At 37.5% G+C, this 138,620-nt stretch overlaps 9 protein-coding genes and 2 long non-coding RNA genes across 22 annotated transcripts; 1 reads left to right on the forward strand and 10 right to left on the reverse strand.

Moving 5' to 3' along the window:
* Window positions 1–4,400: 4,400 nt before the first annotated feature.
* LOC131011692 (protein ROH1-like) lies at window positions 4,401–6,531 on the reverse strand. Its single transcript, XM_057939485.1, has one exon. The coding sequence runs from the start codon at window positions 5,742–5,744 to the stop codon at window positions 4,572–4,574; it is 1,173 nt and encodes a 390-aa protein (XP_057795468.1). The 5' UTR covers window positions 5,745–6,531; the 3' UTR covers window positions 4,401–4,571.
* A 20,593-nt stretch (window positions 6,532–27,124) lies between these two features.
* On the reverse strand, window positions 27,125–33,202 carry LOC131011693 (uncharacterized). 3 transcript variants are annotated; one of them, XM_057939487.1, is made up of 14 exons: window positions 32,886–33,202; window positions 32,748–32,813; window positions 32,513–32,578; window positions 32,353–32,428; window positions 31,816–31,893; window positions 30,309–30,406; window positions 29,460–29,533; window positions 28,984–29,068; window positions 28,704–28,861; window positions 28,319–28,361; window positions 28,091–28,156; window positions 27,783–27,860; window positions 27,460–27,566; window positions 27,125–27,361 (listed from the first exon to the last, which is right to left on the reverse strand). In XM_057939487.1, exons 1-13 carry the CDS (start codon window positions 32,982–32,984, stop codon window positions 27,498–27,500), a joined length of 1,056 nt encoding a protein of 351 aa, XP_057795470.1. In that variant the 5' UTR covers window positions 32,985–33,202; the 3' UTR covers window positions 27,125–27,361; window positions 27,460–27,497. The 3 variants fall into 3 exon arrangements, with proteins under 3 accessions (XP_057795470.1, XP_057795471.1, XP_057795469.1); XM_057939488.1 differs by having other exon boundaries at window positions 27,125–27,566; window positions 30,309–30,400; window positions 32,886–33,155; XM_057939486.1 differs by having other exon boundaries at window positions 27,125–27,566; window positions 32,886–33,155.
* A 29,088-nt stretch (window positions 33,203–62,290) lies between these two features.
* Window positions 62,291–65,329, reverse strand: LOC131011695 (uncharacterized). Of its 6 annotated transcripts, none has more exons than XR_009097080.1 (5): window positions 64,733–65,329; window positions 64,054–64,285; window positions 63,541–63,621; window positions 62,638–62,662; window positions 62,291–62,540 (listed from the first exon to the last, which is right to left on the reverse strand). It is a non-coding gene; the product is annotated as an uncharacterized LOC131011695 (long non-coding RNA). The 6 variants fall into 6 exon arrangements; XR_009097077.1 differs by having other exon boundaries at window positions 64,075–64,285; window positions 64,733–65,327; XR_009097082.1 differs by having other exon boundaries at window positions 64,075–64,285; window positions 64,708–65,327.
* A 905-nt stretch (window positions 65,330–66,234) lies between these two features.
* Window positions 66,235–69,289, reverse strand: LOC131011696 (B-type cell cycle switch protein ccs52B-like). Its single transcript, XM_057939490.1, has 9 exons — window positions 68,956–69,289; window positions 68,162–68,233; window positions 67,611–67,678; window positions 67,426–67,527; window positions 67,260–67,322; window positions 67,075–67,143; window positions 66,873–66,985; window positions 66,706–66,796; window positions 66,235–66,466 (listed from the first exon to the last, which is right to left on the reverse strand). Exons 2-7 carry the CDS (start codon window positions 68,229–68,231, stop codon window positions 66,932–66,934), a joined length of 426 nt encoding a protein of 141 aa, XP_057795473.1. The 5' UTR covers window positions 68,232–68,233; window positions 68,956–69,289; the 3' UTR covers window positions 66,235–66,466; window positions 66,706–66,796; window positions 66,873–66,931.
* Window positions 69,290–69,859: 570 nt separating this feature from the next.
* Window positions 69,860–80,307, reverse strand: LOC131009606 (uncharacterized). Its single transcript, XM_057937021.1, has 62 exons — window positions 80,257–80,307; window positions 80,092–80,151; window positions 79,947–80,006; window positions 79,343–79,402; window positions 79,204–79,263; window positions 79,045–79,104; window positions 78,900–78,959; window positions 78,590–78,649; window positions 78,433–78,492; window positions 78,144–78,203; window positions 78,005–78,064; window positions 77,852–77,911; window positions 77,711–77,770; window positions 77,561–77,620; window positions 77,420–77,479; window positions 77,265–77,324; window positions 77,118–77,177; window positions 76,970–77,029; window positions 76,813–76,872; window positions 76,668–76,727; window positions 76,519–76,578; window positions 76,370–76,429; window positions 76,213–76,272; window positions 76,062–76,121; window positions 75,919–75,978; window positions 75,774–75,833; window positions 75,486–75,545; window positions 75,345–75,404; window positions 75,195–75,254; window positions 75,050–75,109; window positions 74,895–74,954; window positions 74,758–74,817; window positions 74,611–74,670; window positions 74,456–74,515; window positions 74,311–74,370; window positions 74,160–74,219; window positions 74,011–74,070; window positions 73,864–73,923; window positions 73,713–73,772; window positions 73,576–73,605; window positions 73,431–73,490; window positions 73,286–73,345; window positions 73,139–73,198; window positions 72,988–73,047; window positions 72,841–72,900; window positions 72,702–72,761; window positions 72,557–72,616; window positions 72,384–72,443; window positions 72,237–72,296; window positions 72,094–72,153; window positions 71,943–72,002; window positions 71,802–71,861; window positions 71,657–71,716; window positions 71,498–71,557; window positions 71,349–71,408; window positions 71,200–71,259; window positions 71,043–71,102; window positions 70,908–70,967; window positions 70,745–70,804; window positions 70,600–70,659; window positions 70,019–70,496; window positions 69,860–69,948 (listed from the first exon to the last, which is right to left on the reverse strand). The coding sequence occupies exons 1-62, from the start codon at window positions 80,305–80,307 to the stop codon at window positions 69,860–69,862; spliced, it is 4,128 nt and encodes a 1,375-aa protein (XP_057793004.1).
* Window positions 80,308–83,224: 2,917 nt separating this feature from the next.
* LOC131011697 (uncharacterized) lies at window positions 83,225–84,394 on the reverse strand. Its single transcript, XR_009097083.1, has 2 exons — window positions 84,085–84,394; window positions 83,225–83,457 (listed from the first exon to the last, which is right to left on the reverse strand). It is a non-coding gene; the product is annotated as an uncharacterized LOC131011697 (long non-coding RNA).
* A 161-nt stretch (window positions 84,395–84,555) lies between these two features.
* On the reverse strand, window positions 84,556–86,945 carry LOC131011698 (L-type lectin-domain containing receptor kinase S.6). The gene has a single exon (XM_057939491.1). The coding sequence runs from the start codon at window positions 86,711–86,713 to the stop codon at window positions 84,677–84,679; it is 2,037 nt and encodes a 678-aa protein (XP_057795474.1). The 5' UTR covers window positions 86,714–86,945; the 3' UTR covers window positions 84,556–84,676.
* Window positions 86,946–101,564: 14,619 nt separating this feature from the next.
* LOC131011699 (protein MITOFERRINLIKE 1, chloroplastic) lies at window positions 101,565–103,106 on the reverse strand. The gene has a single exon (XM_057939492.1). It carries the CDS (start codon window positions 103,104–103,106, stop codon window positions 101,856–101,858), a length of 1,251 nt encoding a protein of 416 aa, XP_057795475.1. The 3' UTR covers window positions 101,565–101,855.
* Window positions 103,107–103,237: 131 nt separating this feature from the next.
* Window positions 103,238–106,154, forward strand: LOC131011701 (glycine-rich RNA-binding protein RZ1A). Of its 5 annotated transcripts, XM_057939495.1 has the most exons (5): window positions 103,329–103,377; window positions 103,500–103,678; window positions 104,223–104,338; window positions 105,122–105,679; window positions 105,842–106,154. In XM_057939495.1, the coding sequence occupies exons 3-4, from the start codon at window positions 104,228–104,230 to the stop codon at window positions 105,674–105,676; spliced, it is 666 nt and encodes a 221-aa protein (XP_057795478.1). In that variant the 5' UTR covers window positions 103,329–103,377; window positions 103,500–103,678; window positions 104,223–104,227; the 3' UTR covers window positions 105,677–105,679; window positions 105,842–106,154. The 5 variants fall into 5 exon arrangements, with proteins under 5 accessions (XP_057795477.1, XP_057795479.1, XP_057795478.1 ...); XM_057939494.1 differs by lacking the exon at window positions 103,500–103,678 and having other exon boundaries at window positions 103,238–103,377; XM_057939496.1 differs by lacking the exon at window positions 103,500–103,678 and having other exon boundaries at window positions 103,250–103,377; window positions 104,211–104,338.
* A 2,302-nt stretch (window positions 106,155–108,456) lies between these two features.
* Window positions 108,457–109,801, reverse strand: LOC131009608 (uncharacterized). The gene is made up of 2 exons (XM_057937022.1): window positions 109,049–109,801; window positions 108,457–108,939 (listed from the first exon to the last, which is right to left on the reverse strand). Exons 1-2 carry the CDS (start codon window positions 109,799–109,801, stop codon window positions 108,457–108,459), a joined length of 1,236 nt encoding a protein of 411 aa, XP_057793005.1.
* Window positions 109,802–111,377: 1,576 nt separating this feature from the next.
* LOC131011700 (U-box domain-containing protein 28-like) lies at window positions 111,378–113,682 on the reverse strand. The gene has a single exon (XM_057939493.1). It carries the CDS (start codon window positions 112,686–112,688, stop codon window positions 111,462–111,464), a length of 1,227 nt encoding a protein of 408 aa, XP_057795476.1. The 5' UTR covers window positions 112,689–113,682; the 3' UTR covers window positions 111,378–111,461.
* Between the last annotated feature and the right edge of the window lie 24,938 nt (window positions 113,683–138,620).

Consider the following 138,620-nt stretch of genomic DNA (forward strand, 5'->3'; position numbering starts at 1 on the left):
ATGTCTGTATCACTTTTTTTTTATACTATTTTTGTGTGAATTTTTCTTGATCATTCAATGTTTTAGCATAATTACATAGTGTTCCATTAATTATTTTTATTATATAAAATAAATAAAAATATACTATATTTTAAAAGTTAAAATATTAGAATTGATAAAAAAAAGGAGAATAAAAGATATTTGGAATACAATTGTAAATTTAGTATTCTACCATTTATGCGTTCTTAAGAAAACAATTGTCCGTGGCCTAAAAAAAAAACAATTGTCTGTTGTTTTGTAGCATATCAATATACATGACCGACGGTTTTTTTTTCATTTATAATTTTTTCCTCAATTCCAATTTATCATTCTAATTAAATTCATTTACATTTATTTCTATATATATATATATATATATATATATATATATATATATATATAGTTAAACTATGAATTAAATAAAAATAAGCATAACACCTTGTATGCAAACCAACATCAAATATCTAAGAAATTAATTACTTTACAAACAATATTTTTAGATAACAAATCATTGTTTGATATCAAATTATGGATTAGGCATTAGTTGCAGAATTAATGTTGCACGATTTTGTTCAAACAAATCACCAATATTATAAAACCAAAGCCCATAGTTAATCTGCAGTAATGTGTATTCATTTATAACAAAATCAAAGCCCATAGTAATAGTGTAAATAAAAAAAAAATCAATTTTTTTGTCTTATACAAAAGTGATTTGCATATTGGATAACTGAATGAATTTTAATTCACATTACTTCTTTCCCAAAAATTTATGTGCATGTGTCTTCATTAATAAAATTGAATTTGTATGATTACTTGCATTCATAATCCATGATTTAAAAGAATATTTTCTTTATATTTTTCCAATTTTACCTATACATTCTCTAACTGACAAATTAACCCATGTAACATTCAGTTTTATTTTATGTTTGTAATGTATATCATTATTACATTTATCATATTTGAACCTATAATAAATAAAATCAGATATAATAGATTGAAAAAAAAAGTTTATGAATTATGTATAATATTTTTTTTCTTGAGAGGAATTATGTTTAATATTCAATAACTCATATTTTGTGTTTTATACAAATCACCAACCCATTTATAACAGGATTGTTTTGAAACCTTAATTAGAAATTAAAGATCGTAGGCGTTAATGGTTACATATGAAAAAACTCAACTATTATTAAATTAACCTAAAAATAGATCCAACTTTCAAGTACTAATAGATAAAAGTAATTAAAAATATGTAAACTTAAAAAAGGATGATAAAAAAATAACATAAAATGCGGTAGACATTAGGAAGCCCTAATTTTGTTTCTCAATCAGTGTGCGCCGCTTCATCTTCTCGATTCACCGCTCTCTATTCACTTTGCTTCTCTCTCTTTGTCTTCTTCTTCACTCTGCTTCGTCTGCTGTCACTCTCGTCTCTCTCTCTCTCTCTCATTCTTCTCTCTGCGACACAGCTGCTCTCTATCTCTCCCACACATACTCTCTCTCGTCTCCGGCCTCTCGGTGCCCCCGCTCTCCCCGGTTTTCCCAACCCCTCGTCTCCTCTCTTTTTTCTGCGCCGGCGGTCTCGCGGCCCAGTCTTCCCCGTCGCTCCGACCCGTCCTTAGCACCTGCATCAGAAGCAGTAGCAGTGGTCTATGTCCAATAGGTAAACAATATAAAGCAAAAAAAAAAAAAAAAGGTGCCGCTTCTACTGTGATTCTTCTTCACAGACAAAGCAACCCTAATTTCATTTCTAAATTAGTGCCGCTTCTTCATCCTCTATCTATTTTCTGTTTTAATTCTTCATCTTAACTCTACTTCTCTCTGCGTCCCCGTTTTTTTTTATTCTTTCTTCTTGCTGGCAGAATGTTTCCTTCTTTTTCATCTCTTTTCTTCAGTTCCTTCTTATTCTTTTATTTTGGCAGAATTGATTGTTTGTAAATTTGAGATGCTCCAATTTGAAAGTGTTAATCTCCATCATATTTATAGAGAGGCAAAACGTGGAGGCCACACATGCTTGTTCTTCAAGAATAAATTTCAATTATCAATGATAAAGAGTCTATTCAGCATTGCAGCAGAGAGTGGAAATTACAGCTTAAAATTTGCTCATTACACAATGAATAAAAGGAACAACATTTTGGTTAAAAGTATGCTCCATTTTCCCGCCAAAATGCAGATGTTGGTTAAGGTTGAGCTTTTATATATATATAGATAATTACATGATACTTATTGGTACGATGGAATGAAATGAAGAGAGTAAATGAATGATAAATCTTGGTGATTCATTTGCTTAGTATGCATAAGATATACAAAAGGAATGGAATTGTAATTTCTTGTTTGATTCCATTCCTATGATTAGTATCTAAAAAAAAATTTTAGGAATGGAAAGAAATTATTTTGTTCTACTAAATTAACATTTACTTCATAATTTATCAAATTGGTATTATTTTGCATCTATCTTCCATCTCTATTTTGTGTTATATTTGTAGGGACAAACCAAAATCTGCACTGGGGTGAAAACGAAAAGAAAAAAAAAATTGAATACTAATAAAATTATTTTTTTAAAGCCCCCCCCCCCCCCCCCCCAAAAAAAAGATTCTTGCCACCCACGACACCCCCCCCCCCCACACACACACCCCACCCCTATCTTTTTTTTTAAAATTTTTCTCGCCACCCCCACACCCTATCTTTTTTTATCGAAATCTATCATCGTGAAAAATTCCAAAAAAATATTTATTATGAATTTTGAAACAAGAATGAAAGATTGTGGAAAAAATCAAAATTTAGAAATTTATTATGATTTTATACCAAATTTACCCTTTTTTATTGCATGTTCAAGTTCACCAGCAAACTTTTCCCTAAGAACTGGATCTTGAGTTGCAATACCAATGGGGCATGTGTCTTTGTGGCATTTTTGCATCATGATGAATGGGTGTGGGTGGGGGTGGCGAGTAAAAAAAGAAAAAAATTGGGGGGTGGGGGGGGGGGGGGTGTAGGGGTGGGGGTGACGAGAAAAATTTAATAAAATAAAAAATTAAAATTTTTGGGTGAGGGTGGCGAGAAAAACTAAAAAAAAAGTTAATTTTTTTTGGATGGGTTGGGGGTGGTGAGAAAAATTAAAAAAGATAAAATAAATAAAATGTTGTGGGGTGGAGGTGGGGTGGGTGGCAGGTTGGGTTGGGAGAAAAACAAAAAAAAATGGGGGGGGAGGGGTGGGTAGGGTGTGGGGGGTGGCGAGAAATTTTTTAAAAAATAATATTTTTTTTGGGGATAGGGGGTGGGGTGGCGAGAAAAGTTAAAAAAATACTTTTTGGAGGAGAGGGGGTGGGGTGGGGTGGAGGATGGGGGTGCAAAATATATAAGGGCAATTTTGTCAAAACCTAAATTTAGATGAATTAGAAATGGAATGGAATGAATAATACAATGTTGGAGGGAAGGAATGATGATTTCTATATGTAAAGGAATGATGATTCTCTTAAGAATGGTGATTTCTAAAATAAAACTAGACCAAGCATAGAAATGGAATGGAGGTAGGAATCACCATTCCACTCCACCTCCATTCCACCAAAAGCTCATAAATATAGTTTTTCAAAAATTTATAAGTTGTCAAAGTGTTGGAAAATTTGTTTTGCTAGAACGAAAAAGTATTTGAAAAAATCGAAAAGCGATAAACTTGAAATAATATATGATGAAAATAACAAATTATACTTTATAGCTGAATAATATTTATAAAATAATTATTGTATATGAAATTATGAAAATAATAATTTAGTATAAAGAAATTTATTTTTTTGAGAGCTTAAACCTTACACAGCTTATAAGTTATTTAGGAAATTATTTTAGCAAATACTATGAATAAGCTTATAAGCTAAACACCCTCTTACTCCTAAACCTAAAAAAGCATAAGCATGAAAGATGACAATCAATTTTCTTGATTATGATGTGCTGTTGATGAGGCTGACAACATATTTCTCTAAAAAATTGGAAACAAGAAAAGGTGCTGATAAACAAGACTTAATTTTTACTTCAAAAACTTAAAATTTTAATGAAGTATTATAGCATAACTTTGAATTTATCAGCTCATTATTATAAAATATAAAAATAATTACATACTCTAATTGGATGAAATAAATCCTACTTAATAATCATAAAATTAAACTATAACATACAAAATTGAAATTATAGAAAAAATATACTTATAAAAAAATAAATAAAATTAAAAGTGGGACGGATTATCAAGTGTGATACAATCTCAATCCCTAAATGATTGGCACAAAAGTAGAGAGTAATATTTTCGACACATTGAGATTCATGATAGGCTGACAGCAATTCAGCTCATAAGCATTCTTCAGTTCATTTTGGTCTCTCTTAATCTGCTAAAACACATATGAAGATGCAACATCGATCATGTTTTCCAAACTTGCAATTTCCTGTGTGAATATACACAAATGTGAACCCCCAAATCCATTATACAAAACGAAAACGATGTAAAACACAAGATTGTTTCCAACTAATACATCATAATCACATTCTCTAATACATACAAGGATTGTTTCCAATCAATCCTGAAGATTAGCTCGAGCTATGGAGTCGAGCCCCTCAGTCCTGCTCCTTACAATCCTCCGAAACACCTCCCTCACGAGGCGCTCCAACGGATCCAAACCCTCCTTGATGGCCTCGTATATCTTCCCGATCTCCTGCACCCTCTGCTTCACCTGCCTCTCCCTCTCCTCCGTCAATGGGAACTCAACACAATCAGTCAGCTCATTCATAAGCCTCACACATTTCTCAATCTCATAAATTTCCCTCATCAAACCGCACGTGTTCCTCCTATCCCGCCTCTTGGACTCCTCCATGATCCGCTCGTAGAGGGAGCCAATGGGGGCTGCCCACGCAAACTGCCTCGTGAACAAGTGCGTGGGCAGGCCCCTGTCCTGGCAGGGGATGGCCGCCACCAGCGCCCACATCACGAACAGCAGCACGTAGCTCATGGTGAAGACGCCCACGTTGAGCCCGTTGGTGGCGGAGATCTCGTTCCCCCGGGGCGGGGCCAGGTTGCTGCTGATCGCCTGCAGCTGCCTCGCAGCCGACCAAGTCCTCGACACACTCCACGACAGCGACCGGAAGTTGGCCATGGAGCGGGGCTCCGCCCGGGAGTTGCTCTGGCGGCCGAAGGAGCGGTTGCGGTGGGAGACGGTGGTGTTGGAGTCCCTCTCGTCGAGCATTGCGATGGTGAGGTCGATGAGGGCCTTCTTGGCGCGGCGGAACTGGCCCTCACCGATGCTGCGCTGGTTGTCGAGGGCGCAGAGCACGATCTCGAGCTGCTTCTGCCAGTGGCGAATCTGCTCGATGCCGTCGCGGATGGCGTTGCAGACGTCGAGCGCCTTGACGCTGCGCTCGAAGAAATCAGTAATGTACTTGTCCATGGGGGGTTTGGCGAGGCTGCTCTTGTGGTTGAAGACAATCAATCGGAATTCTTCATGGACGCAGAGGAATGTGTCGAGGAGCTTGCGGATCCATGGGATCGAGAGGAGCTCCTCCGAGGGCGCTGCGGCCAAGTCCTGGAAGCGCTCCGCCACTGTGCGCTGGAACGCCTCCAGGTCGGATTGCTGCCCGTTAGATTCCAGCGGAGGGGAATCCATCGAGTGCACCTGATCGCGCCTCCGGCTCAGGATCGACAAATTGAAGCTCGATGGGGATGAAGACGACTCTTGAAAATCTGTTGATGGCATTTCTCGATTCACAAATCTCAGCTCATCCAATTCAAATCTGCAACTCCGATAATTCCAACTTTTTTTTTCTTTTCTTTACATGAAACTCAGAGCCAATCAAATCACCACAATTCAAATTTGGGGGAAAAAAAACATCTGCAAACGCTAATGAGCAATAACAGCAGGAACCCCAATTCTAACCGGATAGAAAACAGAAAAATGCAGAAATTCAAATTTCCGAACCCGAATCCTCTCTCTTTCACCAGAAAAATGCAGAAATTCAAAAATCCGAACCCGAATCCTCTCTCTTTCACCAGAAAAACGAAATTTCAAGCAATATCCAGATGCAAAACAAAAAAGATAGGAAAATCGTCAATAGAAATGCAACGATACACCTTCTTTTAAAAAAGAAAACTCAAATTTCTAGAAAACCAGAAATCGGTACGGTTTGAATAGCATACGATAGAATTGGAGGATCACAATTCACAGCTTGTAATTATTCCGATGAAGCATGGTTGGAGGAGAAGGAAAAAGGGGATGTTGGAAACCCTAAATGAGGAAAGACCTTATATTGGGGGTGATTTGGACCGCGTATTATGGGAAAGAATATTCAGACATTCAAAAAGTCTGATCGGCTTCACAGATTTTAACGAACTTTAAATAGTGGATGAAGAAAGGATTAAGACATACGCTGTAATTAGTGGTAATTAATCTCGTGAATTCTCACAAAACAAAATGTATATTCGTTTCAATGAAAAGTGAAACCGAAATTGGGTGTGACTGTGATTGGGCGGAAAGAATGTTTTTTTACACGCCACAAACGCGCGCCTGACGCGCCTTATTTTTGTTTGCTTTTTTCGCCTTTTCGTCCTTCTAATTATTCATATTTCCACGAAATGAATCCTTCATAAATCAGATTTTTATTTTTGACAGATAATTGCTTATAATTAAATAAATGTCAGATAATAATTTACGTGGATACGAAATGATAAATAGTTTATTTTAGAGATTTTATAAGCTTTAATAACTGTTTAAAGAATTTATACAATGTAATATATTAAAAATTATATGTTGTTAAAATATTTGGATAATTAAACTTATAAATTAGAGAAAAAAAATTAAATTAGAAAGAGAAAATACTAATCAGATAAGGAAAATTGAAGTTATGTAAATAAAATTGGATACGATGGAGATAACAAATCAAAATAAAATTATTTTTGTAAAATAATTGTTCTTTATAAAATTTTTAAAAAATAAGTTTGTGGGTTGATGAACATTGTTTTTAGGCGAGCTTATAAGTTATTGAAATTTATTTATTAAATTATTTAGAAGCTTATTTTGTCAAATACCTTACAAGAGCTTATACGTTTACGAACAATTTATAAGCTCTTCAATAATTTATTAACTATTTTAAAAGGTTTATAAGTTAAGCACCAAACGCTCTTCGAAAGTATTTGCAAAATCAAAGAGTTTATAAGTTAAGAGCCAAGCGCTCTTTGGGAGTATTTGCAAAATCTCATTCTTGGAAAGGTTGTTTGCATGTTGATTTTGTTCGAAATCCCTTCTTAATTAATCTCACAGTTTCGGTCTGATCAGTATGTAGTCCAATAAATATCTGTTTTTTTGTCCCTAAAAAATATAATTATACATTTTGTTATTTTTTATCGTCTCTAAAAAACATGCATTTTTCATTTTTAAACATTCACCCATCACAATTCCTTTGTTTTTAATTCCTGCTTTTCATATTTATGTACAAAAGAACTATCATGATTAATCATTAATTTTTGTTAAAGTAACATAATTATATAAAGTGGAACTATTTCCCTACTCACACGTATTTCTTAAAATTTGTGTAACTCACACCATATTTTTTAGAGACAATGAGAGTGTAATATTAAAGAGTAAAAGAAAGAAATCACTTTTCATTACAATAAACTTTTAAAATAAATAAAAACAAAAACAAAAAAAACAAACAAAGGAGTCTTTTTAGGATGGGCTGGCTATTCGACTGGGATAAATCGAGCTATATATTTTTATGAGTAAAAATTTAAAATGCACACTTTCTTATTTTTTTTTTTTGTAAAAATACCCTCTCTTATTATACAAAGCAATCTATGCACTATTCTTTAAATACCCTTTGATTTGATGGGTTTACTTGGTTTTCTGTGAAAGTCTTACACATTTGACTGATTTGACACTTATCAATCATAAAAGTTAACGATTTGACAGATATCAGTCAAGAGTACATATGAACGATGTGTGGCTAGATTATGTGTCCGACCGATAAAATTATGTGTTCGCCCGGTAAAATTATGTGTCCGACCGGGCGGACACATTATCTAGCCACCCACCGGTCATATGTACTCTTGACTGATAGCTGTCAAATCGTTGACTTTTATGACTGATAGCTGTCAAATCGGTCAAATGTGTAAGACTTTCACAAAAAACTAAGCACACCCATCAACATCAAAGGGTAAAATAGGTACTTCACATAATTAGGGCATAGAATGCTTTGTATGATAACTTAGGGCATTTTTACAAAAAAACTTAAGGAAGTGGGCATTTTTGCCTATTAACACCTCAAGTCTATGGAGAAAATTGTTGCTTTAATCTCTTCTAGAGAACACAACAAATATGTAAATATGAGATTAAGTTTTTTTTTCCCATTAAATTACAGAAAAAAAAAAAACTAATGCCATTACACATATTGCAATCCTATATTGACATAAATAATTGCTACACAATGTTAACATAAAAGACAATATTAATATTAATATTCTGCACTATCAATATAAGCATGATTTATATTAGTGTATATTACAATACAATATTTGGTTACATATCATGACTCGACATCGTAGTTGACGAAACGAAATTTAGAATGCATAATCTATAAATATACAATTTATATTAAAGTGCATAAATTTCTTAGATTTTCTGAAAACTTTGTCTAAATGAATTTTACAAGTCCCTCCTCATGTGGCGATTAATAGTCTCATAGGAATGCACATTTTTTTTTTAATTATATCGACATGTTTCAAAATAATGTATATTTTTCATTTTTTGGATATTGTTTCATCACATAATACTATAATTATTTATCTACTTACAAATGACAGCAATAGTATTTATTAAAACATGTACTACTACAAACGATGTACACATTGATCACCTAATAGTATTTTCAGATTATATACTTACTCTGAAAATAACCGAAGTGCGTGAGAAATCAATCGGACGATTCGGACCTATTTGATTTCTTAATTGGAATTAGGTTTTCCTGATTTTTCCTTTTTAATTTGTACTAGCATTTGCACTCGTGCAATGCACGAAAAATATTTTTATACTTTATTATATATAAAATTGATTATCACTTGATTATTATATAAAAATTCTAAATATAATTAAAAAATACTATAATTTAAGATAAATATATTTTAGTTTAATATAAAAATAACAAAGAATAATTCATATTAATAAAAAATGATATTGTGAAAAGAGAAAACAATATAAGTTAAAAGATAATTGAAAAAAAATAGATTTATTCAAAAAAAAAGAGAGGAGAGAGAATTTTCTTAAGTTTTAATCTTTAAATAAATATAATTTTTATATTTTAAATCCAATATTTACATAACATATATCAAATTAAAGCTCTTGTCACGATCTTTAATTTGATATGCATATCAAATATTTTATAATTAGTCGAATTTCACAATTTTAAAAAAGAAATAAAATAGAAAAATAAGAAGTTAAAGAAAAATAAAAAATATATATATAGCTTATAAATAAACCCTCAATTTTATTCTAACTACAAAATTACCACTCAATTTTAAAATTGATTTGAAATCAATTTGAAATTGAAAACTCCCTTTTTTATGTATAGTATAGATAGTATAGATTTCTAACATAATTGGTCACTTTGTTAGTAGAAAAATATTATGTTACATATTTTATATGAGCACCACTTACGTTTAGTTTATATTAGTGTTATTTAATATATTTATTTTGATTGTAATATCTCATAAATTGTTAATGGTATCAAAATTAATTTTATAAATTACTACATAAAAAATAAAGTTTAATTTTTTTTTCATATTGCCTTCAGCTTCAAATAATTAATAAAAAATGAATAAATCGAGTCATGATTTTTATGTAACTTATAAAGTTAATGAACTCAATAATAATTATGAGGTATTATAATCAAAATAAATTTATAAAATAAAAAGATAACGCTAATGTGTGAACTAAACGTAAGTGGTATCACGTAAGATATGTAACATAACATTTCTTATTGTTACCTTATTGTTAGTATACATATATTAAAGAGTAAAATTTTGGAATAGCCAAAATGGATCATAAAACACAAATTATGGCCACTCATTGAAAAAACATAAATTTTGGCCATTTTTATAGCTTTGGGACGTTTTTGCCCTTAATTGGGCGGACTGGGTAGGGTCAGGAGCGCGGGTCGCGTGCCGGGTAGGATCAGGCACGCGGGTCGGGTTAGGCACTTATGGCACTATTAGTGCCATAAGTGCCAACGAAATTTTTTTTTACTCCCCCTGCCCTGTCTACCCCCCCAGACCTCCGACCCCACCCATCCCCAAGCCAAAAACAAAAAAAAAAAAAATTACTCCCCCTAGATAAAAATAAACCAAATTTTACTTTTGTTATTTTATTTTATGGCACTAATAGTGTCATAAGTGCCAACGAAAATCCAAAATAAAATAAAGTAAAATGGTCTTCTTAGCACTTATGGCACTATTAGTGCCATAAGTGCCAAACATGCAGAACAAATATAGAAACAACAACATCATCTAAACCCTAAATGGAACATTTAAACCCTAAATGGATAATCTAAACTCTAAATGGAATATCTAAACCCTAGGGGAAGTGTTTAAAAAGTTCCTTTTGGCTTGGGGGTGGGTGGGGTCGGGGGTCTGGGGGGGTAGACAGGGCAGGGGGAGTAAAAAAAAATTTCGTTGGCACTTATGGCACTAATAGTGCCATAAGTGCCTAACCCGACCCGCGTGCCTGATCCTACCCGGCACGCGACCTGCGCTCCTAACCCTACCCAGTCCGCCCAATTAGGGGTATATTAGGCATATTGCCTAATTAATGGCCATAATTTGTGTTTTTTCAATTAGTGGTCAAATATTGTGTTTGCATGTTCAATGTGGCCATTTGACACCATTGTTTCTATATTAAAATTCAATTTTTGCAGTCTGTCAATTAAAAAGATCAAAATAATTGAATATCGAATTTTTTTTATTATTATTTTATTAAAATCGAATAGAACTGTATTAATTGCAATGTGTTCGATTTTCAGTTCTTTCGGAATTATGTCCAATCCTAACTATCTTGTTCGATTAAAAAGATCCAAAATAATTGAATATCGAATTTTCGATTTTAGTTTTTCAATCGAATAGAACTGCATACGTGGAGTGAGGATGAGGTGGCTCTTAGCTGGCGCGTAATATGTGGGCTTATCGACTGACTAAGTCGTACAAAAAAAAACAAGCACTACAAAAATTAATTTACTGCCCTTCTAGAGCAATGGACTTGGTGATTGTGTTATGTTTATTCGAATTTAAATGAGTTACTTTAATAATTGATTTGATTTGATGCCATGGATGGAATTCTCCAAAATGCTCTTGACATTCTTACAACTCTCGACAAGTTTGTTCATTTATTTATCGTATTTATATGGTCAAAGGACTTGCATTAGCTTGGTCCAAATGATCTAATAATTGAAGGTCATTAATTTATCATGATATTATCTAATTATTTAATAGGGAAGTGTTAAAGGACTAAAGAGTAGTGTTGATACACCTAACCTAACCCTTTCAGTTTCAGTCTCAGATATCATATCATTGCAATTTACAACCCAACGTCATTGTTGTCGTATATCAGGAAATGATATCATCACTTTTTTTCCTCGCACGCCATGCTAAATTTTATATATACCCTTTTTAATTGGAAAATTACATTTTATAATTTAAATTATGCCAAAATTTGACACTTGGCTATTTTAACATTGTTTTGTTACAAATTTTATCACTAACGTGTAATGCTGAACACTAATTACTGTAGCTAAAGTAGTCAAACTTTTTCTTAATACTTCAAAATCAAGTCCTTTTAAAAGTTATGGCCAAGCACCATAATTAATTCAGCACCAATTCCATCAATAAGTTCAACTATGAATAGTTAGTTTGACGAGGGCCATGACTATGAGGCCAAGTTTCTAAAATAAATTTAGTCGATGCATTGTTATGCACAAAAATAATTACATATATTTATTCATTTAGAACTGCTCACATTAAAATAAGGTATTTCACCAGAGCTAGCATCCGTGACCCCAGTATATATGCACAATAAATTATGCGGCATATGTTTGCGATTTGTTTATTCATATTATTCGAGTAATAAAATTCTCGTAGTTGTAGCTTGCAGACTGCCAACCAACATATGCAGATATTTTAATTGTTTAAATTTTATTACTAATTTACTATAGTTTTTGTACATACACGTTGGGTTTTGATTCAGAGAGTGTGTTGAGGTTGAAACTGAAAGGAAACAGCATCACATTACTACAATATGGGAGAACATGTGATAACAACATTGCGGTCGTCGAGGTTGACCCCACTTGACACTCTACATATGTTCTTCATTACTCTCTCCGTCCACTAATTCAAGACCTATGAGAGAAAACACGATTTTTTTTTAAAAATGTATTTTTATTAGTTGAGTGGAGAAAAATACTCACATTTTATTAAAGTCAAAGCAAAAATGCATAAATTGAGTGGAGAAAGTGTACTTTTGTGATTAAAATATGAATAAATACTTACTAAAATTAAATAGGCCTTGAATTGATGGACTGACCAAAAAGGCAAATAGGGCTTGAATTAGTGGACGGGGGAAGTAATATTCTTGCAGATTTTATGTACTTAAATCGCTTGCATTTTGTTAATAATGAGGAGTAATTTGTAATATATATATATATATATATATATATAGGAGCGCGCTTCGAGACGACCCCCTATTTTTCGTATAAAATGAGAACAATGAATAAGACATATAATACTAATGAACAAGACGTATATCCAACGAACAAGATATATGTATATACTGATGAACAATGCAGTATATACTCATGAATAACAAAATTTAAAATATTATGCTACCGACAAGATTCGAACTTTGAGAAAAAAAAAATATTCCTCCAGATACAATATCAGTCATAAGATTGATAAAATAAACGCACCAAATCAGACCCTAGATCTCATTAAAATTAGGGGGTCTCATTGGAGCAGCCCCCTATATATATATATATGGGGCGCTCCAATGAGACCCCCTAATTATATATATATGGTTATATGGATAAATTAATTTTTTCTGAACATAATAATAATTTTATTGAACATTTGAGGACGTTTGGGGATCGAATTCTGGAGTGGAAAATTTTAAACAAATACATTTTTTTAACAAATACGTCCGTTCATAAAAAAATTAGTGACATGTTGTAACGATCCAACTTCCCAAAACAAAAGAAATAAGAAAATAATTTGGGCTCTTGAAAATTAAAAGGACCATGGACTAAAAATATATAATTGAGCTCTTCTTAATCACATATTGGTTGTATCAAATAAAGGATTCAACACTAAATTTCTCATGCAACAAATAAAATATAAATAAAGATAAAATTAAACAAATAAAACGATTCTTTAACAAAGCATATAAATTAGAATCTTTAAAATATTGCTTGAACTTTTCAAAATTTCTTTGTTGGATTTTTTTAAAAAATAAATATATATCTCCGAGCATAGCTATTAATAATCTAAATTCAAGATTTCTACTAAAATATTATATTGGGAAAAATCGGGGTATTACACATGTTCATTACAATTATTGATATGTTCATCAAAATTTGAACACGAGATTTATTCTTAACTATGGACCGTTTAATTGATCATGATCAATGGATGAGATTGTTTCTCACTTCTTTAAAATATTTGTCTTTCTCAATAGAACTTTTCCCTATATATATATATAGGGAGAGGTTCAAATAAGAACCACTAAATAAAATTAGAACAGAGAACCATTTTAAACCATTCGATCATCAAGATCTACGGTGGATGCATCATCTTGGTGGATGAATGCAGATCCTGGGTTCGAATCCTGAAGGGAGCAAAAAATTTATTATTTTCGGATGCATTAAATTTAATAGCGAATGCATTAATTTATATAGTAGATGCATTGATTTTAATGGTTCTTATGTTCTCACGATAAGTGTGGTTCTCACTATAACCGCACCCTATATATATATATATATATATATATATATATATATATATTTCTAAATCATAGTAGTAGTTTCTTTTTTTTTAGGGAAAAATGAGAGATATTATTAAACACACGTACATGGAACATGAAGATGCTTGTTCATAAAAATTGTTGAATTATTCATTAAAATTATTGACTTGTTCATGAGAGTTCACATGTTATTGACAACTTGTTCTCCTTTATCTCCTCTGATCCGATGCACATTCCTTCTAGATTGTCCCACATCTCCTTTGCAGTCCTGCATTTGATGATCTGGGTGACGTGCTTGTATGGGACTGTGCCGGAGATGATGCTTTTGGCGAGGTTGTCGAGCTCATCTTGCTTCCTTTCTTCTATGGTGAAGTCCGCCACTTATCAAAAGGATCTCTGGATGGGTTCAGAGGAACCCTTTTGATCACCTCCGTGATGATGATGGGTCCTTTGGTGATGACTTCCCACATTCGGCAATGTTGAGCGGTGAGGAAGCTTTCAAGTCGAAACTTCCATATGTCATATTTTTCAATACTAAACATAGGTAGTGAGGATATTCTGCTATGGTTAGTTTCCATAGAAGAAGAAAATAGAAAACAACAGATAGGAAAAACAGTAAGCACTTTTTGAAAATGAAAGATTTCGAGACCTTTAAAGAATAGGATCTAGTTCAGTAAAACTTGGTCAAAGCAAAATTATTTTTGCGAACAACCTGCTCTGATATCAATTGTTAGGTCCGGAGGGTCTCGAATAGGTGTATGGGGGGAGGGGAAATACACCTATATGCTATTTTTGAAAATGAAACTTGAAACACAAACTGACTAAACCTTTTTAGTTAAAAGAGTTTTATCAAAACAAGGTTGACGACTGATACTGAATACTCTTCATTAAAGAGTTATCAGTTAAGTCAAAGACTTTAACTGATACACGTAAAGCTTCAGTCGAGTTTGTTAAACAGAGAGATGTTATGAATCTTACTGACTATCCGGAGGTAAATCAGTTAGACTAATAACACACGCAGCGGAAAACTTTTGTTTCGAAATAGCCTGTGAGATTAATCACATTGTCAGCAGTTAGGTTTCTCTTTGCAGTTAATCAGTTTTCAGTTTAAGAAAGTTTGAACACAAGTAAGAAGGTAAATACTGAAAGCTGTAAATAACACAGAGATTTTTACGTGGTTCGAAAAACACTTCCTACATCCACGGTCAGTTGATCAGACCGACAACTTCACTGGGCATGTGCTTACGGGTGCACATCAAACCTGGGCGTGTGCTTATGGGTGCACAGCAAACCTGGACAACTGAAGATCCTATCTTCAGTACCAACACACCTGGTTGGATTTCTCACTCTTAGCGCACACTGGGCACTAAGATCTCTTCTGAGACAGAGCACTGGTCTGAACTACTAACAACTCAAACTCTCTATTCGGTTGATTGAAAAGAGGTTCGAAATCTTGCCAACTAGATTACAAAGAACAAGTTCTCTATAATCAGTTCTCTATAATCAGTTATACAATATTTGTCTAAGTTCTAAAAGAATGTATGTAATCAGCAGTGACTAATTTTTTGCTTTGTGATTATCTTCTTCGATTCAAACTTTGGAAGGGCTTTGAATGCTGAGTGACGAATTCGACAGTGTTTCAGCTTATGTAGTTGAATCGGTGAAGATTGAAGTGATCCTTAAGCTCTATTTATAGGAGACGTCTTGAATAGATCTATTGGCTGAAATGGTCTTCAACAATTCTTCCGTTAGAGAGTAATTTGAACTTGGGCTGAGGCTTCAATCTTTGAGGTTCCTTTGTTTGGTGAGAACGTCTACTAAGGAGCAGGAGATAGGACATCTCTGAAAAGGTAATCACCAAAAAGGAATGGCCTCTACAAAGAAAGGACGATCCTGAGTTCTCTGCATTTAATGCAGCTGTACTTCTAGAGTGCGTGGCTTCCTTTAAACTTTAGAGGTTCAGTCCGAGGAAAAATATTTAACTGATACTTGACTTTAGTATCAGTCCGTTGAATCCACGTGGCTCGCATTAAATAATCAGTCGTAACTGATTATTGGACTGGTTAGTCAAATATCAACATTTGACTTTGCCTTAATCGTCACATCAGTTAGCAACTTCAGTTTTCAGTCTTCAGTCTTCAGAACAGCAACTAAACTAGAAAAAAAACTCTAACACCTGAGTTTGAACAGTTCTAGTCTATTACACGTGAAACCTATTGATTTTGGTATCATCAAAACTAGGATTAGGATATTTTATGAAGTACCCAACATTAGCTAGATATAATATAAATGACAAAAGTTAGATAAACGTAACGACTTTATAAATTCAATACAATGATTTCATGATCTCACAAAAAAATATGCAGTAATACAATAACCAATCCATATATATATATATATATATATATAGGGAGAGGTTCAAGAAATAACCATAAATAAAAGAAGACCGGAGAACCATTTTCAGCCATTCGATCATCAAGATCTACGGTGGATGCATCATCTTGTTGGATGAATGCAGATCCTGGGTTCGAATCCTGAAGGGAGCATTTTTTTTAAATTTTTTTAGTGCATTAATTTTAACAGCGAATGCATTAATTTTTACAGTGGATGCATTAGACTTGATGGTTCTCCCGTTCTCACAAATAATGTAGTTCTCTCTAGAACCACACCCTATATATATATATATATATATATATATATATATATATATATATATATATATACAGGAATGGGATCATGTAGATCCCTATGCTTATAATAGATCCGTAGATCCAAATCTAGACCACACATTTATGACATGTGGCGCATCAAGATGGTGACACATGGCAAGGCATTTCAAGGCAAAATATGGAGAGAGGTAAAATTGGAATGTAATTTTCGGATTTAATAATTAAAAAAAATATATATTTTTTTTAGATTTTCTCAAAATAGATATATTTTAGATGCATATAGTTTCTCACGAAGATGCATAAAGTTTTCACATGAAATGCATAACTTTGAACAGAAAAATGCATTTGATTTTTACAGTTTTGGTATTTTCACCACCCCACCCCGCACCACCCCCCAACCCACCCCACACCACCCCCCAACCTTCCCATTACCACCCCCCAAAATAGTCATGTTTCACATGCATATAAAATCAAACAAAAGTGCATAAACATTTTACATAAAAAATGCATTAAATTATACAAAAAATGCATTTCATTTTAATAAATCTGTTATTTTCGCCACCCCACCCCTGCCCCACACCCCCCCCCCCCCCCCCCACCCAATTTTTTTTTTTTAAACTGATTTTCTGACCACTGACCCCCCACCCCCCCAATTTTTTTTTTCAAAACTGATTTTCTGATTGTTGAGTCGCTGACCCACCCCCCCACCCACCCACCCCCCAATTTTTTTTTTATTTTTTTAAAAACTGATTTTCTGACCGCTAACCCCCCACCCACCCTCCAGCCCAAAAAAAATTATATTTTTTCAAAAACTGTAATGCATTTTTGTGTGAAAGTATATGCATTTCTGTGCGAAAGTATATGCATGTAAGACATGTAATTTTTTTATGCATGTAAAAATTAGTTTTTCAAAAAAAAAAAATTTGGGGGGGTGGGTGGGTGGGGGGGGTCAGTGGTCAGAAAATCAGTTTTTGAGAAAAAAAAAATTGGTGGAGGGGGGTGGGTGGGTGGGTGGGGGGTGGGGGGTAGGGGTGGGTCAGTGGTCAGAAAATCATTTTTTAAAAAAATAAAAAAAAATTGGGGGGGGGGGTGGGGTGGGGTTCAGGGGTGTGGGGGGTGGGGTGAAATCTTATGCATTTTTATATGAAACTTTATGCATTTTTATATGAAAGTTCATGCATTCTCGTATGAAACTTTATACATCTAAAATATACCTATTTTGAGAAAATCTATTTTTTTTTTAATTTCGAAAATTACATTCCAATTTTACCCCTCTCCAGATTTTGCCTTGAAATGCCTAGCCACGTGTCACCATCTTGATGCGCCACATGTCATAAATGTGTGGTCTAGATTTGGATCTACGGATCTATTATAAGCTTAGATACTATCGGAACCCAACCCTATATATATATATATATATATATATATATATATATATATATATATATATATATATATATATGGGAGGGCTACGATATAAACACTTCTTAACATATAAAATACGAATTACCTTAAATGTATGAATTCTATGTAGAACATGCATGAATATAAAAATACTTCTTAAAATATAAAATATAAACAATTTTCAGTCTTTAGATCATCAAGATCTACGGTTGATTCATAATCCTATTTGGATGAATTCGTGGTCTTAAGTTCGAATCTCAAAGGTAGCAAAAATTTATTTTTCACAATTCGTTACCCTGTTGGATGAATTCATACGTGTTCTACATAAAATTCGTACATTGAAAAACGTTTTTATTTTTATTTTAAGAAGTGATATATATATATATGTAGGGGTGGGCTAAAATAAAAACACTTCTTAAAGTATAAAATATAAATCATTTTCAGTTCTTAGACCATCAAGATCTACGGTTGATTCATCACCTTGTTGGATGAATTCATGGTCCTGAGTTCGAATCCTAAAAGTAGCAATTTTTTTCCCCCGTAATTCAAACATTTACACAGATAATTCATAGATGTTCTACATATATAGGAGAAAAGTTCTATAGAAATACAAATATTTTCAGAGAAAGGAGACCAAATCTCATGCGTTGATCTTATCCAATCTAACGATCAGCGTTCGTTCGTTTAACGTTCAACGAGAATTGTGCTTAACGTATACATGGTTCGAACCCCAAAAACCCCAAACGTTGAACAAAATTATTGTTATGTTCAACCGCATTTACTGATATGTTCAATGCTTCTCCATTCTCTACTTATATATCCGTTTCAGCCCTTAGATCATAAAGATCTACGGTTGATTCGTAACCCTGTTGAATGGATTCGTGGTCCTGAGTTCGAATCCCAAATGTAACAAAAATTTATTTTTCGCAATTCGTAACTCTGTTGGATAAATTCATATGTGTTATACATGAAATTCGTACATTAAGAAACGTTTATATTTTATACACTTATGATTGTTTTTATTCTAGCCCACCCCTATATATATATATATATATATATATATATATATATATTCAAGTTAATTTAGATTCAGAAATTAAGATTAATATATACTTCTGTCGACCTATTATTAATCATTCACTATCTACTTTGGATTGTCCCATTACAAGTGGCACATTCTGTAAATGATAGTAAAAATTAACTCTTGAAATTGTGTGAATTCTACTACTTTTAATCAATTTACATATTTTCTTTAATTTTTGTGTTCAAAAGTAACGAACCATTAGTAATTAGGTTGATGGAATAGTAGATACGGTGATTATTAATTACAAAGTAACACGGGATCTATTTGAATATACGATTCAGTTATATTTAACTAGCATAGTGAAACTTAATTAATCATGTTAATTCTTATATCAGACTCATATGTTTAGACCAAGAATAAAGTCGGAGAATATTAACAGTGAAGAGTCTAATAAAAAAAAGACTGAAGTTGAGGGAGAGGAATTGATCTAGGGAAATGAGTGGATCTACATCTACCTAAAAACCTCAACTTTCATCTTTATATATCATACTATAAAATATTTGCATACATGTGTAATATGTTGGTCATGAATATATAAGATTACGATCAATGAAAAAGTAAGAATAATTGCATATAATATCATCATTTTTCATTGATTTTCATTGTCAAATTTTGGCACAAAAGATACATGATCTCTTATAATTTGTGTGACTTACACCACTGTTTTGTTGTTAATTAGATCAATTTTCTAGTCATTTTAGTTGTAGGTTTCTTGCGAAGTAGTTAGAATTTGTTGTAATTTTTCTTTTAATAAAATGACTGTTTTGAGTTCCTCCAAGGTAAGCTAGATTTATTCCATTTAAAGAAACAATTAAATATTAATTTGAATTGTATGTCGCGGTCGAATCCTGAACTGGTTGGCCTTTCATTTCCACAATCTATAAATCAAGAATATAATATAAAGTTTCCCATTGATTATTTGCTTCTTCTTTTTTTTAATAATCCCTCAAAATTTCCAGTATTTTTTAAAAATGGTGTTGTGGGTAGGTTAAATGTTAATATCGAAACATCATTAAAGAAAATTATAATATCCACAAATTGTTGGGCACTACAAGGTCTAGACATAATATTTAATCGGCATATGTTAAATATGATTGGGTGGACCACAATTAATATTTGATCATGAAATTTTACCTACCGAAGCCTAAGAACTGGGTCTAGGGGTGGAGCAAAATACCGAAAAATCGGTATACCGCATTTACCGTACCGAAAAAATACCAAAAATACCGAAATTTCGGTACGGTATTGTACCGTACCGAAGATTTTCGGTACGACAACGATATCATTTTCCTCATACCGCGGTATACCGATATATACCGATACCGCGGTATATGCCGAAAAATCAGTATATACCGTTGTTTAGGTATATACCACCGGTATATACCGATAGTATATACCGAAAAAATCTGTATGCCGTCGGAATCAATTATATATATATATATATATATAGGGTTAGGTTCAATGAAGAAGACCTAAATGTAAGAAGGAAGAGAGAAGTAATCTAATCCGTTGATCTTATCTAATCTAACGGACATGATTTATTCACGCCATGTTCAACGAATTTTTTCGTTGAACATATGGGGGGTCGAAACCCAGAACCCCCAAAAATATTGTATATATTCACGAATGTTCAACGAAAAAATTCGTTGAACATGGCGTGAATAAATCATGTCCGTTAGATTAGATAAGATCAACGAATGAGATTACTTCTCTCTTCTTTCTTACATTTAGGCCTTTTTCATTGAACCTAACCCTATATATATATATATATATATATATATAGAGAGAGAGAGAGAGAGAGAGAGAAAAGTTAAACAGAGAATGCTAAATATTTAGAGAATAGAGAATTCGTGAAATAAAAACGAACAGATCTACAATTTTTACGAACAAATCAATGTACCGCATGAACAACAATTTGCCCCGGGTTCGAATCCTGCTGGTGGCGAGTTTTTCTCTTTTTTTACTAAATACGTCTGTTCGTTAGTTATGTTGATCTGTTCGTAAAATGCATAGACTTGTTCAAAATGAAATATATAATCATTCTCTATTTAACTTGACCCTATATATATATATATATATATATATTATTAGTGGTAAAATATTTTTTTGCTTTGTTGAAGATGTGGAGTTTAATTGTTAGAAAGTAATTTGTATTTGTTTAATGAAATTTCAATATGTACAAATATACGGTATATCTTAATGGTTTGACAATTTAGGCATGAAACGATATAACAATAATTTCGGTAATATCGTAAGGTATGGTATACCGACTTTTGGTATGGTATACCGCACTATCGGTACGACAACGGTATGAAAATTCTCATACCGAAATTTTCGGTATGCCGATCTTCGGTATACCGAAAAGTACGGTACGGCAACGGTATGAAAATTCTCATACCGCAATTTATGGTATGGTATACGGTATGACGAAAAATTTTCGGTATACCGTACCGATCCACCCCTAACTGGGTCTGCACCTGTAATCAATCAAACACCCATGTTTACTTGGTCCAGTTATTCAATACTACTATATTCTAAATCTAATCCACAAGAATTGTTTCTTTTTAACACAAAATTACTATATATTAGGTGAGATACCATTCTTTTTTTAAAAGTTTGGAGAAGAGGGCGCAATGAAAGTGAACTCTGAGACTTTTTTTTAAGGGTAAGTTGTAAAATTTTCATTGAAAAAGAATAAATAAAAATATATTATATTTTCCTTCCTTTTATCATATGTTTATTAAAGATGATTTTTTTTTTTATCATATACTACATTTATCCTACACGCTTGTTTACTTTATTGAAAATTGATGGATAAATTATTAAATTTACCATGTTAAATATTGAAAAATATTTTCACACCACTACCCAAAGATAATATATTATCAAATATTAGAGACAAAATGAGTGAAAATGAGCTACCCAAAAAAATATTCCACCCTTCTTGAAAATAATTTTTTTTATCATAATAAACATATAAAAATGATAAAAAAAAAATTATGAAAATATATATATTCTCTCCTACTCCATGAAAGTAAATGAATCATTACGCAAAAAAGACCATTGTTTGGATTTCCCAAAAAAAAAGCTTTCATTAATTTAACAAACTCCAAGTGTACTAAAAGACATGAAGAGATGTGCATGTGTTGGTCAAACGGTAAGGGGTTAATGTCTAAAGTCAAAGATCTTGAATTCGAGTCTCTTGTGGTGTGGCCTTTAAATTTCTTTATTTAGTACTGTTAATTTATTATAAAAAGAAAAAGGAAAGAAAAAAAGGTCATGAAGAGACCTCTAGCTTTTAAATCATCACCTTATGAAGTAGTAGCAAACTTAGCTAAATTGAGTGACGTGATACTGTAGGTTTCTTTTTTCAGAAGGGCAGGATTCATGATAAAAATCAAAGCCCATTGAGGCCCAAAGAATGCCATTTATTTTTCTTTTAAATTATTCTTTTTTTTTATTATAAAAATAAGTATAAGCGATGGAAGCAGATCTGAAGAAGGTCGCAAGGCCCAATTCGATCCACTAATTAGAGTTGAACAAACAAATATAACGACAAAAGAAACGAGCGTTAAATCTATTAACAAAGTCAAAGTTAACATCAAAACGGGAATAGATCAAAGAAGGAACTACTTTTAAAAATATTGCAATGTTGCAAGCTGAAGGGACTCGATCATGAAACGACAAAGGAGTTAATAGTGGTGAGATACAACCTTAAATACACAAATGGGTTGATTCTTATGTATATCTATAGACTATAGAGTAAAAGTGCTAGAGAAATGGAATGAACTTCTACAAAATGGTGAATAACAAACAATATTGTCGTTAATACAAACACACACACATATATATACATGTGTGTGTGTGTGGTGTGTATTGGATATTTGAATGACTTAGAACAAATGGGGCATAAAGATAATGGTCATTCAAACAAATGGGCATAAAGATAATGGTGCATTAGCAGGAACAGTTGCAGCTTAAAGATTAATATATCACCCATTTGGAGACGAGACATTTCTTTCGTTTTTGGTTGTGAACACGTATGCATATACATATGCCTTGAAATCTGAATAAAGATGTATCATGTATAACATAAATAGGGACATTTTACTTTGAAGCATTAGTCTTGACAGATAAAAATAGTAAAGTTAATTTTTATTTACTTTAATGGATTGAAACTTTGGAATATTTCAAGATCCTTGATTTCAATTTTACTGGATTTTTATCTCATTTAAAGGGCCAGATTGAAGAAATCCTAATATTAAGGATAAAAATATTCAATCATGCATTTTATCAATCATGTAAAGTAAACGCTTCATTATAGTTTCAAATTTGTACTCCCTCCGTTCTCATAAAATATATCAAAAATTTCATTTTCGCCTGTCCTCATAAAATGTATCTAATCTATTTTTGGTAAGTTATTAATTCACAATAAAGTTAGACACTTATCCAACTCACAACACATTCAATCACTTTATTAAACTTCGGTTCATTTAAAAGTGAATACATTTTATGAGAACGAAAGAAGTCCTAATTTTTATTTTACTTTTTTTTCTCTAAGTTCTTATACTTTTGTATTTGAATTTAAAAAGTTTGTTAACATTTTTCTATTTTACTAGTGTTATACAAGATTTTCTTTGAGATGTAATTTGTTAGTTCCATATACTAATAAATAAATAACTACTTAGGGGGTGTATTCGTTGTGGAATTTAATGGATTTCTATGGATTTTAAAAGTCTGGGCGTATTCGTTCAAGACTTTTAAAAGTCTGCAGAAATCTTGGTGTATTTGTTCAAGGTGTATTCGTTCAAGACTTTTAAAAGTCCATATAAATCTGGGTGTATTCGTTTCAGACTTTTTAAAATCCATACAAATCTAGGTGTATTCGTTATTCCATTGACTTCAAATCCGGAATGACTTTCATGGATTTCATCCAAAAAATACACACGACGAAATCCGACCAAGAACCACGAGAATTGAATTCCATAGAGTTTTGAGCGAGCGCTGAGTTCCAGCGCCCACGGCCAAGAAGCCAGCGAGCGCTGGAACTCAGCCAACGTTGAGAGATGAGTCCAGCAGACGCTGGTTTTGAGCAGACGTTGGAATGACGCTGGTTTTGAGCAGACGTTGGAATGTGCTCCGATTCTTTTGCTGAATTCAGTCAATTGGTTGAGTTGATATCATATATGTCAACTTTTCGGCAACAAATTGGGCTGATAAAGGGAATCCTTTTCTAAGTTGTTGCTGCTTTAGTTCTATAAATTTTGATCCCTGATTATCATAGTTGCTGCTCCATTTCTTTTTTACTCTCTCCAGCTTCCTGTTACTACCTCATTCACTATTTTAAGCAGGATTCTTGCTTGGTTTCCAGCGCTCGCTGGATTCCCAGCGGTGCTGGGACTCAGCGGGCGTTGGTTTTCATGGATTTCAATTCCAGAATTATCCCCTAAATTCTTCGAAAATCAGTGAAAATCGGGGTGAAATCCAACCACGAATTCTTTGAAAGTCGTCTGGAATCTATGTGAATTCCATGGAATTTAAATTCCATGGACTTTTTAAAGTCTGTGGAAATCCACAACGAATACACTCCCCTTAATTTTGTTGTGAGCTTCTAATTATTATATACGTGTAATTTTATTGATATACATATACATGTATAGATATACGATATTATCATTTGAAAATTTTAAATAACTTAAATTCATATATTTAATTTTCTTATTAACAAACTTTTTCTGACATATTTTTAATTTTATTCTTATTTTCATTAATCTTATAACATAACATAGATTTATATAGTATCTACAACAAAGGACATATGTTTGTATTATATAACAATAATAATATTATAATAAATATACATTTACGTGTTTTTTTATTTATATATTAATTATATAAAAGTACATATATATATTGTTATAATTGTATTGTTCTTTTCATATTATTAAATTGTGATTGACTACAATTTAGATCTCACTATATAATATATAGTGATCTCACCAAATCTAAATTTAGTTTAATGACATTTAATTAATTTAATCTACAATTTAATGAAAAAATAAAATTATTCTATAATTAAAATTATCATTAATATTTTAAATAGAAAAGATTAAAAAGAATCACAAAATGCACATATAAATACATAATAATCGTATATATCTATACATATATATATATATATATAGTTGAAATCCAATGAGAATGTCGTCTTTTGTGAGAAATGATAATAACGAATAAATCAATGTAATGCATGAATAGGCATTTTCTTTTTTTTTTTGAATAACAAGAGGGTATCTAATATAATCTAATAAGCAACCCGCACGCAGGCGGGACCTCTACACCACACAAAGATGGGAAAACAATCGTACGCAGGCGGAGCCACTACTCACAAAAAGGTGAGAACACTACCTATACAAAAGTGGAAAAACTACCCGCACGCAAGCAGGAATTGAACCCAATACCTCTCACAAATGAGAGTCTTTGAATGCCTCAGCTTTGCCACTTGAGCTAGGCCTCATCGGTGCATGAATAGACATTTTCTCATGGGGTCAAAATCCATATTTTATCGTGAGAATTGAAAACACTCATTGTACTATCATTCGTTGTAAAATTAACTACACTCGAAAAAATGGAAAAAATAAAATTTTTGCTTCATGTAGGATTTAAACTCATGTGTTGCATTCAGTCATTAAAATGATGCATTCACCGTAGATCTTTATGATCGAATGACTGAGAATGATTATCTTCTCATTTGAACCTCTTCCATATATATAAAATTTATTTCACAACTTTAAATGATCATAATTTATTTATTTTAATTTTGTATATAAATAAAATATTAAATTAAAGCTCTTAACGCAGTCTTTAATTTAAAATACATATTGAATATATTCTCATTAATTGAATTAGCATGATTTTGCAAAAGAATAAAATTATAGGAAAGAGGGGGGGAAAAAGAGAAAGAAAATATAGCATATAAATAAATCTTCAATTTTTATTCTAATCGCATAATTGCCGCTTAATTTACGATTAATTTAATTAATTTCTAATTAAAATTTTATGTTTTAATATATAGTAGTTAATAGATTACGGGAACTAAGACATACGGGAACACTAAGACAAAAGAAGGAAAACTTATAGTATAACACAATCCTTTTACTAGTACCATATATATTTTTTTAATTTCAAAAGCTCACAGCTATATCAAATCTAACATGGATATTCAATTTTATTTTGGTGCAATAACATGGAAGTTTCTCTCTCTTCATACAAACACGTATTTCGATATGTGCGTTCCAAAAAACGATTACCTTCTTTTCAAACGCTAGATTTTTTTAGTTTTGAATTTTAGGTGCTTTTTCCGTTACCAGTAAAAGTACATTACACTGTAACACTGAATTTTATAAGTTCTTTTTTGTTAAGAACATTAGAGCATCCGCAATAGGCTTACTTGATAGTTTATTTGATAACGGGGGACCACATTGAGTAAGTAGTGTTACGTTGGGATTACTTGATAGTCTACTTATTTTTTTTAATTTTTAAAGAGGAGAGAGATTTTTAAAAAGGAGAAGATAATTAAAAAAAAAATAGATCGCTCGTGTATACACGAAGACTCGAGTAGGCCTCGAGTAAGGCCCCCGCAACGCCCTACTCGAGTGCAACGCTCTACTCGAGTAGGAGCGTTGCAGATGCTCTTAGTTAGTATTCATTTTACCAATTAAAACTGGCCAATCCATAGCAAAACGACTGAGGAATTTTTGGTTATTCTTTGATTTGGTCATGGATTGAAACATCAAAAGGTCCACTTCAAGAATTTGACCAAAAGTAGTTATTCAAATGTCATACTTGATTTCATGACAAATGCAAGCAAATCGTAAAATTAAATAGCATGAAAAATAGGTGATAATAAACTCTTGGTAGAAGTAGTCATATAATGAGAATTTGTCATCTTAAATACCATGGAAAAGCAAAATCAAGAAGTTCGTTAGGAAATCCAAATACTACCACAGACGTTCAAAATTACAAGCATGCCATTAGATTCAGGCATATCTTAAATTAGGTAAAAGCCCCAAAACTACCCCATAAGAGATGACAAACTTACCCCCACTTTTCCATTGCGATGCTACTCTTAACTCGATTGTACGACTTAGGCTAATGCTTCTCTGGTTCTGTCGTCCGACCATTTCACTCAGATTATGCCATCAACGTAAGAAACAGTGCAAACAAAGTCGAGCAAACTACAGTCGAAGAGGAAGCTATAACTTACTACTCGATATCACTGCAGACAGTCATTTCCACATTCTTCTAGGAGGCGTCGGCAACAAATATGCTACCCGAATCACACCACCCAGCCAAAATATCCCTGTCGGAACACTGCACAGTGAAAATGAAATTTGTATTACGAGTGTGCTTTTGTAGGTGACAGCGAGTCAGCGACACCTATTCATGCAGCAGATTCTTGACATATTTGATGCAATAATCATATTAGGTGACAGAGTTCAATTGTGTGCATGAGTTAATCATAAAATGCGATAAACATATGCTGCCACAGATACAATTTCATGAAGATGAAGGAGATATTAATAAAACCTTGCTAAATCCAAGCCAGTTTGAGTCCCCTCTAAATGAAAATGCCTTCTCTCTTTCTCTCCATTGTCCACAGATAATCTGCAAATTAAGTAGTTTTAAATACATTTACACTAGTAAGATCTAAACATAGAGGGTAAAGATAAATGCAAATACTCCGTGCTGTTTATAGGTAACAAATAACACAAATTAACAATGTTGCAGTTGCAGAGATTTAATTATATATAATAAATAAGATGAAAAGAAGAACAAGTTAGAGATGACAACCCCAACCTTGATAGATTACAGAAAAGTTTGACAAAAGCATTTACCTCATAATCAACTCCTTGCACATATATGTAACTTGGATCAACAGAAGAAAAAGTAAGTCCGGTTATCTGCAGACAAGAAGTAATGCTAAAGAAGACTAAAGAGAATATAAGCAGAATATTTGACCTAAATAAGGTAGATGCACAAAATGAAATCGAACAAAATGGTGGATAGAAATGCTACACATCCAACTTGAATAGAAATAATTGTGACGCATGCAGCCAACTGACCTCATATTTTGAACAGTTCAGCCATCTAGATGTTGCACACCATCTGCAATAATTCAGTCCCATGAGTTTAGCAAAATTAGTCCAACAAAATCCACGACGTCTCTCAATAATTTTATTAAAGTTCCTTCCTTTGTAGGAGGCCAACACGATCACCAAATTGCATGCATCATGGCATGTAATGCAACAGTAACAAGAGAGAGAGAGAGAGGTTTTCTTTTGGAAGCAGATCCTTTCCATCAGAAATGACAAGGAAGAAGTCTTCCATTTTTATCCCTCCCTTTTTATCGAGTCTAAAGGGAACAACCTCAGGGAAACTACATAAACCTTCCAAATGCACTTCATTAAACAAGGTATACGTCAAAATAGAAGCCTTCTAAGTTCTAACCTGCGTGGATCATAGACAGTCACAGTGCGGTCCTCACCCCCAGCAGCAATATTACCAGATGAAGATATACTGACTGCATATAACATGTCTCCGACAGATCCCATGATTCTTTGCACACAGCCCCCATTTTCTTTCACTCGTAAATCCCATATACTTAGCTGCAGCAGTTCAAATAAGATTAAAACAATATATAAGTCATCCAAGGGTAATGGGATTTTTTTCATTCAATAGCCAGCAAAACCGTTCAACATGGTTACATGGGAAACCATAAAATAAGTACCTGGGAACCTTCTGTGGTGGCTAACATTGAATTTCCGCCCTCACTAAAACTGTCCATGAAAATTAGCGAGGTAGGGAACCCCAATCTGCAACATGACTATTCTATAAGTGACAAATAAAACAAACATTTGAATTTCAAACCTGAAATGTTAACAGCAATTAATTCCACTGCAAAAATATAGGATGATCAAGTGTAGCAGAATCTAGAAAGCAAAGGGCCTGAAGTGTAATGGTGTTGCTGATCTAATATTTACAAGCCCGCGAAGCTCACTTTTAATTTTCTCGAGGCTAGTACAAACTATCTAGAAGGTTACATGAAAGAAGCTAAATAGATACATGACCTTCCAAACAACCGTGAAGATTTATTTTTGCCGCACAATTACAGTTTGAAATTTAAAACAGGATTTGTCATAGGATATTGCAATAACATAAAGAAAACCTTATAAACGAAAACAAAAGTGGAAATGAGATACTCACGTACGTAAAGTGCGAAGATGAATATCATGATCATAAATATCAATGCTTTTGCAAAAGCTGCGAGCAGTAGCTGCCTGAAACAGTAATAGGTAGAAAGTTAATTAGATAGTTCAAAGAAGATTATACAATAATATTCCTAGTACTTCAAATACAAGAACTCCATTAAAAGCCCCCAACCCCAACCCTGACAGTCAAAAAGAAAAGGGGAAAAAAGAAACGAAAGAGCAGATCAATTAAGCTGTTTCTCTTTGCTGCAGGATGTATACCAAGTCTAATAGAGATCCTGAAATTTAAACTTGGCACCCAACTCTGACAAACTTTATACTTGAAGGAATCATTAAGGTTTATTAACACGAGCACAATACTCGTTTATCAATTTGGAACATGTAAGTATGGGACTGTGTACCGAAATGGCCTTAGATTCTCATTCTAAAGCATCTACTGTTACCTTTGGTCAAAATGACTAAAAAGGGAAGTGACTCGCAGGACAAGTAAACTTTAAAGGTGTCAAGATGTGTCGTGCTAAGTGAGGCCTTTTTGCCATTTTTGGTCTATCCACAATAAGCGTGGTGTTTCGATTTTGGTACATATACCCTTATACACCCCATTCATACTCAATATTTACAACAAACCCATCTCACAAACCATTTATTAATTGCCTAACAAATAAACATTGGTGGGTCTCTTTCTTCACTTTATACACATCGCCCAACATTTTCTTAAAACATGTGCCCTCCAATACACACCACACTTATCACGGACGAAGGAAGTACTTTACTACCCAGCAATATCTCATTTTTAACCAATATACACCTTTCTGAAAGGGTTCAGTAGCAAGAAATTATTTACCATAGACAATTGACCTGGATTAAAGCAAAGCCCTGCCCAACTGCCTTCTCCAACACCACAATCTCGGGGAGATACTGAATATGTAGACCCGTCTGCATCTGGAACAAGATGTCTGTATTAGTAAGTCCCAGCAGAAAAATGCCTAGATGCGATATTATGCCCCTAACTTGAGAGTGGAGTAATGTTTATTTCAGTTAGTGGACTTGTAGAATATTTAAGTTATCACATCAAGTAGCTAACTGGCCACTCATATGCTTGTCAGCCCTCTGCTGAGACAAGTTCAAGGGGATTTAAATTATATTTTTATGCTTCAAAAGACAATTACTCCCTCCATCCTATAAAAATAATTCTATTCCATTTATAGACACTACCCCACAAGTCCACAACAAATCAATACATATTACCCTCAATATATCAACTTATTTACTTATTCTACCATGTACGGCCCACCACTTTAATTTAACCTAAACCCCATTATCCACTAAGGTAGGTCCTTTATAACACTATCTCTAAGGTAGGTCTCGTTCTTCACTCACAATACATTCAACTACAATTATTAAAACTCGTGTCACTCCCTCCTAGGACTATTTTTACAGGACAGAGGGAGTAGATTTCAGAAGCACGATCAGAAAATGAGAGCTCTGGAAACTACTATTGATTATCAACTTTATAGCAGTAAATGAGTCGAGCTACCTGTGAACTCGGATATCTACTCGATAAAGCTTGTTCTAAGTTATAACTAAATGACTTAAGCTTGGGCTTGAAACTACTTGGTCTGTTAGCTAACAAGAATAAGTAATAATTCTAGTAAATATCTAATTAACTTTGTCTTTATAATAAAATGATGAATTTAAGTAAAATATTACTCCCTCCGTCCATCAAAAGTATAGCACTTTTGGTGGGCACATGTTTTAATAAAATTGACGATCATTTTTATGTAGTGGAGAAAGGGTCTCACCATTTTATGAGATGTGTGGTTGAGATTGAATTTGAGGTGGTTTTTTGTAAATAAGAAGTGTTTGTAAGGATAAAAGTTAAGAAAAAGATGTGGGGTCATGTTCTAAAAAGGAAATTGTCGTACTTTTGGTGGACGCCAAAAATGGCAAAAGTGCTATACTTTTCGTAGACGGAGGGAGTATATGTTTTAGAACAAGTAATTTTTTTTAATGATTAATATTCAAATTTAGAAAGCTCATTTAGGCTGAATTAAGCTCGAATAAGCTCGTGAGTCTCAGACTGTTGACAAATAAAGCTCAAGCTCAACTCGATAATAAACGAGTAGCTTGAGCTTAGCACTATTGGGCTGGGCTGGACTCAATTACACCTCAGCTTTTCCATGATTTCATATTGGTCAGCTTTCTCTAATATAATCACAGAAGCAGCACATAAAAGAAGGAAAGCAATGCACTATGGGTTCACATAAAAATCTTATATGCAGAAGCAGAACTTGTAAACAATGGGGGACAAAAGAGTGAGTTTGGGAAATAAAAGTACGACGGATTGTGACCTGTATTGAAATCATCCACTCGAGAAACAATAAGATCACCATAAGAGTCTACACTTCCCAAGAGTGAGCGGCCCATGCCTGAAAGAATGGCAGCATTGTATTAACAAAACCTACAAAGAGATGCAGCATTGCCTCCAAAAAGTATTTTCCAAGTAATTGCACCTTCTATGTATATACATATGATTATAAGTAAAGAAATGGCCGCCAAAATATTGGCCACTCCAGTTATCAAATCAGTTGTATGCTCCAAAAAAAAAGTTATCAAATCAGTTGTAAACTAGTCGCTGATAGTACATATTTTGAATTGTAGGTGTCATGTTTTTCAGACAGTATTCAGTATTTTCAGAGTTCTTATGTTAAGGATAGGCATTCCAAAAATGTATACAAAGCTTCTTTTGAACATAAAATGAAATTGTTATCTTAGCCACATAAAGTTAAAATAACAACTAGAATTGAGAAATGAGAAGAGTAGAACAGGAACCACATAACAAGCTACACCAGTAAATATCGAGAGCATAGACAAGACAACTTTCTCACTTTTCGTTTCAGCAAGCACAATACTCTGGATTTCCGACCTATGAGGGCATCGATCCACCAAGGATGATTCCAATACCTTCAGTAACATCTCTTTTAATCAGTTCAATCAAAGTTTTCAATCACGAAAATACAGTTCTCAAGGATCCCTGGCAAGAAGTACCTGAGTTCGTTCAGGGATTAGGAGATTCTGTTTTCCTTGACCAACAACTGAATCCTCCAATGCAATCTGAACCATAAATGACAGATATGAAAATGCCATAAACTCATTCCAAATGCATAACCTTTGATTGTGTAAATTAAGCTCGCCACAATCCAACAATAACCGGAATAATCAATGTTCACGCTCTAATTCTCCACACACAAAAAAAAAAATGAAACAAAGTTGATGAATTTACCCGGAGTTTGTAAATGCGGGAGGCGGAAGCAATATAAACGGTGCAAGACGAGGCGTCGCCATTGGCCTGCAACAACAACAACAAATGTATGAGAGAGGAAGTAGGAAAGGAATGGTTGCAGGGGAGAAAAGGGGATACATGGAGGGCAAGACGGGTAGACTGGAGGCTGGCTGGAGAAGGGTGAGGGATAAGGGACTGAGGAACCACTGCTTTATTCAGCCTCTTTGGTTCTAACATGTCTGTGTTTGTGTGCTCAAATAGTGCCCTTTGTGAGTGAGTGAGTGTGTCTGAGTCAGCCAAGGTGGCGGCGCCGGCGCCGGCACTGCGTGTTTCGTTGCTTTCTTCTTCCCTCTTTCTTTCTTCTCCCGCGGTCTTCCGATTTTCTTTTTTCTTTTTTTAATTAATTTATAAAATTGACCTAAACTTGGTTGAACTACAAGTCTACAACTGTAGTTTTCTTATTTTTTATTTTTTCCTGAGAATCGATATTCGATACTATCATACTACATTTGTTAATTGATCATCATCTTTACACTCTTAACCCTCTATTCTTAATTTTGGTATCCAAAATATCATTTATTCTTAATTTTCGTGCTCAAAATAAAAATATTAGAATACTTGTTAATTGTTATTTTGAAGTCCGATGGGTTCCACTGGAAAGTAGCGATCGATGTGGCAAATTTGGAGAAGGAAATTTGATGTTGTGGAATCATAGGCATAAATCACCTCACCAAGCTACGAAATGCAAGAAGCTACAATTATCCTTAGAGCATCCGCAATGGAGTTCCTTGATAGCCTACTTGATAGTGGTATGGAGTTCCTTGATACCCTACTTGATAGTGGTTGTGTGATTGAGTAGGTAGTGTTGTTCCTTGATAGCCTACTTGATAACATTAGTTTTTTATTTTATGTTTTTCATTTAAATTTAATTGCTCAAATTTAAATAACACAATTTATTTCAAATTTAAATTGCATTAATTATAAAATCCTAAATATTACATAAAACTTTAATAAAAAAAAAACAAAAAAAAAAAACAGCCATTAGAAATTAAAATAAGTTTTTTTTTTATTTGAGGCTCGAGTGCTACCCGAGCACTCGAGTAATGCTCGAGGAAACAGTCATTGCAACGCCATACACGAAGGAAGAGGGCTACTCGAGTAACCCATCGAGGACTGCGTTGCCAATGCTCTTATGTGTCGATTGAGCTACCGTCATTTATGGCCGGTCTTCCTTGCTGCATGTGTATTTGCATTTCTTTTTTATAAAGTTTTTGCTTTCCTTTCCAAAAAAAAAAATAAAAGTAAATTGATGACAAATAAATTTACTACAAATCAAAGACTAGAACATTTATTACTATAATTATCTCAAAAGTCTAGTTTAATTTATGAAAAGGCTAAAAGGTTTGAATTTAATTTGCAATGAATTCTTCAGGAAATGTAGTTTTCATTTAAATAAAGAGAGAATTGAGCTAAAAAAAGTTGAAATTCAACCAACTTTTATTTAACTTTTAATAGTGTGGTATAGGGCTTAATTAATACTCCAGTAAGAACAGTTGAATTCGCGACAAATCCATGGGTTTAGAGATCTGCTGAATCATTTTTGTTTTCACAAAAACTTAAGTACAATCGGATTGACCTACACTTAAAATACGAATTCGGGCAAGTGTGCAATCCAATTACCTCTTTTATTTTTTGTATTTTAATTAATTTCATGAGTGAGAATGTGGCATCATTCACTGGGAGTTAGAGATGAATTAGGAACGCAACAAACAAGCTGGTCGAATTTGGGGATTTAAGGAAGGTCGAGGAGTCATGTAAATCATTGTTGGTATATCAAGTTGGCTTAGAAAATTAAAGAACCCTACTCTCTTGAACAAGTCATTTTTTTAGAAGACTATCAAAACTGTTACAAGGTCATTATTACACGTCAAATGCTGACAAATAGTTTGCATTTACACAAGTGAAACTATAATAGGAAAATCACAATCCCCTTGAAAATATATTGGACTTTTACATGAAATCACAATGAACAATTATCATGACTCAAGATATCATGAGATCAATCTCCAAAAGACAAACTTCAATGATAGTTGAATACAAATTTTGGCAAACAAAATCATCATACGCCAAAAGAAAGGAAGTAGATAAATCCCCAAAATTAACACGCTTACATGAAATAAATCCCCAAAATTAACACACCATAACTGGTAGATGGTGTACATTCCCACTCCTACATCAAGGACAAACAATATCAAATCATAACTTTTGAAATAAAAACATGAAATTCCTAATTTTTAATTGAAACATAGGAAATGAAATTGCAGACCAATCAAAAGCAAACTCGTCAAAATAATTCGATGCCCTCAGAATCTAAATATGCGGACATGGTAACTGATACCAACAAAGCCAGTCCCACGCCATCAACACCACCAAGAACTTTAAATTGCTCGAGATAATAATAATAATAATAACAATAATCAGAGTAGCAGCAGCAGAAGCAGAAGCACACAACGACGACAACGATGATACTGATGAGTAATGATGATGAAGATGAAGCAAAATCCTGGTTACATTGAGGGGGAGGCTACGATGGAAACCAAAGCTACCATTCCGCATATATCAGATTAAACATCACTGGGCATAACAAAACATATACACACTAACAAAATCAATCCTTATAAATCATATAAAATGGGCCAAATTGTAAAATTGATCTCTTAGTTTCCCACCCAATAACTCATCGTGAAATTGAAACCTAATCACAAAAGAAAATTTATGGGACCGCACTACAAAATTGCTATAAAGTGTGGCACATAGAAAACAAACAATATAATGCAGTAACCAAGAATCATAAATAATAAAATAACTAAGATTTCAGCTAAAACTAAGCCCTCAGATCTCATAGCTTATAAATCATAAGTGGCTTAGAAAAATGGACAGATTCATCAGAGGCCTCACACGCTGCACCAAGGACAACCTACCAACCTCCGCGTGCTCGTGTGTGTAAGTGTTTGATTTTGAGTTGGTGGCGGTGGTGGTGGTGATGGTGCTGGCGGCGGAGGAGGTGGCGGAGGCGGCAGATTATCCAGGTAATCCACGAAGGCCGCTGATGAATCCAGAACCATCATCACACCAATTCAATGTTTAAAATTTTCCATCACCGGGCATTTTGTTACAAAAAAAAAAAAAAAACAAAAAAAAAACGCCAACAACAATAACAAATCAAAACTAACAGATGAAAAATTGCATAGGTTGGATAAATGAAAAGGAAAAGTTAAGTTAAATTTTTGCAAAATTTAGATGAACTGTACACAAGCTGGACAAAAAAACATACGAAATTACAACAAATTGATGCAAATATATAGGAGGAAAAGTAACTGCTGAGAGGAATCGTGAATTCGTGCGCTTAAACGTGCGGCTAGTTAAATTAGGGTTTACAAGGGAATTGGGGCTTCTTTATAAATTGGGTTTCTTTATAAAAATTGGGCTGATCCAAAATAAATACGGCCCAAACGATTAGACCATTAATTAAAGGGTGATTTTAAACATAGCCTCAATTTTTCTCACTATAGCCTCTTATTAAAAAAAATAATAAAAATAATTATAGTTGTACTATTTTACCCTATAGCCTCCATTTTAAATTTTTAATAAATTATAAATTATAAAAATTAATTTAAAAGTACATTATGTATAATTTTTTCACAGATAAATCATATAGCCCCATCCTGATCTAATACAGAAAAATCATATAACCTCCATCCTGATCTAATATTAAAAATACTGATAAATAACTCTAATAACTCCATCTTTAATAACGTAAATTCATAGATAAATCATATAGCCCATGTCCTGATCTAATATTAAAAATAAATAACCCTAATAACTCCATCAATATAGCCCCCAACAAAATTTTAAGAAGGTGATTTTGCAAAAGAAGCACTTTACAGCAGAAACACACGAAGAAGACTATCAAAATAATTAATGAAGAATAAAGTTCAACATTAGTCTTTGAAGAGGAGGAAGCTTCTGACTGGTTAGGGAGAGGCGGACCTTGGAACTGTGAAAGTAATCCCGAAGCTAAATACATGTCCAATTTCTTCTTGACAAAACTATTCTAATGGTTTTTGATAGAATTGTCAGTTCTCCCAGGCAAGAACTTAGTTAACTCCGCCCATTTGTTTCCATAAATTTGATGGGCACGGATCAATATCAACTCCTTATTGGTGAGATATACCCAAACATTAGTGTTGTTCCTTTGGGAACGGCATATCAAGAAAGGGGTAAATTATTCCTCAACAATGCAGTTTTCAATTTACCATTAAGAATAATCGATCTAATTCCATTAGTCCATTGCTGTCAATTGTTTCATTGATTTCGATTATAAGGGTCGCGTCTAGGATTAATTAAGAATAGGAGATATAGAACTTGATAGTTTATAATTTCATGGAGAAAGAAAAATTTATTTTTTTCGTCTTCGTGACTCTCATTTAGAATTTGCATCTTAGAAAACAAAATATCTTCAAACCATAAGATAAATGAATCGAAGATGATGTTGAACTTTATTCTTTTTAAATTATTTTGATAGTCTTCTTCATGCGTTTCTGCAAAGTGTTCTTCTGCAAAATCATGTTCTTAAAATTTTGTTGGGGGCTATACTGATGGAGTTATTAGGATTATTTATCAGTGTTTTTAATATTAGGTCAGGATGGGGATATGTGATTTATCTGTGAAAAAATTATACGTAATGTGCTTTCAAATTAATGTTTATAAGTTATAATTTATTACAAATATAAAATGAAGGTTATAGGGGTAAAATAGTACAATTATAATTATTTTTATTATTTTTTTAAATAAGATGATATAGTGAAAAAATTGGGGGCTGTGTTTAAAATTACCCTTAATTAAAATGATTAGACCATTAATTAAAACTCCTAAGGTATTTCCTATATTATTATTATTTTTTATAAGAAAAAAGGCTTTATTGAAGCAAAGAGGTACCAGGAGAGTACAGAGGCTAGAGCAAAGCCATTACAAACACAAAGGAGGTGGGTCACCGGTAATCTAGTTCTTAAAGTTGGATCCAAAATTTAAAAAAAGAAAGATTTTACCCCAACTCCACATTCTTGTTTTAACTTCCAAGATCAAGGACTAAATCTTCCAAACTCTTCCTTCAAAGCGGCTCTCGTTCCGACACTTCCAAAGCACCCAGTTGACACAACATCAGAGCGCCGAAAGGAATTTTCTGTTCCGCTTACAGTTTCCCAAACCTATAAAAGCAACGAAATGCGAAACCACGTCTTGAGGGCGAATAAAGTTAACACCGAGCCACCTGTGAATTTCGTCCCAAACTTTCACTGACTTTGGGCAGTGGAGGAGGAGATGGTTTGTCGATTCCACCTGAAAAAAGCATACATTGCAGTGGAGTTCTTCAATGGTCAACATAATATTTCTTTTCCTGAGATTATCACAAGAAGGTAATCTATCTTGTAATATTCTCCAAGACGTGACTTTCGCCTTATGAGGAGCAGGAATTTTCCACGCGTTTGGCAAAATATTCTTGGTGTCGATCTCCCTTTGCATCTCGTGGTCTGTTTCTTTGATAGTCACGTACGCTGAGCGTGTTGAATAGATACCGTCCCTCGATATTCTCCAAGATTATCGATCACGCAAACCTGCAACTGGATTAACCAAAGCAATAACATTAAAGAGTTCATTAACCTCTTCCACATCTCTTTCAAGCAACTCACGACGCCACGCCACCTGCCATTTTCATCTCCTGTTCTCCCAGGTCCCCGATTCACTGATGAGGGCATCTTTATTGGCACAAAGATGGTAAAGTCTAGGGAAAACAAACTTAAGAGGTTTATGCCCCACCCATCTATGGCTGCAAAATTTCCCATATTATTATTACTATTACTAGTTTTGTTCCCGTGCAATGCACGGTATTAATTATTTACTAAATTATTAAAAAGTATAAGTAATCTATATTTTTTAAACTTAAATGCAATTATAATAAAATTAATAATATTTTCATAACTTACAAGATAACATTCATATTTTTTTAAACTTATATAAGATAGATCCCATTAATACTATAATTGTTCAAATAAAGGTAACTTTTTATAGTTGTATGTGAGTCAAATCAATGACCACTATTTCAATTAACAACATATTTTATCAATGATCATTATTAGCTAGTTAAATGTCCATCAAATCATCCATCTATTTTTTATTTTAGATTTCTACTAAGCAAGAAACATTTTCTAAAACTTTAGTTAAATGTCCATCAAAACATCCATCTATTTTTTAGTTTAGATTTCTACTAAGCAAGAAATATTTTCTAAAACTTTTGTTTATGCGCATATTAGCAAAAAAAAGATTTGCTAGAAGTTTTATTCTTTGATGCATATTATACAACTCAGAATTTTTTCAAATTACTTCATTCGTCTCAATTATATAGGCTGATTAAATTCTACACAAGGACTAAGAAAATCATTGGAAAAGAAAATTAAACAAGTAACTTCCTAATATGCCTGTATTTATTATTTGACAATATATTAATGTTAGAGTTAATCAAAGAATTAAATACAGATATATTTATAAATAATTTAAAAATGCATTACCTTTTATGAAAATCATTACCTTTTTAATGAATAAATTTTGTGTCATGGTTTATTTATTTATTTAAAATTTGAGATTTTGTAACGTTAGTATGTTACAATTTTGTAACGTAAATTTTGTACACATGATTATGCTAGGCAAGTGAACTCAATTATAATTTGAGAGTAAATAGACATCTATTTATTATATGAAAACACAGTTTGTGGCAAAATTGTAATTAAAGAATCAATTAAAGGGTATTTATAAAACTCAACAAATTCCATATATTTTCTCTCTCCTCTCTCCTCTCTCCTCTTTTTCATCACACGCATTCTTCAATTTTCTATACTCTCTCTCTCATATTCTCTTTTTCATATTTTGATGATTTTTTTTAAAAATCAAATTTATTTATAAAAAATATTCTATATATATCTTAAATTAAAGATAAATGCAAGATCTTTGATTTGGTATCAAATAATTATTCAACTCTTTTATTAGTATTCTAATAAATTCTAATAATATAATTTATTTTCCTACTTATCAATTGAAGCTTTTCTAATAAGATGACATAAGTAATGAGCTAACTTAGAAAAAATAATTTTATGCATGATTAGCTCATGTTTTAAAAATATATATTGTGATGTGAAAACTCTTTTTTTATTATTTCTTCGTTTCTTTTAATTTGAATGATGTGTTTATTCTATAATTTTAGGGAAGAAAATAAAGTTTTCTATCAAATAGATGGAAAATTAAAAACGATACTTTTCAAAATTATAAAATAAAACTAAGGATCTTTACTGAGTAATTGATGTAGATTATTTTATTTTTTAAGAAAAAATAATTTACATTTACTTATATTCTAACTATATTTAATATTTATTTTTTATTTATTTGATACATTATTTAATTTATTTATTTTTGATAAATTAACATGATTAAATAAAGAAATTTAAAGGCCGCGCCACAGGGGGTTCGAATCTAAGACCTTCGGTTTTAGACATTAACCCCTAATTTCTTAACCGATGCACACACTACATCGTTTAATTTTGATGCAAAACTATGTTCGTCGTGCATCGCACGGGCGAATGTACTAGTTGGTCATCAAATCATAGTTAATTAATAGTGTAGTAATTTACAAACCAACTTTTCTTGTACTGCGTAAAACAATTTTGATAAAAGTTTTGTAATTACATGTAATTATTTCAATAAACAATAACAATTTCATAAATATACAATCTACCTAGGAAAGAGATTGAACAAATCTTACTCTAACAAAAATTATCTTACTCTAATTACAATTGTCACTGATGAGGGTGGTATTCGGGATTCTCGATATTGGCATGAGTACATCCCGAATACCCCTCATTCTCTCCATGTTCCCCTCCTCAGACTCCATTTGTTCATGAATAAATGTATCAAAGGAGGAACCCCCGACGTAGATTTGAGTATGCAGATCAGAACGTGATAATTGCCGTGGGAAGAGAAGCTCTGCCACACATGGAAAGATGAAAACTCACGGATCATTACAGAGCTGCCTCATAAGGCAGAGCTGAGCTAATAGGGCCAAATAGTACCTTGTACTGAAAGGAAAAAGTGTGCACCTGCAAGACGATTGTAACTGAATGGCACGTGATCTCCCTTTTTTGCAGGGACCGCCACCCTCAACTAACAAAATGTCGGCTGACATGGAAGATGCCTTAATGTAGATAGGACTATTCTACCCATGGTATCAGGAAGCATAAGGAATGAATGGACGAAAATGCCCCCGCAAACCTAGGGGTGGAAATGATTGATATACTCATCGCAGGAAGTGGCCTATAAATAGCACGAAAGTGGAGTTATGAAGACAAGGTCTTTTCAAAAAATAACTAGTTCAATCATAATAGGCGAGAGAATAGGAAAATATGACCGCTGGAAAGGGAATTTGAATGTGAGAAGAGGAAAAACGTTAGGTTGAGTGAGAAATCTTAGAGTGAATTACGAGCAGTAGGTAAACACATCGCCGAGTATTGGGAAACCAGGTTAGATTCGTTAAAATCAATAGTTTAGGAAGAGTGTTGGTAAGAACCACCTTCACCAGTCACATCAATGGTGGGCACGTTATGCTTGTCTACGGTGGGTAGATGATCGTTTCTATTACAATAAATTATATAATTTAATTTAGTCGTCATATTACATAACACATAATTAATATATTTCACCAAGATTAATCATTATAAAAAAAAAGATGATATAATTGATATAATAATAATATATAAAATTAATTGTGTATTAAAGTTAATATTCCTTGAACAAGAAACATATGGCATTATATATTTCATTGAGCCTAAGATCGTAACATCTTATAAAATAAAAATAATAATAAATATTTTTAATTACATTTATTAAAGTTAAAAAACATATTCATTATAGAAAATAAATCTATTATACTTAAAACGAACAATCTCTATTAAATAACTTTAGTTAACTTATGATATTATTTAATCATATTATGGTATTATAAAATGACCAACAAAAATATTAATTAATATAGGATTCCACCGTTATAAAATTGTTATTACATGTAACTATATAGAATTTATAATTTTGTAAATGTTTGTTCATTTAACTTGACGTATAAATAATAACATAGTATTAATTATCAATGCATTAAGAATATAGCAAGAATAATATTATATAATAATCAACTAAAAACTTATTGGATAAATAGAAATAGAAAGTCCATTGGACAATAGCAAGTGTCTTTTGGAGGAAAAATGGCATTCTTGTAAATTTTGCCAACATTTGACTTTTATATATGTAATTAATAGATTAAAAAAGAAATGTGATCACATTAAAATTAAAGCTTATTTACAATGACAAAATCTTGTTTACACGCAAAATATTAAACAGGCATTTACTTCATGTGATTGACAAATTATATAATTAATTATTTTAATTTTAAAATAAATATGAATCAAGCAAAACTAATTCTTTCATAAAAATTACTTGCATAGGGCATTTACTTTATGTGATTGATAAATTATATAATTAATTATTTTAATTTTAAAATAAATATGAATCAAGCAAAACTAATTCCTTCATAAAAATTACTTGGATATTTAGCTAACTATTTTACTAATCCTAGAAGATAACCTCCCATAAATGTACTGTACATTCACCCCACTTAAGATTAATCAATTCCTAATTACTCTATTTTATTACTCCTAAATTAAAATTTAATTAAAACGGGAGCGTTGGAGGGTGCCTCATTTACACATAGGGATGTAAATGAAGCAAATAATTTTGATTCGGTTCGGTATTCGATTCGAATTTTTGATATTCGAATATCAAATTTTATGATTCGATTTATAAGCGAATTAAATTAACAATAGGAATTTTTCGAACCGAATATTCGATTTATATTGTGTTACATACATTTTTAAAAAAAGACAAACGAATATTCGATTCGGTTCGAGTATTCGCGAATAGTATACGAATCGAATACAAATAGCGAAATATGATTCGAAAGGTATTCGAATACCGATTCGAATATGTAATTAATTTTACGAATATGAATCGAATACAATGATATTCGATTCGATTCGATTCGTTTACATCCCTATTTACACATATCCAAATATGCTTGTACATAACATAAGCAACAAACAATTGAAAAAAATGTGTCATTAATCTTCACACAGACTACAACAACACTTGATCCAAAATTGGTTATACCTCACATATCATAACAAGAAATATTGAAAGTCTGTTGTGAAGGAAAGAGAGAGCTAGTTATTATCCGGGTGGTACTGATTCTTGCTAAAATGAGTCCTAGGAGTGGACCAGGGTGTGCTAGTGTAACAACCCGCTCTTTTATATTTATTTAAGTCCAATATTGCGTGTTTATTAATTTTTTTTAGTAAATGAAACGCTTTATGAATTCCAACTATGATTCTGAATTACGTAATTTGGAAACAGATTCGCTACACTAGCAGTATGCATTTATTTATCTTCGCGTGTTTAAAATCGCGACGTTAATCTTTGAACCGATGAATTTTTATTATTCGAAGTTATAACCAACTTAGCGAAGTTGTATTATTTATTAGTCAAGATGGAGTTTATTTTATATTGTTACTTAAGTCGTGAATTATTTCAGACTTTGAAGCCAATTAAATCTACGGATTTAATTTAGGTATTAGAATGACGAACGAATTAAATCTATGGATTTAATTTAGCAATCTCGATAATAATACAAATTAGATTTTTAGAGCAGCCAATTTTCGACTACGGATTATCGATTTTTAGCAAGACACGAAACCAATATTTCAAATACAGAGCAACAACACTGAAGGATTATATTTAGATCACATCATACTTTACAACCATATACACCTATGCTTATCTACCATCTGCACTCCCTACGGTTTACACTCTACCACTTTCCTACTCCACCACCTGCCACCCCCCCCCCCCTAAGTTCAAGAAAATGTGAATAACAATAAGGTATGGAGACATGTGCTGCACACTCCCCTATCCCCTCTTGAGCTTGCTGCACCTTTTTTTTTTCCCACGCCTATGCAGCAGGCTGCCATGCCCAAGTACACCTAAATATGTCAATCAGCCACCCTAGAATGTACCTCCTCCCATGTATACAAGCTCCCAGCCAAACCACCTCGTCATTCAAAACAGCCAACATTGTTGCATTCTCTTCATTCTTCATTTGAGGACTGCACAAGGAGAAGTGAGCCTTTAATTCATCCTACCAAGTATTCTCAAGGTAAGCTTGTCTTCAATGCTCCACCTTCTTCCCTTATTCCACCTGCATTAATGCAAGAACAACTTTATTATTTCAGTTCGATCTGCTGCTTCATTTAATCCAACCACAACAGCCAACAAACACCAAAGCAAGCATCATTCAAGGTATTTATACTACCTCAGTTATCCAATCGAGTTCGCATTCGTACCAACGAGCATAATCATGTTTTACCACTACATCAAACAGTCCATGTTATGTATAGCAATAGAAAGACTTGTGTGTATACTGCCACTGCACTCTAGAACAACGAATCATGAGAACCCCACGCGTAACAACTAGAAACTGAAGTAGAAGAAAAATGAAAGTAGATAACTTAGCTTTAGGAAGAAGGGACGCGGCCTGTTCAGGCTGATCGAGAGACGACGAGCAGCAGCGACTCGGTGCTTGGCGGTGGGTTCAGGCGAGAAGCTCGCCTTGTTGCTCCACGACCTGTTCAGTTGGGCCGAGAGACGAACGAGACGACGCGATGATGGAGCTCTCACCGGCTTCGGAACTCGGAGAAGAACTGGAAACGGCGAACACCCGACTGTTCGCCGGCCTCCCTACAGCAGCGGCGTTCGGTGCTTGGTAGCAGAAGTCGGCCTTGGGCGAGGCAGCGGCAGCCGACGACGGTGGTGGCTGTCGGAGCTCTGCAACAGCAGCCCGCGATACCAGAGCAGCAGCAGTCGGCGGCCAACTCCACGAACAGCAGCAGTCGGCGGCGCTTCCACAAACAGCAGCAATCGGCGGTGGCCTCGTCGTGAGTCGCCGGAGCAGCAGGAACAACGGCGCTGTAGTGAAACGTTGAGGGAGGTGACTGACCGACGGTTCTTCGCCGGAGGAGATTCGAGAGAGATTGAGAGGTGAGTGTTTGGGTGGTTACCGATGTATGCGAGGGAGAGAGAGATGGATTTCCGGCGATGACTCGCCGGGAAGAAGGACCCCGGATGATGGCTGGATCGATCGAACGAGAGAGAGAGAAGAGTGAGCAAAATTTTGCTTCAATTAAGAGAGAGAGAGAGTTTCCTTTCTTTAATAAATTTGAGGGAGCCGAGTGCTTATTAAAAAAAAAAAAGAGAATGAATGTTTGCCTTTAATAAAGATAAAAGAGAGTATGATTATCAATTACAAAAAGAGTCTGATTTAGGAACGTTGATTTAGCCCACATAGTGCTCCAGCTTGTTATGTTGCTAATGAGATAAAAAGAGGAAAGAGACGTATGGTTATCAATTACAAAAATGAATGAAGCTACTATAGGTGATAGTTACAAGTTACCTAGAAAAGACTTTATTCTAGAATAGATTAAAGGAAAAGGATGGTTTAGTTCTCTGGACGCAAAGAACCGAGAACTTAGAGAGAACCGACTGTTGAGATTGGAAGGGTTTGGGCCGGATATTAATTCATTTGGGCTTTGCTTATTTTATTTCCATTGGGCTATATATATATTGTTTGGACTCTATTATTTATATAAATGGGCTCCTATTATTTATTTTGATTGGGCTTCTATTAATTATTAATAATGATTTTCGAATTTTTATTAATTGGGCTCTTACTATTTAGTCGATTAAGTCCAATGAGGTTCATTTACTTAAGCCCAATAAGACTTATTATTTTTAGGCTCTCATTATTAATCCTAATTATTTTTTTAATTAGTGAATTATTTTAAGACTTACTAATTATTAATTAGTAAGTGAATTAGATTATTTTAAGATGAGTAGATTATTAAAGATTAATAATCCGACCTCATAAGACGAGCTTTAATTCCTTAAATAGGATTAGCATCTCATAATTTAATTAAAGGGATATGAGTCATGCATAATCATTTCATGCATCCTCATTTATTGAGATTTTTCGAGAATTAAGAATCTTATTTTATTTTCTCGGATTAAAGGTCAAGCACCAGAGTTAGAGCTAAACCGTGAGTCTGCTATTCAGGTGGGCTTTCTTACGTATAAACTAAAACCATATAGTAGAATTGTTAAAACTTTATGCTTATGAATTTTGAATAATATTGTCAATGCCTAAATGCTTTATGTTTTGTTATTAATTGCCTATCTGATGTTAATCGAATTCGGATTCTGGATGGGACCGCAAATCCCTTCGGAATTAGTGTACACCTTGTGATCGTGAGTCATCTAGCGGGTTGGCCGATCATAGTGTCCGTAGAGGGAGGCCTCCCTCTCGGCACGAGTTACTGATATGGTGATTAATGATATTAAAATGCCTGCGCGGGTTATTGATGAAAGAAATGATATTATGTTTGGTAAATACGAGTCTTTAAAGGAAAACCCTCGTATCTTACTACTGTTAAAAGGCTTGACAATAAAATATTATGCATGTATGTAAGTTTCGGCAAGTGTCCACTAAGTACTTTCGTACTTAGCCCTGTATGTATTTATAAATGTGCAGGTTGAGCTGTGATCGAGGATGTAGTGTGCAAGCGGAGCTTTTGTCGATCTAGGATGATTACCTCAGAGTAGAGTATATGTCTTCATACATATACTCAAAATGTTATTCCGCTGCGAACACTGATTTCGTTATGATATTATGTCGTTTGTCAAACAATATGTATTATTTAATGATGTACTCAAACTCATTGAGCACACATTTCTGGATATTATTATGTACGGTCCCCTTGTGGCCTTCTTGATATCTAGATATTTCGATTGATTTCCTTATACAAGTCGAGTCATCAAGAGACCGAATATACCCCTTTCTAAATCCCGCTCCTAAATTCCCTCCCTTAGTCGCGGTTTCCCCGAATTTGCTATCCTTAGCAAGAGCGGTCGTGACAGAATGGTATCAGAGCGTTTCTTTTGCTCTGAGTACTAATCATTCCTTCTAAGTTGAGTCTAGATTAAGTAAGTCAATATACTTTTAAACTAGTTGACAAAAGCTTGGCACTACATCTCGTCACGCTCAACAGAGGTTATGGTAAGTACTTTCAAGTCTTAATTAAGTTAATTTCTTGAAATGTATGAAGCATGAATAAGTATGACTATTGTATGAATCACAAGAACTTAGAACTGTTAAGTTATATATGCTCACTCACACGACGGAACATAGAAGAGAACTTAGGGAGATGCCTTAACTTTTCTTCATGATACGATGACATCAATAATGACGATTGAGATAGAGAAAGAGGAATCACACGAAGAGTCACATGATGAAACCACGAGCATGAAGATTGAGCAGCGTAACGAACGTTAATAGTACGTTGATAGCATGGGCATAGCTTAAATATTCGAGTATTTTTCTACGATGAGATCTCGAATTAACTTGGCCTTTTGAACTTATTTTGTTGAAACTTTTAGTTACTAGATCTAAGAGTATATCATCATCACATAACAAGCCCTAAGTTCGGTAAACAACGACATTAGAATTATATGAAAGTCGAATTGGTAATCTGTGATTAAGTATTAAGAACCTGTATGGCTTGTGTATAAATGCTAGATTTAGATGATGAGGTGTTTTTGCACGTTTTGGTTATCGAACCAAACTTGTTTTCCGATTTTAGATATTTAGAGCTTTATCGCTTAAAGTTACTTGTCGTGTGTTACTTTTGACGATAGAACTTCCTTTGTTAGATGGCGAGGACTGTTTTCACCCGACGACGACCACTGCCCCCATGGGCTAGTCCAGAAGAGGTCAAGCGGTCCTACCGCACCTATGCTCCATGTCACGGGGATAACCTCGGACAATTTCTCGCAGGTTTTCACAGACACTGGGTCGAAGCGAGTGTACATGGAGTATCAGGGTATGACGGTATCCAGAGGTTGATCTTACTGTTACCTTCCGAATGGCAGGGATGGGCTAGGCTGATCTCTGCCCATTACATCTTTCGCCGGGAGGATTACCACGACCTCGTGGGAGACTTCCCTAGCTTCATTGCGGAGCTTCAGGCCTGTTTCACCTTGTGGGGCCGCGCCCCTCTAGGGCCCTACATTCTGCCGGGAGACTACGTACAGGTGGGGACGCCCTTGCCAGCGGAAGCACCCACTACTGCTCCCGAGCCCTCGATGGCCTTGCCCCGAGATTCTCCACCACGAGCCTCAGTTCTAGGGCGCCGTGGTAGGCATGATGACGAGGCAGGCCCTTCTCATCCACGGGCTCGCAGGGATTTCCCATCGCCTCCTGACTCATCAGCTCGGGCTGCTACTCCTCCACCACCAATGATACCTACGATAGACGCAAGGTTTGAGGCTGCCATGGCAGAGGTCGACAGGGTCATGGCCAACATGAGGGAGTTCCTGGATAGGGGCAAATACCCTATGCAGGAGGATGATGATACAGCACCGCAGGGTACGATGAGGATTTCTCGTCCCGAGCCCGTGCCACCTCCAGCTCCGATCAAGCCTCGCACCACGGTCAGGATCAGCACCAGAGACGATCCGATCCGTGAGATTGTGGACGACATCTTCCGCTCAGCCCAGATCATGCGGGAAACAGGCGAGGGCCAGGGAGAGACTCCGTTGCCCAACTGGGAGCCGGGCGAGGATGAGGAGGAGGACCCCGAGGAGGATCCTGAGGAGGACCCCGAGGAGGATCCTGAGGAGGACCCCGAGGAGGATCCTGAGGAGGACCCCGAGGAGGATCCTGAGGAGGACCCCGAGGAGGATCCGGAGGAGGACCCCCTAGCGTCACCGAGGAGCAGCAATACCGCGACTCAGGGTTCGCGGATTTGATAATTTTTAAGCTTGTTGATATTTGCCAGAAACGATGATTCGTTCCGATATTTTTGTAATCTATGACTACGTTTTTATTTATGTTGTCTCTAGCTAGCATTAGTACGAAAACGTTGACGTTCCATGATTAAGTACCATTTTGAGGTTGCATAGCTAGTAAGCCGGTACACCATAGGGAGTACTCGGATCGACTTTACTTACATTTTGGTTGACGATGTAAAAGCCCTCGATGAGGCAATTTTCCAGGATATCTATATATATATGACCCTAGCATGGGCTTTCTACGACGATCTCGTGTATGTTTTATGTTTCTCTACGGGTTTTATTCTTCACAAGTCAGTTAAGAATGTAGTAACTTTGAATAATGTGACTTGTGTATGCAACGGTTCCTGTTAATCTTAGTTTTGGAGTTATGATATTTTTAGATTTTGACCAACAATTCTTTATTAATTGCCTTAGAGACTCATGTATAGAATGTGTTAAAATGGATTTGTAAATTGCAGAATGCCGCCTAAACGAGGTCGCCCCCCTAGAAGAAACGTTAACAATGATGGAAATCGCAATGAAATACCTGAAGAGCGGCGAAACGACAGGGAACCTACCCCACCCCCTCCACCCCCTGCTAGAAGGACTGAAGAACTTTTTCTTCGACAGAATCCGCCCACGTTCACTGGGACAGGCGACCCAGCCGAGGCCGAAGCTTGGATACGCGCCTTGGAGCGTATCTTCACTTTCCTACACTGCACAGAAGAGGAGCGACTCTCGTGCATGTCTTTCCAACTAGCCGGATCGGCTGACTTTTGGTGGGAAGCCCGCCGAAAGACTCTGACTCCCGAACAATGGGCAGCTTACACTTGGGAAGACTTTAAAATTGGATTATACGATAAGTATATTCCCAAAAGCTACAGAAAGAAGAAGGAGGCTGAGTTCTATAGCCTGAAACAAGGGAAGAAAACAGTGACAGAGTATGACAGAGAATTCTGCGATCTATCGCGTTATGCTCCGCAGCAGGTGGATACTGATGAGAAAATGGCGGAGAAATTTTGTGCCGGTCTGAGGCACGAGATTCGGATGACTCTAGCTAGTCATGGTGGACTCTCATACACTGAGTCTTTGAACAGGGCACTAGACATCGAAGCTGCGATGCCAGTAGAAAGATTTGCTCCGCCACAGACCTCAGCGCCAGCTAACCCACCTGCACGCCCTCAGAACTTTAAAGGGAAGCGCAACTGGAACGACCATGGAGGAAATGAAAACCAGACTAACAAAAGGCCATGGCAAGGAAATGCGCCGTTGAGACAATATCAGCAACAAGGACAAGGGAAGCAACAGGGTCCTGCCCCGACTGGAGGCAGCCAAAGACAAAATGAAGTTCCCCTTTGTCCAAAATGCCACAAACCACATCGTGGTGTCTGTAGGGCTGGAACTGACAGTTGCTACACGTGTGGCCAGAAGGGCCACTACTCCTCACAATGCCCCAACAAACAGCAGGGCGCGGCAATCAGGGCCACTTATGCCCAGCCCCTGCGAGCAGTTCAAGGGCAACACCAGCCCCGCCAACAACAGCCATACCAGCAGCAATACCAACACCAGCACCAACAGCGCCAACAGCAACAGAGGCGGCAGCAACCATTGCCGCAGCAGGCGAGAGCCTTTGCTCTCACCCAAAACCAGCCCGAGAAAAACCAGGGAAACCTGGCAGGTATGGGCAAGCTTAAAGGTTTTTCCATTATGATTCTGTTCGATACTGGTGCCTCGCATTCTTTTATATCTGCCCCTTGCGTAGATACCTTAGAAATCGAATCAGAACGAGCTAAGTGTGCCTTAAGAATCACTACACCCTCAGGAGGAAGATCTACCACCACACATGTTTGCTCGAACGTAGAATTTGAAATAGGAGAACTTAAGATGGTAGCGAACAATCTTAATATTCTGCTCATGTGGGACGTAGATGTAATCTTAGGAATGGACTGGCTAGCTGAAAATCACGCCACCATCCTTTGTGGTGAACGAAAAATTTCTCTTCGACCACCTGGAAAGGAACCGACAGAATTTCACGGCATCAGTATGAAGAAGAGAGTACCAGTGATATCCGCATTACAAGCCAGAAAAGAGATGATGAAGGAAGGAAGCACAGCTTATCTCGTCTACCTAAACGGGGAAGCTAGTGAAGACAAGAAGGTCGAAGATGTGGCAATAGTACGAGACTTTCCAGAAGTTTTTCCTGAAATATTGCCAGGACTACCTCCAGACAGGCAACTAGATTTCACCATTGATCTAGAACCTGGATCTGCCCCAGTATCAAAGGCACCGTACAGGATGGCCCCAAAGGAGCTACAAGAATTAAAGGTGCAACTACAGGAACTCTTGGACTTGGGTTTTATCAGGCCCAGTGTCTCGCCTTGGGGAGCGCCTGTACTCTTTGTCAAGAAGAAAGATGGAACCATGAGAATGTGCATTGATTATCGAGAGTTGAACAAACTGACGCTTAAAAACAAATACCCTCTTCCAAGGATAGATGATTTGTTCGATCAACTCAAGGGAGCCAGTGTATTCTCAAAAATAGATTTAAGGTCTGGGTATCACCAGCTGAAGATCAGACCAGAGGATATACCCAAGACCGCTTTCCGCACAAGATATGGTCACTATGAATTCGTTGTCATGCCTTTTGGTCTAACCAATGCACCGGCAGTATTCATGGACCTCATGAATCGAGTTTTCCATCCATACTTAGACAAATTTGTCTTAGTGTTTATAGATGATATCCTCATCTATTCTAAGAATGACCAAGAGCATGAAAATCATTTAAGAATCATCCTGGAGACATTAAAGACAGAGAAGTTGTTCGCCAAATTCAGCAAGTGCGAATTTTGGTTGAAAGAAGTAATGTTTCTAGGGCACATCGTATCAGCAGATGGAATTAAGGTGGACCCCGCCAAGGTGCAAGCAGTGCGCGAGTGGAAATCACCAACCACACCTAATGAAATCCGGAGTTTCTTAGGTTTGGCGGGATACTACCGGAGATTCATCGAAGGATTCTCTAAAATAGCGAGACCAATGACGCAATTACTTCGCAAAGGAATCAAGTATAAGTGGAACGAAGAGTGTGAAGCCAGCTTCCAAGAGCTGAAGAAGAAATTGACAACTGCACCAGTGCTAGCAGTTCCAGCAGCTGATAAGGAGTACGTGATCTTCACGGACGCGTCCAAAAATGGGCTAGGTTGTGTGTTGATGCAAGAAGGAAAGGTCATCGCCTATGCCTCACGGCAACTAAGGCCACACGAATTGAACTACCCCACTCATGATCTGGAACTAGCAGCAATTGTGCATGCTTTGAAAATTTGGAGACACCATCTATACGGAGTTAGATGTGAAATCTTCACTGATCACAAAAGCCTTAAGTACTTTTTCGAGCAGAAAGACTTGAACATGAGACAGAGGAGATGGCTCGAGCTCGTGAAGGATTACGATTGCGGTATCAACTACCACCCGGGAAAAGCTAATGTAGTAGCTGATGCTTTAAGTCGTAAAACTCAATCCGAGTTAGGACTCCTTCTCACTCAAGAGGACATGCTTGTAAGGGATTTTGACAGATTGAAGATAGAAGTGGTTCAGCCACCAGCAACGACAAGAGCGATTATTGCAACTCTGGTAGCCGCCCCAGACCTCAGAGAAAGGATCGTCAGTGCCCAGAGAGCGGATGAGGACTTAGAAAAAGTTCGTCTCAAGATCCGAACAGGCACGCCAGGAGGCTACCAAGAGGCAACGGATAACGCCGTACTTTTTGAAGGAAGATTGTGTGTTCCCCATAACGAGGAACTCAGAAATGAGATCATGAGTGAAGCTCATGACACGCCCTATACCGCTCATCCCGGGAGTACCAAAATGTACCAAGATCTGAAACAGAAGTTTTGGTGGGACGGGATGAAACGAGATATAGCCTCGTTTGTAGAGCGCTGCCTTGCATGCCAGCAAGTGAAAGCTTTACATCAACGACCATATGGGAAATTGCAGCCATTAGAAATCCCAGAATGGAAGTGGGAGCACATAGCGATGGATTTCGTGACGGGTCTACCCAAGACAAATAGGGGCAACACAGCTATTTGGGTAATAGTAGACCGTCTCACGAAGTGTGCTCATTTTATACCGATTCCAATTACCTATGGATCGGAGAAACTAGCCCAATTGTACATCCGTGAGATTGTACGGCTACATGGAATACCAATATCCATTACTTCAGATAGAGATTCAAAATTTACTTCTAGATTTTGGATCAGTTTGCAGAAGGAGTTGGGAACAAGATTGAACTTTAGCACCGCCTTCCATCCTCAAACAGATGGACAATCGGAAAGAACAATTCAGACCCTTGAAGATATGTTGAGGACAGTGGTGCTAGACCGAGGAGGAAGTTGGGAATCAGTGCTGCCACTGATCGAATTCGCCTACAACAACAGTTACCAGGCGACCATTGATATGGCACCTTATGAGGCGCTGTATGGAAGGAAGTGTAGATCACCACTTTACTGGGACGAGGTGGGTGAAAGAAAAATCCTTGGGCCAGATGCAGTAAGCGAGATGATCGAGACCATCCGCCAGATTAGAGCAAGAATTAAAGAGGCCCAGGATAGACAGAAGTCTTATGCCGATACCCGACGAACCGAACTACAATTTCAAATTGGAGACAAGGTTTTCCTGAAAGTGTCACCCTCGAAAGGGATCGTCAGATTCGGTGTTAAGGGTAAGTTGAGACCCCGTTTTGTAGGACCTTATGAGATCCTTGAAAGAATAGGTCCCGTAGCGTATAGGTTGGCGCTGCCACCTAGCTTTGGAAACGTCCACAATGTGTTCCACGTGTCACAGCTGAGACGGTACGTGTTTGACCCCAAACACGTGATTCACCAAGAGGAAATGATTCTTAACCCAGACTTGACGTACGAGGAAAAACCTGAAGCCATTTTGGACCGAAAGGTGCAAGAGTTGAGGAATAAATCGATCGTGTCAGTCAAAATACTGTGGAGACACCATGGACCTGAAGAAGCAACGTGGGAACTTGAGGACCAGATGAAAGAAAAATACCCAGAACTTTTCACATAGGTATGCAAATTTCGGGACGAAATTTTTGTTAAGAGGGGTAGTATGTAACAACCCGCTCTTTTATATTTATTTAAGTCCAATATTGCGTGTTTATTAATTTTTTTTAGTAAATGAAACGCTTTATGAATTCCAACTATGATTCTGAATTACGTAATTTGGAAACAGATTCGCTACACTAGCAGTATGCATTTATTTATCTTCGCGTGTTTAAAATCGCGACGTTAATCTTTGAACCGATGAATTTTTATTATTCGAAGTTATAACCAACTTAGCGAAGTTGTATTATTTATTAGTCAAGATGGAGTTTATTTTATATTGTTACTTAAGTCGTGAATTATTTCAGACTTTGAAGCCAATTAAATCTACGGATTTAATTTAGGTATTAGAATGACGAACGAATTAAATCTATGGATTTAATTTAGCAATCTCGATAATAATACAAATTAGATTTTTAGAGCAGCCAATTTTCGACTACGGATTATCGATTTTTAGCAAGACACGAAACCAATATTTCAAATACAGAGCAACAACACTGAAGGATTATATTTAGATCACATCATACTTTACAACCATATACACCTATGCTTATCTACCATCTGCACTCCCTACGGTTTACACTCTACCACTTTCCTACTCCACCACCTGCCACCCCCCCCCTAAGTTCAAGAAAATGTGAATAACAATAAGGTATGGAGACATGTGCTGCACACTCCCCTATCCCCTCTTGAGCTTGCTGCACCTTTTTTTTTTCCCACGCCTATGCAGCAGGCTGCCATGCCCAAGTACACCTAAATATGTCAATCAGCCACCCTAGAATGTACCTCCTCCCATGTATACAAGCTCCCAGCCAAACCACCTCGTCATTCAAAACAGCCAACATTGTTGCATTCTCTTCATTCTTCATTTGAGGACTGCACAAGGAGAAGTGAGCCTTTAATTCATCCTACCAAGTATTCTCAAGGTAAGCTTGTCTTCAATGCTCCACCTTCTTCCCTTATTCCACCTGCATTAATGCAAGAACAACTTTATTATTTCAGTTCGATCTGCTGCTTCATTTAATCCAACCACAACAGCCAACAAACACCAAAGCAAGCATCATTCAAGGTATTTATACTACCTCAGTTATCCAATCGAGTTCGCATTCGTACCAACGAGCATAATCATGTTTTACCACTACATCAAACAGTCCATGTTATGTATAGCAATAGAAAGACTTGTGTGTATACTGCCACTGCACTCTAGAACAACGAATCATGAGAACCCCACGCGTAACAACTAGAAACTGAAGTAGAAGAAAAATGAAAGTAGATAACTTAGCTTTAGGAAGAAGGGACGCGGCCTGTTCAGGCTGATCGAGAGACGACGAGCAGCAGCGACTCGGTGCTTGGCGGTGGGTTCAGGCGAGAAGCTCGCCTTGTTGCTCCACGACCTGTTCAGTTGGGCCGAGAGACGAACGAGACGACGCGATGATGGAGCTCTCACCGGCTTCGGAACTCGGAGAAGAACTGGAAACGGCGAACACCCGACTGTTCGCCGGCCTCCCTACAGCAGCGGCGTTCGGTGCTTGGTAGCAGAAGTCGGCCTTGGGCGAGGCAGCGGCAGCCGACGACGGTGGTGGCTGTCGGAGCTCTGCAACAGCAGCCCGCGATACCAGAGCAGCAGCAGTCGGCGGCCAACTCCACGAACAGCAGCAGTCGGCGGCGCTTCCACAAACAGCAGCAATCGGCGGTGGCCTCGTCGTGAGTCGCCGGAGCAGCAGGAACAACGGCGCTGTAGTGAAACGTTGAGGGAGGTGACTGACCGACGGTTCTTCGCCGGAGGAGATTCGAGAGAGATTGAGAGGTGAGTGTTTGGGTGGTTACCGATGTATGCGAGGGAGAGAGAGATGGATTTCCGGCGATGACTCGCCGGGAAGAAGGACCCCGGATGATGGCTGGATCGATCGAACGAGAGAGAGAGAAGAGTGAGCAAAATTTTGCTTCAATTAAGAGAGAGAGAGAGTTTCCTTTCTTTAATAAATTTGAGGGAGCCGAGTGCTTATTAAAAAAAAAAAAGAGAATGAATGTTTGCCTTTAATAAAGATAAAAGAGAGTATGATTATCAATTACAAAAAGAGTCTGATTTAGGAACGTTGATTTAGCCCACATAGTGCTCCAGCTTGTTATGTTGCTAATGAGATAAAAAGAGGAAAGAGACGTATGGTTATCAATTACAAAAATGAATGAAGCTACTATAGGTGATAGTTACAAGTTACCTAGAAAAGACTTTATTCTAGAATAGATTAAAGGAAAAGGATGGTTTAGTTCTCTGGACGCAAAGAACCGAGAACTTAGAGAGAACCGACTGTTGAGATTGGAAGGGTTTGGGCCGGATATTAATTCATTTGGGCTTTGCTTATTTTATTTCCATTGGGCTATATATATATTGTTTGGACTCTATTATTTATATAAATGGGCTCCTATTATTTATTTTGATTGGGCTTCTATTAATTATTAATAATGATTTTCGAATTTTTATTAATTGGGCTCTTACTATTTAGTCGATTAAGTCCAATGAGGTTCATTTACTTAAGCCCAATAAGACTTATTATTTTTAGGCTCTCATTATTAATCCTAATTATTTTTTTAATTAGTGAATTATTTTAAGACTTACTAATTATTAATTAGTAAGTGAATTAGATTATTTTAAGATGAGTAGATTATTAAAGATTAATAATCCGACCTCATAAGACGAGCTTTAATTCCTTAAATAGGATTAGCATCTCATAATTTAATTAAAGGGATATGAGTCATGCATAATCATTTCATGCATCCTCATTTATTGAGATTTTTCGAGAATTAAGAATCTTATTTTATTTTCTCGGATTAAAGGTCAAGCACCAGAGTTAGAGCTAAACCGTGAGTCTGCTATTCAGGTGGGCTTTCTTACGTATAAACTAAAACCATATAGTAGAATTGTTAAAACTTTATGCTTATGAATTTTGAATAATATTGTCAATGCCTAAATGCTTTATGTTTTGTTATTAATTGCCTATCTGATGTTAATCGAATTCGGATTCTGGATGGGACCGCAAATCCCTTCGGAATTAGTGTACACCTTGTGATCGTGAGTCATCTAGCGGGTTGGCCGATCATAGTGTCCGTAGAGGGAGGCCTCCCTCTCGGCACGAGTTACTGATATGGTGATTAATGATATTAAAATGCCTGCGCGGGTTATTGATGAAAGAAATGATATTATGTTTGGTAAATACGAGTCTTTAAAGGAAAACCCTCGTATCTTACTACTGTTAAAAGGCTTGACAATAAAATATTATGCATGTATGTAAGTTTCGGCAAGTGTCCACTAAGTACTTTCGTACTTAGCCCTGTATGTATTTATAAATGTGCAGGTTGAGCTGTGATCGAGGATGTAGTGTGCAAGCGGAGCTTTTGTCGATCTAGGATGATTACCTCAGAGTAGAGTATATGTCTTCATACATATACTCAAAATGTTATTCCGCTGCGAACACTGATTTCGTTATGATATTATGTCGTTTGTCAAACAATATGTATTATTTAATGATGTACTCAAACTCATTGAGCACACATTTCTGGATATTATTATGTACGGTCCCCTTGTGGCCTTCTTGATATCTAGATATTTCGATTGATTTCCTTATACAAGTCGAGTCATCAAGAGACCGAATATACCCCTTTCTAAATCCCGCTCCTAAATTCCCTCCCTTAGTCGCGGTTTCCCCGAATTTGCTATCCTTAGCAAGAGCGGTCGTGACAGCTAGTGGCACTCGCCAACTCCTCAGCTGTGTGCGGCACCACTGACTGAATCATCACAACCGGCCTCTTGCTAGGCAAGGCCGGCAGCGGCGCCTCCCCTCCGAGCATCCGCGTAGCCTCCCTCATGGTCGGCCTCATCTCCCCGTTTGGGTGCGCGCAAGCCAGCCCCACCACGAGCACCCTCTCCATCTCCACCCGGCTGAAGCGCCCCAAGAGCTTGGGATCAGCCGCATTAACGATACGCAAAAACAACGCACGACGCATCCGAAAACGGCGGCGGAAGATGTTGTCGGGATAGACCGGATTTTCATCAAAGTAATCCGCGTGCAAACGTACAGCGCCGGCTTCACGGTCCCGACGAATGAAGGCCTTCTTCCGCTCGCTTCGTCGCCGATGACGAGGTTGCTCTTCTAGATCACCAATATCTTGAACAATTTGATTAAATTCTTGCACAAGATTGGAAAATTCTTCAGCATGTCGCTCGTCCTCGTGGCTTGATGAGGAGGAAGACATTTTTTGTAGAGAATTTTTTGATGTGGAGATGATTTTTAGATAATGAAATGAATGGAGAAGAGTTGTGATATATATAGATAAAGGGGAAAAAAATGTTGAATTCAGCCGTTGGGAAGCAACAGTAATTTAAAATATATATATATATATATATATCAAACGGTCATTTTTTAAAAAAAACAATCGAATTTCAATTTTTTTTTAAAAGAGGCGCGTCTGCCGGACGCGCCATACACTCCACGCCTTCGCCCCGGGTCTCCACCTCGCCACGCCTTCACATCTGGCCGGGTCGCCAGTGAGCCGCCCGCCTCCTCGCCACGCCTCGATCCAGCGCTCGCAACGAGCGCTGGAGGTGCTCTAAATAACCCCTCATACATAAACGACAGTTCACATCTCTGTAGTTTTTCTAAGGAAAAAGAACCGAGAGGTGCAGAATCCGGCAAATCCCAACTTTAAAGTTACTATCGGTCACTGTCCTTATCTTTGACCAATTTTGTATTTGGCTCGTCTATTATTTGTTATTTGTATCTTGTTTCTATGACCATGTATGTACTAAAGAGAAATATTAGATTGTCCACAACAGCGGGCTTGCGAGCCCGCTAGCTGTATTTGCGAGCTTTGGCTCGCGCTTGCACTCTGTTGCTGGCCGTCGAGCTTGCGGGCTCAAGCTCGCACTTGCGAGCTTTTGGAAGAGAAGCTCGCAACAAAATCTGCAAAAGGTGGGGCCACATGGTATATTTTCATTTACCACGTTTAATGAGAGAGAGAGAGTTGGTAGACAAGAGAGAGGGTTAGTGGCCACATGGCACACTCTTATTTGTTGATGGATATGAGAGAGAGTTAATGGCCACATGGCACACTCTCATTTGCTGATAGGTTTGACTTTAATTAAAAGGAATATCATACATTTAGAGCCCGCTATTGGCAAGCTTATGCCCTCAATAGTGGGGCCCACCAAAAACCACAACGAGCGCGGCTCTCACACTCGCCGCTGTGGGCAGTCTTACAACAACCTCGTATTTCAATTCAGGATTGATGTGTGTCAAATTCGTAGAATCTGTCAGGTTGACAATCCTTCAATATTTCGATCATAATTTCTTCATTTCTACTCCAAAATAATGAACGTCCAGTTGCATTGGAAAACCAATTCAATTACCTTTCCATCAAGATATTATTCGGGTTCATATTTCAAGTAGTCAGAGATGGACGTTTCAGTTGGCATCAAGTTGAAAAGTCTTTTCTTTAATGTTTCTATTTTTGGAGTCTTTTTCATTTATGAGTTTGTTTAAGTTTGATGCCTATAAATAGCTTGTCTTAGGAAGATAATAAGGAGAGTGAGTATTTGATAATTTGAGAAAAAAGAGTCTTAGGAAGATAATAAGGAGAGAGTTGAGTATTTGATAATCTGATAATAGAGTTCTCATTTCTTTGTTTATCCCGACTTGGAAGACGAATTAAGCATTGTTATCTTGTCGTCTTTATTGTGTTTCCCATCCACATCACGCATTAATTAAAAGATTAAGGTATTTAATAAGGGTTTTTGCATTGTTAACAAAATTCTCGTTCCAAAAATCGTGTAATTTTATGTGGCTAAAAATATTTCAAATTACGATTGAAGAATTTAATTAATACAACATTCCACGACGTCCGCATGTTTATATCAACGCTTGATTTGAGTATAATAAGAGCCCACTAGACTCGACCCGCACATAAAAGAGACGTCATATTCGAATGTATTTACTCTCTAAGGGCTCGTTTGTTTGACACGGATTCTCGTTCCAAAAATCGTGTAATTTTATGTGGCTAAGAATATTTCAAATTACGATCCAAGAATTTAATTAATACAACATTCCACGACGTCAGAATGTTTATATCGGCGTTGGACTTGAGTATAATAAAAGCCCACTAGACTCGACCCGCGCATAAAAGAGACGTCATATTCGAATGTATTTACTCTAAGGGCCCTTTTGTTTGACACGAATTCTGGCTTAGGAAAGTAATCTGATTCCAAAATATTAAATTCCTATGTTTGATTAAATTTTTATCAGTCAATGAAAGTAATAAGAACCCTGAAAATAAGAGGAAAGTAGTGCAAATCATGAATAACTCTAGCTGTAGCTCATCCGATAACGATTCTCTTCTTAATGGCTTCATGAGCGTCCCCTTCTTAACCATGATGGCCATCTCCACCTTCTTAAGCTGCTGCATTGGGACTCGTCCGCAGTTAGAAGATGACGATGCCGCCAATGACGCCCTTCCCCCCAACGCGCCGCCCCTGATTCCGTCATCTAACGCGTCAATGTAGTCATCCAAAGCGATGCTGCCAATAGCGCCCCTTCCGCCCCCGTCTCCATCTTCCCCTTCTACAGAGCCACTGTAATTGCCGCCCCTTTTGGGAAGATGTAGAGGTTAAGTAAGAGGGTGTCTTATTGTGTAAGTCCTTTGTACATCTTAACTTCATATAGTGGATGATTTTCCCTGGGCGAGGCCCCTCAGACGTAGGTTGTTTAACCGAACTGAGTTATCATTCGTTGTGTTCTATTTTTCCAAATGAGATCCTCTGTCCCACAATTTAGTGTGTACCACCGTGTACCACTCTTAATTTGATATAATTTTTAAGTATTTTTTTTTTAATTTTAATTTATTATGCTTTAATATAATATAAAGATAATTATCAAGGGTTCACTCATCCAAGTAGGGTTTATAATTATTTTTTTATATTTAGTTGTATTAATAATAGATTATTTGGGTTAATTAATTCAAAGTTAGGGTATATAATTTTTAAAATTTTCAATTTTCAGTGATAAATATTAATTTGAGTTCATAATCTAATAATAATTTTTATTTTTATAAAAAATAATTATAAAATAAAGAGAATAGGAGTGGTACACGGTGGTACACACTAATTAATTGTGGGACAGAGGATCCCATCCGCTATTTTTCGTACTCACATTCGTTGTTACAACGCATCTCACCGCATATTTTATGGATTAGTTATTTTTTCAGATTATTCATTGTCACATGAGACATAAAATGTCTTACAATATTTTCATTTTCAAATCAACACCGCGCACTTTATCCACCCTTCTTGTAAGTCATGCCATCCTTTACACCTAATTTGACCACTCCTTCGACCCATCAGATTACCAGCGGCCTCTAACCATTCACTCCAACAACAAAATGCAAGATCTAGCAGGATCAGCTGCGTTTCTATTTGCTATAATCAAATATGGAGGAGCGTAATATGAGGAAATTCCAAGATGATGTGAGAGGTGTGGTTAGAGAGAATGTCAATTGGTTATGGCAATTTGCTATCAGAGAGATATGAAGTTTACCTAGGTTGCTGCCTTCTTAGTTTATGTTATTTCCTAGCTAGTCTTTGTTTTTAAGTTGCATTGTGCTTTTAAGTTTGATGTACTTTAAAATTTTCAATGGTGAAATTTTACCAAATTACTACTAGAAAAACGCTCATAGATAACGGATTTTATCCGTTATCTATGAGCAAAAAAACCGTTGTGTATAGTGGTGTTATCTATGATACGTATCATAGACAACGGTTTAAAAACCGTTATGTATGTGAGAATAGATAACGGTACGAGACGCTCATACATAACGGTATGAAACCGTTATCTATAATGATTATACATAACGGTTTATACCGTTATGTATGAGGATTTTTCCGTTATGTTTTGTATTTTTTTTGTTTTTTTTCCTATCATAGTTAACAGTTTTTTTTCTATACATAACGGTATGAAACCGTTATCTATAATGATTATACATAACGGTTTATACCGTTATGTATGAGGATTTTTCCGTTATGTTTTGTATTTTTTTTGTTTTTTTTCCTATCATAGTTAACAGTTTTTTTTCTATACATAACGGTATGAAACCGTTATCTATAATGCTTATACATAACGGTTTATTACCGTTATATATGAGAATTTGTCCGTTATTTTGTATTTTTTTTTTGTTTTTTTCCATCATAGTTAACAGTTTTTTTTACTTCTTATAACGGTTTTTGCACCTTTTATAACAGTTTTTTTGCACTTTATATAATTGTAGTATATTTTAAAATTTTGCAATTTTTATAAAACGACAAAATGATAAAATCAACAATAACAATATTATATATCATCCAAAATATTCATACATTATCATCCAAATATAATGAAAACTTCACATATATTCTATTTAGCTAGATGTTTAATTAAAAAATATTACAAATGCACGCAACTTGCTAGACATTTGAAACGACGTTCTCTGCTTCAGCCTTCTCGTTTGTAGTAGTCCTCATAGCTCATCGACTCCCATCTACTTGATCCGCCAAGATGATAAACTCAATCACAATAATGAACTGGAGAATTAAAAAAATCCGGCAACATGTGAGTTACATAAATAATCTTCAAGATCTCAATGTTCTATCTATATTGTTAAAATGAGAAGAAGATTACCCTGTACCAACACGAGCGAGTTCACCTGCAAAACATAGCCAACCCGAGCTTCTTAAATAAAAGAAATATGAAAGAGATATTTCAACTCTGCTCTCTCTCACAACGTTACATATATACCGTATAGTTGAATATAGTCCGAGGGAATGAAGAAGGGAATAACTGAAACATCAATTACTTAGCATAATTCTATTCATAACTTTCTCAAGTAAGAAACATGAATCTCAACTTTGAAAAATCATATAAAATCAACCTTTTCAAAGAAAAATGCAAGCTTTACCTTTTAAGAAAGCTATTAAAGTCTATCTTTATTAGAAAGTTACAAAAATACAATATATTCTCAAGTGTATAAGAAATTATCTCACAAAATGCAGAATCTGCCACAGAACCTTGCTGCTTCGCGCAGTACTTTTAAGAAAATTGTTTGACATATCTAACGGTGTCCAATTTAGCTGAAATTTTACAGAAACCATATACTCATGCTGAAGTTATTACAGTAAAAATTTCAAGTTATTTGGACAATAGGAACACTCTCGAAAATCCCTCACAAGACATTGGTTTGTCCAGCCAAACTTGACAGTTTCTGTTGAAACTCAACATATAACTCATATTTTGGCCAAATAAAAGCTATAAGATCTCAAATACATCATCTTACTACACATTAGTATGCTTTAGCTTGAAATTTAAATCATATTTAACTCATCAACACCAAGAAAGCAACTTATAACACAACCAATCACCACAAGTTCTCCACTCAATACTAAAAGTCGTTCTTCCCTTATTCATAAATCAAAATTGGCTCAACACATAGTAACATGCTTAATATCCCCCAATTTCTATCATATAATCACATTCCACGCTCCCAAGAGTTCAATTACATAAGCATCAAACATTTAGTTATCTTACCTCAAGAATGCCCAAATTCACTTATTCAAAACTATTAGGAAATCATGATTTCCTGTCCAGTCCAGCAATCCGGTTTAGCACCTATACCATCCAGTGAAATGAAAATTACACCCCAAGAAAACAAAATACAAAAAACAGAAAAATGCAGTTCTAATTCAGAGATGCCCATAAGAGATTATGATAATATGAGATCATTTTCTACATATGACTCTAAAGTTGTAACTTAGCAGATTTGATTACACTAAGATGTCTTTCACCATAAAATGATCAACTACAGAGAATTTAGAGATGTCAAAGAAATTGATGAGGAGCATGTAAGGATACGAAGCATCCTAAATTGACACGAAGCACTCCCATTGTATGGTAACATTCTCTTTCCTGCGCCCCGCAAGCTCTTGAGTCTACAAAACTATTGATCAAACCCCCTAATTGTCGTAATAAAAGACATAATCTACCGAAAGTGTTACGATCCATGCGAAGATTTTCAATGCAATCAATATCAGTAACTCCTACCATTCTATTCAAGTGCTTAACTTGGTCAGGGATTCTTTGAATCATAGAATATGTCTCAACTTCATCAGTACGCTTCCTCTTTCTTTTGTCCATCCTAGTTAGAAGATTCATTACACATATGAGTTCCATCAAATACACATGCATTATCTCCTCTATCAGTAACACAATTTGTGCAGGTTCAATAGGATTGTGCGTCATTGTTTACTGTGGGGGTGGACTGATGCACAAATTTCTGCATAAAATAAAAGTAAAACAATAGACTCTTAGCTATCAAGCAATGCCAATAACGGCAGAGATTTCGTATTCAAGCTACATCTCATCCTATCGGTATAAAATCGACATAGATTGCATAGCAGATTATGATACTGTTACTGGCTTCTACATAGACAAAGTCAAAATCCAAATTATATGCATCTCCATTCATCGAAACATAACCCAACGATTTCGGCAATCAACACATCAACAATATTTCAAAATGTTGGGATACTTAAAAGTTGCATTCATGCCATTGCATTCCTAGTAACACAATTACATAGTTTTCAACTCATTATTATCCATTTTTGATTAACAAAAAGCAGTATATTTCTCTCCCAAAAATGCTCATGAAACTTGACACATAAATAATAATCCAAAAATATAAAAATTTGGGCATACCCCAATTCCTCTGCTGAATCGGTACCTTAATCTCCTTGGCAATTATCTCGAACTAATACTGATTATTATCTTCTTTTGTCTTGTGTTCAGTTTCTCCTTGACAAAGATTCAAAAGAAAGATATTGAGTAAAAGCAATACAATACAATACATCGTTGTGTTATTGAATAAAAGCTCAGCAGAATTCCTGGCAATACATTCTCTGAGTAGACAAAAGGAAAATATATGGAAATGGAAGTCAAAATAGTACGAAAACATGCTCTGAAAGTTGTCATTGATTTATTCATCTCCAGCCAACAATAAGTAACGAAGGCAAAATGTTTATAAGGGGGGAATATGAGGCAAACAAGATGCAAAAGAATATATCTGATCAATTCCGCAGAAGATAAATCTCCAAATCTGACCCTGTTTTCTATGTTGAAATAAGGGAAAATAGTTATCTGGACTTAATAGCGTCAATATGTTCAAATCCTTTTATAGATCAATTTGGGGAAGCCTCTTTCTAGATTTGAGCCCTAATTTAGCAAAAAATCAAGTCCTGATTGGAACAACACAAAAATGAAGAAATAAACTTCCCTGAACGGTGGAGGAGGGCAGCGGTTCTGGAGTGGGTCGCGGTGGTATAAAAGTATAAAAATAAATAAATAACGTATATTGATAATAGCTTAGAGACAATTAAAAACATAATATCATTATGCTTAATGATTTTCTAATTTTCAATGCAAAGAGTAAAGAGAAAAACAATATGGGTCGCTATTTTTCCATAACTTTTGAAAAAAATATCAGAATTTTTTATAAATAACCTGCTTGATTGAAAAATCTGACATATGAATAACTTTCGAAAATAGTAAAGTTTGTTAACATGCATCGATATATATTTTTCAATTTTTCAATATATCATGATCAGTGTAGTAAATATAATTATAACTAAAATTTCAAGTATATTTTAAACCTAACAGAATAATAAGTAGGGGACAAACAACTTGAATATATTCAGTTAAAAGTTGAAGCAATCGTTATTTTTAAGTACCAAAAAAAACTCTTAAAGATGAACCATAACAGAGAATGCATTTAGAAAAATTCGGAAGCTAGCCCATCAGATAAGTCTCCTCCACAGCATCAAATACTCTCCTCCACAGCATTATCAGTCTCCTCCACAACGTCAAACACTACAAGAAAAATGCTGATAGACTAGTGTTAAAAACCATAGTCGTAGGGGTAAAAAGAGTGTTGTTGTAGGTAGGGTAGTGGTAGATGGGCGCTAATAGACCACGGTTTTCAAACTGTAGTCGTATATATATCGCACATGCTAATACACTACGGTTTAAAACTGTTGTCTTTTAGCATATCACATGCGCTAATAGACCACACTTTTAAAACCGTGGTCTTTTAGCGAAACAAAAGCAAAATAGAATACAGTTTAAACACCGTGGTCTTTTAGCACGATTTAAAATTGTGGTCTATTAGCATTTTTTCCCCTATTTCAATAATTATCTAATTATTTAATATCCAACTAATTTCATAAATAATAAACACAAATCAAAGCACATAAATTTAAATAAAGTTTAATATTCAAGAGTCATTACAATAATCTAGAAACGAGAATTAGTTCAACGGACTAGAATTTTTTGCATTGTACTTTAAACATAATTCTACCAACCAAAATATGCAACTAAGCAATGTTCTTCACTAAGCGTCAACTAAAACTTTCAAGTGTATATGACATTTTTCCACTTTGCATCCAAACTAGCAACGTCATACCTGCATAAAATAAATGGACAAAAATAAAGAAAAAATGCATTACTTCACGTAGCAAAAAAATATATAGCTACACATAGAATCAATGAATACATAGAATCAATAACGCACCATATCATATATAACCTAATATCAATAATAAGTAGAACACATAGATTATAATAATTTGATATAAGAAATGTAGAAATATATGTAGCAACACATGCACGACTTATTGCAAAATTATAAAGATCATTCATTACCTCTTTACTCAAGTATATGATCTTGTACACAGTCCGCCCATTCTTTACGCACGTCATCAATGTCCTCTTTGGAGTAACTTGGTTTATCGAACTGTGAGTAAAAAATATGTATTACAATGTGATAGTCAACCACCAAATACTTAATAAATTTTATTGAAAACAAATACCAATGAATGCAACGAGCCAAAGGCCAGTGTCCTTCACCGGTGCCTGATGTGTCACATCATCATCTGATTTGAGTTCTTCCTAAAGACCAAAGGCCAGTGTCCTTCACCGGTGCCTGATGTGTCACAAAGCAACAACAATAAGTTCAAAATTCAATAAGCATCCATATATATCAAATTTGAGTGTCCAATGGTTCCAACTTACCGGCGTTTTAACGGATGGAAAGACGTTCCAGAACCTGAGTGTCTCGTCTCCTGCTCCGGTCACAATCGACTGTAAATATCAAATTCAGACGAGTTATTGAAAATGCTGCCACACGACATGAAAAGGCATTCGAAACTACATGGTTAACCACTCAATGGAATGTGCTTGTAGTTGTATAGATGTACCTGGCCATCAGGAGACATTGCCAGGTACAATACCCGCAAACTATGCCCGGTTAGCGTTGCCACCTATAAGGAAAAGGGCACGAAGAAGTTGATGAGACTTCGTTTGAGAATCCTAAAAACAAAGAAAAGAAGACAGATAACGCGATAAGGAAATCATCCGTTTTACCTTTGACATAGTTGGATACTTCCACACCATTATTTGATTCTGGGAGTATCCGTGCGTGCTAACTATTTCGTTGACATTCTTGCTCCAGGCTAAATTGCAAACCTACGAGAATAACGAGCTCAATTTAGGAAACGTTGATTCTGTGTAGTAGAGTCATTATATCGTGTAAGTTTCTCAAGGCCAACCTGGCTTCCAGTGTCGACACTATTTAGTTGATTGCCACTTGGTGACCTAAAAATCCCAATTTCCAACTCTACATTAGGAAAATTTCTGCATTTTTTCAGTCATAGTGAAAAGCAGAAAAGAACAGAGTGATAGATAGATAAACACAATTCAAGCTAACTGTAAATAATTATATATGGTTCTCATACAGAAAAGTTTTATTTGACTGATGATCTTTCTTGGTCCAAAGATCATAACTAAGTAATAATTTTGCTACTCAGTTCAGCTCCATTTTTACATGCTAACTAAGCAAGTATACCTTAGGTCTCTAAATGTGAAACAAATAATTTTCTAGTCATGCCACTAAAGTTCAGCTCCATTTCGAGCGCTATATAAGCAAAGCTAACAACGCATCGAGATTCTAAATACGATCAATTATTAGTGGAAAATATGAGCTGATTCGTTCAAAAATGAGCTTGGTGTTATCAGGATTCAGAAGCAACTATCAGAATCCCATAGAAATCAACATACATTCCTTCCAACTACAGAAACATAATCCACAACAAAAGCGTACCTTGTGAGGCGTTTTGGGCACCTTCCTCGGCGGCTTGGGCGGCGTCGCGGAAAGCAAGACCGCGCACCATCACTGCAGATCAACCATACCACCGATGGAAAAACATCAAGAAATAAATAAAACCCAAATAACTACACCTCTCTTCCAATATACAATGCAATAAGTCAAGAAAAGCAGGCCTACATCCTATAAACACTCGTGTTCAATCTTCTAAAGGCCAGCAAATAGCTCTTGATAAGGAATGAGGAAAACAATCGGTCATGGACTGAACTAAAAGAGCAAGACAAACACATAAGTCCAATGCTGCTCCTTCATTAAAATACAACGACTTCAAGCACACTAACGCTTCAAATATTAGTTACTCCACACTACAGAAGTCGAAGCACAATCAACAAAAATGAACCAAAGCTCAAAATCGTAGAAATTAAAATTTCAGTAATCCAGCACCACGCCCAATGAGTCATACACACAGCGTTAAGAATCCAAACAAACAACAAAAAAAAGGAAGAAAAAAAAATGAAGCTCAATCCAATTCTGAAAATAACCAAATTTACATAACAAGAATCTCAAAGTTGCATATCTTCTTCTCCTCCCCACATTTCGCCTACTTTCAACCTATTCGCAAAAGAAAAAATCGAACAGAAGTGGAAAAGCTAGACACCATTAATCATCCAAAGAAGAGCACCAACTTGTTTTCAAGCCCATTGAAAGTAATTCACACTCAAATCATTTTAGAATCAAATCTGAACAATATTCCTACTTCCTTACAGATAGCCCCTGCATTCAGCTATTACCTGATTTTAGGCTAGGGTTTCGAATTAGGGGCTGAGCTTATCGGAGCAGGCAGGTAGGGGGCGGAGCAGGCGGCGGCGGAGCAGGTGAAGCAGGCGAATTAGGCGGCGGCGGATCAGGCGAAGCAGACGGCGCAGCAGGCAGCGGAGCAGGCGGAGCAGGCGGCGTGCGGAGCAGGCGGCTCGCGGAGTAGGCGGAGCAAGCGAAGCAGGCGGCGCGCGGAGTAGCTAGGCGGAGCAAGCGAAGCAGGCGGCGGAGGGAGAGCAGACGCGCGCAGGCAGCGCAGAGGAGGCGCGCGGCGTCGCGGCAGAAACGGGTGTGAATTAGCAGACGCGGTTAATTTTGTGTACTGTTAGGATTAATTAGGGATTTGAAAAAGTATTTTTTAATTATTAATTAAATTAATTCAATAAGACTACACTATTTGACCTCTTTAACATGTGTTTTTTAAAACCGATGTTATACATTAAGTACCACCACACTGAAACGACTAGGCTACTAAAAAACCGTGGTCTTTTAGCATGAAAAAATGCTAAAAGACCACGGTTTTATCTACAATCACGCTTTTAGAGTCTATGACCACGATTTTTTGTTAAAACACTTGTCTTTTAGGTGTAGTGTTTTTGCATTTTTCTTGTAGTGAAATACTGCATGCACCCCTGCAATACCAAACAAAAAACAAAATTTTATTCAACAAGTAAACAACTAGTATTCCACTTAATTCCTTCATAAAAATCTTTGTAAAGTTTAATAATCAAATGCTAACACTGGAAACTAAAACAAAAAAGTCCTACACCACCTACGCTTTCTTGACAAAATATTAGTACGTAAAAATGACTAAACAAGAGTGTGCCACATTTACAGTTATCCAAATTTGCCTGAACAAATTTGAAAAAATATGTGTTATTAATCATCACACAGACTAGGCATCATCAAATTCCTCTTTTGAGTTATAATTTCAGGAATCTCTCCAATGGGGAAATCCCACATCCCGTCTGCAAACAAATAAAAATTAAATTAAAAATAAAATTTATATTAAATAATTTAAAAAATAAATTTAATTACCCTCAAAGTAGGGTTGGCCTCCAGCAGTAAGTGTGAAATGTCCCTTAAAGAACATCTCGATTTTCCTCTGAGTAACAATATTTGGATTCATCCCAATGAGGGAAATGAACTCTTCTACCAGATGAACATCAGCGGCCGAGAATCGAAACCCCGGCAAGTTCTGGAAATCGATTAGATGACTGACTGTGAGATTTTTGTTCTGCAAAACTAGCTTCACGTTTGGAATCTTTGTGTTCACGTCTTGAACTCGCTTGATGAAACTTAGCAGTAGTTCTCTTCGCCCTTCTCCAAAGAGTTCATATCTTACGTCGTTCCGCTTCATTATCGGCCTATACAGTGCGCTTTTCCAATTACTTGAAATTCGAGCTAGCCTAACAAGGCCTCGAATGGTAGTGGGGCCTTTAATGATAGCAGTAAGAAGCATGAAGTCGACATCTACAGACAGCAGCACCGGCTTTAATTCGCCGTCCAACACATCCTACAAAAGTTAAATGGGTCTGTTAGAGAGAGAGAGAGAGAGAGAGAGAGAGAGAGAGCCAGCCAATCAGCGAACATGCAAGGCGGCTGATCGCTTTCTTTACCTTTTCAGTCATTTCAGATTCGCCTTCCGGCTGTTTCGCCGAAGATTCGCCGACAAAATCCTACAAAAGTTAAATGGGTGTTGTTAGAGAGAGAGAGAGAGAGAGAGAGCCAGCCAGCCAACATGCGGCTGATCGCTTTCTTTACCTTTCCAGTCATTTCGGATTGGCCTTCCGGCTGTTTCGCCGAAGACTCGCCGTCAATATCCTACAAAAGTTAAATGGGTCTGTTAGAAAGAGAGAGAGAGAGAGAGAGAGAGAGAGAGAGAGCCAGCCAGCGAACATGCAAGGCGGCTGATCGCTTTCTTTACCTTTTCAGTCATTTCAGATTCGCCTTCCGGCTGTTTCGCCGAAGATTCGCCGACAAAATCCTACAAAAGTTAAATGGGTGTTGTTAGAGAGAGAGAGAGCCAGCCAGCCAACATGCGGCTGATCGCTTTCTTTACCTTTCCAGTCATTTCGGATTGGCCTTCCGGCTGTTTCGCCGAAGACTCGCCGTCAATATCCTACAAAAGTTAAATGGGTCTGTTAGAGAGAGAGAGAGAGAGAGAGAGAGAGAGAGCCAGCCAGCGAACATGCAAGGCGGCTGATCGCTTTCTTTACCTTTTCAGTCATTTCAGATTCGCCTTCTGGCTGTTTTGCCGAAGATTCGCCGACAAAATCCTACAAAAGTTAAATGGGTGTTGTTAGAGAGAGAGAGAGAGAGAGAGAGAGAGCCAGCCAGCCAACATGCGGCTGATCGCTTTCTTTACCTTTCCAGTCATTTTGGATTGGCCTTCCGGCTGTTTCGCCGGAGACTCGCCGTCAATATCCTACAAAAGTTAAATGGGTCTGTTAGAGAGAGAGAGAGAGAGAGCGAGCCAGCCAGCCAACATGCACGGCGGCTGATGGCTTTCTTTACCTCTCCAGTCATTTCACAGAGGCCTTCCGGCTGTTTCGCCGAAGATTCGCCGACAAAATCCTACAAAAGTTAAATGGGTGTTGTTAGAGAGAGAGAGAGAGAGAGAGAGAGAGAGAGAGAGAGCCAGCCAGCCAACATGCGGCTGATCGCTTTCTTTACCTTTCCAGTCATTTCGGATTGGCCTTCCGGCTGTTTCGCCGAAGACTCGCCGTCAATATCCTACAAAAGTTAAATGGGTCTGTTAGAGAGAGAAAGAGAGAGAGCCAGCCAGCGAACATGCAAGGCGGCTGATCGCTTTCTTTACCTTTTCAATCATTTCAGATTCGCCTTCTGGCTGTTTCGCCGAAGATTCGCCAAAAAAATCCTACAAAAGTTAAATGGGTGTTGTTAGAGAGAGAGAGAGAGAGAGCCAGCCAGCCAACATGCGGCTGATCGCTTTCTTTACCTTTCCAGTCATTTCGGATTGGCCTTCCGGCTGTTTCGCCGAAGACTCGCCGTCAATATCCTACAAAAGTTAAATGGGTCTGTTAGAGAGAGAGAGAGAGAGAGAGAGAGCCAGCCAGCGAACATGCAAGGCGGCTGATCGCTTTCTTTACCTTTTCAGTCATTTCAGATTCGCCTTCTGGCTGTTTTGCCGAAGATTCGCCGACAAAATCCTACAAAAGTTAAATGGGTGTTGTTAGAGAGAGAGAGAGAGAGAGAGCCAGCCAGCCAACATGCGGCTGATCGCTTTCTTTACCTTTCCAGTCATTTCGGATTGGCCTTCCGGCTGTTTCGCCGGAGACTCGCCGTCAATATCCTACAAAAGTTAAATGGGTCTGTTAGAGAGAGAGAGAGAGAGCGAGCCAGCCAGCCAACATGCACGGCGGCTGATGGCTTTCTTTACCTTTCCAGTCATTTCACAGAGGCCTTCCGGCTGTTTCGCCGAAGATTCGCCGACAAAATCCTACAAAAGTTAAATGGGTGTTGTTAGAGAGAGAGAGAGAGAGAGAGAGAGAGAGAGAGAGAGAGAGAGAGAGAGAGCCAGCCAGCCAACATGCGGCTGATCGCTTTCTTTACCTTTCCAGTCATTTCGGATTGGCCTTCCGGCTGTTTCGCCGAAGACTCGCCGTCAATATCCTACAAAAGTTAAGTGGGTCTGTTAGAGAGAGAAAGAGAGAGAGCCAGCCAGCGAACATGCAAGGCGGCTGATCGCTTTCTTTACCTTTTCAATCATTTCAGATTCGCCTTCTCGCTGTTTCGCCGAAGATTCGCCAAAAAAATCCTACAAAAGTTAAATGGGTGTTGTTAGAGAGAGAGAGAGAGAGCCAGCCAGCCAACATGCGGCTGATCGCTTTCTTTACCTTTCCAGTCATTTCGGATTGGCCTTCCGGCTGTTTCGCCGGAGACTCGCCGTCAATATCCTACAAAAGTTAAATGGGTCTGTTAGAGAGAGAGAGAGAGAGCGAGCCAGCCAGCCAACATGCACGGCGGCTGATGGCTTTCTTTACCTTTCCAGTCATTTCACAGAGGCCTTCCGGCTGTTTCGCCGAAGATTCGCCGACAAAATCCTACAAAAGTTAAATGGGTGTTGTTAGAGAGAGAGAGAGAGAGAGAGAGAGAGAGCCAGCCTGCCAACATGCGGCTGATCGCTTTCTTTACCTTTCCAGTCATTTCGGATTGGCCTTCCGGCTGTTTCGCCGGAGACTCGCCGTCAATATCCTACAAAAGTTAAATGGGTCTGTTAGAGAGAGAGAGAGAGAGCGAGCCAGCCAGCCAACATGCACGGCGGCTGATGGCTTTCTTTACCTTTCCAGTCATTTCACAGAGGCCTTCCGGCTGTTTCGCCGAAGATTCGCCGACAAAATCCTACAAAAGTTAAATGGGTGTTGTTAGAGAGAGAGAGAGAGAGAGAGAGCCAGCCTGCCAACATGCGGCTGATCGCTTTCTTTACCTTTCCAGTCATTTCGGATTGGCCTTCCGGCTGTTTCGCCGAAGACTCGCCGTCAATATCCTACAAAAGTTAAATGGGTCTGTTAGAGAGAGAAAGAGAGAGAGCCAGCCAGCGAACATGCAAGGCGGCTGATCGCTTTCTTTACCTTTTCAGTCATTTCAGATTCGCCTTCTGGCTGTTTCGCTAAAGATTCGCCGAAAAAATCATACAAAAGTTAAATGGGTGTTGTTAGAGAGAGAGAGAGAGCCAGCCAGCCAACATGCGGCTGATCGCTTTCTTTACCTTTCCAGTCATTTCGGATTGGCCTTCCGGCTGTTTCGCCGGAGACTCGCCGTCAATATCCTACAAAAATTAAATGGGTCTGTTAGAGAGAGAGAGAGAGAGAGAGCGAGCCAGCCAGCCAACATGCACGGCGGCTGATGGCTTTCTTTACCTTTCCAGTCATTTCACAGAGGCCTTCCGGCTGTTTCGCCGAAGATTCGCTGACAAAATCCTACAAAAGTTAAATGGGTGTTGTTAGAGAGAGAGGGAGAGAGAGAGAGAGCCAGCCAGCCAACATGCGGCTGATCGCTTTCTTTACCTTTCCAGTCATTTCGTATTGGCCTTCCGGCTGTTTCGCCGGAGACTCGCCGTCAATATCCTACAAAAGTTAAATGGGTCTGTTAGAGAGAGAGAGAGAGAGAGCGAGCCAGCCAGCCAACATGCACGGCGGCTGATGGCTTTCTTTACCTTTCCAGTCATTTCACAGAGGCCTTCCGGCTGTTTCGCCGAAGATTCGCCGACAAAATCCTACAAATGTTAAATGGGTGTTGTTAGAGAGAGAGAGAGAGAGAGAGAGAGAGAGCCAGCCAGCCAACATGCGGCTGATCGCTTTCTTTACCTTTCCAGTCATTTCGGATCGGCCTTCCGGCTGTTTCGCCGAAGACTCGCCGTCAATATCCTACAAAAGTTAAATGGGTCTGTTAGAGAGAGAAAAAGAGAGAGCCAGCCAGCGAACATGCAAGGCGGCTGATCGCTTTCTTTACCTTTTCAGTCATTTCAGATTCGCCTTCTGGCTGTTTCGCCAAAGATTCGCCGAAAAAATCCTACAAAAGTTAAATGGGTGTTGTTAGAGAGAGAGAGAGAGAGAGAGAGAGAGAGAGAGCCAGCCAGCCAACATGCGGCTGATCGCTTTCTTTACCTTTCCAGTCATTTCGGATTGGCCTTCCGGCTGTTTCGCCGGAGACTCGCCGTCAATATCCTACAAAAGTTAAATCGGTCTGTTAGAGAGAGAGAGAGAGAGCGAGCCAGCCAGCCAACATACACGGCGGCTGATGGCTTTCTTTACCTTTCCAGTCATTTCACAGAGGCCTTCCGGCTGTTTCGCCGAAGATTCGCCGACAAAATCCTACAAAAGTTAAATGGGTGTTGTTAGAGAGAGAGAGAGAGCCAGCCAGCCAACATGCGGCTGATCACTTTCTTTACCTTTCCAGTCATTTCGGATTGGCCTTCCGGCTTATTCGCCGAAGACTCGCCGTCAATATCCTACAAAAGTTAAATGGGTCTGTTAGAGAGAGAGAAAGAGAGAGAGAGAGAGAGCCAGCCAGCGACCATGCAAGGCGGCTGATCGCTTTCTTTACCTTTTCAGTCATTTCAGATTCGCCTTCTGGCTGTTTCGCCGAAGATTCGCCGACAAAATCCTACAAAAGTTAAATGGGTGTTGTTAGAGAGAGAGAGAGAGAGAGAGAGCCAGCCAGCCAACATGCGGCTGATCGCTTTCTTTACCTTTCCAGTCATTTCGGATTGGCCTTCCGGCTGTTTCGCCGGAGACTCGCCGTCAATATCCTACAAAAGTTAAATGGGTCTGTTAGAGAGGAGAGAGAGAGAGAGCGAGCCAGCCAGCCAACATGCACGGCGGCTGATGGCTTTCTTTACCTTTCCAGTCATTTCACAGAGGCCTTCCGGCTGTTTCGCCGAAGATTCGCCGACAAAATCCTACAAAAGTTAAATGTGTGTTGTTACAGAGAGAGAGAGAGAGAGCCAGCCAGCCAACATGCGGCTGATCGCTTTCTTTACCTTTCCAGTCATTTCGGATTGGCCTTCCGGCTGTTTCGCCGGAGACTCGCCGTCAATATCCTACAAAAGTTAAATGGGTCTGTTAGAGAGAGAGAGAGAGAGAGCGAGCCAGCCAGCCAACATGCACGGCGGCTGATGGCTTTCTTTACCTTTCCAGTCATTTCACAGAGGCCTTCCGGCTATTTCGCCGAAGATTCGCCGACAAAATCCTACAAAAGTTAAATGGGTGTTGTTAGAGAGAGAGAGAGAGAGCCAGCCAGCCAACATGCGGTTGATCGCTTTCTTTACCTTTCCAGTCATTTCGGATTGGCCTTCCGACTGTTTCGCCGAAGACTCGCCGTCAATATCCTACAAAAGTTAAATGGGTCTGTTAGAGAGAGAAAGAGAGAGAGCCAGCCAGCGAACATGCAAGGCGGCTGATCGCTTTCTTTACCTTTTCAGTCATTTCAGATTCGCCTTCTGGCTGTTTCGCCAAAGATTCGCCGAAAAAATCCTACAAAAGTTAAATGGGTGTTGTTAGAGAGAGAGAGAGAGAGAGAGCCAGCCAGCCAACATGCGGCTGATCGCTTTCTTTACCTTTCCAGTCATTTCGGATTGGCCTTCCGGCTGTTTCGCCGGAGACTCGCCGTCAATATCCTACAAAAGTTAAATGGGTCTGTTAGAGAGAGAGAGAGAGAGAGAGCGAGCCAGCCAGCCAACATGTACGGCGGCTGATGGCTTTCTTTACCTTTCCAGTCATTTCACAGAGGCCTTCCGGCTGTTTCGCCGAAGATTCGCCGACAAAATCCTACAAAAGTTAAATGGGTGTTGTTAGAGAGAGAGAGAGAGAGAGAGAGAGAGAGAGCCAGCCAGCCAGCCAACATGCGGCTGATCGCTTTCTTTACCTTTCCAGTCATTTCGGATTGGCCTTCCGGCTGTTTCGCCGGAGACTCGCCGTCAATATCCTACAAAAGTTAAATGGGTCTGTTAGAGAGAGAGAGAGAGAGAGCGAGCCGGCCAGCCAACATGCACGGCGGCTGATGGCATTCTTTACCTTTCCAGTCATTTCACAGAGGCCTTCCGGCTGTTTCGCCGAAGATTCGCCGACAAAATCCTACAAAAGTTAAATGGGTGTTGTTAGAGAGAGAGAGAGAGAGAGAGAGAGAGCCAGCCAGCCAACATGCGGCTGATCGCTTTCTTTACCTTTCCAGTCATTTCGGATTGGCCTTCCGGCTGTTTCGCCGAAGACTCGCCGTCAATATCCTACAAAAGTTAAATGGGTCTGTTAGAGAGAGAAAGAGAGAGAGCCAGCCAGCGAACATGCAAGGCGGCTGATCGCTTTCTTTACCTTTTCAGTCATTTCAGATTCGCCTTCTGGCTGTTTCGCCAAAGATTCGCCGAAAAAATCCTACAAAAGTTAAATGGGTATTGTTAGAGAGAGAGAGAGAGAGAGAGAGAGAGAGAGAGAGCCAGCCAGCCAACATGCGGCTGATCGCTTTCTTTACCTTTCCAGTCATTTCGGATTGGCCTTCCGGCTGTTTCGCCGGAGACTCGCCGTCAATATCCTACAAAAGTTAAATGGGTCTGTTAGAGAGAGAGAGAGAGAGAGCGAGCCAGCCAGCCAACATGCACGGCGGCTGATGGCTTCTTTACCTTTCCAGTCATTTCACAGAGGCCTTCCGGCTGTTTCGCCGAAGATTCGCCGATAAAATCCTACAAAAGTTAAATGGGTGTTGTTAGAGAGAGAGAGACAGAGAGAGAGAGCCAGCCAACCAACATGCGGCTGATCACTTTCTTTACCTTTCCAGTCATTTCGGATTGGCCTTCCGGCTGTTTCGCCGAAGACTCGCCGTCAATATCCTACAAAAGTTAAATGGGTCTGTTAGAGAGAGAGAAAGAGAGAGAGAGAGAGAGCCAGCCAGCGAACATGCAAGGCGGCTGATCGCTTTCTTTACCTTTTCAGTCATTTCAGATTCGCCTTCTGGCTGTTTCGCCGAAGATTCACCGACAAAATCCTACAAAAGTTAAATGGGTGTTGTTAGAGAGAGAGAGAGAGAGAGCCAGCCAACCAACATGCGGCTGATCGCTTTCTTTACCTTTCCAGTCATTTCGGATTGGCCTTCCGGCTGTTTCGCCGGAGACTCGCCGTCAATATCCTACAAAAGTTAAATGGGTCTGTTAGAGAGGAGAGAGAGATAGAGCGAGCCAGCCAGCCAACATGCACGGCGGCTGATGGCTTTCTTTACCTTTCCAGTCATTTCACAGAGGCCTTCCGGCTGTTTCGTCGAAGATTCGCCGACAAAATCCTACAAAAGTTAAATGTGTGTTGTTACAGACAGAGAGAGAGAGAGCCAGCCAGCCAACATGCGGCTGATCGCTTTCTTTACCTTTCCAGTCAATTCGGATTGGCTTTCCGGCTGTTTCGCCGGAGACTCGCCGTCAATATCCTACAAAAGTTAAATGGGTCTGTTAGAGAGAGAGAGAGAGAGAGCGAGCGAGCCAGCCAGCCAACATGGACGGCGGCTGATGGCTTTCTTTACCTTTCCAGTCATTTCACAGAGGCCTTCCGGCTGTTTCGCCGAAGATTCGCCGACAAAATCCTACAAAAGTTAAATGGGTGTTGTTAGAGAGAGAGAAAGAGAGCCAGCCAGCCAACATGCGGCTGATCGCTTTCTTTACCTTTCCAGTCATTTCGGATTGGCCTTCCGGCTGTTTCGCCGAAGACTCGCCGTCAATATCCTACAAAAGTTAAATGTGTCTGTTAGAGAGAGAGAGAGAGCCAGCCAGCGAACATGCAAGGCGGCTGATCGCTTTCTTTACCTTTTCAGTCATTTCAGATTCGCCTTCAGGCTGTTTCGCCGAAGATTCGCCGAAATATCCTACAAAAGTTAAATGGGTGTTGTTAGAGAGAGAGAGAGAGAGAGAGAGAGAGCCAGCCAGCCAACATGCGGCTGATCGCTTTCTTAACCTTTCCAGTCATTTCGGATTGGCCTTCCGGCTGTTTCGCCGGAGACTCGCCGTCAATATCCTACAAAAGTTAAATGGGTCTGTTAGAGAGAGAGAGAGAGAGAGAGAGAGAGCGAGCCAGCCAGCCAACATGCACGGCGGCTGATGGCTTTCTTTACCTTTCCAGTCATTTCACAGAGGCCTTCCGGCTGTTTCGCCGAAGATTCGCCGACAAAATCCTACAAAAGTTAAATGGGTGTTGTTAGAGAGAGAGAGAAAGAGAGAGAGAGAGAGAGAGCCAGCCAGCCAACATGCGGCTGATCACTTTCTTTACCTTTCCAGTCATTTCGGATTAGCCTTCCGGCTGTTTCGCTGAAGACTCGCCGTCAATATCCTACAAAAGTTAAATGGGTCTGTTAGAGAGAGAGAAAGAGAGAGAGAGAGAGAGCCAGCCAGCGAACATGCAAGGCGGCTGATCGCTTTCTTTACCTTTTCAGTCATTTCAGATTCGCCTTCTGGCTGTTTCGCCGAAGATTCGCTGACAAAATCCTACAAAAGTTAAATGGGTGTTGTTAGAGAGAGAGAGAGAGAGAGAGAGCCAGCCAGCCAACATGCGGTTGATCGCTTTCTTTACCTCTCCAGTCATTTCGGATTGGCCTTCCGGCTGTTTCGCCGGAGACTCGCCGTCAATATCCTACAAAAGTTAAATGGGTCTGTTAGAGAGAGAGAGAGAGAGAGAAAGAGAGAGCGAGCCAGCCAGCCAACATGCACGGCGGCTGATGCCTTTCTTTACCTTTCCAGTCATTTCACAGAGGCCTTCCGGCTGTTTCGCCGAAGATTCGCCGACAAAATCCTACAAAAGTTAAATGGGTGTTGTTAGAGAGAGAGAGAGAGAGCCAGCCAGCCAACATGCAGCTGATCGCTTTCTTTACCTTTCCAGTCATTTCGGATTGGCCTTCCGGCTGTTTCGCCGGAGACTCGCCGTCAATATCCTACAAAAGTTAAATGGGTCTGTTAGAGAGAGAGAGAGAGAGTGTGTGAGAGAGAGAGAAAGCGAGCCAGCCAGCCAACATGGACGGCGGCTGATGGCTTTCTTTACCTTTCCAGTCATTTCACAGAGGCCTTCCGGCTGTTTCGCCGAAGACTCCATATTCTACAAAAGTTTAATGGGTGTGTTAGTGAGAGAGAGAGAGAGAGAGAGCGAGCCAGCCAGCCAACATGCACGGCGGCTGATGGCTTTCTTTACCTTTCCAGTCATTTCACAGAGGCCTTCCGGCTGTTTCGCCGAAGATTCGCCGACAAAATCCTTCAAAAGTTAAATGGGTGTTGTTAGAGAGAGAGAGAGAGAGAGAGAGAGCCAGCCAGCCAACATGCGGCTGATCGCTTTCTTTACCTTTCCAGTCATTTCGGATTAGCCTTCCGGCTGTTTCGCCGGAGACTCGCCGTCAATATCCTACAAAAGTTAAATGGGTCTGTTAGAGAGAGAGAGAGCGAGACAGCCAGCCAACATGCACGGCGGCTGATGGCTTTCTTTACCTTTCCAGTCATTTCACAGAGGCCTTCCGGCTGTTTCGCCGAAGATTCGCCGATAAAATCCTACAAAAGTTAAATGGGTGTTGTTAGAGAGAGAGAGAGAGAGAGAGAGCTAGCCAGCCAACATGCGGCTGATCGCTTTCTTTACCTTTCCAGTCATTTCGGATTGGCCTTCTGGCTGTTTCGCCGGAGACTCGCCGTCAATATCCTACAAAAGTTAAATGGGTCTGTTAGAGAGAGAGAGAGAGTGAGAGAGAGAGAGAGCGAGCGAGCCAGCTAGCCAACATGCACGGCGGCTGATGGCTTTCTTTACCTTTCCAGTCATTTCACAGAGGCCTTCCGGCTGTTTCGCCGAAGACTCCATATTCTACAAAAGTTTAATGGGTGTGTTAGTGAGAGAGAGAGAGAGAGAGAGAGAGAGAGAGAGCGAGCCAGCCAGCCAACATGCACGGCGGCTGATGGCTTTCTTTACCTTTCCAGTCATTTCACAGAGGCCTTCCGGCTGTTTCGCCGAAGACTCGCCGTCCATATTCTACAAAAGTTTAATGGGTGTGTTAGTGAGAGAGAGAGAGAGTGAGAGTGAGAGAGAGAGAGAGAGAGAGAGCTACCTTTTCTTGAAGCTTTTCTTGAAGCAGTTAGCAAATAAGGGCTAACGAGTTTGTTCTAACTGTAAATTTTTTATTTTCTTAGAGTTGCAGGTGAATATATATAGAGCAAATGGGCTCACTTAGCCCTTCCAACTTAATAAAAGGAAAAAGTGTCCACTCAAACTAAAACATGGAAATAGTAGTCTTTAATACTTTTTTACCCTTATTTGAATTTTTAATAAATTATGAAAACTGAAAAATTAAATCCTATTTTGTTCAATTTAAAATATAATTAAATCAAATAAAATTATATCAAAAAATTACCACATCAAATTTACTACACCCAAAATTCACACTCAAACACTAACATCTCCCCCCCCATCGCCTTTGAGTTCTCACGCCGCCGCCGTGTCCGGCGCCGGCCGCCCGCTCCGCCGCCGTTCCGTCATTGTCAACGCCTGCCGCCTCTCCTCTCCTCTCCCACTGCATCTCCTTTCCTTTCCCGCTGCGAGGAACGAACCGACGCCGTCCTCCACGGCTGCCGCCTCTCCTCTCCTCTCCCGCAGCACCGTCTTAACCGGCGCCGTCTCTCCTCTCCCTCTTCAAGTTCAATCAGCGCCTCTCCTCGGCCTCTGCAAGTTCAATCGGCGCCTCTTTAAGTTCAGACTTGCCGCAACCGCCGCCGCAAGTTGTGGTTTCAAGGCTTTAGGGTTTCTGTGCCGCCGCGGAATCCGTCAGCCGCCTGCTGGCCCCATCGCCTCCTAACAATGTCACGCTCCGGCAATAGTGAATCAGAGGTAATTTTGAACAATAGTTTATTTTCTGATGTCTACGATTACAAAAAAATGTTTATATTTTGTTAGTTTTATTGTTTGAATACTTTAGTGTTGAAATGTATTTGATATGTTGGTTGTGTGCTGATAATTTAGCGCCGATATGTTTAATATGTTTGTGTTGTAATGATATTTAGATTCAAATGCATAATTACACACATAATGTAATGATAAAGTGTGTAACTATGCATTTGGTTTTAAAGTGTGTAATCTTTGGTTTATTTTCGTACGCAAATAACTTGATTTGGATGTGTGTGGTAATGATATAATGTGTGTAACCGTATAAATTGCACTGTTACACAATTCTTCAGCGATAATGTGTGTAACTGTATAAATTGCACTGTTACACACTTTTCTGGCTATAATGTGTGTAACCGTATAGATTGCACTGTTACACACTTCTTTGGAGATAATGTGTGTAACCGTACAATTTACACAGTTACACACATTATAGCCAGAAAAGTGTGTAAACGTGCAATTTATACGATTACACACATTATCGTGCTGCAAAAAATGTTTAAAATTTTGTGAATATGCGCTGAAATTTCCATATTAAAAGTCATGAAAAATTGGTTGATGAATTTTTTTTATTATATTTTCAGCATGGTCAGTGGACGTATGAACGACGTGAGATGATTGACGTGAAATTTAATGTCAATGTATATTGTCATGAAACAATTTTGGATGATATTAGACATACACTTCTTTCCTTTGGAGATGGAGTATTCAACAAATTTGCTAGGTCATGCTTTGGTCATTTTCTTGGATTGCCTAAACCATTAGGAAAATGCATGCAAGTACTTCATTATGTAATTTCACGTCAAATGAAATTTCGTAATGAAGATCCTAGTGAATTGTGGTTTTGTATAAATGGAACTCCCATTCGGTTTAGTCGATTTGAATTTGCGTTGGTGACTGGATTGAGATTTGGCGGTACATCTTTTACTCCATATCGACGACATGCTATGCCTATCGACTCATTCTACACCCGTGGCCTCAATAATAAAAGGATATTGGTTAGTGACTTGCGTGATAGATTTATAGCAAAAGACCTTGGATTATTGACAGAGGATTATGTAAAGGTTGCTAAAATCTTGTTCGTCTATAATGTGTTATTTGGTGTTGAGAAATCAAAGCCGAAACATATATCAGAGTGGTTATGAGTTTTGATTGAGGATGAAACAACATGGGAGTCATTTCCGTGGGGAAGTTATGCTTTTCAAAAACTTTTGCACTTCTTGAAGAGCATCAAGAAAACCACTTCATCGGGCACAGCAAAGCGAGAGTCATACACTTTATTTGGTTTTAGCACAGCCTTTATGGTATGTTTAAATCTTTTTAAATTATTATTATTATTATTATTATTATTATTATTATTATTATTATTATTATTATTATTATTATTATTATTATTATTATTATTATTATTATTATTATTATTATTATTATTATTATTGTTTGTTTAAGTAAAGTATTGTTTATATTTTTAGGCTTGGATATATTGTGCTATCCCAGAATTTGGATCTACCATAGGTGTTGTATCTTCAACAACAAAGATCCCTCGTATGCTGCGCTTTTGTTATACTCGGGGAAATATAGATGTGGCTGATGTGAAAGATGAGGTATTTGTTTATTTTAAAAAAATAATTTCATTAATTTCACCATTAATGATTTTGTGAGCAACGTGAGGCATATCACATTTGCATGCAATTGTGATGCAACATTTTGAGCATTTAATAAATGCACGAAACCAAGATTCGACACAGGTTGTTCCATAACACAAGATGTAGACTGGGTCAATTTAGGAGTAATAATGATATAGAATTTAGGAACTTCATTTGCATCCATTATAAACTTCACATCATCATCATTGGATATGTTCATTATGAGTTCCCCTTCAGAAGACTCAACCAAAGAGTTCAATACATAATCATATGTATTCCTGTCTGCACGAACAATACATTCAATCTGCCTCATAAGAGTATCGTATGTATAACCATTCGTTGGGACAAGCGCAAATCTTCTTTCCCCACCTTCATATTTGTTATCTACCCATGATCCTCCATAGGATATAATCATGGACTTTCGACTCATCTGTAACAAAACAAAAAAATTAATATAAAAAAGAATATAATTATAAATAAATAAAAATGATTAATATTTTAAAAAGTTTTTATTTTTTTAACGGAAATCCTATTTTAAATTGGTGTAATGGTTCAAACTACACTGTTACACACATTATCAGCCGAAATTGTGTGTAAACGTGAAGTTTGAACAATTACACACATTCGTGGTCGATAATGTGTGTAATGAAACATTTTGAACGGTTACACACAATTTCGGAAGATAATGTGTGTAACAATGCAAATTTGCACTGTTACACACATTATCTTCCGAAATTGTGTGTAACACTCGAATAAAGTGTGTAACACTCGAATAAAGTGTGTAACTATAGTTATTGTGTGTAAACAAGTATATTTCCGTGTAACCATGAACACAATGCGAAAATCACAAATCAAGAACCAAAAACAACAAGAATATTCACTAATACTAAACCAAATGAACCAAATGAACCAAATCTCGTTATTTGAACATCATTACAACGGGGATTAACACATCCCTCTATTATGAAGATTTACTCAACAAAATTTCAAAACATCATTTTTTCAAAAACCTTTCGACAAATTCCGTGTTATGAGAGATTAGGAGGCTGTGACTTACCGGAAACGAGAGGAACAGAAGCAACACGGCCTTGGAGACCGCCTCACGGGACCGCCGGAAAGAGGTCGCCGGAAAAAAAGCCGCCGGAGACGGTGGTAAATTGGGGAAGAAGACTGTAACTTTTTTTTACCCAAATATGATTTAACCCAAAATCTAGGTTTGTTTTTTTGTTTTAACTTTTTTTGATTTTGCTATTTTCTGAAATTTTCAAAAATTAGTAAAAAAACTAATTAATCAATATATATTATTAAGGGCAACTTTGTCAATTCAACACTAAAAAGGCTACATTTTCCATATATTAACATTCATGGACATATTTTCCTACAACTAAAAGGTTTTGGCTAGAGTAGGGGTTTCACTCATAAAAAAAGTGTACACCTTACCACTTTTAATCAATTTATACTTGATTCAAAATTAAAAAATAAGTCAAAAAAAAAAAAAAACAAACAATTGAAAAAATGTGTCATTAATCTTCACAGTGACTACAACAACACTTGATCCAAAATTGGTTATACCTCACATATCAGAACAAGAATTTGGGGTGAGGAAACAACAAGAAATATTGAAAGTCTGTTGTGAATGAAAGAGAGAGCTAGTTATTATCCGGGTGGTACTGATTCTTGCTAAAATGAGTCCTAGGAGTGGACCAGGGTGTGCTAGTGGCACTCGCCAACTCCTCAGCTGCGTGCGCCACCACTGACTGAATCATCACAACCGGCCTCTTGCTAGGCAAGGCCGGCAGCGGCGCCTCCCCTCCGAGCATCCGCGCAGCCTCCCTCATGGTCGGCCTCATCTCCCCGTTTGGGTGCGCGCAAGCCAGCCCCACCACGAGCACCCTCTCCATCTCCACCCGGCTGAAGCGCCCCAAGAGCTTGGGATCAGCCGCATCAGCGATGAGCCCCCTCTCCCACAGCCCCCACACATGCTCACACAGGAGGCACCCCGTCTCATCAACGGGGCGCCTCCCCGTGCCCACCTCCAGCACCACCACCCCGAAGCTGTACACGTCCGTCTTCACCGTGGGGACGCCCGAGAAGGCATACTCGGGCGCCAGATACCCCATTGTCCCAGCCGGGAAGGTCGCCCTACCCCCGGCCCCATCCCTACCTCTCAAACTACGCCTGCATACCTCGGCCAGCCCGAAATCACCCAGCTTTGGGTTAAACTCCGCGTCCACCAATATGTTGCACGTCTTGACATCTCTGTGGATGATCTGGCTCTCGCACTCCTCGTGCAGGTAGATCAAAGCAGACGCGACGCCATGGATGATGTTGAGCCTCTTCTCCCACGTCAAGAACCTCGAGCAGCTGGGCCGCCCGTGGAGGATCTTGTCGAGGCTGCCGTTAGCCATGTATTCATAGACGAGGAGCAGCTCGTTCCTCTCGCAGCACCAGCCCTGCAGCTGCACCAGATTCTTGTGCTTCAAGCACCCCGCCATTGTAGCAAACTCGGTGTTGAAAGGGACGCGCGCCAAGGAGGAATCGTAGTGATTCTCGTGGTTGAAACGCTTGATCGCCACGGTCCCACAGTGTGGGATCTTCCCTACATACACCACAGCCGAGCCCCCTTCACCAATCACCCTATCGTGATTGAATCCGTTGGTGGCTGACCTTATCTCACTCAGAGATAGCATCATCGGCACCATCCTCCCGCCGTGAAACCTATACGGCTGCCTCTGCATTTCCGCCCGCCTGCATCCCCGCCGCCTAATCACGCACACGCACACGAAAACGCCTGCTCCGAACAGGACCGTGAGCGCAGCGAAGCTAGTTAGAACCACAACCAAGATCAGGATCTCCTTTCTCGTGCGACGAGTGTTAAAGGAGCCGAATTCGATGTTGGTGTCCCATTGTGAACAAACGGAGCAATCCCCTGTTTTCACGGCTTCCATTGACGGCGGCACCATTCCAAGAAACGTCTTGAATCTCCACCGCTCCACGGTGTAGACAGACGAGCCTCTCACGTTTGCGGCGGTGAATCCGACGCTCATGAACTCTTTGAATCGCTTGGAGAGGTCAATCTTGGATGCAAGAATGGGGTTTTTGGGCCTGATGTTGTTGGAGTGAGTGATCCAAATCCTGATCATGGTGTCGGAGTGGCGGTATTCGATCCACGTGGTTATCTCTCTGTTATCTCTGAGGCTGATTTTGGCTGCGTCGGCGGAGGCTACTGAGGTGACGTTGTCGACGTCGATGCCGACATGGTTGGAGTTGGTGTCGAATTCGACGGCGAAGTAGGAATCTTGAGGCGGGGGGAGCCCCATGTGGGTGTGTTGGGGGGTGGAGGCGGCGGCAGCGGTGGAGGTGATGAGGAACGCGATGCCGTCGCCCAAGGGGCAGGAACGGGGGTTGGTGGTGGTGAAGGAGAAGCTGCAGGAGAAGGAGGCGGTGGCGCTGGTTGAGTGGTCAAGGAAGCGGACTGGGTTCGAGTAGAATGCTCTACCCATGGCGAACAACGGCGGCGGCGATGGGGCGGTGCAGCTCTTGGGTTTAGTGAGAGAAAAGGAGCCGCGCTGCGGATTGCTCCAGGATGCGTCTTCGAAGAGGGTGACGTTGTGGGCGGGGGAGAAAGCGGTTGAGGTGGAGAAGAGGAGGAGGAGGAGGAGGAGATTGAGAGGAGACGGCTGCATTCTTGAAATTCTGGTTTGATTTTGGAGGGAAAATCAAGATTCGAAGGGATTTTCTTGGAACTGAATTCGAAAGCAGCAGTGGCCTTTTTGAATTGTTTGGAGTGTTTTCTTTTCTTTTCTGTGTGGAAGCAATGATAAAATAGAGCGGCCAAAATTCCCCCTCGCTCTCGAGATGTGATTTTATTTGTATCTCATTACTATTTTTACAAGAGCTGCTATACTGTACATCCGGATTGGATGAAATTCATATACTTCTTCTCTTCCCAATTCAATTCTTCTACTGGAATTCAAGGCTCGGTTTTGATCCGTTTTTTCAACACTTTTCTATCGCCATCAATTTTGCGGCACCACGACGAAGAAGACAACCGAAATCACGTTGGTGAGTTTTAATGTATTTTTTTTTATTATTGTTGATCTTGATATTCGAAGTTCTATTTTTGAACCATGACGTGTTGAATAATACGTTGATTAATTTGTGGTTGGATGAAAATAAAATTTACCGATGAAAAATGTTGAGTCAATCTGAAAAAGTGATAGATAATATTCGTAAGAGATTAGGATCAAATTTGTTTTCGATTTTCGAACAATGTAAGGTCGTCTTTTGTTATAGCAGCAAGCAATAGATGAAATCTGAGAGACTATAAGGGAGAGTCACTTCCTACACAAACATCAATTGATCGACAAAAATCCAGTTACAGTGTTCCTACAATTTATACATATATAAAAGCTGGTCCATTAGCTAAAAAAAATTCTCGTCTTTTTACTCAATTTATATTTAGAAGGTTGGCTAATTTATAGAGTAATTTATGTTTATATTTATATTCTTATTCTTAATTAAATCTACATTTAATTGAATTACATTTATTCTCATGATCCTAAAAATATATAAATTCCATATATATTTCCAACAATGTACAAAATATATTTCCAACAATGTACAAAAAATTTGTTGACTTATGGAGTGAGTTATATTCTTATTCTTAAAAGACTAAGAACCACATTTTTTGCTTGCCATACCAAAATCAATACATTAAATATATAAAGTTCATATATACCTCACAAGAAATGTGCATCCCCGTGGCCTATATAAACTAAACTTTTGTGAGAAAATTTTATTTACGCCTACTTCTTCTTTTGACATTCATCATTTCTAATCACAAGCATGCTGACCATGTGGTCTTTGGTAAAAAATTTGCAACCAAATAATGCCAGATCAGCAATGAAAATAAGACTTGTGTGTGCATACAGCCGTACATCGTAAAGCACCAACAATGTATTGAGCTATGAGTGTATTTTTTATGATCGTGAGGTAAAAATTCTCTATTCACTAAACTAATACATAGTTAGGTATTCTTGCAACATTATTCTGTTTTTCTAATTTAGTTGTGTTTGTTGTATTTTCCATATAGGGTGACCGCATCCATGCTACACTTGATCGCATGTTGATCCCCAAGTTCAAACATATTTTGAAATAAGATAATGTTTATGCGATAAAAAACTTATTGGTGATGCATGATAAAAACAGAAAGTATAGAACAACGACAAATGTCTACTATATTAAATTTATTAATACTAGTCATATAACTGAAATATATGAAGAAGGTTTTCCACGCCAACTATTTAACTGTAAAAGTTTTGAAGAAGTGGCCTCCATTGATATTATCAATGACAATATGATATTTGGTAATGTATTTATTTCCTTATTTCTTTACACATGCATATTTTATTGATAATCTCAACATTAATGTTTTTATAAACTCAACATTTTGATAGATATGAGGCTGATATATATACATTATTTTTATATTTTTATATATGTAGATGTAATTGGTGTGGTTTATCACAAAGTAGTCAAAACTATACTTTGCAATGATGGAAGACAAAAAAGATTGATTGAGATAATTCTACAAGATGAAGAGTAAGCAATTATATTGTCTATTATATATGTTATTTCAAAAACCGAAATCCTTAAAATAATTATTAAGTATTCTTTATTTGTTTAAAGGCAAAGAAAGTTAATGTGCATACTATGGGAGGAGTTTGTGGATGAAATAGAATGAATGAAATAGAGTTTTATTAAAAGAAAAGGAAAACAAAGACAGAACACCCTTGAGAGCACAGAGAAACAAGCTAAGGGCCGCTTGAGAGCCTCGTTAAAACCGCTTTGAAGAAAAACCCCGTAGGGAAAACCCCAAAGCGGAAAAAGAGTACTCGTTATTATTCAAATGTGTCGGCCCGATCTGTGGTCAACTTTGCAATTACTTTAATGTTACAAAATTTTGGTTGAACAATGATTTGCCAGAAATGAACGCCCCAAGAGCAAGGTTTGTGACATTCATTTTTTTTTTCTCAACTTTTTTAAGTTGTCGCACATGTAATTTATTTATTTAATTAATTAACGTTGAAGATTTATTGAAGATACAAGGTGCACAACTACTATTAGTAACACTTCTCTAGGATCTTCATTGAATTCTGGCGAGCATGTTCCTACAAGTCTAAGCTCAATTGATCAACTTGATGAAGCACATGAAGTAAATATATCTGCGAATTTATAATTTTTATATGAAAAATAATAATTATTTGATTGGTTCTAAAACACTAATTATTTCAATTTTTAAAGGAGGTTTCTCATTGGATTTGTGGTACAATTGTGGCCGTTGAAATGTGGGATGATTCTACTTTAGTTGTAAAAAGTGTCCTAGGAAGGTAATAAAGTTGGGACAAAAGTTTTATTGTGAAAGATGCAACAAATACGATGACTCTGAATTGAAGAGGTAAAATAAAATTTATTTTTAGAAGGTTGCTATTTTTATAGAATGATTTATATTTATATTTTTATTCTTAATTAAATCTACATTTAATTAAATGACATTCATTCTCATCATCTATACATGGAGATATACATGGAATTTATATGTGAAAACTTGTATATCATGAGTTTCAATTAAAGCTTTGTTGAGAAATATTTGAAATTCATAAAATAAGTGCATATAAATCATACTGTTTTCATGGGAATAAATTTTAAAAATTAATATGTATACTATGCACCTCCTTTCCCACTGTGTCAATAAATTACGGGTGGAGGCTCTTTTTTCAAAATGTTAATGGATTAAAAATTTTATATATTTTCACTGATTTTGTTTTTATATTTTTTATTTGACATACACCAATGCTTATTACAATAAAATTTATGCATATAATTATTCACTTATGTATTGAAGCATTAATATATTTACTACTTTTATAGGTACAAACTAAAGATTGTTATTGTTGATGGTACAAGCAATGCATAATTTCTATTGTGAGATAGAGAATGCATGCAGTTAATTGGAAAAAGGCGGTTGATATTATCAGAGAAAATCAAAAGGCTATTTTAAATATTATTAACTCATTCATTAAATTTTAATTTATAAACATAACATTAATTAATAATTTATTCTTTAGGTTGTGGTTTTTTATATGATACAACAAGAGATAGAGACGACATTGATAGATAAAAATATCATATTCAAGGTACGAAAGAATTTGGATAATGAGCATCAAACAAAATATACAATGACCAAAGTCGCAGATAGAAATGCCATGATAAAATCATTGCCAAAACCATTACTAGACCACTAAGTAAGTTGTTTATCTAATGTCGCTAAGTATGATTTAGTTATATTTATTTATACTTATTTATATTTGTATGGTTAAATTAATTGTAGGGAACCACTAGCATTTTTAATCCAATGGATAGCTCTATAGTTGAGGAATTGGTATGTTGTAAACAATACGTAATTATAGAATTTTACAACTATTTTTAGATTTTTTCTCATGCCTTTTTTTTTTGTTCTTTCTAAACAGGTCAATGATTTTTTGTTCTTCCTAAACAGGTTAACGAATCATCAATTGGTAGTGGCAACATTACCGCACCAGACAAGAAAGAGAAGTTTCGTGATTTTACGGAATTCATAATGATGGATTGGAAAAGAGATCACTTGATGATCAATTTTCCTCGTCCATTTCGACCAACAAAACAAAAGTTTTTTATTAAGCAAGAGAAAGATCACTTGTTTTTATTAATTCTCTAGCAATTCATGCATAATGATCTTTTACAAATTTGAGTGACAATATTTTTTGTTTTAAAAATTCTGAAAAAATGCATGAATCATAAGTGTAGAAAATGATGTAGCTCGTTAGTAAAGTATTATTTATAAAAGACTATTGTTGTATCTCAACCATTGATTGTTGTTGTTTTTGTTCTTGACAAGCTATACCATGGGGTTTCACCCTTCGGATTTCCTGTGTATTCCATAGTAATTTTGCAAATTACTTGATGCTCACCAATCATGATTTTAAGAGACTAATTGGACCTATATGTTTTGCTTGGTGTTTGTTGCATTGATCTCCTCAGCCTCATACTGGTAGTTGCTCCTTCGTATAGCGTATATGGTGGACTACATATATCTTTCTGTTCATTAGTCGAACCTATGTCATTCAAAGGGTTTTGAGTTCCTTTTTGATCTCAGGCTAAGCACCAGAACTGGACCACGGAGATTGATGTTATCTGATACCGAGAAGGATAGTACTTAAACTGCCAAAAATTGTCTCAAAATCTCTGTGTATTTAGGTGAACCCAATTTTTAAATAGAACAAACATAAGAATGATGAGCCAATGTGATGAAACTAAGGTGCACCTAAGGTGCAAACCATCTATTTTGGTGAATCATCTAACGGATAAAGATTCGAGTCCCCAGGCTTGGCACAATTTTGATAGGTGATAGTGCAAGTAAGGAATAAATGAAAATATGCAATTGTATCAATTTTATTACTAGGCTTGATTTTTCAACTGTTAATTCTTTTAAGCTATTTTCTTGTATCATTCAGCTTCTTGTGCAAAAACTTAGATGGGATGAGTATATAGTCTCGATTTTGATATTTGATCAAAATTGACAAATTCAAGCATATGTTATTGGATCAATTTTACAGGGACGTCGGTCCTCACCGTATAAAGTTTCTCGCCCATTGGTCTATGTCGGTTAAAGGGGCGGATATATCTTGGTTGGAGGAGGAAAATAGAGAGATGTTCTATGTACACGGCCCATGGCCGATGCTTCCATCTAAAATCATCGACGGTTAAGAAATGAATCGTCATCGTGTTTTTATCTGTAGCCGCAACACACATGTCGATTTTGAATCGGTATGAACCTTAACCTTTAATTGATGTTTTATATTAATGTGATATGAGCATAAATGACCCAATTGAAACTCATTCGAAGCACAATCCAGTATGAGCCCATCAAACCCGACCCAGCATAAGACCATTTGAGGCCAAGCCCACTAAACATGTGGTCCTGAACCGGGCTGGGTTTGATATTTTTTTAAAAAGCCTGACCCATTTCAAATGTGGTCCTGGGCCTAACTCCCCGCGTTGTCAACCGAGCTTGGGCCGGGCTGGCCATCCCGACCCAGTTGACAACTCTAGTTGGGAGTTAAAAATAGTACATCCCAAAATATTGTTCAACATATAAAAGAAAAATACACATTTATTTAAATACATATCCTAAAATACACCGAGCACTGAAAAATCACCACAAAATTCATCAAACCACTGAAGCAATGAGACGGTTTTGTAACGTTTATCGACCTTCTCTTCCGTTTAAACGCATGATTTCAATTGAAATTAACTCATTCTTCCAATCTAGGGCATGAGTCAAAGCAAGACCAAGTTGTTTCAGATCGGGTAAGTGATGAAACCCCATTTTTTTCCCTATAATTCATAATTCTTTTGTCTGAACGTGATTCTATAATATTAATTTTAGAAAATTATTGTTGATGGCGCTATAGATTTACCTGATCTGAAACTCCAATTTTTTTTCCCCCTATAATTTCTAATTCTTTTGTCTAAATGTGATTCTATAAGATCAATTTTAGAAAACTATTGCTAATGGCGCTATAGATGTATATAAAGCTCGATTAGGTTTTGTTTGAATTAGTTCAATTAGGTTTTGTTTGAGTCAAGCCGTTGGCTTCACTTTGTCATGAGTATCTTTTCCTTCGTCAATAATTATAACCCGACTGTGCAAGAATTCAAAATCGAACAATTCAAGCATATGTTATTGGATCAATGTTACGGGGACGTCGGTCCTCACCGTATAAAGTTTTTCGTCCATTGGCCTATGTCGGTTAAAGGGGCGGATATATCGAGCTTGGAGGAGGAGAAGGGAGAGATGTTCTATGTACACGGCCTATGGCTGATGCTTCCCTCTAAAATCATCGACGGTCAGGAAATGAATCGTCATTGTGTCTTTCTCTGTGGCGGCAGCACACATGTCGATTTTGAATCGGTATGAACCTTAACCTTTAATTGATGTTTTATATTAATGTGATATAAGCATAAAAGACCCAAGTGAAGCTCATTCGAAGCACAACCGAATATGAGCCCATCATACCCAACCCAACATAAGACCATTTGAGGCCAAGCCCAATAAACATGTGGTCCCAAACTGGGCTGGGTTCGATATTTTTTAAAAAGCCCGACCCAGGACCAACCCATTTCAAATGTGGTCTTGGGCCGAGCTGGGCCTAACTCCCCGCGTTGTCAACCGAGCTTGGGCCGGGCTGGCCAGCCCGACCCAGTTGACAACTCTAGATGGGAGTTAAAAATAGTACATCCCAAAATATTGTTCAACATATAAAAGAAAAATACATATTTATTTAAATACATATCCTAAAATACACCGAACACTGAAAAATCACCACAAAATTCATCAAACCACTGAAGCAATGAGACGGTTTTGTAACGTTTATCGACCTTCTCTTCCGTTTAAACGCACGATTTCAATTGAAATTAACGTATTCTTCCAATCTAGGGCATGAGTCAAAGCAAGACCAAGTTGTTTCAGATCGGGTAAGTGATGAAACCTCACTTTTTTCCCTATAATCCCTAATTCTTTTGTCTGAACGTGATTATATAATATCAATTTTGAAAAATTATTGTTGATGGCGCTATAGATTTACCTGATCTGAAACTCCACTTTTTTTTCCCCCTATAATTTCTAATTCTTTTGTCTAAATGTGATTCTATAAGATCAATTTTAGAAAACTATTGCTGATGGCACTATAGATGTATATAAATTCGATTAGGTTTTGTTTGAATTAGTTCAATTAGGTTTTGTTTGAGTCAAGCCGTTGGCTTCACTTTGTCATGAGTATCTTTTCCTTCGTCAATAATTATAACCCGGTTGTGCAAGAATTCAAAATCGAACAATTCAAGCATATGTTATTGGATCAATGTTACGGGGACATCGGTCCTCACCGTATAAAGTTTTTCGTCCATTGGCCTATGTCGGTTAAAGGGGCGGATATATCGAGCTTGGAGGAGGAGAAGGGAGAGATGTTCTATGTACACGGCCTATGGCTGATGCTTCCCTCTAAAATCATCGACGGTCAGGAAATGAATCGTCATTGTGTCTTTCTCTGTGGCGGCAGCACACATGTCGATTTTGAATCGGTATGAACCTTAACCTTTAATTGATGTTTTATATTAATGTGATATAAGCATAAAAGACCCAACTGAAGCTCATTCGAAGCACAACCCAATATGAGCCCATCATACCCAACCCAGCATAAGACCATTTGAGGCCAAGCCCAATAAACATGTGGTCCCAAACTGGGCTGGGTTCGATATTTTTTAAAAAGCCCGACCCAGGACCAACCCATTTCAAATGTGGTCTTGGGCCGAGCTGGGCCTAACTCCCCGCGTTGTCAACCGAGCTTGGGCCGGGCTGGCCAGCCCGACCCAGTTGACAACTCTAGATGGGAGTTAAAAATAGTACATCCCAAAATATTGTTCAACATATAAAAGAAAAATACATATTTATTCAAATACATATCCTAAAATACACCGAGCACTGAAAAATCACCACAAAATTCATCAAACCACTGAAGCAATGAGACGGTTTTGTAACGTTTATCGACCTTCTCTTCCGTTTAAACGCACGATTTCAATTGAAATTAACGTATTCTTCCAATCTAGGGCATGAGTCAAAGCAAGACCAAGTTGTTTCAGATCGGGTAAGTGATGAAACCTCACTTTTTTCCCTATAATCCCTAATTCTTTTGTCTGAACGTGATTATATAATATCAATTTTGAAAAATTATTGTTGATGGCGCTATAGATTTACCTGATCTGAAACTCCACTTTTTTTTCCCCCTATAATTTCTAATTCTTTTGTCTAAATGTGATTCTATAAGATCAATTTTAGAAAACTATTGCTGATGGCACTATAGATGTATATAAATTCGATTAGGTTTTGTTTGAATTAGTTCAATTAGGTTTTGTTTGAGTCAAGCCGTTGGCTTCACTTTGTCATGAGTATCTTTTCCTTCGTCAATAATTATAACCCGGTTGTGCAAGAATTCAAAATCGAACAATTCAAGCATATGTTATTGGATCAATGTTACGGGGACATCGGTCCTCACCATATAAAGTTTTTCGTCCATTGGCCTATGTCGGTTAAAGGGGCGGATATATCGAGCTTGGAGGAGGAGAAGGGAGAGATGTTCTATGTACACGGCCTATGGCTGATGCTTCCCTCTAAAATCATCGACGGTCAGGAAATGAATCGTCATTGTGTCTTTCTCTGTGGCGGCAGCACACATGTCGATTTTGAATCGGTATGAACCTTAACCTTTAATTGATGTTTTATATTAATGTGATATAAGCATAAAAGACCCAACTGAAGCTCATTCGAAGCACAACCCAATATGAGCCCATCATACCCAACCCAGCATAAGACCATTTGAGGCCAAGCCCAATAAACATGTGGTCCCAAACTGGGCTGGGTTCGATATTTTTTAAAAAGCCCGACCCAGGACCAACCCATTTCAAATGTGGTCTTGGGCCGAGCTGGGCCTAACTCCCCGCGTTGTCAACCGAGCTTGGGCCGGGCTGGCCAGCCCGACCCAATTGACAACTCTAGTTGGGAGTTAAAAATAGTACATCCCAAAATATTGTTCAACATATAAAAGAAAAATACATATTTATTTATATACATATCCTAAAATACACCGAGCACTGAAAAATCACCACAAAATTCATCAAACCACTGAAGCAATGAGACAGTTTTGTAACGTTTATCGACCTTCTCTTCTGTTTAAACGCATGATTTCAATTGAAATTAACGTATTCTTCCAATCTAGGGCATGAGTCAAAGCAAGACCAAGTTGTTTCAGATCGGGTAAGTGATGAAACCCCACTTTTTTCCCTATAATCCCTAATTCTTTTGTCTGAACGTGATTATATAATACTCCCTCCGTCCGCCAAAAGTATGGCACAATTACTATATTTGGCGTCCGCAAAAAGTATTCCACTTTCCTTTTAAAGCCATGGTCCCACCATCCACCTTTATATTTTATCCTTACAAACACTCATTATTTACAAAAAACCCACCCCAAATTCAATCTCAACCACACATCTCAAAAAGTTGTGGGACCCTTTCTCCACTACATCAACATCATCACCAATTTTATTAAATCCCGTGCCCAACCAAAGTGCCATACTTTTGGCGGACGGAGGGAGTATCAATTTTGGAAAATTATTGTTGATGGCGCTATAGATTTACCTGATCTGAAACTCCACTTTTTTCCCTATAATTTCTAATTCTTTTGTCTGAATGTGATTCTATAAGATCAATTTTAGAAAACTATTGCTGATGGCGCTACAGATGTATATAAAGCTCGATTAGGTTTTGTTTGAATTAGTTCAATTAGGTTTTGTTTGAGTCAAGCCGTTGGCTTCACTTTGTCATGAGTATCTTTTCCTTCGTCAATAATTATAACCCGGCTGTGCAAGAATTCAAAATCGAACAATTCAAGCATATGTTATTGGATCAATGTTACGGGGACGTCGGTCCTCACCGTATAAAGTTTTTCGTCCATTGGCCTATGTCGGTTAAAGGGGCGGATATATCTAGCTTGGAGGAGAAGAAGGGAGAGATGTTCTATGTACACGGCCTATGGCTGATGCTTCCCTCTAAAATCATCGACGGTCAGGAAATGAATCGTCATTGTGTCCTTCTCTGTGGCGGCAGCACACATGTCAATTTTGAATCGGTATGAACCTTAACCTTTAATTGATGTTTTATATTAATGTGATATAAGCATAAAAGACCCAACTGAAGCTCATTCGAAGCACAACCCAGTATGAGCCCATCATACCTAACCCAGCATAAGATCATTTGAGGCCAAGCCCAATAAACATGTGGTCCCAAACTGGGCTGGGTTCGATATTTTTTAAAAAGCCCGACCCAGGACCAACCCATTTCAAATGTGGTCTTTGGCCGAGCTGGGCCTAACTCCCTGCGTTGTCAACCGAGCTTGGGCCGGGCTGGCCAGCCCAGCCCAGTTGACAACTCTAGTTGGGAGTTAAAAATAGTACATCCCAAAATATTGTTCAACATATAAAAGAAAAATACATATTTATTTAAATACATATCCTAAAATACACCGAGCACTGAAAAATCACCACAAAATTCATCAAACCACTGAAGCAATGAGACGATTTCGTAACATTTATCGACCTTCTCTTCCGTTTAAACGCACGATTTCAACTGAAATTAACTTATTCTTCCAATCTAGGGCATAAGTCAAAGCAAGACCAAGTTGTTTCAGATCGGGTAAGTGATGAAACCCCACTTTTTTCCCTATAATCCCTAATTCTTTTGTCTGAACATGATTATATAATATCAATTTTGGAAAATTATTGTTGATGGCGCTATAGATTTACCTAATCTGAAACTCCATTTTTTTCCCTATAATTTCTAATTCTTTTGTCTGAATGTGATTCTATAAGATCAATTTTAGAAAACTATTGCTGATGGCGCTATAGATGTATATAAAGCTCGATTAAGTTTTGTTTGAATTAGTTCAATTAGGTTTTGTTTGAGTCAAGCTGTTGGGCTTTACTTTGTCATGAGTATCTTTTCCTTCGTTAATAATTATAACCCAGTTGTACAAGAATTCAAAATCGACAAATTCAAGCATATGTTATTGGATCAATGTTACTTGGACGTCGGTCTTAACCGTATAAAGTTTTTCGTCCATTGGCCTATATCGGTTAAAGGGGCGGATATATCTAGCTTGGAGGAGGAGAAGAGAGAGATGTTCTATGTACATGGACTATAGCCGATGCTTCCCTCTAAAATCATCGACGGTCAGGAAATGAATCGTCATTGTGTCTTTCTATGTGGCGGCAACATACATGTCGATTTTGAATCGGTATGAACCTTAACATTTAATTGATGTTTTATATTAATGTGATATGAGCATAAAAGACTCAACTGAAGCTCATTCGAAACACAACCCAGTATGAGCCCATCATACCCGACCCAGCATACGACCATTTGAGGCCAAGCCCACTAAACATGTGGTCCCGAACCGGGCTGAGTTCGATATTTTTTAAAAAGCCCGACCCAGGACCAACCCATTTCAAATGTGGTCTTGGGCCGAGCTGGGCCTAACTCCCCGCGTTGTCAACCGAGCTTGGGCCGGGCTGGCCAGCCCGACCCAGTTGACAACTCTAGTTGGGAGTTAAAAATAGTACATCCCAAAATATTGTTCAACATATAAAAGAAAAATACATATTTATTTAAATACATATCCTAAAATACACCGAGCACTGAAAAATCACCACAAAATTCATCAAACCACTGAAGCAATGAGATGGTTTTGTAACGTTTATCGACCTTCTCTTCCGTTTAAACGCACGATTTCAATTGAAATTAACTTATTCTTCCAATCTAGGGCATGAGTCAAAGCAAGACCAAGTTGTTTCACATCGGGTAAGTGATGAAACCCCACTTTTTTTCCCTATAATCCTAATTCTTTTATCTGGACGTGATTTTATAATATCAATTTTAGAAAATTATTGTTGATGGCGCTATAGATTTACCTGATCTGAAACTCCACTTTTTTTCCCTATAATTTCTAATTCTTTTGTCTGAATGTGATTCTATAAGATGAGTTTTAGAAAACTATTGTTGATGGCGCTATAGATGTATATAAAGCTCGATTAGGTTTTACTTTAATTAGTTCAATTAGGTTTTGTTTGAGTCAAGCCGTTGGGCTTCACTTTGTCATGAGTATATTTTCCTTCGTCAATAATTATAACCCTGTTGTGTAAGAATTCAAAATCGACAAATTCAAGCATATGTTATTGGATCAATGTTACGGGGATGTCGGTCCTCACCGTATAAAGTTTTTCGTCCATTGGCCTATGTCGATTGAAGGGGTGGATATATCTAGCTTGGAGGAGGAGAAAAGAGAGATGTTCTATGTACACGGCCTATGGCCGATGCTTCCCTATAAAATTATCGACGGTCAGGAAATGAATCGTCATTGTGTCTTTCTCTATGGCGACAACACACATGTCAATTTTGAATCGGTATGAACCTTAACCTTTAATTGATGCTTTATATTAATGTGATATGAGCATAAAGGAAAAATATGGTTAGAAAATGGCCAATCACATTACATTGTTTTGGCTTAGATAAAATATGTCCATAATTTATATGAAAACACCTAAATAAACGGTGGATGCACATCCTGTAGTCCATCAAATGCATAAACTTAATTATTGAAATTAAACCAAAAGGCAAAAGATGTTTGTTTAGTAATAGAGATCTGAATAATCGCTCAACCATATTTTGAATTTGCAACACTGCAGAAGGAGAAATCTTTCTATGACATCTACGTAGGTGTGTTTTATTCGGACTTGAAAGATAATGGTTATGGTCTTCAATAAACTGAACCACACAAAACTTTTTGATTTCCCGACTGCTAACTTTCATTTTAGTTTGATAATCAAATCTAGTTTCTGGACGAATCTTCTTTACACAAATATCACGCTTCTCAGACATCATTTATCCTTGAGCACTACAACAAAAAATTATGCATGCTAATTGATCAAATTTGTCTTTATGACTTTTGCTCTTTCTTACACCAAAACCCACACGTTTTGAATACTTTAAATAAAAGCCATAAGCTTCTTGTTCAGTGTCAAAGCTCTAAGTGCACCCCTATATATATATAATATATTATATCCATTGCTTAACCTAGTATGTAGGACCAAATCTTGACCACACATTTATGACATGTGGCACATTAAGATTGTGACACGTAGCAAGGAGCTTTCAAGGCAAAATCTGCAGAGGGATAAAATCGGAATATATTTTTCGAAATTAAAAATAAATAAAAAATATTTTTTTTTGATTTTTTCAAAAAAGACATATTTTAGATGCATAAAGTTTCATACAAAGATGCATAAAGTTTCACACAAAAATGCATTTCATTTTACAAATTTTAATATTTTCGCCACCCCACCCCACACCACCCCCCCACCCCCCCCCCCCCAAAATTGACATGTTTTACATGCATATAATTTAACACAAAAATGTATAACTTTGAACAGAAAAATGTACTCCCTCCGTCCCTGAAATGGCTTCCTCTTTGGGGACGGCACGGGTTTTAATAAAAAGTTGTAAAGTGTATTGATAGTGGAGAAAAAGTGATATAATTATTATTAGAAGTTGTGAAAAGTGTTATAATTAGTATTGAGAGTGGTGAAAAGTGAAAAGTAAGAATAAATAAAGTATTGTTAGTGGTGGGGTAGGTTTCCAAAAATGGAAAGAAAGAAAGAGGAAGTTATTTGGGGGACGTCCCAAAATGGAAAAAGAGGAAGTTATTTTAGGGACGGAGGGAGTATTACATTTTTACAAATTATGTATTTTCACTACCCCACCCCCACCCCCCTCCCCCCTCCCCGTAGCCAATTTTTTTTTTCTTCACAAAACTGATTTTTTTCACCGCTCACCCACCCCCAACACCTCCCAAGCCATTTTTTTATTTATTTTTTTAAAATTTGTGGAAAAATCAAATTTGTAAAAAAATAAAAAAAAAATAATTTTTTCGGCTTGGGAGTGGGGTGGGTCAGCGATCAAAAAATTAGTTTTGTAAATAATTATTTTTTTGGCAAGGGTGCGACGAGGGGGGGGGGGGGGGTCAAAAAATTAGATTTGTGAAAAAGTAATTTTTTTTTTTCATGTTTATAATTTTATTTTCCACGCCATGTTTGTTGTTGTTTTATTTCCTGATTTATGGGAGTCTTGAGAGACAGAGAGAGCAATATTTAGAATAATTCATATTATATAATATATGTGGATTTACAGATATCAAATATCACAACTTACAATACAAATTAATCTTTACTTTGTAATATGTTTACAATACAAATATCACAACTTACAATACAAATTAATCTTTACTTTGTAATATATGTGGATTTATAGTTGATTTGTCACAACAAAGGCCGAGAAACCTGGACTTCAAATTAGGCTTGCTTCACGTCGAATCTAGTCATTTTTCATCAAAGATCAACCTTTACAAGACGTGACTTTAAACTCCACCACCTTTTCAGTCGAATTCGATGCAACTTGAACACGACCAACTTTCTTTTCCACACAAACACATACTGCAAAATGGTGTAGATGAGCCAATCATCATTTGCCAAGTTGTACAAGTCATTCAAAACTCACCGGTATAGCAAAACTTGGATACTTGAAAGCTAAACACAAACATGGATCTATTACCTTCCAAAAAGATGTGGAGGAAGAACTTAGTTGCAATCCTTCGAAACTCTGTTTGATGCAGCTCATAAACATCCAACTATCACTTCTACACATCCATTTCATTTGCCAATTAACTATTACAATTGCAAACTGAATTTACTCTAACGACATCCAGCAAAAGAAAGTTCTGGCCATATGTATTAATATCATAACATATTACTAGGTTAATCTATAAGGCAGTGTTGGGAAGAAAATTCAGTAGTAATATGCTATCACTGTTATTGAACATGCCAAGGCTTCAATTATACATTAGTAATAGGCAACAAATATAAGAAACAAAGTACAAAACAAGTACCAAAACTAGTTGAAGTGATTCAAGGGCCGAATAACTGGAACCCTTCTTAAACAAATACCATCAGCTTCTCCAAAAGGCCGCAAGATTAGAAGGGTGACGTAACCTGCAGAATTGCAGCCTCATTTTCAACTAATTTGATCAAGTTTGTAAGCTCTACTGCAGTACTGCTCTCAATATCTCATCCACTTTGATCAACTACTGCATCAGCAGGAACGGCAGCAACTTCAAGCTCCTTTCTCCTTATATACTCGTTCAAAATTGTGAGACGAGCTGTCTCAAAAGCGAAGTACCCTATAGCAGAAAAGCATGCACTATAGAAAACTCGAGGCCCCATCCCATGAGTGAATCCGACCCACCCTTCTTCCTTAAGTATCTGCTTGACTGTATCCCTCACTCCCGAATACATGGCAGCGGAAACCTTGTTCACGGCCTCCCCGTGGCCCTGTGTCATCAACCTCGTCTTCACTACATCCAAAGGAGTTGTCAAAGAGGCGGATATTGCCCCGGCCAAAGCCCCACAGCCAACACTCTGATACGGCTCCAAATTCGCCTGCTTCGTCTTCCTCAAGACCGCGGCTTTGAGATACTCAAATGAGGAATAACTCAGCACACCAGCAGGCAGATTCCTAAGCAATGTGGCACTATACCCAGCATACAGCCCCAAGATTCCATCTTTCTCCAAAATCCTCAACAAAACCTCCCACGATCGCCCCTTGGCGCCAGCCTGCATCCTCTGCGTGATCAATTCCTTGGGCACCATGATCGCAGACGACACTACGTTCCCCATTGCACCAGCTGTTGGAGGGATCAACAGAAGGGGATAGCTCCCACATTTCGACAAAAACGACTTCCCAAACTCGCAGGTTCCGAAATAAACCGCGGAGGAAAACGTCGAGCCGACAATAACCGCTGAAACGCCACTGTAGAATCCCAGAATGCCCTTACTCTGAAAAGTCTTGGCAATCACATCGAAGGCGCCTTTGTAAATTTCCGATGCCCCCTTTGTCTGCAGCTTGGTTTTGACCGTATCGAGCGGATGAAGACAAACATAAGTGAATGCACCGGCGATACCACCAGCAGCGGCGCCGATGATAGCCCGTTCAAGAGTGGAGAGATTCTTGAACAGGGCTTGGGCCGCCGGCGACCCTCTAGCGGCTGGCTTGAACCAATTACGTTTTTCTGGTTTTTGTGCGAGCTCCTGATTGGAAAGTGTGGTGGATGAGAAACTCAGTCTTGGTTTGGGAATTTTAGCGAACACCTTGCGTGCGGGTGCGGGTGCGGGTGCGGGTGCGGTGGGATTGGGACTGTATAAGTGGAGAGGTGAGGAGGAAATGAGGGTGTTGAGATGGTTGAAGGATGAATTGAAATCGGTGAGAGTGTGTGAATTTGGGCAGAGAAGGATGAGAGCATTTGGGGTCGAAGTTTCCATTGAAACTGATGTACGATTTTTCGGAATTTTGCAGCGTTGTTTGTTTATGGGCTAGGTCGTTGGGGATTGGGTTTAGTTTAGGGCGTGTTTGGTTACGCTGTTTACTGCGGCTGACGTGGAATGTTAAAATATCTCAAGGTAGAAGGGTGCACATGTAATTTTGAATAATTCAGAGACGAAAAGGAGAATATAGGGTTTTTGGAAACGCTAAATCCTCAAACCAGAAGCTGCTCGTCGCTCCCACTCCAACGCCCAAATCGCAGCCGCGCAGGTTTGAATTCGCTCTATTCTTTCAATACACCTCTTACTCTGCGTTCTTCGATCGTGCTTCTCTTTGTATTTCTACCGTGCTTGTATGTTTGTTTAATAGCTTTCTATTTTGATTCGTTACAGTAATTTAGTCATCTCCTAAGAAGAGTAAGCGTTGATTCATCACTGCATTGTGTCTAAGATAAATAAAGTAATTGCAAAATCTGCGCTTCGGTTTCCCTTGTTTTGCTGTTGTTGCTGTTTATTGTGTCGGTTAATTCACGCCGGCGGCCGAAGTTCTGAGGCTGACGATTCGTTTTCAGGTTTTCCTTTGTTGTGTTTGTGAGTGAATTTGATATATTGTGGAGAGATTTGTCTGTTTGTTCAGGCTTTACTGAAAGTATGCACTATCGAAGTTAGACCTAATTCGATGAGGATTAATTAAGTTCATGATGCAATGTGATAAATTGGTATGCAGAGTAGATAATTGTTGTTGGATTGATTTTACTTAGAGCCTTTTCTATATTTGTTGTTTTCCTTTTACTATCTAAAATTCTAAGATTTAGTTCTGAAGGAAAAAAAGAACATCCGACTCTCAAATTGTAAATAGTAACCATCCATGAATAAGCAGCACCGAACTGCTTCTTAGCTGGTTTACTCATCTGGATTTCGGATTAGCTACTCCCTTTGGTATGTACAATAAGTCATTATGCACGTTTATGCACATATGTCTGAATTCAAAGGATTAGGGCATATTTCGAGTCATGTGACCACTTTGTTTATCTCTGTACTTGATTAGTGTAGCCAAATTTGTTATATTAGCTTGAGATGCTGTCAGTTTATGTATTTAATTTCTTTTATACACAGTGAATATGGGGGATCAGGATGAATTTCGCTGCTTTATTGGGAATTTATCATGGTCAACATCAGATAGAGGATTGAAGCAGGCATTTGAGAAGTTTGGTCATCTGGTGGAGGCGAAGGTATCAACACCACTTTTTCTTTGCATTTTGGATTGAGGGTCTTTGATCCACTTATCACAGTTGATTGGTGTTTTCTTGTTTCCACCTTTTGCTTCTTTTCAAGCCTTATGCTTTCTTGGACTCCTAAATGACTATCAGAATCTGTATAACATTTGAATATACTATATACTTCCACCTCTTACTTGTCCTTGCTTTACTAATTGCAATATGTTACAGGTTTGCTTGCTTAGTACAAGTTTTTGGAAACCCTTTGTGCGAACATAATGATCCCTGTATTTATATGAGGTTTAGTGGTGTTGCATTTGACTTTGATCTAAATGAAATTTGGGATATTGTTTCAGATATGCAAACAATTAGTCGTCAACATACTTGGTGAATCATTTACCAGTTTTGACTTGACTTTGGTGTTGCTCCCATTTTGATGTTTTAAAGTTTGTTTTTTCTTGAAAGCTGGGTGCAGGAAAAAATGGGAATGTCTGTTCACTGTTCATGCCAAAATTATTTATTGAATTTACTGTGGGAAGGAAAAGGAACTAAGGAAGTGTACTGGTGTTGATGATGACCGTGTGTTAAATATTGCTGACTGTTGAAGTTCGTAACATGTATATTTCGAAAAGAGGTTCCTTTTAAAAAGATTATATTCAGTGAACTGGGATGTGAGTAAGCTGGAATGATGATGCATCATAAGGTCCATCCTTCTATTTCCTGCAAGATATCTCACATATTAAGCTTTCCACTTTTTTGGGCTAGTAAGCTCCGTATATTTATATAGTTCTTTTCCAGGTTGTGCTTGACAAGTTCTCTGGCCGCTCTCGTGGTTTTGGGTTCGTTTCATTTGAAGAAGAGAGGGATATGGAAGAAGCCATTAAAGCAATGAATGGAATGGATTTGGATGGGCGAGCCATTACTGTTGATAAAGCTCAACCTAACCAGGGAGGTAGAGACAGGGATGGAGACAGAGACCAGGATCGTGATAGGGGGCGTGACCGTGATAGGGGTAGGAATCGTGACAGTGGTGGAGGGCGTGGATCAGGTGGGGACTGTTTCAAATGTGGAAAGCCTGGACATTTTGCTCGAGAATGCCCCTCTGGAGAAGGATCTAGAGGAGGGGGAGGTAGATATGGTGGAAGGGATGACAAGTATGGAGGTAGCAGTCGCTATGGCCCTGATCGTAATGGCGATAAGTATGGTGGTGGGAGTCGCAGAGACTCTGGCAGGGACTCTGGTAGAGATTCTGGTAGAGACTCTGGTAGTCGTGGTGGGTCTGGAAGTGATAAGTATAGTCGTGACAGATCTGGGCCTTATGAGCGTCCTGCATCAGGCAGCTTTCGCTCATGATTAGTACGTCACATTTCTTCCTTTCATTCATAATGGGCATGCGACTTTTATATGAACAAATACTTTCCTTGATTACCATATGTGTATGGATCAATGCTTTTCAATAATTATTAACTCATGAGCCTTGTTATGTTCAATCACTTAGCCGTTTCATTTTGGTTGCAGCTGGTGTAATAGCGGCAGTTTTCCAGTTTGGAGGGCATGTACGAGATTAATGCTTTCTTGATTTGGTCATTTCAACTGAAGCACTTTTAGCTACATGAGGCTTTTGTGACGAGAGGGTTCTCATGCTATCTGACTTTTCTTTTCTTTTCTTTTCTTTTCTTTTCTTTTTTGCTTAGTTTGTGGAATTGTGTCCTGGAATTTTATCGTTGAAGTTATTTTTGCTTGTTTGGATTCTTCCTTGGTTATGTTGATATCCGTATATCGGTTAAAAGATTAATACCATGTGATCTTGCTGTTTCGAATTTGTTAAAAAGCTCTTCATCCCAACAGGATTTGCTGAAGCAGTAGCAACCTTTACTTGAGCCAATCCCTATGCATTCTTATAATATCTTACATCTTTTCTTTTATTGTTGAATGGAGAATCTTTGCTGCGTCTTTCTCCTTTTTGGAGTGATAAGATTTCTTTTGTTGTTTTATGGTTTCTTGAAATGAAACGCTTGAAAGTGACTCATGATATGTCTGTTTAATTGTGTTTCATCTCTGGCTTGCTCAGTGATTGGCTTTTGTATGCTTGTATTTATTTCCTTTTCATTCTCTATTATTTTGAGAAGGGTGGTTCTATGCGATTTCTGTAGCACAATTAAGTTGTAATTTATTTCACAATCGTCTGTTTGTTTAAGCACGTATAATTTAGCTAAGGGGTGTTTACTTTGCATGATTGACTATTTTTATCTTTAAGAGTAGGATGTCTTAAATGATAAAAATAATTAAGGGCTTTGGGATATTTTAAAGTTACAATCCATCAAAATAAATAAGGGATTAGCCTTATTATTTTTATCTATCAATTCAAGACCAATTTTCCAAAATTATTTTTATCTATCAAGACTAATCTTCCAAAATAAATGTTTACTAACTGTATTCAAAATCATGATCTTGGACTGAATTTTTAAATTTGACGTTTCAAAATTTACGACAATGGAGGTTTTTTTTATACTTATTTAGTTATTTATTACTCCCTCCGTCCCATTATTGAAGACCTACTTTTCTTATTGAGGTGTCCCAATAATAAAGACTCATTTCCAAATAAGGAAAGAATTAGCCTTTAAAATACACTAATTAATTTAACCTTAATTACACTATAAATAAGAAACAATAAAAAAACCCTATCATAATTCCTACTCTCTCGGCTTATCCGCCTCTCTCTCTCTCAAGTTCTCTCGGCCTCTCCGCCTCTCTCACTCTCTGAAACCCTAGGATTCCTCCGCTCTCATCCTCCATCCGCGCCGCCCTCCTCACTCTCTATCCGCGCCGCCCTCCTCCGAAACCCTAATCGACCTCCGTCCTCAGCCTCCATCCGCGCCGCCCTCCTCCAAAACCCCAATCGGCCTCTCCGCCTCTCTCTGGAACCCTAGATCTACGCGTTTATGGCCGAGAATAGCAGTTGGTTGGCATATTTGAACTCTGAATTCGTCCCCGATTCGAAGGACGAAGAATTCTTTGCTAATATACCTCCGTTGCCGTCACCGCCGTCTGGTTTTTTCTATGATGGGAGCGGCAGAGTCCAGGGTTCTGAGGAGTCCGCCGGTGGTGCTTTGATGGAGGATTCGAGGGTTCCAAGGAGTCCGATCCGGCGGCCCATCTATCGCCGCCCCTCTACCGCGATGAAGGCGCAAGATTCAGATCTAGACGCTCTCCTATGCACGGAGAGTTGGGATGACGTCGTGCGCGAGCGGGAAGAGGTCGTCAGCGGCGACTGGTGGCTCCGGTGCTCCCCCTTGTTGCGAAGGATGGTCTATACCATGTTTCCGGGATTGAAAGGGTGAGATCTTTCTTTTTTGTTGCGATATTTGTGATCGTATATGCGTTGTTGGTATGAGGGGTGTGACCCTCTGTGTTGTTTCCATGAGTGCGATTGTGGTAGATGGACTGAATGCTGAGATGATGAAGTTGCTGCTCATTTTTTTTCCCTAAAATGCTAAGAATCTATGATTAAAACTATGAAAAAATGAGATTGTGGACTGTGTCCCCATTTGGTTTATTGATGGTTGCTTCCCTGGTTCCCTCTTGTGACTAATTGTTTGTGATTGCATATGGTGTGTGCCCTAGTTCATGATTTGTGTGTAATTGTATTGTGTATGTGGGCAGTGTCTCTCTTGTTTGAGTGTTATTGCTGGTATGAGGGCTGTGTCCCGCTTGTTTGAGTGTTATTGCTGGTATGAGGGCTGTGTCCCTCTTGTTTGAGTGTTATTGCTGGTATGAGGGCTGTGTCCCTCTTGTTTGTCCTGCCAAAAACTGATTTGCACAAAAAACTGAAAACAACATCTTTAGAAGCATTCCTATGCATTAAACTGAAAACAACATCTTTACAAGCATTCCTTGCACTATAGCTTTACAAAAACTATGCATTCACACAAGCATTCCTATAGCTTTACAAAAACTATGCATTCACACAAGCTGTACAAAAACTATGCTCCTACTCTTGCATATGTTGCTGCCTGGTGCTAAGTGGAGGCAGTCTCAATCATGCTCAATTGATTGAAGGCTGCCTCCATTGCCCCATATGCATCATCATGTAATCCCAATTGCTCCTTCAGTTGGTCTATGCCTTCAACAACTCATTTTTCAATCAAATATCCAATGCACTCTTCCACAAGTTCTTTTGGCACCTCTAATGACATTGGAAGTGCACCTTGCCTTGAAAGCATTCCTTTCTTCATGTGTGGAAGCTTATGACAGTTTTGCCCTCTTACTTTCATGATTTCAATTAGACATCCTTGTAGGCTCAAGAAAACTGCATTTAAAGTATGAGGACTTAGCTCCTCGAATGATTTTTCAACTGCTTGTACTAGCTCATGCTCAGTTGTGGCCACTGATTGTACTTGCAAGCTCTGAATGGCCCTAAACCAACCCAAGTCATTGATATTGGTGTCTGGGCTATTTGGAGGTTGATGTATAATCTTGATATCAAATCCATTGGCTGTTGCAGCAGCTCTCCAATCTGGATCATTGTCCTTAATATGTGGCCTTGCATTATCTTGCTGTATATATATAGTTTTGCTTGCAAATTGAGGCCATTTGTCCCAAATTGCAAGAATTAACTGTATATAAAGGCAATAAACTGTAATGAACTGTAATTAACTAGAATGAACTTCAATTAACTGGATTTAGGTAAAAATGAATGCAAATATTTGCTACATTTGGCTATACCTTGGAGATATAGCAGGCCTTCATCACTTCTTTGGTGATGGATTGGATTTGCTTCTCCTCCATTGTTCCAGCCAGCCTGTTCTTGCTTGTTCTCTTGGCTGGTACCATCTCTCTGAAAGGAAAAATCCCTATCTTGCCATCGAATAACACACTCCCATCTTCATTAAATAGAGGTCTGCCCACTACACAACTAAACATAACTTTTTTGATAAACTTCTTACTCTTGCAAGTGCGATGTGGATCAGTTTCCTCTGGAGTTAAGTAAAATTTGTGGTTTGCTTTGGTGATGTAGAACCACTTCTCATCATATTCAATCTGTTCAAGAGAGAACCGTAGCCTCAATAACTTGTTGGGAGCCGTCAAATCGGGTCGGATAACACTTGAATGAGCTCTTATAAGCCCCTTTGAGATCCATCTGCCCACTGTACTCTTCGAGCAATTAATACCTGTTGCTAGTCTTCGAATGGTTCCCCTTTTATGCAACTCTAGACTAGATATGAGTTTTAAATCTATTTGCACTCTTTTTCTTCTACATTTATTGATTTTTTTGCTTTGAACGGATACTAAGTGACCTTGTGCTTGCTCCTTTTTTGCAGCCTGCCATAAACGTGAGACGGAGCTCCGACAACACCCCCATTTCGCCATGGCAGCAGTGATAGTCCCATGGTGGAGCTTCCCATCTGTTGAATTTTGAAGAAGAAAGAAGGCCATGGCTTGCCTTTCCTCACTTGTTAAATCCTTCCTTCTACCCATCTTTTGTTTTTTTTTTTTTGTGTTTGGAGCTTCTAAGATCACAGCTTTTGTGTGAAAAACTGATCTGGAAGAACCGCACCTTTATAAGGTTGTAATCCCAAATTTTGGTGGGAAATTAAACTAATGAATGAAAAATGAAGGTTGGCGCCCATTTTTGGAGATTAACACTTTTACTTTTGTTTCCAACTGCTCAGCCGCCTATTTTAATGCTGTATTGACTGCTCAATAAATGAACTTTAGGCTTAATAAAAAATCAACCAAAATAAATAATCTGGATTAAAAAAAAATTAATTAAATTAAATGAATTAAAATTTTCGAATTTTTTGGAAATTAAATTCAAAATTGAAGTAAAGCATTAAATAGAAAGATTCCAAAATTAATCGCCTACACTAATAGTGGTGGGCCACAACACTTTAACAACTAATCTACCTCTCCTTAATCTCCGTGCCCAAAAGACCTATGTCTTAAATAATGGGACGGAGGGGGTATTTTTTTCGTTGCAATTGAAGTCACCGAGCATAATGTCGGCGGCAAAATCAGAGCTATGTGGAGGTACCATGAGGCTTGAGGTGAGACATTCAAATTATTCTTTTGAGATTACACACATCTTTAGATAACTTTGAACCTTCGATTTGTTGTTACTCGTTAGCACCTATAATATTATGTTAACGTAGATGGATTTTTTTGAGAAGAAAAGTATACGGAGTTATTTCCGTATAAGTTCAAACTCCCTGAGGCGTAAATATTAACCGTTCCCCAACTGCTAATTTCGTGCAACGTCAAATTCTGGCAGCCTCCTCTTTTGGACATGGGCCTTGCAATAAAACCAAACTTTCAGTTTCCGCTTACTTCTAATTTTATTTCTTTAAAATCTTAAATACAAAACCAAATAAATGAGAGAAATAAAATTGAACGCCAAAAGTCCATCACATAATCACATTTTATATTCTACAGACGAGTACTAATGTTCCAATGGAAAATATTGTCACTTATGTCATGATCAAGTTGCACAATTATAGGGCGTGTATTATTTAAGATTTATAATACATATGAATCTATGATTGTCATTATTAGAATTCCTTCAATGCTTTTCCTTTCAATTGAATATGAATCACATCGTTTATCTCATAATGCAAAGATTATGAAGGGCATTGGGATACCATAATATTTCAGTCCATCTTAATCTTAATAAATAATAAAATGACCTACACTATTCTTATCCATCTCAACTAATCATGGAATACTGGATCTCTAATCTAATTTTAGATGAAAAAGAACATGAGAGTTACCGGCTTGTGCTCTATTTTATAGCACACTCTAATACAATTTGAAAGGCATTTCCTATATGGTCGTTGAATTTTTTTTATTTTTTATTTTGAATTCCCTCCAAAAGCTCTGCAACTCATAAATCCATTCCTCAAAATCTGCCTTCCCCAAAATCCATATGCGTGGGCTCGAGATCTTATATTATATTTTGATATTTGAAGAATTAGATGGAAAAAAAGTAGGCACGTCAATGAAGCACAACATAAAACACATTCCATTAAACGCAACAAATAATTGGAATGCAGCAAGATTGAGAAAGAAGTTTTTCATTTGTATATGTGCATTTACAGGTTTGAATTCCTAAGTAAAAAAAATGATTAATTGTGAGTTAAATTCAATAAGGTGCAATGTGAATGGTCCTGGTTTCATAAGGAGCCAAATTAGACTTACTACTCTTAGCCCTCAATACTTTGACCAACTCGCTGCACATGTGCTTGGTAGTGGACGAGCACGCGCTCTGCATCACCACTAGTACCTTGGTCAATCCGTTCACTTTCGCCACCCTTTCCTGCGCCGCTTGGTCCCTCGCTAAGCAGCACACGCTCCACAGCACCGTTATTCCGTGCTCCGTCGCCGCTCCCGAACACCTCATCAGCCTCTTCACGATCTCCCCCACGCACTCGCTGTCCTCCCCGATCGCGCCCCTCCCCTCCGTACACGTCGCCACCGTTTCCAGCATCGCCACCGCTCTCTCGATCACTCCGACAACCCCGCTCAGGGAAAGGATTCGCCCCACGGTTCGGACGATTCCCAACCGGATCAGCTCCTTCTTCGCCGCCCTGCTCGTTGCCACCGCTAGCAGAGCCGACAATCCGCCTTCCACCGCCGCCGTATCGCTCTCCGCGGTGGTTAGGGTGTATAGATTCTGCAATACACCTGGTTTATTGGAAATTTTGTGCTGCGATTCAGGATTTAGAGCGATTAGCTCCAGAATCTTCGCCGATTTCACCTTCGATTCCGCGTTTCCTTCCCGCAAAACCGTCGCGAACGACGACAGACAGTCGCTTCGGTCACCGCACTTCAAAATGAGCTCGTTCAACTTTTCCCTCACGCCAATCTCCGACGAGATCAGATCGAAAACCTCAACAATCAGTTCGCGAATCCGAATCTCGTCGGATTCCGCGAAAAATTCGACGAACCTAGAAACCGCGCCGTTAGACAGAGCTACAAACTTCAGATTCCCCTCCGACGCCTTCATGAAATCGATCAATTTCTCCACAGAGCTGGCGTCGAGCTCACCTTTTATGATCCCCGCCGCCTCCTCCTTGGAGACAGCAGACGACGGCGTCAGTGGCGCCCGTGCGGCGTCGGCATGGGAGAGCCAGAGCTGAATGAGGCGGCGGAGCGTGAGATTCGGCGTGGTGAGCGTAGACGGCAAGGTTTGCATGGTCGCCGGACAGGTTTTGTGGCCGAGAGCCAGCCACTTCTCGATGGAGCTCCGATCGTACGTGACGCCGGTGCAGAGACTCACCGGCGACTTCATCACATCCATGGAAATCGGGCACCGGAAGAGATTCGGTACAGTGACATACAGTTCCTCCCTCCTCTTTTCTCTCGCCATTTTCGCACAAATCTCTCTAGTTTCTGAAGAGTGTTTATAAGAGAGAGAGTCAAAGTGGGAAGGGTGTGACGTCGTTTTGGTCAAAATTCCAAAAACGGAGTCCAATTTAAGTAAACCAGAAATTAGAAAATTTTATTCGGTAGTAAAGTTTTTAAAATTGGAAGTTTGAAACGGAGTTCCATATTTATATAGGGATCAGACAAAAAGGGTGGTGGTGGGGGCCATGCGTTGAAGAAATGGATGGGATATTTGCATGAAATTCTTGCATGGATTTAGGTAAAGTCAAACTCTTGTGTCCGCTAATTTTTATGTTTATTCTTGATTTTTCAATGATTATCATTTAAATATTATCAAGTGGGACTGTTAATTATTGTTAGGCCAAAAAGAACTGGATTTGTGGATGATGATACGGTAAAGTAGTTCTTGCGTAATGGAAGAATCCACTCTCCTCGTGTAGGATTAAAAATCTTAAGAAATTATTGCTTCCAAAAGTGGTCATAATTCATAAACAGTATACTTATATATACAAAAATAACTCTAAATCTCTAATTTTAATATGATGTCTCACGTCGATGAGGTGATCTTGAAATTCAATCAGACTAGTTGAACAAGTATTATATACTATGATTTTAATTATCATATTCAGCTATTTTAAATTATGTTTGATAATAATTGGATCTTCAGATTTAATTAGCAGGAAAAATATTGTAAGAATGGATTTGATGATTAATTAATACTGAAAGGGATTAAGCACTAATTGGTGATGCTGTTAGAGATTCGATTTCCATATTGTTGAAAGAATCTTTAATTCTACTCCATTTATATAGGCGATAGAGTTACCAAAAGCGTGGTATTTGAAGCACCTCACTAATAAAACAAGAAACACAGTAACAAATTAAACTCCTGGTGGGTGGGGTGAGTATTCCGGTGACCTAATTCCTACGTGCTAACGTCCGTCTTAATGAAATTATAGTTAATATTAATTAAACTTTATTGTTTTTACTTTAGATTCATAAACTTTTATTTAATTTTTTTTATTAATAATAATTAAGTTTTTTTATTTAATTTAACGAAATAGTAATATAAACAAATAAATAAGAGGTGGGCTCCAACCACATGGCACCCAAGACCACCTCTTTTTATGACAAGGAATCTTAAATTTGTGTGCGTGCAAGAGTCCATCGGTAGGTGGTTAATGCTCAAGATTTGAGGTCCTAGGTTTGAGTCTATCGTCATGCGGTCTTTAAATTTCTTTATTTATTTGTATAATTTATATAAAAAAAGAAATCTTAAATTTGAACATCACAATATTAATGTAGTTTAGTAGTACTCCATTTGTTCCATAAGAGTGTGCATAAGTGCATATTCTTATAGAACGGATGGAGTATCTATTATTGTGTACTAAATTTTTAACTTGGGTTTATTAAAGTTACTCCTATAATCCTTTAAAAAATAAAGGTTGACCCGAAATCAATTAATACATCAATGTTGGAATCGTTAAATGACATGAATAACGTGTTAATCAGAAAATTATGGTTCGAACCAAAATTTTGAGATGAAAAATTGGCGATCATGTTATGCTTAAAATTTGGAAGGGTAGAGTAGAAGATTGAAGATTTTATCCTAGCCTAGCTATCAATATATAGTCCAACAGACAAAATAATTGAGTATGAATATACTGAATAAGTTCTATGTTTATAGTGAACATAGGTTTCATTATTATGATAGGTCGAGAGAGAGATATTCCTGAGACAAAACATAATGCGGTAGGCTAATTATGGGTAGGATGGCATGAAGCGTTTGTGAGTTGATTATACAGTTTGAAAAAGTTGGTAATTTTGAAGAACATATCCAAGTTGACCTCATTGTAGTGCGCACTATAAAACAGAATCATTTTATAATTAAGCAAACATGTGATGTGCATTTTTTGCTTATTTTCTGCTGCCCCACAGTCACAATTACGTGTTCAACTCCAAACTCGGACTTTCACAATTTTAAATTTCCCCTCAAATTAATTTGTCACATAATCGGAGCATATATCCCACAAATAATCAAATATATGCATGTACACCTAATACCGACTTCAATATTCCTACTACTTATATGAAGATTAATTTAAATATTATCTTATTTTAATCAAGGCGTTAATTACATAATACGAAATTTATCAATGGTCTACCAATCAAGTAGTATATCGAAACTAAAAATTGAAAATTAATAACATGCGGACGGTAAAACCTCTATAAATTAATAATTTTGGGATCTAGAAAATTTTATTAATTTAGAGAGATAGTAATACATCGATAAATTCAAATTTATTAATTTATAGACTCGTCTAGATCAAGTCATAATAATGTGTAAAAATAAATGGGAGATGATTTTTAATGTATATAAATTAAATAAAATTCATCGATATTTAATCAAATAAATTCATCTATTTATCAATTCATTACAACTAATTTAATATTTTATAATTTACCATAGTATTCATAATTGTAATATTTTATAAATTATTAATTTATACTAATATTTACAAGACCTATATATTTATAATGAAAATTCTCTTAAAAACAATTATTTCATTATATCATTATTTTCAAGAGATTTTATTGTGATTAAAGATTAGGTCACGATCCTCACTTATCGTCCATCACTACCTATAAAAAAAGGTAGCAATTTAGCCCCTATCAGTGACACCCTTATGGCGTATAGTACCCTATACTAAAGATTCGATCAATCAGGCCTCTGATGTCCCAATTTTTTTCAATTACACCCATCTGTCTAACGACAACCTAACGCCGTTAGACGGGGGGACTTAATTACATCGAAATTGGAACATGGGGGCCTAATGATGCCGTTTGTAATTTGTTTAGTGATTTGCACCCCCACTCTCTCTGCGTCGAGGACCAGGAGATGTTGCAAGACGCAAGCAAGCAGAAAACAAACTCCCGGGATAAGCAAGCCACGCAACGACAATGAGCGATCGTGCGATTCCGAACAACAGACATCGTAGACTCTGTCGGCTGTGTCGAAGACGATGCGCTCTTGATAGTGGATTCGAGCTAGAGCACGAGGACACAAACGTTGCCGATTATGCCGAAATTCTGGGCGGTGGCGACTGTGACTTGGTTCTCGTAGAATGGGCTCAATTTGACGAAGTAGCCTGAGACGTGCATCACAAAAACATCACGTCCACAATCGACCACCTGAAAACCATCGCCACTGGCCCGCCATAGCCCAGCCCTTGACTGTACAGTGTGGTTGTGCCTATGATGACCGAGATTATCGAAAATGTCACTGAGAAGTTGGAAATTTCACTGTCAATTCAAAAATTTCACGATGATTTTTTAGGAAAAATGGATTGAAAATGATGTGGAAGAGGAGAACGGGGGTAGAATAGGTACGAGAGGTAGCGGTGGAAGTCGCCGGGGTCTTAACTGCGTTGAGCTTCTTCAAATTATGTCAACTCAGGAGGGATGCAGTTAAGCTCTTCCGTCTAACAACGTCAGGTCGCCGTTTAGACAGAGAGGTGTAATTGCACCAAAATTGGGACATTGATGGCCTGTTTGATCGAATCTTGAATATAGGGTATCAGATACCATAGGAGTGTCACTGATAGGGGCTAAATTGATACTTTTTTCTCCTCTCCCCCCCCCCCCCCCCATAAAAAAGAAAAAGAAAAAACTTAAACCTACAAAGTTAGATGTCAATTTAGATACAACCGAAAAATTGAATTTTCTATTATCATAATAGCTTAATATGAAGTGAAACATGAAGGAAAAATAAGGGGTGAAAGGTTGCTTATCCTTTTCTAGCACTTAAGTCGTGGAGGAGTGAGCAAATCAATGCTCAACCATTAATATCAAAATTTTAAAATTTGAAATTCTTGGGAATTTGATGTCATAACCTAACGCAATTATTATTGCTATATATATTAGATAAAAAGGAGAGAATATACGATATAGTTTACTCTTTGCTACGAAATTAATAAATAATAGTAACTAACTGTGTTAATACACGATTTTCTCATTTTATTTTTATCAATATTTTAGACAGATTTTTATCCAGCAAATTTAGACCAACCACCGTTTGGTGGCCATGGTTTTGTGTTTTGATTTTTATGGTTTGAACATTAAAAAAAGTGGCAGGTAGCAAATAACACAAGTCAAAACTAGTAAGTTTGAATAAATAGAGGTGTGTTTGATGCGTGTGTCTCTGAAATTAATTTAGAAGAATAAATTATCGGGATGAAATAAAAAAGACAAGGAAAAACGAACACGGCTTATCTCCTTTCTTATTTTTATTTTTATTTTTTATGTTTTGAGTTGGCTTACCTTCTTCCTTTCTTATCATATAAATCAAATATGTTGACTCTGACTCATTCTAAGTGCTACAACTCAGAAGTCACTAGTTATTTTGACATAGTTGATATTATGACTTTGTAGTTTCAAATGGGGCAGCAGAAATATACTAAATAATTCAGATATTTACTTATGTCAGTCGTATTTAATTTGATTTATTAGGTATAGCCGTATAGAATAAATCATCCACCAGATTTATTAGGTATAGCCGTAAGTTCGATGGGGGATTACGCTTCTTTTTAAAATATTAATAGCTATTTATATAATTTGTTTCCCGACGTGACAATTGAGAAATTAGGATCGTATTATTACAATTATCTCATGTCATATATCTTTATATACCCTTCTCAATGTATGCCATAATTCCAACTTATTATATTTTTAAACTTTTTATTTTTTGACCATATTATATAATTACTTTTTGAATGAAATTTGTAATGACGTATGTTTGTTTAAATTGATCACATATGTCCAATAAATATTAAAACACAAATACTCAAGGGCAACCGATTGCACCATGCAACTGATTTCCACAATGACATTACTTCATTCGAAAAATGACACTTGAACATTTTCGAATGACACTACTTCAACATACAAATAACACTTGAAGATGTTCAAGTGTCATTTGTATGTTGAAGTAGTGTTATTAAGAAACCAGTTGCACAGTGCAACCGGTTGCACGGGAGAGTGTCTCATATTAAAATATTGATAATAATAAGATCTATGGTTATACATGGATTTTTAGCATTTTTTCTTCCTTCAACATTTAGTCGGCATATGTAAAAATTATTATTCTTATCTATATAACCATTCGCCAAAACTTCACCGTACAGAATAAACTAGTTTTGTCAAGATATAAGATGTTTTGTGTTTTGGATTTATATTGAGTTATTTAGCCTAAATTTTCTCATAATAACCAATTAAAGAAAATATCTTTTTTAATCTTGATCCTAGCATACTTATAGCGATGCAGATTATAGACCATTAGCAAGCCTATGGTGAGTGATCCACATGGTATTGAGTTTCGATGAGAGTATACACATCTCATTCCATCAATTAAGAGTTTAGTTATACACATACAGACATACTTGTGAGATTCAATTATTTGGAATGTGAAGGTTGATTTTATTATAGGTTGTGCTTGTTGGTGATTTTTGTGCTTGAATTGGTGAGGATTTGAAAATTTATTTTATTCTATTATTCTGATAAATCAATGTTTACTGATTGAATTTTTCTCATTACCCGAACACGAACAATATCTTAAGTTTGGGGGAGTTGATAACACCTAATTTTCATGATTTTTAATGTTCATATGACGACATTAATTTTATAAGCAATTGAGTCTGCTGATTGTTTTGTGCTTAAATTATTTTATTTTGTGAAATGTGTTTTTTGCTTATACTTTGATGAAATTTATAGAATATTGAAGCTGATTTTGAAAAAATGATTTGAATTAAAGTTGTAGATCATCTCGATACAAGTTCGTGAGCGTAAACGGATCACAAATCAGAGTTCAGACAATGGAGATATGGCTGAAATAATAAAGTCACAGGCAATAGTGGAAATCAGCAACCATTTCGGCGGTCGCCATTCCGGTCGTTTGTGTAATTTTAATTGATGAAATTGCTTATTATGTGATCTCTATCATAAATGCTCTAGTGAGAGTGTGCGATTATTTATGTGATCTCTCATCAGAACTGAATTAAATTGGTATTTGGATTAATAGGTCAATTGTGTAATTTTAATTGATGAAATTGCTTTCACTAGGATCAGTTGTTTATATCTTGATTTTTTTATCTGATTTTATTTATTTTACATTAGTTGAGTCTAGTTTTAGTTCATTATCAGATTTATGTACTTTTGTTTGGATATTGACTTAGTATTTGCTAGGATTATTCAGTGTTTTTAGTTTTTCGGTCATTGTGGATACAATACTCTACTTGCTATATATGCAACAACTAAACTGTTATAGTTGCAATTTTTATTGCTAGTAAAATAGTGATCTTCATCCACAAAAAATTACCCCTCAACTTCCCATTATTTACAAAAGTTGCCATTGATAAATACCTTACTCCATTTTATAAGCACTCAATTTTAAATTTCATTTTATAGTGAAATTCTCACTCCACTTCACTTCACTTATAACACTACCAACTATTTTATTGAAATTCGTGTTGTTCACAATGCCATAAATTGTTGGTGGACGGAGGAAGTACTAATTAGTGGTTAATAATCAACTCGTCTTTAATACTTATCACTTTATCCCACAAATTCACATTTCAAGTAACTAATTTTAATTAATTTTTTTCACTAACAGAAAATCGATTTTAACTAAATAATATATCACGATCATCTACTTCAAATGTAGATCAATCACACCATTTAATTTTAAAAAATTAAATATTTTGTTAATCGAAAAGTTTAATCTAACATTATTCTTCTCAAAACTAATTTTCAAACCGCTTCAAATGAGAATAGCTATTCAATTTTTCCAACCATGAATTAATGATCTGAGTATTGAACTATCCACATTGATTGAGTCAAATATTAATTTATCCATGCTCCAGGATCACTTATGAGTCAAGTGATGCATTGGCTTGACTCATATGAATTAGTTTTGATTTTTAAATTAATTTAATTGAAATGAAATTAATTTAAATAACACAATTTCTTGAATTAAAATTATATTAATTTAAATTACTAAAACTTAAAATACATTAATCGGTACTCTTTTGTTCCAAATTTTATTGGGCTAACAGCATGACCTATAAATAGTAAATAATTTGGTTTTATTATTTAAAAAAGTCAAACATTAGTAATTAGTATACAATGAAGTTTGATTTTTAAAAAAAATTAGTACGTCTTGTCGCGCGATGAACGGGACATGATGCATTTATTTATTTTTTAAATTTTAAATTATGTCAAAATATCATTATTTATGAGTTAAATTAATTGATAATAAAAAAATTATGTTAATTTAAATATTACTAGTATTTAATTTAAATAGTGGGTAATAACAATGTTATCAATTTAATGAGTATAAGAGCATCCACATTTTATATGGATGAGTTGATTTGTGGATGAGTCGACCAATGTAGGCTAGTGACTCATAATCCTCTTCTTGGATGAGTAAACTACTTACTCAACGGATGTGGATGCTCTAATATTAAATTCAATGGCTATTGTATACTAATTAAATACCTAAAATAATAATTAAATTTATAGATTGTACAACAAATAACTCTAAACCATGGATATAACAAAATTAATAGTGGTCATTTACTTTAAAAATTTTGGGTTCTTAAAAGTCCAAAATGTATTTTGATTATTAAAATTTCATATTTGAAAAGCCCAAAATTAATTAAAAAATTAGAAAAAATACGAATAATATAAAAAAGAAAATATAACAACAAATATGTTTATATAAATAACTAAATAAATTGCACACATAACTAAATAAATCTATATAGTATTTTAAATTATAAATTTAATATATAACTAATTTTTTGTTTGTTAATTCATATTAAAATTAATACAAATTTTCTTCTCGTTGATTGCATTAAAAACTACTGTAATTTAAAAATAAATTAAATTTGAATAATTATAATTAAACAATCATGTGAACTTTTTTGAAAGGAAAAAAATGACATCTACTTATTTTTCCATCAAAAAACGGAAACAAAATTAAAAAAAACGATTTTCAATATTAGAGATTATGAGAGCAAACAAAAAATAATTTTGACACTTTAAATAGTCCTAACTTATTCATTTCAAAATTATTTTCTTAAAATTTTTACATAAAATTAAAGATCTGATCATAATCTTTAGTTTAGCATCCATATTGAGTATTTTTTTTTCATGAATCGAAATTAATGATTTTTCGAAATACTAAAATAAAAAAAGAAAAGAAAAAATAAGATAAAAAAATTTGGAGGAAAATATTATGAATAGAGAGAAAAATTAGAGGTAAAAAAACTCCTCCTTTAGATTATATATAGATTTATGTTCCATGAAGTTTGATAACAACGTGGCTTATAAATAATCAGTACTGTTAGTCTAATTAGTAGTTTCCGATTTAAAAAAAAAAAATGACACGTGTACAACACGCGACTTTAATTTTGACTTACGGGCTTGATTCAATAGAATGAGTCGGCACTCGAGTCAGCACCACCTACATCGGTTGACTCATGGCATCAAACTACTCGAGTTAGTTGATGTGGGTGGTCTTAGATCTCTTAGCAAATAAATGGTTGAAATGGGCCCACCTGGTGGGTTCGCCTGAAATCGCAATTCTCTAAGATCTCTTGCATGGAGTAGTGGGTTTTGTTTTGAGGCAGAACTTTTGACAGCTATAAATACCCTATTCGAAATAAAATCATATAAATTGTAGTTTCAGTGTTTCACCCTTTTTTAATACAACACATTATCGTTTTATGGTCATGTACAACTTTGTACTAGTGTCTACATAGTGCACAGCTAAACTGATTAATGAAAAACAATGGTCAGCCCAAATTGTTTGTACCCTGTGGCCCAGGCCCAATATATATCTACAAATCTCTCTCTTTCCATATAAATTGAATTAAAAAAAAATAAAAAAATGGGACACATGATCTCTCATCGTTTTTCAGAGAAAGAGTATCATTAATATGCAAGGTTAGTGGTCCATATATTTTAACTCTATTACCATTAATTAAAAGCGGCGATATTTTGGGGAGTGTTTGATAAATGAGAATTGAGAATTGAAATGAGTTCGGATCAAATTATAGACCTCTTTGACTATTTCTTTAAGAATATCAGTACCATTTAAATTCTTTAACAGGCTGATTTAACTAAACAAAATATGCATCTAAACTCAGTAAATGTACACATATGTTCCTTTCCCGATATTATAGTTCTACTAGCAATGGATATTTCAATATTCTCGAAAGCAGCAAGATAGACTTTTGTCTCAAAAGTAAAAAAGAGAAGAAAGAAGCAAGATACATTTCAAGTAATTAATGTAACTCAAATAGTTACGAAAATATTAAACTATATAAAATTTGTGATAAAAAAATTATACTTTTGGTATATTTATCTAAACCATTTCCATATATATATATATATATATATATATATATATATATATATATAGGGGAGGGCTACAGTGAAAACACTTCTTAAAATATAAATATAAACGTTTTTTAATGTACGAATTTTATCCAACAGGGTTACGAATTCATCCAACAGGGTTACGAATTGTGAAAAATAAATTTTTGCTACATTTGTGATTCGAACCCAGGACCACGAATTCATCCAAAAGGGTTACGAATCAACCGTAGATCTTGATGATCTAAGGGCTGAAAATTGTTTATATTTTATATTTTAAGAAGTGTTTTTACAAATATACCAAAAGTAATTTTTTTTACAAACTAAAAATCACTTTCACTTTAACTTATAAAATAATTGCACTTCACCTATAAAGTATCTGCGAGTTCGAATCCCAAAAGAAGCATAATTATAGTGCAATTTATTACCACGAAAATGCAGATACTTTATACGTTAAGTGCAACAACTTTATAGGTTAAGTGCAAGGATTTTTAATTTTTACGTTTAATGAATTTGTACTGAAAGTCAGCCATATATATATATATATATATATATATATATATATATATATATATATATATATATATAGGGGAGGGCTAGAATAAAAACACTCTTAAGTGTATAAAATATAAATGATTTTCAGCCCTTAGATCATCAAGATCTACGGTTGATTCGTAACCTTGTTGGATGAATTCGTGGTCCTGGGTTCGAATCCCAAAGGTAGCAAAAAATTATTTTTCACAATTCGTAACCATGTTTGATGAATTCGTAACCCTCTTGGATAAAATTCGTACATTAAAAAACGTTTATATTTATATTTTAAGAAGTGTTTTTACCGTAGCCCTCCCCTATATATATATATATATATATATATATATATATATATATATATATATATATAAAATAAAAACACCCCTTAGAATATAAAATAGGAATCATTTTTAGTCTTTAGATCTAGGGATGTCAATCGGGCCAGCACACTCGATTTCAGACTAGTCGGTTTTTTTATTTTCCGGGCTAAAATTTTTCGACCCTAACCCTAATCCAGTTGGTTTCAGGCTCACAAATTTCGATTTTTTTATATGTTTAATTTTTTTGTAGATAATCATATTCTTGTAATAAAAATATGTCATATTTTTTAAACCAAGTCATTTGCCTTGTTTTAGATACAAAAATTAGTGTTGTTTTAACGTAAATTTATATAATATCTAACTTTAACTTCGTTTCCGATAAAAATTGTATATAGATTTAACATGAATAATTGTCTTTCTTTGATTTTTATATCATCATGTTTGTTATTAACTGTTGGAAAAAATCAAAACATATTCAACAAGCATCAAAACATTATTATCGAATTAAAAATTAAAGTATTAAAGTTTAAAAATCAATTATTAAGAAAGTGTTCGATTAATCGGGCCAACCCACTCGATTTTCGGGCCAACCCTATCGGGCTAGGGTTATTTTCGATTCGGGCCATTCGGGCTAAAAATTTTCGGACTTTTTTGACATCCCTCTTTTTTGATATCCCTCTTTTTTGATATCCCTACTTAGAACATCAAGATCTGCGGTTTGATCACCTTATTGGATGAATTCACGGTCCCAAGTTCGAATCTCATAGGTAGCAAAAAATTTAATTTTCACTATTCATACAGTTACACCACAAATTCATACATATTAACTACTCCCTCCATCCCAATATTCAAGTCTCCTTGCTTTTGGGCACGGGTATTAAGGAGAGTTAAATTAGATGTAAAAGTAGTAGGGACCACAGAATTAGTGCTTTATTTAATGTTATTTTATTATGTTAAGAATTGTTTATACCATAGCCATCCCCTATATATATAGGGGGAGGCTAAAATAAAATCACTTCTTAAAATATAAAATAGGAACCATTTTCAGTCTTTGGATCATCAAGATCTACGGTTGATTCATCACCTTGTTGGATGAATTTCATGGTCCTAAGTTTGAATCCCATAGGTAGCAAAAAAATTAATTTTTGCAATTCATACATTTATACAGCGAATTCATAGGTGTTCAACATAGAATCCATACATTTTAACTAGTTCGTATTTTATATGTTAAGAAGTGTTTATACCGTAGTCCTCCCCTATATATATATATGTGTGTGTGTGTGTGTGTGTGTGTGTGTGTTTATACCGTAGCCCTCCCCTATATATATGGAAATTAGGGGTGTTGCAATTTGGGTTGGTGCAATTTAACACTAAAATTAAAACATATAATAAAATATTGGTTTGTGATTTTAGTAAATCAAATCAAATTGTGTTAGTATTGTTGGTCCGGAGGCGAGTATGTACTGGATGTATATTGGTTTCTACATATATATTATTGGTCTGGAGGCGAGTAAATCAAATCAAATTGTATCATTAAATTACAACAGTGAACAATTTAATTTAATTTTTTTTTGGCTTATTTTCAACTTGAGTATTCTAAGACGGGTGGACTGATAATGAATCAGCCTGAAAGATGCAAATTAGCGTAATGAGGTATATTGACTATTATTTAGAAAAACTCCTACCTAACAGATAATCAGTTATCTACTTTGATGATTACTCGTCAGCAAGTCAGTTGGAATAGAAACTGTAACGTGTACGGAATTATGGTGGTTTGAACTCGTTGAGAAAATCTTTTGTCTTTTCTATTCAGCTCATGTAGAGTTCAGTTGAGTATCAGTGACTTGAGTCATTCTGATAAAACATAATGATTAGTTTCATGCTTATGTTTCCAATGCAGGTGGTCAGTGTGTTGAAAGGTTTGTCAAATAAAGCAACACTGAACCAAAACACAAATTGTAAAAGCACAATCAATTTCCTTGTTTGAAGTCGTTTAGTTTGTTGACATGTTTGAAAAACAATTTAAGCAAGAACAACAAAACTGAAGTAAAAACATAAAGTACAATACACTAGCAATTTTAACGTGGTTCAGATTAACTCCTCTTACATTTACGACCCTGATAAACTCTTAGCCTTGGATTTCTTATTATATATAGCTACAAGGCGAACCAGGCCTCTGATGGTCGAGGGCCCTTTAATTAGGGCAGTTAGTAGCATAAACTCGATGTCGTCAGGTAGCACCACCGGCTCCAATTTCTAAAAAAATAAAATGGGTGAGAGAGAGAGAGAGAGAGAGAGCATGCACGGCTTTGAGCGTACCTTTCAGGCCATATCAACATGCCCTTCCGGCCGTATCACCACCGACTCGCCCTCCAATTCCTAAAAAAATAAAAGTGGTGAGAGAGAGAGAGAGCGCCAGCATACATGGGTTTGAGCGTACCTTTGCGGCCATATCAGCGTGCCCAAAAATAATTAAAATAATTAAAATTAAAATTTAAAATTAGGATTTAAATTCTCCAAGCCCAAAAAAGTCTGTCCAAGTCGTCTGATTGCAAATTAAAATTAGGATTTAAATTCTCACTTAGTCATTTAATATTATAGTACTTAATATTAAAATAATTTCTAATTTAGCTATCAACCTAAAGAATAAAGATGAACAAGAAAAACAAAACTTGCTGATTTAAACGTGAATAGATGATGAATGATGATTCACCTTTAGCTTTTCAAAAGCATTTTGTTTTAAACATGAACTAGTATTATTCCCGTGCGATGCAAGGTGATACCTATTTAATTAAAATAGTAAAAAAAATTATATTTTTAGAATATTATATTTAGAAAATAAAATTCTCTAAATTACTTATATTTTTATATAAAATAGCTCTAATAAGGATAGCAGCATTAAAATGAAGATGAAACCATTTTATAGTTTGAGGCTTATCAAATAATTGACTAAGATCTTGACTAAACCTTTTTATCTAATGATTATTATTATCTATTTAAAATTTCCACCAAAATATATAGATATTTTTCTTTCAAATTTTTTATTAGTCTTGAAAGGGTTTTTGGAACTTTTAATTACTTTTTACTGATTTGGATTTCACAACATATTTTTTTGAAGCGTTAATTGACTGTAAATCCACAAATTATTAGTGAATTTTGGTATTTTTTCAACTATATAAAGTTGTGATATAAATACACTGAATTTTAATTTCGTCCAAATCAAAACCATACATGGCAAAATTAAAGATGATATGATATATGCACATTATATTAAAAATAACTTATACAAAATTTATACTGAAATATATATAGTACTCACATATATATATATATATATATATATATATATTATATATATATATATATATTATAAATATATATATATGTGTATGTGTGTGTGTGTGTTTGTGTGTGCGCGCGCGCGTGTACGTGAGTGGTAATATATTATATTTAATGCACTTTTTTATTTTTAGAGAATATATAGTTTAATTTTAAAATTTGTATTTAGATAGAATAATAATACAACCTAGAAACTATGAAAATGACTTAATGGAAAATCATTAATTGGAGAACCATTATCAATTTTTCTTTAAAAATAAAAAATAAAAGTAGATTGAAGAGTTTAATTTTGTATTAGCACATCATTTAAATTTCCTGTGTTGGGAACCTTGTGGAATATCATAACCCTTGTTTTGATGATACCAAAATTCATAGGTCGTAATTGTAATAGACTAGAATTGTTTTTGAACTCAAGTGTTAGAGTTCAGTTCTAGTTTAGCTTGCCGTGTCGAAGACTGAAGACTGAAGAACGAAGGACTGAAGACTGCAGATACCAACTGAAGTATCAGTTGAAGAATCAGTTGAAGACTGATTACTTAATGCGCGCAATGGACTGATACTAAAGTCAAGTATCAGTTGAACATTCCTCCTAGGACTGATCTTCCAACGTTCAGAGGAAACCACGTACTCACAAAGTACAGCCGCATTAAATGCAAAGATCTTAGGATCTTATCTCTGCAGAGGCCATTCCTATCTGGTGGTTACTTTTCAGAGACGTCACATCTCCTGTCCATCAAGAGAGCCGTTTCCACCCAGACAAGGAACCTCGAAGATTGAAGCCTCAGCCCAAATTCGAATTGCTCTCCAACGGAAGAAATCTTGATGACGTTCTACGCCAACAGATCTATTCAAGAGTTCTCCTACAAATAGCGCTCGAGGATCACTTCAACCTTCATCGATTCAACGACATAAGCTGAAGCTCTGCCGAAATTGCTACTCAGCCTAAAGCTTAACCTCCCCAAAGCTTGAATCGAAGAAGAGAATTCCAAAGCCAAAATCAGTCACTGCTGATTACACATATTCTCTTAGATCTTAGGCAAACCTCTGTTTACCCAGAAGCCAAAGGTCAAACTTGCTTCAAAGAACTTGTTCTTTGTAGTATAGTTAGCACTCGTTCAAACCTCCCCCCAAAAGAGTGTTTGAGTGATTCGGAGTTCAGGAAGGTACTCTGACTCTGAGTGAGAAGTCTTAGCACGGGTTGTGCTGAGCAGAGAAATCCGACACGAGTGAAGTGTGGGTATTGAAGAAGGGTTTTCTTCAGTGGTACGGTTGTGTGCACCCGGCAAGCACACGGTTTGGTTTGCAGTGCACCTGTTAAGCACTTGTGGAGTGGATTGTTGGTCTGATCAACCAACCGTGGATGTAGGAAAGGGTTTTTCCGAACCACGTAAAAGTCTCTGTGTTGTTTACAGCTTTCAGTTTTATATTCTTGCTTGTGTTATTTCAATTGATAAACTGAACACTGATTAACTGCAAAGAGAAACCTAAAGACCAACAACGTGCTCCACCGAGGCTATTGCGAAACTAAGTTTAATTTCCACTGCGTATGATATTAGTCTGACTGATCTATCTTCTGATAGTCAGGAAGAGTGTTATCATCTCTGTTTAGCAAACACGACTGAAGCCCTTACGTGCATCAGTTAAGTTCCAGCAACTTGACTGATAACTCTTTACTGAAGAGCTTTCAGTATCAGTCGTCAACCCTGTTTGGTCAAAACTGATTTCTGTAAAACAGGTGTCTTTGTTTGCATGTAATGTTTCGCTTTGATCTCTGACTGAGATCCCTCTGATTGAGGAATTTGAAAAATAGCCCATAGGTGTATTCCCCCTCCCCCCCCATACACCTATTCGAGACCCTTTGGACCTAACATCCTGAAATTGCATACATTTTATTTTGAAAAAAACTATGAAAATGTGATAAATTATATCAATAGAAAAAAATTATAACAAACAAATATCTGTATAATCTAGAGTAGACGAAATGAATAAAAAATTATATATATATATATATATATATATATATATATATAATATAGAAAATTATCTATATAGTTTCTAAAAATTACAATAAAAAAATTAATTCTAAAAATAGTAAAGTGATTTTGGTGGGAAAATATAACTTACTATTTATGCTAATGGTTGAGCTTTTATATATATATATAAATGCTTTTTAAACTTGCTTATCATTTATCAATATTCAAAATGGAAACGTGATTACGTGATGATTGAAAATATAATAAGTTAAAACTTTACTTATAAGAATTTGGCCCGTTTTGGCCTGGCCCGCCCGGCGGCCCGTGCTGGGCTGGGCTGGGCTTCAATATTAGCGGCCCACTGAAATTTTGGACCGGCCCGACCCGGCCCAAAAAATTTCCTACGCCCACCGGGTTGGGCCGGGCCAGCCCGTCTCGCTAGATTTAACAGCCCTATCAACGTGCCCTTCCGACCGTATCACCACCGACTCGCCCTCCAATTCCTAAAAAAATAAAAGTGGTGAGAGAGGGAGAGAGAGCCAGCATGCACGGCTTTGAGCGTACCTTTGCGGCCATATCAGCGTGCCCTTCCGGCCGTATCACCACCGACTCGCCCTCCAATTCCTAAAAAAATAAAAGTGGTGAGAGAGAGAGAGAGAGAGAGAGAGCCAGCATGCACGGCTTTGAGCGTACCTTTGCAGCCATATCAGCGTGCCCTTCCGGCCGTATCACCACTGACTCGCCCTCTAATTCCTAAAAAAATAAAAGTGGTGACAGAGAGAGAGAGAGCTAGCATGCACGGCTTTGAGCGTACCTTTGTGGCCATATCAGCGTGCCTTTCCAGCCGTATCACCACCGACTCGCCCTCCAATTCCTAAAAAAATAAAAGTGGTGAGAGAGAGAGAGAGCCAGCATGCACGGCTTTGAGCGTACCTTTGCGGCCATATCAGCGTGCCCTTTTCTTGAAGCAGCGACCAAATAACCGCCTACGATTTTCTTCGACTGTGAGAGAGATTCTTGAAGCAAATAACTGCCACCGGCTATCTTCGACTGTGAGAGAGATTTTTGATTTTCGTAGTAGCAGGTGCATATATATATAAATAGGAAATGGACGGAAAAAATTTGGTTCCCGTAGAAACTTAAATGACTAATATACCCCTACTGAGTATTGCTCTTCAAATAAGTTGAAACTTATATCGCAGCATGTTAATTGGATGGGTGTTAAGAACGTGTAGAAAATCGGCATTTTTTTTAGAGGAGAATCCAAATTAGAACTTTAATAGTTTAGGTCAGTTTGACCAGTCAGTTCATCTTAGACTGATCACATGGATTGCGCGGCCATGACCGTCGAGCAATTTACGCGGTTGCAATACCGTATTGACAATTTACATTGATCAATCATCGTATGCTATTTCTCGGTAACACCCGTTGCTTTGCCAACTTTCAAACTTCTAATTTGAAGCTTACTTGTTGACTTCTCTTCACTTCTACACTTATGTTTTACAATGAGTGAGAGTTACAGAGAGGGATTTTCTCCGATTAAGTAAACACAATGTCATAATTAGGAACAGTTGAAATGATCAGTGTGTTCAGATTTAGGCTTATGATATTTACAATGAAGAACGCCTAGTCTAAGAACTTCTAATCTATTCTCAGGTTTGAACTTGAAATTTCACGGTGAAGAACAAGTTCATTTTTAGGGCGATTGATATTGTCAAAATGTTAACCATGAAGGTTGGAATTAGAAAAAAAATACATCAATGCCAAATATTTATCACATGGGTTCCCCACCACCTTGCGTATCTTGAGCTTCCATCATATATATAGACATGAATTTGAATAGAGGCGTTGGAACGAGCCTTCTTCAGAATCTGATCTGTTGTCCATTGAAATATTTCTATTGAATCAAGGAATGACAGTGATGGTTGGACCTACACATTTCGCAGACATGTTTGTACCTTTTTTTGAAAAACGAAATTCACATTTAATGCGAATTATGTAGCATTAGATGTCCATAATGACTTGATGCGTTTTAAAGGTTGACTTTTCTTTAAGATTGTTGACTTCATGGCTGACGTCGCATAAGTGAGTCTGAGCACGTGCTATCTTCGTATTCTTCAGTGGGTCATCTTGAGTAGACTAATGCTTCCATCAGTTCGCATTTCAGTTCAACAATTTTTCAAGCTGGTGGCCTGACACGAACCTGATCAACTTGCCTGCCTATTAATCCTTCAGACTGGGATTGGTTTATCAGTCTGGGATTGCTTCATCAGTCTAACTCTCCATCAGTTGGACCGTCTGGTGGTTTTCCTTTTGCTGTTTGATCTTCAGTCGAGATTTTAGCAGCCTTGAACTTTTCATAGAATTTCTCTAAAACTTTTCTTCTTACACTTAAGTTTTAGCATATTGCATTTCAGTTGAAAACTTCCTGATCTTTCAACTGGTTTTGGTCATCATCAGGATTCACTTCATTGAGTTTTGGCATTAATCAAAACATAGATTTTTTTCAACATGTATCAAATCAAATAAATTTGGTTTGCGAGCTACGTATATTTTTCATTTTTCTTATTAAATAATAATTCCAATCAAATACCTATAAAGCATTTAAAAGAGGAAAATATGACATCATTTAAAAGTAAGATTAAAAATATCGAAACACATGAAAAGCAATTCTAAGACATGAATTAAATGAGTCGATGTGTCTCTAACACTCACACGACAACTCTATCACACCTATATAAGGGTCATCATTCTTCAGCAAAAAATCAAGAAGTAAAAATAAGCTGTCATTGATAACTGGGAAGGATGGACAGATGACAATGGTGATGAGTGGTGGAGTTTAGGATTTAAGATTTTAATTTTAAATTCTAAGTCTACGTCGTCAAATGATTTGTAAAAATAGTTATGAATATACATTAATATAATATTCTTTGCATAAAGATTTAATAATAATAATGATGAGGAGTAATATGTGCAGAGTAGGGAAAGAATACAAATTAGAGGAATCGACCCCACTGGCGGGACGAATATGGCAGAAGAGATACACTCACCAGAGAAGTCAATTCCATCAGAGAAGTCAATTCCATCAGAGAAGTCATCCCCATCAGAGAAGTCACCATCATCAGAGAAGTCATCCCCCTCAGAGAAGTCACCATCGTCAGAGAAGTCCTCCATGCCAGAGAAGTCATCCACGTCAGAGAAGTCCTCCACGCCAGAGAAGTCATCCACGTCAGAGAAGTCCTCCACGCCAGAGAAGTCATCCGTGCCAGAGAGATCGCCTCTTTTAGAAGGATCGCCAAAGACGCGGAGGATTTTCCCGCGTGAAGATGAAATTCCTGATATACCCTTCAATCACGTCAAACGCATGCACTAGCATCGATTTTACCTTTTTACCCTCAATTGTAATCTATAAATAGGCCTCGTGCTCGTGTATTACATTTTTTTTTACGCTATCATTTGCTCTTGAATACTACAGTTATATTTTGCTCTCGTGCTCGATTCTCCGATTGTTACTTCATCCTTTCCGATCAACTTTACTAGGTATAGTTTACTCCTTTCATTCCGTAGTTTAGGTGTTGGTTTCGTTAAACACCAACTGGCGCCGTCTGTGGGAATGTTACTGGGCTAGGACGTGAGATCACGGTCGCCGGCGTACGCAGATGTGAAATTCCAATCGGATTTGCGGGCGTTGGCACCAATCGAGCCGATAATTCGGACACCCAGCTGTTTTTAATCGGTTAATTGCGTCTTCTGGTTTAATATACTGATAATCTGCTGTGATGTGCGTTGATTTATGTTTTTGGTGCATGGGGAAAGGTGGCGACGGGCACAAATCGTGAATCGGGGAATTCTACGTTTATTCACCGTTTGTTTGGGTGAATTGTTTACGCACGAAGGGTTTCCTGGTAGAATTGATGCTTTCTTCACTGATCTAACGTTTTATATGGGAAAATTGTGGTGTGAGGCTCTGTTTTGATTATGTTGGGTGCTTTTTTCTTACGGATCTAGTGTTTTGCGTCGATGAACTGTGGATTGATCTCGTATCTCCGGTATCTTAGGTTTATGCTGTTAGTATACGGATGTTTCACGTATAAACGGGATAATTGTGGGTGATCTTCATGTTTTCTCCGATAATCTTTAAATTATGCTTGTGGGCTGTTGAGTATTATTCTGTTTTTGGGAGGATGTGAGGTTTTGTTGTTAATTAGGGGCTTTGCACTGATGAAAGATTATTTCGCACTTTGTCTCTTTTTTCATGAACTTCTTTACTGTTAATTTACGGGTTTCGCACCGATTAATACGTCGATTAGTGTTTTGGTGTTGTTATCATGAGGTTTGTGTTGCTGATGGGTGGATAATTTGCGTTTAAAAGAATAATTATGGATGTCCTTCATGCTTGCTTAAACTAATTTTCGTCCTATGCATTGAATACTGCTTTACGCTAATAATTTGGGGGACGGTCGTGATAATCCTGTTGTTTATAGGCTTTGTGATTATTATAAGACAGGATCATGTTAATCTTGGGTTGATTGCCGTGTTAATCTTGTTCGTTTCCTTACATAGCTCTCGTTTATCTATCATTTCTAACGTATTACGCTAATAAGTTTGTTGGTGGTTGCCCTGTTTTTGCTTGTCTTTGGATTTCCTATTTTGGTTCTCTGGGTGCTCTGTTTTCTCCGCCGGACTTTGGTGGGGGTTCACGGGGGAAACCACCGTTATCCGGGCTCTGTTTTCTTAATCTATGCCCTGGGTTTATTTCCCAGGGTATAGAGTTACGGCGTGGGGAATTTTTTAACGGTCTCTGTACCGGTAGCCGGGATTTCTTATTGGATTTCTTATATCGGGACTCCAATCGGTAATAAGGGGTTTATTCTTTCGTCGTTAGAATGGTTTCTCACTTTGTTTATGTGTAGGTACCATGGGATCCTCTGATGCACACCGCAACCTAGAAAAGGAGTTCGACTCCGCTGCGCTTACCACTGAGGTGCCTACCTCATTGTTCAACAACTTGCAGGGCAACACAACCTTCGCTACGCCACCGGGATTTCCCACTGTTTCGGTTACTCCGCTGATGGGATTGAATGGTAACTTCCAGAGGTCTGCTCTGGTGACGCCAGGATCAGAGGTGCCGAGCTTGGCCCCCACATCTGGTGGGGGATCGATTAACTTTGGGATAGCAGAGCAGATGATGGCCTTGCTCAGTTACGCTAACATGCGCCAGGCAATGGGAACGCCGATGCTGTCTATCATGCCTACTGTAGCGCCCCTGGTTGGAGCAGCAAACCCGCAGGGCACTGAGGCCCCACCTCCAACTGCCCAGGAGGTAAACACTTTAGCAATCAACAAACAGGCTGCGATGCCTCTGGAAATGCAAGGGGACCCGGCTGACAGGGAAGTGGAAAGAAGACCAGAGGGGAGCCGGGTCAGACTCAACAGTGTGGTCAGAAGAGAGCAGGTTGACGAGTCTGATAGTCAATCCGTCTCCCTGGTGTTTGAAGAGGAGAGACCGAAGGAAAAAGCAAGGTTGAAAAACCAAGTGTCCCAGCTGAAACATCAACTCCAGGATCTGGAGGAATCACTGAGGGAGAAATCCCGAAGGGAGGATAGGGAACAAAGGTCAGGAAAATCGCACCGGGTAGAGAAGTCCCATCGATCAGAAAAATCACGCTACACGGAGAGGTCAGAGGAACGGGAACCGGAGTACTCCTCTGGTAGACCTGAATATAGAATCCACAAGCGCCACGCTCGTGATGCGCCCAGAGACAGAAGGGAGCAGGGGAGGCATACAGGGAACAAGAGGGCCAAGACTTCGCGATTTCACCCCATCAGCAACCGTAGTCCTTTCTCTGAGGATATTCTGGCAGATACCCTACCTAGAAGCTACAAGCCTATCTCGCTGGATTATGATGGCACTACCGATCCAGAGGTGCACCTCAATCGGTTTGAAGGGTTAGTCACGTTGCATATGTACACGGAGGGCATCAAGTGCCGCATCTTTTCAACTACGCTTACTGGCCCGGCTCAGTTGTGGTTTGGGATGCTTCCCCCGAACTCTATTCATTCCTTTGAGGATCTACAAACTCGTTTTTTACGTCAGTTCGCGAGTTCGCGGAGGGTAGGGAAATCGGCTCTTTCGCTAATGGATATCAAGCAAGATCAGGGTGAAACGTTGCGGGAATATACAGCAAGATTTAATCTCGCTGCTCTGGAGGTGCCAGAGGCAGAATCGCAAATCAAGAATTGCGCCTATGTCAGAGGACTCAGGCCAGGAATCTTCTTTGACGAATTGCAAATTCGGCCAGCAAGGGATTTTGATGAGATTATGGCAAGGTTGCCAGGTTATTTGCAGTTGGAAGATGCCAAGATGGCAAGAAAAGTGGAGAATGATAAGCATAGGGTCAAGAAAGCTGAGGAAGCACCCGAAAGACAGAGACATCAGGAAAGGGCCCCGTTCAGAGGGTTGCCTCCCAGGGTATTGCCACCCCAGGGAGGAATGCCGTCTCAACAGCAGCGCACAGTGAATGAAGTTACGCGGTTTACCGAGTACACACCCTTGAATAAACCACAAGAAGAAATTTTTCATTTGATAAAGGATCAGCCGTTCTTTCGGGCACCGGGAACCTATCGGACGGGGCCGCCACAGGAGGGGCCTAATAATAAGTTGTGCGAATATCACAATTCCTTCGGGCATTACACGAAATATTGTGGACATCTTAAACACCAATTGGAATTACTGGTGCGTCAGGGATATCTCGACCACTTCATTGACAGAGGAAATGAGGGCTAGAGGAGGACTGATCAGAGAGATCAGCGGGATCAGAGGGATCAGAGGGATCAGCGAGATCAGAGGGATCAAAGAAATAACCGGGATCAGCGACAAGAGCAGGGGAACAACAGAGATCGCAGGCTTGATGACAATTGCGATAATCGCAGAGAGGGGGCAGACAGGCAAGCTCCTCCTCCCCCCCATACAGGAGGGAAGTTCACATGATTTGCGGAGAGAACGGGATGCCCACATCAAATCGGGCCAAAAAATAAGTCGTCAGAGCAGTAAAAACAGGGTACTATCCTAAAAGGGTCATGGAAATTACGAATGCAGCAGAAGAGCCTGCGATCACTTTTGGAGCAGAAGATATACGCACATTGATGTACCCGCATGATGATGCGCTGGTCATTACGGCAGACATTGCCGGCTGCATTATTCACCGTATTTTCGTAGATTCGGGCAGCGCTGTAAACATCTTGTATAAGGAGTGTCTTCAAAATATGGGAATCAACGCTCATATTGAGCCGACAAACGCCCCTCTGTTTGGGTTCGGGGGAGAAATGGTCATGCCTCTAGGATATGTAGAGCTGCCATTGATTCTTGGCAGTACAGTTGCGGGCAACAAAACAAGGATGATACGGTTCTTAGTGGTGGATATGCCTAAAAATGAAGTTTCCAATCGAGGGTGGAAGAGTGGGAGAAGTTTGTGGCGATCAAACGACATCAAAAGCATGCCACGTGCAAATGCTCACACAGTCAGCGGGGCAGAAAAGGGAAAGACGGACAGAGGGGTAGGACGCCCGGAAGAAGGGGAAAGTGGGCGAGGTGCATGCCCCAGCAGAGGAGCGCCAAGAGTTGGCGGATTTATTAAAAGACAGAGACTCCACAGAGAAAACCGCGCTGGTGTCCACCAGCGATGTTTGCAACATGATTGAATTATTTCCAGGAAAAGAGGGTTTCCAGACAAAGGTTGGGTCTACCATGAGTGATCAAGTCAGAGAAGAGCTCATTAGCTGTCTTCGGCGAAATGCGGATGTATTCGCATTCAGCACCGCAGATCTAAAAGGAATTGATAGAGAATTAGCAGAACATTGCCTCAATGTGGATCCCAAGGTTAAGCCGGTGAAACAGCGGACAAGGAATTTTGGGGCTGAAAAGGACGCTGCAATCAGAGAGCAGGTCTATGAGTTACTAAAAGCCGGGCATATTGAGGAGGTACAATATCCAGAGTGGATCTCAAACGCGGTGATGGTACCCAAGAAAACAAACACTTGGAGGATGTGTGTGGATTTCAGAGATTTAAACGCCGCTTGTCCGAAGGACCACTATCCTCTGCCGAGGATTGATCAATTGGTGGACTCTACTTCAGGATGTGCCTTATTATCCATGATGGATGCATACCAAGGGTATCATCAGGTAAAGATGAACAGGGGAGACATCGCCAAAACGGCCTTTGCCGTCTGTTGTGGAGTATATGGGTGGAAGAGTATGCCGTTTGGTCTGAAGAATGCGGGAGCCACGTATCAGCGAATGATGGAAAAAATTTTCAAAGACCAACTTGCTAAGAATATCTCAGTATACGTGGATGATATGCTTGTTCGGAGTGTGAGGGTAGAGGATCATGTTTCTGACCTGGAGGAGATCTTCACGGTGGTCAGAGACCATCGGCTTATGTTGAATCCAGCAAAATGCACCTTTGGGGTCACAACAGGGAAGTTCTTAGGATATAAAGTCACGCCTGCAGGAATTGAGGTTAACGCCGAAAAGGTCAAAGCTATCATGAAAATGACACCGCCCAGAGGAATCAAGGAGGTGCAGACTCTGAATGGGCGCATCACTGCTCTGAGCAGGTTCATCTCGCGATCAGCAGAGCGGAGCATGCCGTTTTTCAAAGTATTGAGAAAGGGCAGTAAGTTTCTGTGGACAGAGGAATGCCGAGCGGCATTTGAGGATCTTAAAGCGTACCTAGCGAAACTCCCTACTCTGACCAAGCCGGTCCCGGGAGAAACGTTGTATCTATATATAGCGGTGGGAGAGGATGCCATCAGCTTTGTGCTTATCAGGGAAGAAGGAAGCCATCAAAAGCCCATCTATTTCGTCAGCCGAATTATTCAAGGTTCCGAATTGAATTATACAGAGATTGAGAAGGCTGCTCTGGTAGTCATGATTACGGCAAGAAAACTGAGACCTTACGCCCGGATTTGTCAGGGAGAATGGTTAAGTGGGCTGTGGAGTTGGGGGAGTATGACGTGGATTATGAACCGAGAACGGCGATCAAGGCGCAAGCGCTGGCAGATTTCCTACAAGAAACAACTCGGCGTCCCGTGCCAGAGTTCTGGGTTGCTTTCGTGGATGGATCAGTAACAAAAGAAGGGTGTGGAATCGGGGTTTATATCACTTCGCCGGGCTATGGGACATACCAGTTCGCCATCAAATTCACTTGTCGGTTATCCAACAATGAAGCGGAATATGAGGCCGTGGTCAGAGGGGCTCATATCTTGTCAGAGCTTAAAGCCGAGTGCGTCATCATAAAGACAGATTCCCAGTTGGTTGCCCAACAGTTCTCGGGAGGTTATAATATCAAGGATCAAAGGATGAAGGCGTACCATACCAAAATTAGCGAAATGAAAGAAAAGTTCATGGAATTTAAGCTCGAACAGATTTCTCGGGAGGAAAACACGAAGGCCGACCTACTGGCGCGCATGGCTAGCGCAAGTAGAGCAAACTTGGAACGACGAGATTATCTTACTCTGTGATACCAGAGAGATGGAGACTTCGCAAGTGTTCTCGGTAGAGATCAGGGACGATTGGCGAGCTCCGATTATACACTTTCTGAAGACAGGGGAGCGGCTGAGCAGAGAATCCAATCAGAGGGCTCGCTATGAGAACTACTGCTTAATCAACGACCAACTCTTCAAACGATCTTTCACTCAACCTTTGCTAAAATGTTTATCTCCAGAGGAAGCTAATTTTGCTTTGCAAGAAATTCATGCAGGTTGCTGTGGTGGGCATACGGGATTTCGGGATCTTGTGCGCAAAATTATCCGGGCCGGGTTCTATTGGCCTCATATCAACAAGGAGGCCAGAGAGTTCGTCCGCAAGTGCGAAGCTTGCCAGAGACATGCAGGGCGAATCAATGTACCAGGGGAGCCTATGGGTGTCATGTACGCGGCATGTCCGTTTGACAAATGGGGCATTGATATAGTCGGGAAGTTGCCTACAATCACCGGAGGGAAATGCTTTCTCATCGTGGCAGTAGATTATTTTTCTAAATGGGTCGAGGCCGAGGCTGTGGGCAAGATTGATGAAGTTACAGTGGAACGCTTTATTTGGAGGAACATTTGTTGCAGATTCGGAATACCGAGAATCATTGTGTCCGACAATGGGACTCAGTTCACAGGGCAGAGGATAGCAGATTTCTGTGATCGAATGGATATTACTCAGCGCTTCGTCTCAGTGGCGCATCCACAAGCAAATGGTCAGGTGGAATTAGCCAATAGAACAATCTGCGAAGGGATTAAGAAGAGATTGAACCAGAGCAGAGGGAAATGGGT

The sequence above is a fragment of the Salvia miltiorrhiza genome, chromosome 2 (assembly GCF_028751815.1).
Source record: "Salvia miltiorrhiza cultivar Shanhuang (shh) chromosome 2, IMPLAD_Smil_shh, whole genome shotgun sequence".
In the NCBI taxonomy this organism is placed as follows: Eukaryota; Viridiplantae; Streptophyta; class Magnoliopsida; order Lamiales; family Lamiaceae; genus Salvia; species Salvia miltiorrhiza.

What these genes read in the sequence shown, in the direction of transcription:
- LOC131011698 (XM_057939491.1), bottom strand. Translation starts at nt 86,713, where the DNA reads ATGCAGCCGTCTCCTCTCAATCTCCTCCTCCTCCTCCTCCTCTTCTCC.
- LOC131009608 (XM_057937022.1), bottom strand. Translation starts at nt 109,801, where the DNA reads ATGGGTAGAAGGAAGGATTTAACAAGTGAGGAAAGGCAAGCCATGGCC. An exon ending in AGGCCTGCTATATCTCCAAG is followed by an intron (nt 108,940 to 109,048) that starts GTATAGCCAAAT and finishes CTTTATATACAG; the next exon opens with TTAATTCTTGCAATTTGGGA.
- LOC131011701 (XM_057939494.1), top strand. Translation starts at nt 104,228, where the DNA reads ATGGGGGATCAGGATGAATTTCGCTGCTTTATTGGGAATTTATCATGG. An exon ending in GTCATCTGGTGGAGGCGAAG is followed by an intron (nt 104,339 to 105,121) that starts GTATCAACACCA and finishes GTTCTTTTCCAG; the next exon opens with GTTGTGCTTGACAAGTTCTC.
- LOC131011700 (XM_057939493.1), bottom strand. Translation starts at nt 112,688, where the DNA reads ATGGCGAGAGAAAAGAGGAGGGAGGAACTGTATGTCACTGTACCGAAT.
- LOC131011692 (XM_057939485.1), bottom strand. Translation starts at nt 5,744, where the DNA reads ATGCCATCAACAGATTTTCAAGAGTCGTCTTCATCCCCATCGAGCTTC.
- LOC131011696 (XM_057939490.1), bottom strand. Translation starts at nt 68,231, where the DNA reads ATGGTGCGCGGTCTTGCTTTCCGCGACGCCGCCCAAGCCGCCGAGGAA. An exon ending in AGTATCCAACTATGTCAAAG is followed by an intron (nt 67,323 to 67,425) that starts GTAAAACGGATG and finishes TTTTCCTTATAG; the next exon opens with GTGGCAACGCTAACCGGGCA. An exon ending in CAATGTCTCCTGATGGCCAG is followed by an intron (nt 67,144 to 67,259) that starts GTACATCTATAC and finishes TGATATTTACAG; the next exon opens with TCGATTGTGACCGGAGCAGG.
- LOC131009606 (XM_057937021.1), bottom strand. Translation starts at nt 80,307, where the DNA reads ATGGAGTCTTCGGCGAAACAGCCGGAAGGCCTCTGTGAAATGACTGGA. An exon ending in GATCCGAAATGACTGGAAAG is followed by an intron (nt 74,220 to 74,310) that starts GTAAAGAAAGCG and finishes TAACATTTGTAG; the next exon opens with GATTTTGTCGGCGAATCTTC. An exon ending in AATCTGAAATGACTGAAAAG is followed by an intron (nt 70,805 to 70,907) that starts GTAAAGAAAGCG and finishes TAACTTTTGTAG; the next exon opens with GATATTGACGGCGAGTCTTC.
- LOC131011693 (XM_057939487.1), bottom strand. Translation starts at nt 32,984, where the DNA reads ATGTTAGAACCAAAGAGGCTGAATAAAGCAGTGGTTCCTCAGTCCCTT. An exon ending in CTACCCGTCTTGCCCTCCAT is followed by an intron (nt 32,814 to 32,885) that starts GTATCCCCTTTT and finishes TTGTTGTTGCAG; the next exon opens with GCCAATGGCGACGCCTCGTC. An exon ending in TAATCCCTGAACGAACTCAG is followed by an intron (nt 32,429 to 32,512) that starts GTACTTCTTGCC and finishes ATGTTACTGAAG; the next exon opens with GTATTGGAATCATCCTTGGT.
- LOC131011699 (XM_057939492.1), bottom strand. Translation starts at nt 103,106, where the DNA reads ATGGAAACTTCGACCCCAAATGCTCTCATCCTTCTCTGCCCAAATTCA.